The following is a 136599-nucleotide window of genomic DNA, read 5'->3' on the forward strand; positions in this document are numbered from 1 at the left end:
GGTGAAAATTTTTACCTAAAAATCAGCACCAAGAGCTTCGGTGGAAGAGAATATATATTGTCACATTTCAGAGGACAGCAATGCTATCTCATGCAAAGGGTTGTTTAAGATACTTCAACAGACAGAGGTTCCGGGGGTCACGATTGGGGATCTACACTCTTTATCTGAAACCAAAAGCCGAATCTGGGTCACCCTGGGGTTGTTCTCTAAGAAGACAGGACAGAGCAGCTGTGGGAATGGGAAATAAGGATAGAGTTGGGGACTACAGTTTCTAAGGACAAGGGACTTGGAAGAGCCTAGAGGGCAGGTGTGGGCTTTGACCCAGAGTGAGCTCAGAGCGTAATGGAAGTCTCCAGTCTCTTGCCTTACCAAAGCTGTGACCTCCATCACCCACCAAGCCATCAACATGCTCAATAGGTGTTTTTACGAAGAAGTCGGATGCACCGTTCCCCTAAACCCTCCAACGGCAGGCAGACCATCTGATCCACTGATACCATTCGGTTGTTATCCAAGACTGGAACATTCCCGCTTTGATTTTAAAATGAAGGTCACAATAATATCCACCGTCCAGAGTTTTGTGGCGTTGGCTGCAGTCTTGTCTGTAAAGTTGCTTTGGGGGAAGGGAGGTTAACACTGCGCAAGCGTAAGGTTTCTACTGTAGCTCCTGCATCTGGTTCGAAGGCCATGAAAACGTTCAGGATCACACTAGGGCCAGTGCCATGGCAAACGGAGGCCTAACTAGCCACGGAGGCCACCGATGCCTAACTAGCAGTTTCTTAAGTGTTGTGTGGCATAGAGCTTAAGAATCTGGAGCCACTGTAAGTGAGCCACATAGAGGCTTTCATGGCCTTTCACCAGGACAGTAGAATAGCTTTGCTCCCTCCATGTCTGTGAGACCACAGCCATTAGCCCTCATAGTCTTCCCAGAGGGTCCCTGCCCTCTGTCAGGGAGGGAGCCCATTCCTGAGAGCCCAGAGAGTAGTAGCCCCACTGGGTTCCCTACCTTTCTCAAGCACAGCCCTATTTCTTTACCTCCCAAAAAGAGACACACATTTTTAACATGTTAGGGAAGTGGAACAGCCTTTAAAATTGACCGGTGTGGCAGCCAGTGACTCATCGATATGAGACCTTTCCAGGCTCACTGGCAAGGCCCTTCCTGCTTGGCCTGCCTCTGTGGATTCACGGAAACCAAATTACTGTGGGTTGTGAAGAATTAGCAGGTCATTTGAAAAGCAGACAATACCTTCACCCAGACTGTGGTTTTTATATGCTCGGTGAGCCCCCCCTCCCGGGGGGGGGAGGAAGGATCATTTTGGCTACTGGAAAAAACCATAGCTTATTTTTAATTTCTGGTTGTCAGAGTCACCACATGTGTGGTCTGTGAATGACCCTCACCTGCAGAGTTGAGAGAAGAACAAAAGGAGGCTTGGAGCTCAGGGGACCCTCACCTAGAAGTTACCACAAGGCCTGCTGCGCTATCAGCCTCCCTGCCTGTGTTTCTCAGAAACATCCCTTGCACTGGTGTCTCTCTTCCCTCCTCCCTCTAGAGATTTACCTGAATCCCTCCATCAGGATTCAGCCCTGTACTCCCCACCCCATAGCGTCTCTCCAAAGTCCACTTTGAGTGAAGCCCTTGCTAACCTTGCCAGAACGTTAAGGACCTGCATCTCCTGTATAAAGCAGCTTGCTAGTATTGTCAAGATTTCTTTACTGTGTTTAATTTTTTTTTAACAGTGATAAATAAATAAAATCCTGATGTGTTTAAAATTAGTCCTGGTGTATGTCTGTCATTTGTCATGGCTCCTGTCAGAATGACGACAGGACATTCTGCTCAGAGGAATATTTCCATCATTTTGTCTTAGCTTTTTCTTAAAGTCTAAGTCTCAAAATCAATGGAATTACAACAGAAGTCTCACCCCAGCCACACTGCTGAGCTTGCTATGGTGGAACAACTGGTCTCTGAGGCCATAGCAGAGTTCTGGATCTACACAACTCTTTGAAACTCACTAGAGATTCCAGTGGACAGGGACATACCAGGAACAACATCCCCAGAACAGTCTCCCTGATCCACATTGCTTCACCACCCTCCCCTCCAACAGAGAGCCTTTGAGATAGGCAGGGAAGTCAAGGAAGTTCTCAACTGAGGCTCTCTGAAGCAGTGAGAAACTCAAGGTTGCACTCATTAAACTCAGCCAAGTTACATACAGTCTGTAGATACTCGGGGACCCAAAATTCAGCTGAAGTGTGCCATGGGAGACTCCCAAAAGAGAACGATACATCCCTGCCTTTATTATCCAGTGTTTACTCCAAGACAGTTGGAGGGGTAAGACTGCTCTAGCCTCCTGCCCAGTTCATGTAGACTCACCCAAAGGCATGGAGAACGTAGGCCCCTCCTGGATCACGTATGGCCAAGGATAACCCTGAATGCTGTCCAACACACAAGCCATCAACTTGTGAAGGCTTGCGATTCATTTGCTCATGCAGTTCTCGGATGGGGACTTTGCAGATGATACCATCATATCATGATGTCAAAAGGTTGGACACACATGTCTGCCTCGGGGCTTCTGCAATTTGGATTTAGTAAGTTCAATTCTAAGCAGATTGGTGGTGGGGTCAACAGCTCTACCGCTGACATGTTTGAGGACTTAGAGCAGCAACTCCTTCAGCGCAGAAGACGAGGATGGAGAGCAGCCTAGCCTTGTATGTTAGAGTAAATCATTTAAAAGTAGCTTTCCCTTAGTCAAAAGCCAGACATATATGTGGACTTCCCCAAGCCCACTCCCTCCCAAGCAGAATCAGCTGGGGGAGAGAAAGGGAAGACAAGGAGGCCTTGAACTCTTTTTGAGGAGATGGGGGAGGGGGTATTCTTTCCAGCCTAAGCTCCAGGGACCAGTGTTGCCTTAAAGGGGTGATGAGCCCAGCAAAGAGAGGCCACCCAACACCTGCAGACTTCCCCACCCCCAACACCACTGCACACCCCAGGCCACCTGCAAGTTTGAAGGACCCAAACCTCCACCTGAGGGCAGGGAGGCCAAGGACCAAGTTCCTCTCCCTCCAACCCATCCTTAAACCCCCAGGGCATTAGAGTCCAGACTGCCAGGATTGGCCGGAGGTAAGGGGTAAAGTGGGATGGTTCACCCAGGCCCTAAGTTCTGCCCCTGGAGCATCCCCGAGCAGACGGTTGTTTGCATAAAAGCCAAAAGCCACTGCACCTGGGCTGGGGAGGCCCTCTAGGGAGGTGCTCCTTGGCTTGGGGGAGAGGGGGAAGGAAGGTGTCATGGAAAGTCCCTGAAGGACACGGGTGTTGAGTTTGTTGCGGTTTTGTTTTTAACTCTTGTCTTGACCTGTGAAGTCTGCAGCTGCCTCCCTGCCCCCAAATAGCAGAGCTTTCCCCCCATATGTAACAAGCACAAGGAAAAAGGTCTCCGATGGAAAGAACGGAGGTTAGAGTGCCTCCTGTGAGTGATGTAACCTGCCACCGCCGCCGCCCCCTACCCAGTAGTGAGGGGGCAGGAAGCCCCAGAATCTTTTTCCCATCAACCCCACCACCACCCCTCTGCCCCCTGGCCCAGAAGAGCAGCCTAGTCAAATAAACCACAGCCCTGGATGGGAACCAGGGGGGGCAGGTGCTACCTCCTCCCCCAACTTGGTCCCACCACCAGCTCAAGCCCCATCCCACCCCCACTGGAATGACATTCTCAGCCTTTCCTGTGTGTGTTTTGGGGAGAGAGGACCTCAGCAAAGCTCTGGACAGCTTGGGTGCTGGTACTCATATTCCGGTCTCAGTCTTAGCCTCACGACTCGCTGTGTGACCTCGAGTGTTTCACTTTCTGGACTTTAATTTTCCCTGGAGTCGTGAATCTTTCCGATTTCTTTGGGCTGGGACTCTAAGCTCAACGTCAACCCCATTGCTCTAGTAGACTCTAGAGACCTGTCCTCTAACAACAAAAACAAACCCGGGGAGAGAGAATCCTGTTCCCGTTCCTTTCTCTACACCTCGGGGTTTCTAGAGGGTGGCCACAGTTGGTGAAGAGTGTAGCCTAACATTCTCCCAAGAGGTCACTTTCTCAATTGTCTGTAAGGACAGAGAGGTACCAGGCTCCTCCTGACTCTTCATCTGTGGGAAGCTCTGGATGTTGGGTTTGGGGTGCCCTACACCCCTTTCTCAGGGTGGATACCGATTCCCAGAGTCAGGGAACCTAGGAGAGACAACCCAGTAAGGGCTCCGGAGAGGTGAAAGGGTGAGGTGCAAGGTGGGAGCCAAGGGGGTGATGGAAGGGGCAGCTATATTTCTGAGAAACAGCCAGGCGTCCCAGCAGCCAGCAGATTAACCCGGAGCCTGCGGCTTCACAGTTCTCCCCTTCTGCCGCCCACGCCGCCCAGCGCCTCTCGGGGGTCTGCAGCCTCGACGGGGCGGTGGCCGCTGCGGACACGCAACAGATCTGGGGACCGCGGAATGGAGCCTGGGGGAGGAGGGGGCGGGGCGGGCGGAAGGTAAGTGCAGGAAGGCGTGGGTCGCGTGACACCCCAGGGGTCCCGAGCGCCAGACCCCGCCTGCCCGCAGGTACCGCCCTTGCCCTCCCCACCCAAGTGCTCCTCTCCCAGCAAAGCGGGATCCAGAAGTGAAACCGCCAGGGTCACAGCCCAGCGCCATCGCTGCGCCGCGCCGCGCCCCGCCCTTCCGGGCCCTGCAGCGAGGTAGGAGCTCCCGGCACCCCGTAGCGCGGCTTTGAAACGGGGGAGGGGCAGGGGAACCTCGGGAGGCGTCGCCTGTAGTTCCAGGAATGGCCGCTGGGTGACACTGCAGCCGCGTGGCTGGACTCGCTCGGGATCCCGGGGGTGCTCGCGGGGCGCCAACCCGAGGCTGCTGCGCGCACCTGCCAGCACGGCGCTGCGCGGGGAAGGATTCGAGATGTGATGTCGCTGCAGACCCTAGGAAGGGTCCGGGGACCGACGGCGAGTATCTGGGTCCTCGTTCTGCAATGTTCAAAAGAAACGTCAGGTTGTCAGCAATTGTGTTGTCGTGCAGGCCGAGTTGGCCGCAGGAGGGCAGCCATGGACACCGGATCACCTTGCACACATCTGTGTGGGTGGGACTCCCGACGTGCATGCGCTCTCCAACTCCAACCGGGTCTCACCAGTCTGGAGCCTCTCTTTACTCACTAAACCCACTCCAGGTCCCTTCACTACCCCGTCGTCCAGTGGTGAGGGGTTGCTGGAAGAATACCAAGTTCATCCTTAGACGCGTGGGACTGGGCGGCTCCACAGCTTGGGAGGAGGGAACCCAAAACTGTGAAATCTGTATAGAAACTGACGATTGTGAGAGAGCAGGGTAGACCAGGGTTGGCGAAGGTTAAAATATGCTGGAATCCTACGGGGAAAGTAGACAGGTACCCAAAAGGAAGGGGTTCTACCGTGTGCTGGAAGATGGGACTCAGGCCTTAGAAACTGGCAGGTTAAAGGATGCACAAGCCTTCCATAATCACGTGTGCGTGGTGAGCCCACAGCACGTCTCACTCCCACACAGCTTTTCCTCAACTCCAATCACAAGGCCCATTTCCAACCACTGATACCCTGCCGCTGAGCCACTCTAAAACCCCTCAAAACTACTTATTTATTTATTTATTTATTTATTTATTTATTTATTTATTTATTTATTTATAGGGACGGTCACAGGCCATGATACATGTGTAACAGAAGAAGTCAGAGGACAACTTGCAGAAGTAGGGTCTCTCCTCCCACCAGTTGGTAGATGCCATCCCTCATAGCTCTTAGCGCCCCCCCCCCATCCTCCCCCAGGGCTGGAAAGGATGGTATCTACGGTCTGCAGGCTGGACTGGCCGTTTCTAACTTTCTCTGTGACCCCAGGTGGCTCACTCATTCTGAGGCACAGTTTCCTATGTGTAAAGTGGAAGGCCTGTCGGTCTCAGAGATTCTGACCTGCTAGTTGACATAGAAGGGGCGAGCTCCCCTGCCTGGGACTTCAGATGCTGAGTTTTCTGGGGGGGACAGATTAACTCCTCAGACAGGCTTAAAGGATGACTCATCTTGGCCCCTTTTCTGGGACCTTAGCAGGAATACCACTGGGCACCCAAGAGTGATGTGGATTCCCAGCTGCAAGCCTGAGCAGCAGCCAGTAAACTAGTTCCAGGGGCCTTGGCCACCTGTGGAGGGCTCTGGTCATGCTTCAATTCCTGCAGAAAAGTAGTTATATCTGTAGCTCTTCCAGTATCTGGGTGTTAAAGGGTCTCTTTGCCTCTGTTTGTCAGGCTCCAAGCTTCCCAGCGGGGCATTAGCCGAGCGTGGATTGTCTTCATCCTAACTGGCCCAATGCTTACTGACCTTGACACAGGTACTCCCTGAAGTGGCTGGACCCTCGAGGTGGCCTCCAGACAACCTGACTGCAGAGAGCCAGGCTACAGAGGAAAGTCTTTTCAGAAAGGACTGCTCTGAAGGTCAGGGGTCCCACCTGGAAGTTAGCCGCCCAGAGCAGGATGTGCCCAGACCTGGCACCCAGAACCAGTTAGGCATCCTGGCTGCCCTACTGTCCTGCCCTCCCAGCTCATGGTAGAGCTAGGATTTAAAGAAGGACAATAATGTGGCTGGCAGTGGAACTGTTTTGTTTACCTAGTGCTTAGTGGGTCTTAAAGGTTTAGAAAGGATCTCTGTTCTGGTTTTTTAAAGTTGTGAAAAATTTCAAAAGGGCTTCAACAGATCTGGATCTTTAAAAAAAAAAAAAAAATGAAGCTAAACTGGGCATGGTGACACATGCTTTTAATCCCCGAACTGAGGATTGGGGATAGAGGATGGGGTGTAAAGGGTGTGGGCCAGAAAGGCAGGGGAATCTCTGTGAGTTCCAAGACTGATCTACATAGCAAATTCCAGCCCAACTAGGAATACAGTGAGGCTCTCTTGGAAAGATCAAGAAGACATCACGTCATCTCCCTGTAATACTTCAGTGCGTCTTTCCCTTCTGCTTGACCCCCCCACCCCCACCCGAGCACCTCCCTTCCCCCATCCCTCTGCTGGGTGCTTTGTATGTTTGTTGAGAGAGTCTCACCAAGTAGCTCAGGCTTGCCTGGAACCTTTAGTGCTGGGATTACAAAGTCTACCCTCACATAAACCTTTTCAAGAGGGAAATGTGGTGGTGGCACACGCTTTTTATCCCAGCACTTGGGAGGTAGAGGCAGGCAAATCTCTGTGAGTTCAAAGCCAGTCTGGTCTCCAGAGCAAGTTCCAGGACAGCCAGGGATACACAGAGAAACCCTGTATCAGAAAAATTTAAAAATTAAAAAAACTTAACATGCCACTACCATACATTAAAAACGGAAGCTTATCCCTCAATGCTGTGAGAATCAGAATGTTCCCCCCTGTTACTCATGAATATATTTTTACAGTGAGTTTGTGTCATTTCGTTGTCATGTCTAAATTTCTTGTCATTTCTGTCACTGAAGTAGAAATTGAGCTATCCCGTTTCCTGGTCCAGATTTTGGTAACTGTCCCATGTCAACGCATGTGTTCTTGTATTTCTGGGAAATGAGTTTGATGGAATCAAAGTTGTTTGATTTTTTTTTTTTTTCAAAATACAATCTACTTAGGATTCACATTCTAAAAACTGTGCTCTCCGACTGGAGGAGGAGGTGCAGGTGTCGTTGGACATACGGTCCTATAAGGTTCCGTTCAGCGAAACTCTGGGAAAACGCAGCCTGGCTGAGCAGTGGGCACACTTGCACAGTACAGAACTCACTCTGGAAGCTGAAGGACGGGCTGGAGAGAGAAGACAGGCTGAGTGTCCCTTCCCTTCCAGGCTTTCTGAGTGAGAGAGACTATAGGGACAGAGAGCAGATCTGGGGACTGCAGAGAGGTCGAAGAGGTTGGTAGAAAACAGGGGCGTGAGGGAAGTGAGACCACTCTCCCCTGTGGCACCCGTCTGTCAGTCAGGACTCATTGTCCACCAACTGCTGACTCGTCTTGCTTTGGTTTGTGGAGAGAAGGGAGGTGGTGAGACAGGGTCTCATACAGCCCAGGCTGGCCCTGAACTCTTCTTCCTGTAGCTGCTGCCCGAGTGCTGAGATTCTAGGCATGCATCACAGGTCCCAGATCTAGGCTCTGTCAGAAAAGCTCAGTTCCTTGGGGGAGGAGGACTGAAGAGATGGCTCAGTGGTTAAAGGCATGGGCTACTCTTGTGGAAGACCTGAGTTTGGTTACCAACATCCACATCAGCACAGCTGACTCTTAACTACAGCTCGGAGGAATCCAGCGCCCCCTTCTGGCCTCCTTGAGCACTTGCGTGCACTCACGCACATATACGCACAGACATAATTTTAAAAGTTTTTTTTAAAAATGAAAGAAAAGCACAATTCCTTGTTGTACGGTGTCCATTCATCCATTTAACCAGCACTGACTGACACTCCAGGCTGCGCCAGGATACCTGCTAGGATTTGGACGCTCTCCGGCAGCTGACACCATTTTTGTCCTCAGGGTATATTCTAGTTGACCAAGACCTTCACCTCTGCTGGTTCTCTGACAAGTTCTTGCCAGACAGGACTCACAGATGTATCAAAAAATAATCTTTATTGTTACTGGTATAAAACAGAGCAGATCAACTGGCCTCTCAGTCTGTACAGAGTATGGGTGGGGCATGAGACCTCCTGGGCTGCCTCACTCCTCTCATAATGCCCCTCACTGGAACCGTACCTCAGGAGCTCTACCAAGGGGACAGGACCACAATGCCTCCCTTGGGGACAGGAGTCAGGGATGGATAGGGTTAGAGGATGTTTCACTGCTTCAGAGAGGTTTTTTAAAAACTGGGAGAAAAGTGGGGGGGAGCTCTTCCACTGTTTACCACCCCACCCACCTGCACCGAGTCCACTGAACAGAAGGGTGGTAGGCAAACCCATGGCTGCGATAGCTTGTGCGGTGTCAGAGGGCCACACGGGCACAGCAGTGGCGCAGCAGGCAGGGCAGGATGCCTCGGTTCAGCTGGTGGAATTCTACCAGCTGCAGCAGGTCTGTGAAACGGGTCTGGCCTTCATCCATGCTGAAGTAAAGGCAGCCTTCATCTTCGCTCTGTTGTGTGGCCAGAAGGCAGGTCAGGGAGCGGTCCGGGGCAGAGGAGCAGCCCGTGGGTGGGGACAGCAATTGGCCCCCCCTCCCCATTTCTTGTACAGGGAGAAAGGAGATGCATCGTGGGGCTTCAAGTCATGGTTCCCAGGCTACAAGAACCCACCTTAGGAGTAAGGGAGTTAGTTACTCACTGGCAAAATGAGATAATGCTTGACTTTCTGCAGATGGCACAAGGACAGGACGAAGCCCTGTGGGTTCCTCTGGCTCTCCCGGACCAGGAACACACTTGGGGGAGACAAAGCAGCATTATCAGGGATTCCTAGTTGCAGCTGCTACAGGGTCTTGTTGGTCCCCAGGTCTGTTACCCAGCCCAGCCCAGCCCAGCCCCTTACCCATCCACCAGGCCCTGCTGTCCAATTAGCCGCTGGCTCTCCTCCCGAGAGATGCGTCCATGAAACCAGGGCTGGGTGCGATGAATGGCTGGGGTCAGAGGAAAAGAAATGTTGATCATTCAGGGAAGGGAACTTCCCCCACCCCAGCCAAGACCACTCCCGAGTAGCAACGTAGCCCACCCTGGGGATTCTAGACCATCACCCACCTGCACTGAGGCTCGAGCCAGAGCATGTGGTGGGCAGGCTGAGATGGTGGTTTGTCTTCTTCTGCGATGGGAGACGTGGAAGTCAGGGTACCCTTGGTACCCACTGCCTCCCCACACCCTCTTCCTCCTCCCACTCCATGAAAGCCCACTGGGAACCAGTGCAGCAGAGGCTCAGATGGGTGAAGGCCCTTACCCTCCAGGCCTGGGCCTCCTCCATGGCGGCACTCAGAGCTTCCCGGGGGTTATCAATGACACGCCCCGAGTGGCCAGAGAAGTCCATAGCCACTAGGGTATTGTCTGAGACGCTCCTCTGAAGAGAGGACAGAATGAAGAGGGGAAGGGTCAGAATCGCTGCCCTGAGCCTGCATACCCACTTCTCTTTCCCATACCCCAGAAGAGTACACTCACCAAGGGTGGAGACCCCAAACAGGATAGGCGCAGGTGACGAGACTGGGCCTGCTGATAATTCTTATATAGCTGAACCCCGTACTGGAGACAGGGAGGAAAAGAGGGCTTGAGGTTATGAGAGCCTAGGAGATGAGGGGTGACAGCAGGGCTGAGCCTTCCCTTCCCGGTGGGTGTTCTGAGCTGGGTGGTGATGATCTCTTCCATGGGAAGGCATCTGAAGGCAGAGCTATGTCGTCGTCTCCATCAGGCCAGACCAGCCCCACAGCCATTCCAGGCGTCTCACCTTGAAGAGCCGGAAGGCAGCCAGCCAGCAGGTCCGACTCTGCTCATCCTCACTGCAGAAGATGTGGAGCCCCTTGTGGCCGTTTCGAAGCTTGTTGGGCTGGGGAGAGGAAGTGGACTGTCCCCTATATGATTCTGTGCTCAGCTGCCATCGGGCAGGGAAGGACCCAAGGACTATCCAAAAGTTCAGGTAGGTGGAGAAGAGGCTGGGTTCCTCAACATGGCACTCAAAAACCACAAGTAGGACACTGGACCTTAGGCAGCTGTCACCGTCCCCCAGCCCGGGTCAGGTGCAGCCCTCACCTTGACACAGAAGCCGAAGTCAGTGGGCATCCCATACAGCTTGCAGCCCTGGGTCACCACATAGGCATTGGACTCATTCACATCTGCCACATACTGTAGGTGTCTGGGGTCCTGGGCAACATGAGAAAGCAGGACTTGGTACAGGTAGAGCCTATCTCCATATTGGTGTCCCACTAGGCAGGGAGATTTTAGGATCAGGGAGAGGCAGGGCACACAGCCAATAGAGGCTGAGGAGGTGGCTCAGCTGGTAAAGAGCCCCAGCACCCACCTACAGGGCTGGATGTAATGCTGTACCTCTAGTCCCAGTGTGAGGAACAAGAGGGTTCTCAGGGCTCTCTGGCCAGGCAGCCTCGCCTAATCCTAGGTCCTAGGTCCCAGTAGGGACCCTGTGTTAAAACTCAAGATAGACAGTTCCCGAGGAGATCCACCTGAGGCAGACTGCAGACATTCATGCATACACACACACACACACACACACACACAGACATATACACACAAACACAAACATATCCACACACAGAGGCACAGGTACATACACACACACATAGGCACAGGCACAGAGTCACAGACATACAGACACACAGAGAGACACACACATAGATACAGGCACATAGAGATACAGACATACATAGAGGGACACACACAGACACATACATACAGAGGTGCACACACATACGTTCGGACACACATAGAGACATACACACGCACAGGCACAGGCACACAGAGACACACCCCACGGGAACATATAGACAAACACACACAAGCAGAGGCTGATTCCAGTTGCCTGTCTTTTCTACTGCCACTCCTGGGGTAGGTGAGCCAAGTGGGCTGGGGTAGGAAGGTGCATGCAGGGTCTGGAGACAGCCAGCCCAAGGGGAGGGAGGCACAGCTGAGGGTCCCCTGGTCTGAGAGTGGAAGGGCCTGGGCCAACCACTGAGGCAGAAGTACGTGACGGGCTGGAGCTGACTCCTCACCACCTCACCTTGGAGGTACCCTTGGTAGAGTAGTAGAGGCCAGATCGACGCAGAAAGCAGAAGAAACGTTTCCAAAGCTTTCGACCTGAGCCCCGGCCTGATCCCCGCAGCTGCAGAAAGCCCTGGATCTCAGGGAAGCTGCCAGCGTTCAGGAAGTTCTGAGGAGAGATGTGTGCGGGGTATGAAGAGCCAGCCTCCTCTCGGGCCTCGGGAGGAGGTGCTGCACTGGGAATGACAGTCACAAATTCTCAGGCAAGGTCACACCAACAAACACAGACTGCACATGGCCTGGTGGCAGTGGAGCTGAAACCCTGGATGCACTCATAGGAGGACTGTGGCTATATGGTAAAGACCTCACCTGGATGAGGTCTTCATGGGATATGCCTGTTTGTGCATCCAGACAGCTCGAGACCATCTTTTCTGGAAACAAGGTGTGCTAGGGAAGAAAGAAATGAGGAATCAGAGCTCAAGAATCCAGGCTGGGGTCCAGGGGAGGGGCCCGGGGGTGGGGTGGGGTTGCACGGGCATGCGCCCCCAGGTTCTCCTTGTACACTCACTGGGGGGCTCTTGAATAGTTCATACTTGGCGAAATTTTTACGGAAGATGAAGCGGCTGTCTCCACCCACAGGCCAGGCCTCCTGCACTTCCACCACAAACTCATGGTCCTCCAGACCCCGCTCTGGGATCGAGGGTAAAAAAAACAGGGGTTGGTAGAGATTAGCTAAGCCTCCGAGATGAGCCACCTACTGGCCCAAGATGGAAGACATGCCCCCATAGCTCCTTGTACCTCAACTCACCCAGTGCCAGGTAGGGGTGGGATTCCACCAGTCCCCAGCTCTCGTCGCTCAGGGCGTGAGCTCGTTGCACCAGCATCTCACACACGTGACGAGCTGTGGCGCCTGCTGCCACCTCCACAGACCGGCAGGCCCCATCCTCACTGTACACCTTCACCACCTGTACCCCAAGAACTCCGGGTGACTTAGGGGAAGGTGGGGGTGTCATTCCTCGGGGACCAGGATACCCTGCCCCCACCTGCACTAAAGAGGCCTGTCCCCACCTTTCCCTTTTCCAAAACAACTCACACAGAGGCGGCTGGAGTCTCGAGGAAGCAATCCCCTTGCACCGGAGGAACCACCAAGAATGGGTTTCTGTGAAGGTGGGCTGCAGAGCTCAGGGAAGGGGTTGGGGATGGAGGGCAGAGAGCTTGCCTGAAACTCCTCTTCTCGAAGTTTCCTATGGCAACGAGTGAAGGGTAGAAGCCCTGTATGTCAGTCAGAGCTGGCTAGACTCCCTGTCCGCTGATCACCCTACCAATGCATTCCCATTGCCCCATCCTACCTGCTGCTGGGGATGGGCAAAGGCTGCGACCGCTTCACATCCCCTGGCGGAGGGTTATCAGGGGGTGGAGGAGTCTCAGGAGGGGTCCCAGGAGTTGGGCACACATCTTCTGGGGAGCTGCTGAGATGAGTCAGGCTCAGATCCAGTTCCATGGCACCTATAAAGAAAGTGCGGAGCTGCTGACGTCACAGGCTGCCGCGGATCCCTTCAAACTGTGGCTGCCTCTGAGTCCTCAGAGAACAGGATGTGCGTCCTTTATACGGAAGCATGCGTTTATGTACCCAGTGGTTGTCAGGCCAGTGCTTGGGACTCCAAAGCCAGTGTTCAGCCTCCAGCCAAAGCAGCTCGGGAAGGTTGGGGTTGGCCCCGTGCCTCACGCCCCTTAGCTACAGCCACTGGGCCAAGGCAAAGGTTGCTTATTTTACTGGGCTCTGTCCCAGATTTTCCAGGCACTTTGTCGTTCGGTACCTCATTGCCAGATGCGGTTGCCAAGCCTGTTGTGGTAGCACCTGGCTGCGTGATGAGTGATACCGAGAGAGGGGGGTGAGGAAGAAGGGCAAGAATCAGGAGGGCAGGACAGTGTGCTCAAGCTGTGGTGGGAGCGGAAGGCCTAGCCTGGAGGCTCTTACCCCAGCAGCCTCTAGACTGAGTGCCTTTCTAGACTCCTCATCCTGCCCGACTTTTTTCCAGAAGCCTCAATGCTAAAGTCACCTCCTAGGTATGAGAAATCCTCTTGGCCTTGCCACACTCAGCCCTGAGCTGGGAACTCTGCCCCCATTACTGTGCACCTGTCTTAGCCTTTCCCTGGTCTGAAAGCACCTGGCATACACACCAGAGTGTCACCTATGCCTTAGCGCCCACGGGTACAGAGACAAGTGAGGACAGGAAAGACCGGGCAAAGAGATCTTGGGATGGGGGAGTTCCAGCCCCTTCTCTGCAGGAACCAGCAAACCCTTGGTGCTGAGCCTGGCAGAGCTCAGACAAAATGCCAATCCCAGCAGCTTGCCTATTCTCCAGACATCCTCACTGGGACTGTGAGGCTACCCAGGACACCCAGGGTTCCCTCTACCAGGGTTGACCCTTCCATGAGGGCATGAAGGGATCTGGGGAACAGGTGAGTCAAGGCGGGGCGGGACAGCTATGCCCCAGGCTCTCCATTCAACCTTGACTCATCCACAGGACTTCCTGGCTGAGAAGGAACACAAACAACCTGCCTCTGCCTTCCATCCCTGACTTCCCAACCTACAGGTAGCCTGGGAGTAAGGGGTGGGGGCTGGGGAGAGATGAAGATGTGAGGAGGGGCAGCCTAGGCTCCTCTGAGGTCACCCTCCCCACCCTTGGCCAGTGTCCAGCTCAGGTGGGAATAATCATCTACCCACCTCTAGTCCTGAACCATCTCCCTGCCCATAGCCCAGGAAGGAGAGAGGAAACGCCCGGCCTGGATCCAGGAGCCTATCAGGATTGGAGCCCACCTCCTGGTGATAGACAAGCAGCATCCAGCCCTGCCTGGCCTGGGTCTGGAACCTACAACTCTCTTTGCTGTTAACTCTCCCCAAGATATATGATGGTGATTATATATCTAGTCCCAGGGATTGCTCTGTGGGAGAGGGTCTCTAAACACACTCTGGGGTGTCCTGACCTGAGGGGTATCACCAGGCAGGAGTGGAGTTAAAACACCCAAGAAGACAGGCAGCCAGGCAGCAAAGCACCCCCAGGAGAGCCAAGAAGAGCAAGCAAGACCCATCTGACACTTAGCATCCTCAAGACACAAAGCAAGGAACATCAACACCGGGCACCCACTCCCACTCACCTAATCTCCTTTTTCAAGCAGAGGTGGGAGCGTCAACAAGGGTGCCCCTCCCTCAAATGGAGAAAACAACACCCAGTTAGACAGGTGTTTGAAACGGAAGGAAGTAGATTGAAGTCAGATTACAGTCTGATGTTAGAAGCTCAGGTGCAGGCTTCCAGATCCCTCCACCACACCCTTAAGATGGACAGCTCTAGGGGACAGTAGAGTAACTAAAATTTGAGATGAGGCAGGGAAGCCTGCTGTGGGGCCTGGCAGCCCCTGCCCAAAAGATGGAAAACATTCAAACTAGGGCCTAAGCAAAGGTTCCGTTGGAGAAACTGGTCCCCCAACCAATTTGTCCTCTCAGCTAGGCCACGCCACTCCAAACTCTGGCTCTCCAGCCCCAGCAGCTCCTGCCCCACCCTCTCTCCTACCCTCCCTGCTGCCTTGTTTACTTCCTGAATCTTGCCCCACCTAGAAAGCCCCAGGGGCGAGTGGCAAGGCCTAATGTTTGGGGCCAACTGCAAACAAGGCCATCATCTCCTCTTCCCAAGATGAGGCTAAGGGTTCGTGGGGCAGACACTGAGCTGCTGGCCTGGGCAGCCTGAGATCCCGCTCTGGACCAGCACAGGAAACTAACACCCATCAGGACTTGGGGAGGGAAGAGGGGGGGCTTAACCTTTCCGGGTACCGGGAGCAGTTGGGGAGGTGGGAAACCCTGAGTTGACCCAAAGTTGATGCTCCGCCCACTCCGCCGGGGTTGGGGGGGAACATCCAATGAAATAAAGCGGGGCGGGGCAACTCTTTTAATGTTTAATTTGGGAAGAATGCTAGAGTTCTCTGTAGAGTTAATCATTAGTTTGCCTTCGGGGAGAACACAAACACACACACACACACACACACACACACACACACGCGAGCACGCGCTATTGGGGGAGAGCAGAGTCCAAGCTAGACAGACTCATGACCCAGAAGGCATTGCATTCTTAGGGGAAAAAGAGGGAGAAAAGGTTGAAAATACTATCAGTTGTCCCTCAGATGCACTCTGTCTCCATCCTACCATGAAGACCCAGACCTAGCTAGTCTTTCCCCAACTTCAGCCTCAGGCAGGCCCACATACCCGGCCATACACTGTCTTCCAGGCCCCGAACTGCAGACCTTCACACTACACCCACCCCTCTAGCTTTCTTTGTCCACACTCATTTGCAGCCAGGGGGGGATCCGCAGCCTGCTGAGCTTCCGTATCGGAGATGGGACCACAACGTGGAGAGATGCAGTTCCAACCATTGCGGGAGTCGCTCTCCCTTACTCCCCTCCGAATGGGAACCCCAGATTGTAGTAAACTGAGCTCAATAAGGTATTGAAGGGCAACCTCCGGATCTAGCACCCCCTACTAACTGGTCTTGGGTAAGAACTAGTTTTAGCCGGAAAGTCAAGATTTCAGGTGATGGAGAGACCTTACCTCGGGTCTCAGGGAGCAAGGTGAGGAAGGGGAAGGATTGGTGATGCCAAGCAACAAACAAAACAAACAATGCAGCGCAGAGAGCATCAGGAGTGTGAATCTTTCCTTAGGGACCCAAACCTAACTTGCATCCCATCCCATCCCATCCCATCCCATCCCATCCCCCAAGATGAAGTTCCCGCTTCCGCCTTTACCAGACCTTATCTCACCTGCCTGAGGCCACCGGTTTAGGGAGGAAGATTCCAGGCCTTTACTATCACCCACCCCCCTTCTCCCCCACCCCCACCCCCCCGCCTCTGGCCTGACCTCGCCGAGAGAGGGCGGTCAGGGGGGGAGAGCGTGGCAGCCTCCGGGCCATCTAACTGGGCAGTAGGCCAGATCCGCTCGATGCAGGCACAACCTGAGGCCCTCGGTGAGGCTGGGGGTAGGAGCAGATTATCTAAGACCGATCTCGGTCGGCTTACCTGGAGCACCTCCAACAGAAGGAGCCGGACACCGAGCCCAAAGTCTGACTCTGTCTAGAGATCCCAGACACTTGGATTTGATTTCGAATCCTTTCTCTCTTCTCTACAGATGGTAGAAAGGCTATCCCTCCTTTGGAATGTTGAGGCGGGAGAATATAGAACGAGCCCTGCGTATCCAGATTCCAGGCCCAGGGAAACTAAAATTATCTCGGGCAGGTGAGGGCGGAGCCTGAGAGGCGCCCTGGAGAAGGAAGCGCAGGAGGAGGGGTGGAGACTCCTCACAATGCACCGCCTCGAATTGCTCTTGCCCTTCCTACTGAGCAGCAGGTGCTAGGAGAGAGGGAGAGAGAGAGCAGGTGTGCCCCGGAGAGAACAGGCTGGACAGAAAAATCTAGAATCCTGACTACATGGGAAGGGGAGTTTGGAGGCTGTTTGTTAAAAACGAATGGTCCCTCCCACTCCTACTTGTCCCATTCCAATGATGGTCAGTTCATTGGTCAAGCTAGGGGGCCCGTCTTCAGCTTGGATCTCACCCCCTAGGGCAAAGGGCACTGGGCTTAAAAAGGAAACCAGAAGAGGTGCTCTGCCCTTTGACCTCCAGCCACAGTCCAGTCGCCCAGGCTGTTGTCCTGGTGCTGCTAAAATACCCAAGGTGCACCCTCTCTTCCGAGGCAAGTCCAGGGTCTCACCTTCCCAGTTTCAAGTTTAAGAGTGGCAAGGTGGCCTAGTGGGAAGGGCCACAGTTCTGGTGACCCGTTGTGGCCTGATACAGATGGCTTCTATTACAGCAGTTACTCCAGCTTTCTGGTTCAGCGCACAGCAAACATCGGAGGATCAGGAAAAGGGGTTGAGAGTCCCCGGATCAAAGGCAGTGGGCCACCTCCCAGCTTCCTATGGCTAAGAGTTAAGAAAACAAACAAGCCACTGGGGTGATAAGGGGTCTGCCCTGAGGAAGCTCAGCCTCCCTTAACTTTTCCGCTTGAAAAACTAGTGTGGAAAGCCACCGTGGAAGTGCGCGCCTTTTAATCCCAGCTCTCTAGGGGCAGTGGCAGATGGAACTCTGTGAGTTCGAGGCCAGCATGGTCTACATGGACAGTGAGGACTGTACAGAGAAGCCCTGTCTCAAAAACAGAAAGAGTGATGACAGACAGACAGACACCAGACAGACTAGTATGAATAGAGCAAAGCAAAAAGGTGAGGAAGAGGCAGGTTGCTTGGGCCAGGAAGCAATTTGAACAAATCGCAGGAGACAATTTCCTCATATCTAACCTAGCAGACCTGTGCTTGGCGCTGGGTATACAGAGCAAAACAACAAAAACAGACCCGCCCTTTGCTGGCTGCAACCCAGTCGGGGAGACTGACCTTTAAGAGTCACACAAATAAGAAATGACAGGTGACAAGTTTGCCAGGTGAATGACTCACTGGAGGCAGGGAAGACCATGAAAACAAAGCCAGGGAGGACCTGGCAGTGATTGGGAACCAGAGGGGTTAACCTGCCATGGTGGGCCGCCAGTGTGGGCTGCCAGCACCAGCGTGGATGTGGACGTAGAGAAGCAGCTGCTGGGAGGGAATGCAGAAGAGAGTGGGGGTGGACAGGAACGGAGGACATCCAGTAGTCTGGGCAGGTCTTGCAGGTACAGGAGGGGTGGAGGGAAAACACTGCAGCTCTTAAAAGGGGAGAACACAGCCTCTTAAGCTACTCTGGAAAGAGCAGACCGTGGGCCCCTCCTCAGCTACCAGAGTCTCAAAGCGCTGAGAAGGCAGAGCCCCAGGAATGTGAGATATTGACAAGCCCTCAGGTGACTGTTTTGCAAACCAGGTTTGAGAGCCATCCATCCTGCTTGTCCAGACTGGCAGGAGGAGTGGGCAGAAGCCAGACCCTGCCAGGAGTGCAGGGCTGCACTCTGAAAGATCACTATGTAGAAGGCTGAACTGGAGGAAAGCCAGACTCCTGGCTGAATGAGTGATATTCATTCTCTCTCTCTCTCTCTCTCTCTCTCTCCCTCTCCCTCTCCCTCTCCCTCTCCCTCTCCCTCTCCCTCTCCCTCTCCCTCTCCCTCTCCCTCTCCCTCTCTCTCTCTCTCTCCTTCCCTCCCTTCCTCCCTCCCTCCCTCCCTCCCTCCCTCTCTGTTGTTTTTCAAGATAGGGTTTTTCCCTGTAACAGCCCTGGCTGTCCTGGAACTTGCTTTGTAGACCAGGCTGGCCTACAAAGATGCTCTCGAACTCACAGAGATCAGCCTGCCTCTGCTCCTGCCTCTCTAGTGGTGGGATTATTACAGTCATGTGCCACCATTTCTTTCTTTCTCTCTCTTCTTTCTTTCTTTCTTTCTTTCTTTCTTTCTTTCTTTCTTTCCTTCTTTCTTCCTTCCTTCCTTCCTTCCTTCCTTCCTTCCTTCCTTCCTTCCTTTCAAGGATATTTATAATATGTGAGTACACTGTCGCTGTCTTCAGACACCTCAGAAGAGGGCATCAGATCCCATTGCAAATGGTTGTGAGCCACCATGTGGTTGCTAGGAATTGAACTCAGGACCTCTGAAAAAAAAACAGTTAGTGCTCTTAACCACTGAGCCATCTCTCCAGCCCTCCATTTCTTTTTCAAAGACTTTTGTTTTTATTTATGTGCACATGCCTCTGTGTGTAGGTTCCTGCAGAGGAACTTGCCAGGTCTCCTGCAGCTGGAGTTACAGGCAATTTGGACCTCCAGAAGAGCACCAAGTATTCTTAGCCCCTGAGCCATTTCTCTCCAGCCCCAGGATTCCATCCAGAACAGTGGTTCTCAACCTTCCTAATGCTGCAACTCTTTAACATGGTTCCTCACGTTGTGGTGATCCCCAACCATAAAATGATTTCAACCTCCACCCTCACCCCCACTCCCACCCCCAGCCCTCAAGGGTCAAGACCCAAAGGTTGAGAAACACTGATCTAGAAGTAGGGCTTTGAGAACAGGGCAGGTGGAGAACTGATCTGAGGTCCCAGGGAGGAGACAAAAGGAGCTAGCAGTAGGGGACATTGGGTTTGTAGGGACTTGGGAACCATTCTGTCTGGGACCTTATGGGATAGATGTATAAGGGTCACGCCAAAAGAGCCATGAGGCACTGTTGCATGGTGGATTCTGGGAATGTTGCATGATGGATTCTGGGAACCAGAACTCAGGCAGCAGGTGCCTCTAACTCCATAGCCTTTGTGCCCACCAAGGGTGAACTTTAAATATGTATAAGTTAATTTAAATTTAGGATCAAAGTCACCACAAGCTGAACGTGCAATCCCAGTGCTGAAGAGAGTTACAAGTTCAAGGCCAGCCAAAGCAAGAGCATCTCTACCAAAAACTGTCAAGATAAAAGGCACATGAGCAGGAACCAGGTCACTGATGCTCCTTGCCTTATGTTGCTATTACATCTGGATAGCTTACTTTTGGGGGCTGTAGAGATGGGTCAGTGGTTAAGAGCACTGGCTGCTTGCTCTTCCAGAGGTCCCGAGTTCAATTCCCAGCACCCACATGGAGGTTCACAATCATCTATAAAAGGATCTGATGCCCTCTTCTGGCTTGCAGGTGTACATGCAGCTAAGCACTCAGACATAAAGTAAATAAATAAAATAAAAGTAAATAAATAAAAGTAAATCTAAAATTGATTAAGAAGACGAACCTAGTTTTTGGGCAGGTGGTGATGGTGCATGGCTTTAATTCCAACAGTCCAGAGGCTAAGGCAGGTGGATTTCTGTAAGTTCAAGGCCAGCCTGGTCTACAGAGCAAGTTCCAGGATAGCCAAGGCTATACAAAGAAACCTTGTCTCAAAACAAACAAACAAAACTAAATAAATGAACAAACAGATAAATAAAGCTTCATTTTTGTTGTTGCATGGCTTTGGGCTTAGTTTTTGTTTTTAAGATTTATTTATTTGTATTTATGTGTATGTGTTTGCCTGCATGTATTTGAGTTTAGCATGTTCTTGCCTGATGCCCAAGGGGGCTGGAAGAGGACATCAGAACTCCTGGAACTGGAGTTAGACATGTTTGTGAGCCACTATATGGACTTTGGGAACTGAACCCAGGTCCTTTGCTAGAGCAGCCAGTGCTCTTAACCACTGAGCCATTGCTCTGGCTCATTTGGGACTTTCCAACATGACATCTTGGCGTCTTAATATGTAACCCCAGCTGGTCTCAGACTCCCTTCTTAACTGAAGCTGTTCACGTACTTGTGGCCATCTTCCTGCCTCTGCTGGGGTTATAAATCTGTGCCATCATAAAATACCTTGGTGTGAAGAAGCCTGGGAGATGGCTCAGCTTGCTGCAAGCCTGAGGGCCTAGGTTCTCCTTTCAGAAACCACACAGTGAGGAGAGGACAGACTACCATAGTTGACCTCTGACCTCCACGGGAGCACCATAGTATTGGTGTTCCCACACCCACACTCAGAATGAATACTCTTTTTAATTTTAAAAATACTTTAATTGGAAAATGTACATTGACATCTAAACTACCAAGCATCCAATTCCAGTTTCTATTGAATCTTTTTCAAATATACACTACTATAAAGTCAAAACTTCAAGATACTATTTGTATACAGATCCATGAGAGCACTGATAGCCCAAATGTAAACCTTTATGCTTTTAGCAGTATCTTTTTGTTTGTTTTCTTTTTCTTTGTTTGTTTGTTTGTTTGTTTTTTGAGACAGGGTTTCTTTGTGTAGCCTTAGCTGTCCTGGAACTCACTTTGTAGACCAGGCTGGCCTCGAACTCAGAAATCCCCCTGCCTCTGCCTCCCAAGTGCTGGGATTTAAAGGCGTGCGCCACCACGCCCGGCCTTTCTTTTTCTTTTTAACTTAAGACAGTATCTCACCACATAACTCTGGCTGTCCTGGAACTCATTCTGTAGACCAGGCTGGCCTTGAACTCATACAGATCCTTTTGCTTCTGCCTCCTGAGTGCTGGAACTAAAGGCACGTGCCACCACCACCCGGCTATGATCGATTTTTTAAATGGTTTTTTTTATTTATGTGTATGTCTATATCTGTGCATGTGCATGCAGATGCAGATGCCTGTGGAGTCCAGAAGAGGGCGATAGCGCCCCTGGAGCTGGAGTTACAGGCAGTCGTGAGCCTTTGGATGTTTAGTGATTGAGAACTGAACTTGGGTCCTCTGAAGAGCAGCAAGTGCGCTTAACCACTGAGTCATCTCTACAGCTCCTTAAGACCTATTTAGAATTATTTTTGTGCATCGTGAGAAGCAAAGAGCTAAATTACTCTTTTAGTATGTGTGTATTACAGTGTGACGGTGCCATTAGTTAAAACATCTTTTATTGGGTATTGTGGTCCATGTCTGTAACCTCTGCTATTTGGGAGGCCCAGCAAGAGGATTGACTCAATTCAGGAATGTTCTGGGACATTTGTTCAAAAACAAAAACAAAACAAAACAAAAGACTAAACAAACAAGAAAACTAGATCAGAAACCCAAATACCAGAGCTGAAGACATAAAATCACAATAAAACATCAGAAAGTTAAATAAATAACGATGGGAGAAAACTTGTAGCCTTAGGTTAGGCAAAAGATTATTTATTTGTTTGTGTGTTTGTTTGTAGTGTTTCCAGACAGGGTTTCTCTGTGTAGCCTACCTGTCCTGAAACTGACTCTGTAGATCAGGCTGGCCTGGAACTCAGAGAACCGCCTGCCTCTGCTTCCCAAGTGTGGGGACTAAGGGCTTGTGTCTCCACTGTCGGCTTGCAAAGGACTTTTCAAAGAAAAACATTTTAATTGCTTATATTCATTTAGTGTGTGTGTGTGTGTGCTGCAAGTAGCAAGAGAAAATCCTTGTAAATACGTATTTCACTTGAGATATTGTATGTAGGATATATATAGAACTCTTAGATGCCAATAATAAAGAGAAAGTAAGCCAATTAAACTGGGCTATGAGATGGGCAAAGGTGGCGCACGCCTTTAATCCCAGCACTTGGGAGGCAGAGGCAGGCGGATTTCTGAGTTCAAGGCCAGCTTGGTCTACAGAGTGAGTTCCAGGATAGCCAGGGCTACACAGAGAAACCCTGTCTCAAAAAACAAACAAAAAAACAACAGCAAAAATGTGACTACTTGAAAAGATGGCCTATAGCATTACTTAAAAGAATAACTATTATCAGGGCTGGAGAGATGGCTCAGTGATTAAGAGCACTGACTGCTCTTCTGAAGGTCCTGAGTTCAAATCCTAGCAACCATATGGTGGCGCTCAACCACCCATAATGAGATCTGACGCCCTCTTCTGGGGTGTCTGAAGAGAGCTACAGTGTACTTACATATAATAATAAATAAATCTTTAGACTGGAGCAAGCAGGGCCGACCAGAGTGAGCGGGGTCTACCGGAACGAACAGAGATCCTGAATTCAAATTCCCAGCAACCACATGATGGCTCACAACTATCAGTACAGCTGCACTCTACTCATATATACATAAAATAAATAAATAAATTTAATCTAAAAAAAAAAGTAATATCATCAAAGAGACAGGCAACCAGTATTTGTGGTGGCTATGAAGAAACAACTCCTTGTGTCCTGTATTGCTGTTGATGGTTTAAAATGCTACAGCTGCTTAGAAAAAAAAAAAAAAAGCAGATAGGCAATCCATAAAGAGTTAAATATAAATTTCTCACAGCCCAGTAATTTTAATTTTACTCTAAGGAACCTAAGAGAAATGGCAACACATCCATAAAAAGGCATCTACAAGACATTTACTCAAAACAAACAAAACCCAAAGAAACCCAGATTAATGTCAATAGACAAATAATCTGTGCTTTTTCTGTACAACAGAATGAAATAGTATTCATCAATAGAAAGGAACACCTGGGACACAGCACTGGATGGAGGCTTGCTCTGATACAACAGAGCAAACGTCACATGCTTCAAGAGTCCATTTATGTGAAATGTCCAGAAAAGTTTAGAGAGCAGAGAAGCGGTTGCTTGGGGCTGGAGTTGGAAGCTGCATGGGCTACAAGCAAACAGGAAAGGCCTTATTAGATCGATGGAAATGTCCTATAACTGGATGGGATGACGACAGAACTCAGCAAACACAGACCAACCCAACAATGGACAGTTTCAAGGGACACCAGAATGGGTGACTTGTTACGATACTCTAGCGGTGCTTCAGGGAAGGAAGAGGCAGGGAGGACCCAGGCTGCAGTTCCAGAATTACAAACTGAGTTCAATGACACTAGCCCTCTAGCAAGAGGCAGGGATGAGGAGTGTGCATAAAGTGGGGGTCAGCACTTCAGAGTCAAAAGAACTAGAGTACTGGGACTGATGAAGACGCTTAACCTGTAAGAGACAGACCTTTGAGACAGAATCTGATACTCTGAGTTCGATCCCTGGGACCCACATGATAAGATGGAGGAGGCCGAACCCTGAAGGTGCTGTACTCTGACCTTCAAAAGCATGCTATGGCATGGCCCCCAACTCCAATACACACTCGTCCACAAATTAATAAACAAATGTAGTAAGTTTTAAAGATGCCCTCGCGTGCATAAATTCACACTTATACAATATATACGTAATTAACATATTCTTAAAAGTTAAAAAAAAGAACTCGAAAGAAAAGCACTATGGTGTGGTTTCAAACGCTATCATCGTTCGAGAGGGAAATAGCAACACCAACCACAAACCATCAGGTACCTCGGCCGCCTGCCCCATTTTCTCTGTCTTTTGTAAATGGAAAATAGCTTTGCGATCACAGGCAGTTCGTTAGTAAGCAAATCCATGACGGTGAGCATTGGATGCCAAAGAAATCCAGAGCTCTCAGAACCCAGATCAGTGCTGGTCCAGGATAGTCGCTCTGCAGCTGGATCAAGATGTAGCAGTACCTGCTGACGGCAGAGGGCGCCCCGACGCAATGCGAGGTCCGGACACGCCCGCGGACACGCCCCCCACGTGACTTTGGCGTGGCGTCACACCCGGAAGCAGCCCTGCAGCAGAGCGTGCAGCAATGAGTGGGGAGCCGGCGCCGGTGTCCGTAGTGCCCCCTCCCGGGGAGGTGGAAGCAGGCAGTGGAGTCCACATCGTGGTGGAGTACTGGTGAGCCACTCGGGTTGAAAAGGAGCCTCTTGTGCTTGCCCGCAAGATGGGGGTGGTTCCACGGGAGGCCCCACCCCCGGAACCCCAGCTCACTCCACGTCTCTTCTCCCCAGTAAACCCTGCGGCTTTGAGGCGACCTACCTGGAGCTGGCGAGCGCTGTGAAGGAGGAGTATCCGGGCATCGAGATTGAGTCGCGACTCGGGGGGACAGGTGAGGTCCGCAGAGCACCTGCTGAGTCAGTCCATGTGATAAAACTCCAGCTCTCCCTACCTTCTAGAGCTGACATTGGCTGTTATATATAAAGCCCCTAATAGAGTCTGACACATAGCGAAAATGCCTACTGTGGGTTTGGAGTGAAGGAACTCTTAATGGCGTATTGGAAAGACGCATTGGTGAGGACTCTGGGTTTTGGGGCTGAATGGCTTCAATGGATCGGATCTGAAAACCGGGTCTCGAATGGTGTCTGCCGAGACCATGAACAGTCTTGCTTGGACTCGCGGTGGTGCCAAGGACCTCCCTGAACTCCTGCTTGTTGTTCTTAGCTCATTCTTGCATTTATATCCTACCAGGGGCCTTCGAGATTGAGATCAATGGACAGCTAGTGTTCTCCAAGCTGGAGAATGGGGGCTTTCCTTACGAGAAAGACGTGAGTATTTAATGTACCTCGGGAGGGTGGCTGAGACGAGACACACCCTCCTCTCCTGTGCACGACACTCGCTCGTGTCTCTGTCCGCTAGCTCATGGAAGCCATCCGAAGAGCCAGCAATGGAGAACCTGTAGAAAAGATCACCAACAGCCGGCCTCCCTGTGTCATCCTGTGACTAAGAAATGATTCTTGGAAGCTTGGTTTTGGGGTTTAAACCTTTCCTTGTGGTTACGCTAGGAATCCCTCTACCTTTAGCCCCTCACTTGGCCCTAGGTAGGTAAGACCCTGACTTCACTTTGCCTCTTAGGGCACAAGGAGGGACTAGACATTTCTGTGGCCAAAGGCAGAAAAGAGATGTTCTCTGTGGACATCTCCGCCATCGCTCTCCCGGGATCTGTGCCCTCTGCAGTTTGGTCCTCTCCCCAGCGTGGCAATACCTTTCAGATGCCATGGTTGCTATAACTTATTTTCCCTGAATTCTGGGCAGTGTCGTCTCTTGGCAATAAAGAGTAATTACAAATGCTTGTGTCAACTGGCGTGTGTTTATGTCCAGCCTGTGTGGGGGCACACAGGTCAGTCTGGCCCTGTTAACACCTAGTGGGTGGGGCTAACACCTAGTGGGTGGGGTTTTCCTGGACAGATACTTCTTTCTCTCTAAGGCAAGGAAAACGAGTCACATGACACTGCTCTCCACAAGCTCCCCTCTCCCACTGGGAGGACAGGACTTCATTCTGGGGGTAGCCTTGGAATGAGTGTGTCCAACGGAGTATGACCCTGTTGCCAAAGGATCTTCAGAAGGAATCCTAACTTCCCAGTCCCTCAAGCCCAAAGCCAAACTGTCTCAAACTTTTGGAAGATCTCTACACACTCACTCCAGGAGGAGCTGTGTGTCAGATGAGCAATTCGGTTTGGCCCGGGACCACTCTCAGACATAGGCTGGGGTCCAGTTATTTTACAAATCTCATTGCAAATGGAGAAAGGGGACAGCACCTCCTGACTTTCATATAACACCCACTCTCCCACTGTATCCTTATTTCATCTTTTAAAAAAACAAAAACAAAAGTAAAAACAGAACAAAATAAACTCTGTACAAAGACCAGGCTGGGTGCGAGTGCTGCCCCCCTCTTGGGATGCACGTGCCTCAGTCCTAGCGGGGTGGCCTGGTCCCAGGATATTCACCTGGGGTCTCCACCCTTCCAGGCCGAGCTTCCCTCAGACCTCAGAACCAAGAGAGCCAGGCCAGGTAAGGAATACCCACTGGACCCTACAGTCTGTCAGGGCAGGCAGTGTCTGTAATCCTCTGGGGCTGAACAGTGTGCTGTCTCTTCTGGCTCAGGACTGAAGCCTCGAGCAAAGTTCCTTAGGTCAGGTTCCTGGCATAGCCGGCTGCCCTGGATGTCATGTGGCCAGAGGACCTTCTCCCTGCTTTGTGGCTGGCGATGGAGACCACAAGTTAGGCCTTCCTTCCCCACTCTGAAGACAGGATGTCTGCACATGTGACCTCATACTGGCACATCCAGGCCTAGGTACTCAGGGTTCTCTGCAGTGGGGGTCCCTTCAAAGGTACTTGGTGGAGGACCCTGCTCCGATGAGTTCTGGTCCCAGTAATAGAGGTTGTCAAAGGCTGGGCTGAAGGCAGGAGAAGGGTGGGGCTGAGAGGCAGTGCCTGCTCTGGGTGCTAAGTATTCAGGGTTCTCCACAGCACCCCCAAAGGCAAAAACGTCTTTGACAACCCCATTCTTCCCAGGAGAGAGAGTCTTGGGTCTTTCTAGAGTAGCACCAGCAGGTCGGACGGGAGGCGGAGGACCCTCTGGGGTCAAGGGAGACTGAGGCCGAACCTCCGGCTGGTTCACATACTCTGAGGAGAGAAGAGATGTTGTTAGGGAAAGAAAGGGTCCAAGATATTCCTGCCCCACCATTGCCCCTCAGTGGGTGTAGCCTGAGGGTTCTCAACACCCCTCTCCTCCCAATCTCTCGGGCCTGGATTCCATACCGGGCTGGGGGCTGCAGGCCAGGGGAGCAACGTAGCCATCAGTCTCGGGGGGCAGAGGTAATGTGGGATCCTCACTGTACCGCTGTAGAGGGCTGAGGTCATGTGGAGAGAGGCTCTGCAGTCCTTTGGTTACCCCCACTGCCAGGTCACCATCAAACACATCGGAGCCAGCCCCTTCGGAGGGAGCCAGTGGAGATCTGGGGGGCTCTTCTTCCGAGGGTTCCAGGCCCAGTGTCAGCTCACCACCGCCACTCTGGGGTAAGAGAAGGTCATGATGGGAGCTACTCAAAAGTCTGCGAGGGGAACAATGGGGGTCCCAGGAGAGAAACACAGGTCACGATGGGGGCAGTGATGGAGAGAGTGGGGTCCCAAGGGTTGGAAAGCAGCCATGGTAATGGAATCTTCAGGAAAGGTGAGGGTGGGGGAGCTCAAAGAGCAAGACCACCCCTATTCCAAGGTGGGCACTGACCCTGGCCGACGAGCTGCGGTGTCTGCGGTGGGCTGTGCTCCCAGTACCTAGGGCAGGGTCTGGGGAGAAGAATCCCTGCTGGGGTACCAGGTACTCCTCAGCATCGACCAGCTCCCCCATGTCATCATCCTCCAGCAGTGAACGGTAGAAGGTGCTGTCCATGGGGCTGGAGGGGCCCAAGTCCTCATTCTAGGAAGGAAGGGGAGACACAAGGTGACAGCCCTCCCAGCCTGGTGTTTAGTTCCCTGGAAGGGTTCACCGAGCTTTGGCTAGAGGCAGGGGCTATCCCTGCAGGAGGGAGGATGCTGTCAGAGCAGGTATGGTGTGGGAAAGCCCAGTACCTGGATGACCACAAAGCGCTGGGGGTCCCTCGCCATACGGGAGAATTCTGATACCAACTCCCGGAATCTCGGGCGACATTCGGAGTCAATCATCCAACCTAGGGCGGGAGAAAGTTCAGCATCCTCGTCCCAGGACAAGTCTGAGGACCAACCTGGCCTAGACAACCCTGGCTAAGCTGAAAGCCCTCCCATGGCAGAACACAACTGGACTCTGGGATCTTGAGGCGGAGCCCTGGAGCGTTTCTAGGGTCCCCTTTTAGACTGGCCTCTCTCCTCTCCACAGCTGTCCTCTGGCAGGACTTCCACTGTGAATAGGTAAGGCACCTTTGAGGCTCCTTCCAGGACACGAGGCTCACTCACATCCCATTTATCCCCCCCAGCCTGCAAGCGCCCGCACACAGGTCTACCACCCTTCCTCTCTGCCTGCCCGAGGTTCAGCCCTGTCACGCACATTTGACCATGATCATGTAGACGTCAATGGTGCAGATTGGAGGCTGAGGTAGGCGTTCTCCCTTCTCCAGCAAATCAGGGATTTCCCGAGCTGGGATCCCATCGTAAGGTTTGGCCCCAAAAGTCATCAGCTCCCACACAGTCACACCTAGGACAGACAGGCATCAGGAGTCGGGGGAACAGAGGAAGTCTGGGTGTGCACAGGGAGGGGCTGTGCCAAGAGGTAGGGTCTACCCGGTCTCCTCACTCCCCAGGTGGCCATAAGACTGCACTGGGTAGACATAAACAATTTTCCTCCCCGTCCTCCCATCCCCACCCTCATTCTTCTGTCTGCATCCCACCCTGCCACAGCAACGCATCTAGCCCCTACAGCTCCACACACCATAGCTCCACACATCACTCTGATGGGTGAACCGGCGTCTGAGAATAGATTCCAATGCCATCCACTTGATGGGCACCTGGAGATGCAGAGTAAGAAGTCCTGACTGGGTGTGGTAGGGAGGTGACCCTTCTCCACGTTCTCCCAAAGAAAGGTCAGATACCAATCCAGCCTGCCCCACCTCTCCCTCCTCCTCTCCCTCCTCCAACCTTGCCCCCATCTGCATGGTATTCAGTCTCATCAATGTCCAGCAGCCGTGCCAGCCCAAAGTCGGTAATCTTGACATGGTTGGGACTCTTGACCAGCACGTTTCGGGCAGCTAGGTCCCTGTGAACAAGCCGAACTTCCTCCAGGTAGCTCATCCCCTGGACAAAGGGCACCAGTGTGGCACGTGAGTCTACATCGCACCTTAGGGGTACTCCCACCTCATCCTGGCCCCAAATGAAGGCAGGGATTTGCACCCAAAAGATCTGCAGAGCCAGCCACCCCCAAAGCACATACCTTGGCAATCTGAACACACCAGTTGAGCAGGTCCTGGGAGCCTAAGCGACCTCGGTGTTCTCGGACATGGTCCAGAAGGCAGCCATAGGGCATAAGCTGTGTCACCAGCTGCACTGTGGATGTCAGGCAGATGCCCAGGAGGCGGGACACATACGGAGAACCCACACCAGCCATGACGTACGCTTCCTGCAGACAAGGGAACAGAGGGATACAGGAAACCACCTACTTCCATGCACTCAACTCTCCCAGAGACCCTCACCCTCCCTCACTGGCTACAGCCAGGGCCTCCAGACTAGGAAGATTAAGAGTCAAACCCCAATGAAGAAAAAGCAGCCCAGATCTGCACCTAGGAGCTCCTTACATTCCCAAGGGGGAGGGTAAGGGGAGAGGGCTCCTCACATTCCCTAGCCAGCTTACATCTAGGATTTCTTTGTTAGCTTTAGGAGATGTGTTTTCCCTCAACACCTTGATGGCCACGGGGATTTTCACGTTCTCCCCATCTGGGATCCAGATGCCCTGAGCGAAAAGAAAAGGACTAGAGTCAGGCCCCCATTATGCCACTGAGGAGTAGCCGTCCCCAGCCTCCAGCTTGGCCCGCTCCAGTCTCTTGACCATGCCCCTCCCCCCAGATCCACCCATGCCAGAATTGGTCCTCTCCTGACCTTGTAGACAGTGCCGAAGGCTCCTGACCCGAGCACCTTCAGCTTCCTTAGCTCCGTCTCCTTTAGGATCCGCATCTGAGCCTGGTTGGGCACGGCTCCACTGGGCGTCAGCGGCTCCACCAGCTGGAGCGAGAGGGTGGTAGGGTGAATGCCCAGCTAGCTGCAAAGCCAAGGGGGTGCTAGGAGGCCCTCGGCACGCCTCACCTCAGTCTCTTGCAGCAGCCTACGCATGGTATACTTCCGGATCTTCTGTCGCCTTCGTTTGATTAGGATTCCAATGACCACCACTATGATCAGGAACAACAGGACGCCCACCACAGTTGCAATGATGAATGTCACCGGGCTGGAAACGAGAGCCAGAATCAGAGACTGGGGACTAGTCTGAGGGGGAAGCTTGAAGAGAACCCATGAAGGGACAGGAATGTCCCTCGGCTCAAAAACTTCACAGGAGATAACCCACCTTGTTAATCTGCACTGTACAGCCCGCCCCAGGGGCTTCTGCCTCATATGAAATGGGGTCCAGTTATATGTACCCCAAAACTCTCAGGTACTAGCCAAAGCATTCTTCAAGGAGCCACGGTTTCCCCTGCTTTGCAGCGGTTGCACCTAAGATCTCAGGACCCATGTTTCTCCATGATATAATCGTCTATGATTCTGCTTATCTTGAGGCACACAGGGTCCCTGATAGTCACCAGACCATTATTTGTTAGTATACTTAGCCTTGAGGCTACCTCACGATATAGGCTGGCTCTGAACTTACAAGCCATGTGCCTCAGTCTCCTAAGTGCTGGGGTCACAAGGTGTCTACCACCATGTCCGGGCAGAACACATTCTTGTCACCCTTGCTTCCTTAATCCCCATCTTGCTCTGCACAGGCCTATTGTTCCAGCCAGCGTCCAATGTTTGCCTCACAGGCAAGCAGCAGCTTCTTAGAGCACGCCCTAGACTGCTTTTTTCCCTTCTAAAGCTCTCCTCTGGCAAACCAGAGTCCTGGGGCCCAGGGGTCAAGAGCCCTACGCTGCCTTCCAGATCTAGACCTCATGGCCTCAGTTCACACCCTTTCTGCACTGGTGTGGTTCACAGCACACACCAGAGAGCTCTTAGCCACCCTAGACTTGCCTGACTCTCCACCGGAGTACAAAGAAAACATAACACCATCCCCCCGCCCGCCCCACCCCATCCTGGAAGCTTCTAGCTGCCCAGCTCGGATACTCTGAGGTTTCACATGCTGCCACTGCATTCTGCAGTTCTAGGAGCTTGGACCTGGCCTGCATCCCTAGGGAACTACATGTCCCAGCATTCCTTACTCCACAGTATCCTGAGCAGGTCTGTATCCACTTGTTGAAACAAAAATCAATAAAGAAAGAATGGGCTAAGGAGAGAGACAATGTGCAGCATTCTAGGTAATCTCTCTTCATTACTGACCACTGAGGCCAATGAAGGAGTCGGGAGGTACGGGGGTACCTCTGGGGCTCAGGCCCACCTGGCTCTCTGCTCTGCCGGGCAGCCTCTTTCGTCCAGGTCCACACAGCTGCAGAAGAGAGAGAGTGCCATCATCAAACCTGGGAACAGCCTCCTGGGACAGGTGTGGCAGGATTGTTCCCATGTGACAAGCAGAACTGGGCTCCAGGTCTCAAATTGCTCTGTACTTGTCCACAAGAAGAGTCCCTCTTCAGTCTGGGAATCCACTTCCCCTGCACTGTTGGGACTTCCTGCGCTGGGCAGGAAGCAGGGCACTATGACGGTGGGAAGATCAGCTAGTCACTCCATGAAAGAGGCCTAGGGTATATGGTACATGTGAGGAGAGTTTGGGAAGACCTATTAAACACAGAGGGGGCTGGGCCATAGCTTAGTGGGAAAGGGTCTACAAGGTCCTGGCACCGATCTCCACCAACCAAGCAATAAAATGTCAACAGTTCTGCCCCAACAGTTGGTACTACCATGCCAACACCAGGTCACAAGAAGGCATGCACACAGATGCCCCTTTGTGTGTGGAGCTGAACAACAAAAAAAAATCAGGCCTTACTAGAAGAGGAGATGCCTAGTCTTACTGTAACTTGATATGCCATGGCTGATCAATATCCATGGGAGGCCTGCCCTTCTCTCAGGAGAAGGGGAAGATGAATGGATTGGGGGTTGGAGGGACTGGGAGGAGGGAAGGGCGGAAGGAAAAACTGTGGTCAGGATGAAATAAATAAATAGGCAAGCAAGAGCGACGATATCCCTCAAATAGGGCCTGTACTGAGTGATGTGCTATGAACGGGGACATCTGTAGAGGGTGATGGAGAAGCATTTGTAGGAAAGGATACAGAGAGTGGGTGAAAGGCAGAGCAAAGAATATGAAGGAAAGTGTTGGATTATATCAGGAAATGAGGGCAAGCTGGGTGGTGCTGGCCCACACCTTTAGTCCCAGCACTCAGAGGCAGAGGTAAGTAGATTTCTGAGTTCAAGCTAGTTCCAGGACAGCCAGGGCACACAGAGAGATCCTGTCTGGACAAGAGAGGATAGAGGGAGAGGGAGGAGGAGGGGAGGGAGGGGGAGAGAAGAGAACTGGAGAGATGGCTAGGAGCTGAGAGCCCTGACTGCTATTCCAGAGGGCCCAGGTTTGATAACCCAGCACCCATATGTCAGTTCACACCCCTCTGTAACTCGAGGCCCAGGGGGTCCGACCGCCTCTTCTGGCCTACACAAGGCATCAGACAGATCTTCACACAGGCAAAACAATCCGCACCGACTACTTTTAAGTCAGCTTGACAGAAGCTATTGTCATTTGGGAAGAGGGAACCTCAACTGAGAAAATGTTTCCACCATTCTGGCCTGTGCAAGCCTGTGTAAGCCTGTGCGCGTTTTCTTGAATGACGGTTGCTATGGGAAGGCACAGTCCTGGTGGGCAGTGCCACTACTGAGCTAGTGGTCCAGTGTACTGTAAGAAGGTAGGCTGAGCAAGCCATGCCGTGCAAGCCAGTAAGCAGAGTCAGGTCGCATCCTCTGCATCAATTCCTGCCTCCAGATTTCTATCTTGAGTTCCTGCCCCAACTTCCCTGGATGGGTCTATGATGTGGAGGTCTAAGTTAAATAAACCCTCCCCTGCCCCCAAGTTACTGTTGATTGTGGTGTTTATCACAGCAGTAGAAACACACACATACACACCTAAAAGAAAGAAACAGCCACACGTTGGTAGTTGGCAAGATGGTTCAGCAGGTGAGGGTATTTGACACCACACCTGACAACTGCATTCAATCCCTGGGACCCATAGGGTGGAAGGGAAGAGCTGGCTCTTTCAGATTGTCTTCTGACATCCACAAAATCTCCAGCACTAGGGGCTGGGGAAAAAGTTCACAGTACTCACAGTAGAACTGCCAACAGTATTATTTTATCTCTTATGTGTAGTTTAAAATGTCTAATGCAGTACTGTACATATTTAGTCCGGTTACATTATTTATTTGTGTGTGTGTGTGTGTGTGTTTGTGCTTGGAACTTGGAAGGCATGCATGTGCCACAACAGGCATGTGGAGGTCAGAGGACTAGCTCTGAGAGTTAGTTCTCTCCTTCCATCATGTGGGTCCTGGGAACTCAGCTGAAATCACTAGGCTTATGAGCAAGTGCCTCTACTTACTGAGCTATCTTGCCAGCCCTTAATGTGTTATTTTTAACTTTATTTACATGAATGTGTGTGAGTGTGTGTGTGTGTATTGTATACACTTGCAGAAGCCAGAAAAAGACATCAGATCTCCTCAAGCTAGTTAACAGGCAATCAAGGGTCTCCTGTAGTGTGTGTTAGGAACCAAGTTCCAGCCTTCTGAAAGCAGCGAGTCCTCTTAACTACAGAACCACCTCTCCAGACCCTAGTGTGTTATTTTTTGTAATTAGAAAAGAGATAAAAATTACACCTCCAGCTGGAGAGATGGCTCAGTAGTTAAGCGCATTGACTGTTCTTCCAGAGGTCCTGAGTTCAATTCCCAAGCAACCACATGGTGGCTCATGACCATCGGTAATGGAATCCGATACCCTCTTCTGGTGTGTCTGAAGAGAGCAACTGTGTACTCACATACATAAAATTAATAAATCTTTAAAAAAAATTACACCTCAATATAAGTGAAAGTAGACTTCTGCCCCTTTCACAATAAGAGCTCAAAAGAGGCTCCCACCATGAAGACCCTCCTTTCTACAGAAAAGACTCCACTCCCTCCACTCACGAGTGGGTGCAGTTGATGGGGCATGGCTGACATATGCCCTCCTCATCCGGGTACTTCCAGATGGGCATGTAGGAGAGGTCTGGCTTCACACCACTGGGGCAGCGAGCCACACAGGAGGATGAGTCCTTGTAGTGGGCACAAGCTGCACACTGGTCAGCCTCCTGGACAGAGAGGAAGGGTTTGTGAGGGTTTAGGGATGCCATCGCTATAGCAGAAGGATGGGGCCCCATGTCCCCAAATCAGATGCACTGCCTCCCTGATCCTGGAGTAAACATCCCTGCTCTCAACAAGGAAGTAGAGGCGCCCAGAGAGGGACGTGCGTTCCCTAAGGTGTGACAAGTGACAACTATTATGTACAAAGGTTTTATTCCATGCTTGGGCACTGTGCCAAATCCTATTTAATTCTGTTCTCACCACACCCCAACCAGGGAGGGACTATTACAACATTCACCTTATAGAAGTGAAAACTGAGGCTGGAAACAGGGCCTGCATTTGGTCATTAGCGTAGCCACTACCAAGGACACAGGCCTTCTTGGAACCTTGTCCTAGCCTGAAAGGGCTCCGGTGTCAATAGCAAGAAGGGGTAGCCCAGGGTCCACAGCATAATGTGAGCAGTTCCTAGTCCCGGATCCCAGCCTCCCTGATCTCCCCTGCTTCTGCTCTCCAGTAAAGCCTTCTCTGGGAATATTTCACCCTGTAGCAACCGGGTGGTCCCTCAGATCGCCCCTCCCCCAGCACCGAGCCCACCAGCACCTCACCGATCCAAAGCAGGTCTCCGAGCTGTTTTGAGGCTGACACTCGGGGTGGCATGGCAGACAGTGCTTGCCACTCACATACTCCCTGGGGAGCCTGTGAGAGAGGTGGGTGTAGTAAGGGGTTGGGGTGGGGCAGAGTACCCCGAGGACCCCTCCAGCCACCCACTTCTCTGCAATTCGTACCCCTTCCATACTCGGCACTCCTCCACACACTCCTGGCCCCGGAGGAACTGACTGCAGTTGACACACTGGGTGGGCCCTGGCCCCCAGCAGTGCCCATGGGCACACAGTGAGTTACAGACCAAGCCCTCAAGACCTGCAGCAAGGAGAAGGAAGTGTTTGGCTAGACTCAGGTCTAAGGAAAAAGGCTGTGAGCATGGCTCCAGGCTGAAGGGTTAAGGGTTGGTGCTAGAACATGCAAGTTCAAGAAACAGGGGAGGGATGTGGATGCCTGGCAGCACGGAAGGACACAGCTGGAAGCCATGCTCAAGGCTAAGCCATCTATAGGCAAGTGAAGAACCAGGCTGTAGCCGGGCATGACGGTTCATGCCTTTAATCCCAGCACTTGGGAGGTAGAGGCAGGTAGATCTCTGTGAGTTTGAGGCCAGCCTGATCTACAGAGTGAGTTCCAGGACAGCCAGGGCTACATAGTGAGAGCCTGTCTCCAAACAACAACGGGGCTCTAAGACATGATGCACAGGCTACAGGAGGCTGCTGCCAGAGGCTACTGAGACTCCTCTGTGCCAGCCCTCTGTGCTGGGCTTCCTGTCTTACCACATGCCTCTTCTGGCCGGTTCCCACTGTGGAGCAGGGCCTGGTGCGGGTTTCGGAAGAGCTGGTCCCAAGGTACAGTGTTTACAAAGCAGAGATGGGTGTTGCGGTGAATGAGAGCCAATCCACTGCCCAGCTCCCGCAGTGAGCGTAGACCCAGCGAGTGAATCCCCAGGCCTTGCAGCGTCAATGAGTAAGCACCACTGTGGAAATGGGGGCTTCTAGTCACAAGAAGGCACCTACTCTAGCCACCAAGGGCCGCAGGGCATGTAGCCAGACCTCCTAGCCTTCCCCTCCCCCCACTTACTCATGGAGAATCCGTCCCCGAATGACCCGAAGGTTCTGGAAGACACTGAGGTCTTGGAGGCTCTCTGGCCATGCTGAAATGTATAGGTAACCTGCAGGCAGAGGAAGGGGCTTGGTATGTAGAAAGGTCCAGAACTCCTAGTCCCTGTGAAGGAGGCCAGAACGGACAGCCCACCTGTGATCTCCTCCAGGGTTTCGAACACTTGGAGATGCTCTGGCTTCAGTGGGGCAACGCCAGAGGAGGGGTTCCTAGAGAGACCAGGAGGAGTGGTCAGTAGGGCAGGAGCCCCGGAAGGTCTTGGCAAAGCACTCTGCACCCTCACAGATGCCTTCAGGTAGAGCCTATCAAGCCGTTCTCATCCTGAGGCGCAAAGCCCAGGGTCAAAGTCTGGCAGGGCAATATTTGTGTCCTTTGGTCTAGAAGTCTGATTTGCGGTATATCCTGCAGAGACACTGGCTTCAGCTGCCAGAGGCAGAAACAAGCTGAACTGTTTGTAGGAAAGACATTTGAAAATGACCCAATATTCATCAGTGATACACAGAACACTGATCTCTGCATATGCTAAAATACAAACACGGGGTGAGGGGTGTCTCAGCATCCATCCAGCGCTGTTCTAAGCATGCCTCAAATAAACCGCCTTGAGCATAGAGCCATGATGGTCCTCACTGCACACATGAGGCACTGAGGCACAGAGAAGAGAGGAGACAGCAATGAAGCTAAGCAATAGGGCTCTGCCATACAAGTATGAGGACCTGAGTTCAATACCCAGAACCATATAAAAGAGCTCATGTTAGCCGAACATAGGACTGTAATTCCAGCACCTACAGAGACAGGCAGATCTCTGAGTTTGAGGCCAGCTTGGTCTACAGAGTGAGTTCCAGGACAGCCAGGGCTACACAGAGAAACCTTGTCATAAGGAGGAGGAGAAAGGGGAGGAAGAGGAAGAATAAAAGGAGGAAGAGGAGGAAAAGGAGAAGGAAGCAGCAGCACCCTGTGTGTGATACTGAGCTTGTAACCCCAGCACTGGAGAGGTAAAGACAAAAGAGTTCCTGGGGTCCCCTGGCTGTCATTGTAGCCTGTTTTAGTGAGCTCCAGGCCAGAGAGGGACCCTATTTTGAAAAACAAGATGGACAGCTCCTGAGGAGTCACACCTGAGACTGTCTTTTGAACAAAGACACACACACAGACAAACACACACAGACACAGATACAGAGAGAGTGAATAACAATCAAATAAACACAGAGGGACATAGACAGACACAAACACAGAAAGAGCAAGAATAACAGTCAGATAGACACAGACAGACAGACAGACAGAGGTAGGTTTTAAACCCAAGTCTGTGCCCTGTTGCCTGTCTTTGCTGGCTCCCACTCAACAGCTATTGTAAGAACGAGTCAGCTTTGAGGTCTGAAGAGATGGCTCAGCAGATAAGAGCATTGGCATCTCTTCCACAAGGCCCAGCTTCAATCTGTAACTCCAGTCCCAGGGCTTCTGATGCCCTCACACAGACACACGTGAAGATTAAACACCAATGAATATAAATTTTTTAAAAAAGAGGTTCTCCAAAGCAAGGGATGCATGGCAGTTTCCATGAACCACCTCCCCAGTCAAAGCTGTCACTCTGTGTCCACCAATATACAGAAGGCCTGGAAGAACACACACAACTTTAACAATGCCCCCTCCAGATGGTTTGATCGCCACATTACGTCCCCGCCTGTGGATTAAATGATATTTATACCTCCAACTCCATGCCCTGGCTCCCTGTGGACTCCCACCTGCCTCCTGTGTATTCTTAGCCACAAACTATGTGTCCTCCCTGACACCACCTCAGGCCACTGTGTACCCTTACCCATCAAAGCTCTCTGGCAAAAATGCCAGGCTCCCAAAGATCTTCTTGCAGCCAGCAAACTCCTGGATATTGTCACTGGTGATGGCCCTCGCCCCTCGGAGGTGCTCCATGCCCAGACCATAGCACACTGAAGGAGAGGGAGGTGAAAGGGGCCACTTCAGGATCACATGCATACCAGAGACCTGTCCGCTGTCCCTTCATGAAATGACAAGCCTCTTCCCTATGCTGACAAGAGAGACTCAGGAGACTGCTCCGGAGAGGGGCAGGGGAGGCGACAGCAGAAAAGAAGAAGTCTAAGCAAGAGTTGGGTGAACCGGACTGGGATGGTGGTCGGGGCCACAGCTGGTCTTGGAATGGGGTGGGTACCTCCAGCACAGGGCTTGCTGCATTTCTCACACCGCTGTGTTCCGTCCTCAGCTGTGACCTCTTGGTTGTTTGGGGGACAGACCAGAGTGCAGGATCCCACTTCCGTGGAGAGGTAGTTGTCTGTACAGATTTGGGAACATACATCCATGTGCCCTAGCCTCTGCCCAGTCAACCTCGATCAAGGCTACAATGCCCAGCTCTAAGGACATCTCCCTCCGCTCCTGGAAGGCCCTCTGTGCGCACCTGAACTCAGGGCAATCATTTGCTCATCACTACACCCCTATGGGGTCAATGCTGTTATTTGCATTTAGCAGAAAGGGAAACTAGGGTATAGAGCTATACAAATCACCCCCATTGCTGTGCTACTAAAGGAACAGAACTGGGATTTTTTTTTTAAAGGAGTCCTCGCTATGCAGCTGAGGATGACTTAGGACCCCTAAGCCCACCACCTCTACCTTCCAAGTGTCAGAATGACTGGTTTGTGCCACCCAGGAACCAGGACTTGACCCAAACAATCGGTCTCCCTCCCCCCCTCCCCGACACACACACCTTGTCCTCTCACCCTGACCACAGAGAAGCGTAGCCAGACCCTAAAGGCCCCGCCCCACCACCCATAAAAGGAAGGAAAAGAGGGTCCCCAGGTCCAAGTCCAGTCCCTAAGTGTCCACAGGGCTCAGGGTTACTGCCACACAAAGCCCTACTCCATGCAGACGGAGGACCAAGACACATTCAAAAGAGTATTTAGTACAGGCTAGGCATCGTTCTCAAAGATTCATGAACATTAACTCATTCAGATGCTTCACAATTATTAGGATGGGACTGACAGTGCCCCTGTTTCACAGATGAAGAAACTGAGGCCCAGCAAGAAGAAGGCAGTAAGACTATTAAACGGTAGGGAACAGGTTTCAAATGCAGCTCCCAAGTCTGGGCTCTTTCTCTGCCACCTGTTATGCAGCTGTTAAACAGAATAAGGCAAAAGCCTGGGAGTGGCGGCACACACCTGTACCCTCAGCCCTTGGCAGGGGCAAGGCAGGAGGATCAGAAGGCAAGCCAGGTTAAGCTACATGGGATCCTGACTTTAAAAGGGGGTCGGGCGAGATGGGCGAGGGAAAGACAGGAGGCTCTCTATGAATTTGAGGCCAGCCTGATATACCCAGCAAGTTCTAGAACAGCCAGGACTACAGGAAAGACCCTGTCTAAAACAAAACAAAACAAAACAAAACAAAACAAAACAAAACAAAACAAAACAAAACAAAACAAAGCAAAGCAAAGCAAAGCAAAGCAAAGCAAAGCAAAGCAAAGCAAAACAAAACAAAACAAAACAAAACAAAACAAGAAAATGGCAAGAGCCAGAGAGATGGCTCTTGCAGAGGACTCAGGTTCAGTTCTTAGGCCCCATGTGGTAGCTCACAGCCACCTGTAACTCCAGTTCCAAAGGATCTCATTCCCTCTCTTCTGACCTCCACAGGCAATGCATGCACATGGTGCGCAGGCAAAACATGCACGCACATAAAATAAATATAAATAAAATAGTTTTTTTTAAAAAAAAGGTAAGGGCTGGCGAGATGGCTCAGTGGGTAAGAGCACCCGACTGCTCTTCCGAAGGTCCAGAGTTCAAATCCCAGCAACCACATGGTGGCTCACAACCATCCGTACTGAGATCTGACGCCCTCTTCTGGTGCATCTGAAGACAGCTACAGTGTACTTACATATAATAATAAATAAATAAATCTTAAAAAAAAAAAAAAAAAAGGTAAGGCGCTCCCTTCAGCTGCACACATACTCAAATGGGAACAACACAGAGATCAGCATGGCCCCTGCGCAAATTCGTGAAGCATTCCATATTTAGAAAGAGAAAAGGAAAAGAATAAGGCACCCAGACTTGAGAGTCATGACCAGCCCTCCAAGGGGCACACGATACTCACAGCATGCTCCCTCTTATACAAGCCACCTTCCCCGGCCCAGGCATTAAAAGGCCTTTTTTTTCTCCCCAGTACTCACAGGGGCAGGTGGTCACACAGCTGGCACCAAAGGTGTAGCGACCCTCAGGGTTGAGCATGGACTCGAAGGTGTCTGTGTTGTAGGTGATGAGGGCTGGGCAGTGCAGCTCACAGATACCACTATGATTGAAGTGGAGGCAGGCCTGGCAGAGACAGGCCGCTGGTGGTCACTGTGATGTTTCCACCTGTGCGCAACGGCCAGGAGAGATGCCCACCCCTTGCGTTCTAGAGGGTTGACCCAGGGGGCACAGGAACGAGAGACACATACCAGGCAGTCAGAATGCTTGGGACCCGTGCAGCCTGCAGCACACTGCTCGTGGCAACAGTCAGTGGGCAGCCGGCCCTTGCACCGGGCACAGCCACTGGTACAGATGGTGCCAGTCACTGTGGGAAAGGGCAGGATGAGGGCTGGGTAGGGCCTGGGCACCAGACCCTCAGCTCCACGGCCTTCTGGGAGACAACTCCCAAGTAAGTCACTCCGCTACTCCCAGCCATCCAACTGCCCCAACCCCACCTCTAGACACCAGGGCTCCCTCTGACTCACAGATCTGACAGTCTTCAGGACTCTCACCCCAACAGTGATTGTCTTTGCAGGTTGGGGCGCAAGGTGGACCTGTGGACAGAAGCAAAGGGAGACGGTAAGGGTGGGGTAGGCAGGAAAACAGGGTAGGGGCAGTGAGGGAGGGAAGTCCAGAGGAGAAAGGAAGCAAAGGAAGGAAGCAGGAAGAAAAAGGGAGTCTGAGAGGGAGGCAGGGAGGAGCGAATGGCAGGTAGGAGGAATATGTCACAGAGCCCAAGGGCAGTTGCACAGGAAGGGGGGACCCAAAAAGTAAAGAGGCCTCAGGAGGTGGAGGCCCTGCCTCCGGGCAGGGAGATGAACAAGGACAGGAAAGGTGGGGTGGGTGGCTGTCTGGGTCAGGTGGGCTGTCCCGTGGACATGGCTTACAGGCCCGGGAACGATTGGTGTCCATGTCGACAGGAGCCAGCTGGTTATTCTTACGGAGGACATCCTTCCACAAAACCATGTCCTGGTAGCAGAGCTGAGGGTTCCCACGGATCAAAACTCCTCCCTTCAGGATTTCTGTGGGGAAGACAGAGAGTCAGCCCCCTCCTGACCACGCTTGGGGGCTCCTGACTTCCCTGTGAGTGCCGGCCACACACGAGATTAACAAGGGACTAGGAAGAGGGGATAGGGGCAGTGGGGGCGGTGGGCGGTGTTCACATGGCTGGGAGCTCCCCACTCATCTTTCGCCTCACCCTGTGCTCACTGTGCGGAGGCAAACAGAGAGGCTCAGAGGCAGAACAAGCACCCATCCTGCCCCAGACCTAAGATCAATCCTCAACACAAGAACAACAAAAATGTCTCTGAAGTCTGAAATCCCACTTCACCACCGACTGGCTGCATGACCCTGCCTGCCTCGGATTGCTCCTCTGTGGAGTGAGGCTAACACTGGAGAAAGCTGGTGGTGGCGTGCCGGGGATTCCAGAACTAGAGAGCTGAGGCAGGAGGATTGCTTTGGGATCAAGGTCTACCTGAGCTAGGTAGTGAGGTCACTGTCTCAAAACCACAAAACCAGAAAAACCAAAATAAACGTAACAAAAAAGAAACACTTGAAGGCTTAGTAGCAGGACTTCCACGTCTGTAGCATGACCGGAATGCGATCCAGTATGCAAAGCACCGGCTACCCTAGTTGGGACACTGTCAACTCGGGGCTGTCACATACAATTCCACAGATTATTCACCGCATACGCTGACATGGCCAAGATGGAGAGAACAAAATATCCTGACCTCTACTAATGAAAGCTGCATCTTCCTGAAGAGGAAGGGATCGAGCCCCAGGGCCTTGCCCATGCTAACCAAGCACTCTGACACCGAGCCACTGCGTAACCTTCTTTTTCTTATTGTCACTGGGGTGAAAAGAGAGGGAGGCTCAGCCTGCCTGCATGGAGCTTGAGAGAACATACTTCTAACCCTCACGGAGCCTCTCCACAGCCAGAACAGCTTAGTCAGCAACCAAGAACCAGGAAACCCTTGCAACGGCGGCAGGAAAGGCACCTGTGAGACTTCGAAGCTGAAGCTCCCGCAGCCCTTCTGGGGTTCTGCCTGGGGCGGCGGCGGCGGTGGTGACGTTGTCCAAAGGGTCTCGGTTGTCTAGCACAGCCAGGGCGTACTTGTCCTCAAAGAGCTGAGTCCCTCTCACGATGCGCAACCTCTGCAGTGGGACGTGCTTCACTCGGTTGTGAGCGATGAGCATGTATCCCTGGACTTCCTGGATGTCCTGGTGGGAAGGGCAGGGGACAGGCAGTGAGGAGCGGCTGGGCTGGCGAAGCGCCTGCACCTCACAAAGCCTGAGGGTAACTCAGGGTTGAGGCTATGTCCTGCATGGTCCCACTGGACACTGAGCAGTCTTGACCCCTTAGGTCCAAGATGGAGCCCTAGGCTACTCCTCACTGGCCTCACCAGATTCTTGTCTGTTAGATCAGGACTGATAAGCCAGTGCCCCACCTCTCTGCACATCTCAGTAGCATCTTTGAAAAGGAGGGCTTGTACAAGATGGTGTCTGTGATTTAACAGACCCACGTCCGTTCCTTGCAGCTTCACTCCAGGGCCTGTGGATATGATCCACAACAATGGGCCAGGATGTCTGCTAGTCCAATATAGAGAGAAACTGAGGCCTGGAGAAGCTAAGGGTCTAGATTACATCCAAAAGGCTGGACCTGGAACTTAGAGCCCTAAAGGAATAGTGTTGGGGACAGCTGGACCACGGCCAGTCACTGCAGAGGGAGTCAACTGGTTTTTAAGTAGCTATCACAAAGGCACTCCTGATTGAGGAACCACAAGAGAGAGAATACAGGGACGTAGTTCCCCCTTCCTCACACACCTCAACTCAGGAGGCTCGGCAGGACCAGGTCTCACCTGCAGGAATGAGAGGCTGGCATTGGCGGGCAGGTAGGTAAGCTCCAAATTGCCCTGCACCACCTGACAGCCCTGGTAGAGGTGGCGGAGCATGTCCAGGTGGGTCTCAGGACTGGCAGGGAGCCGCAACTTCATGTCGGTGCCGGTACACACTGATGGAAGGGAGGAAGTGGGTCAGGATGCTGGCCGCGACCCTCTCCAATCTAGTCACCTCCTCCACACTTCACTCCCTGGAGTCTTGTCACCTCAGACAGGGAGAAAACATGGCTGACAGCCTTTCCTCCCACACCTCTGCATCCACAGGGCCTAGAGTAGAATGCTCTTCTGTTTGGGAAAGAGTTGGCAAGCTGGAGAGAGGCCCCCTGTAGCAAGGTCACCTTGGGCAGCCAGAGGGACCCTAATGTGTCAGCCCTTTAGGGCTTACCACCCATACTGAGTTTTAACACGCTGCAAAGAAAGCCTCCCTTTGTCCCAGAACTGAGGGTGAAAAATCCCCAAAGAGAGGCGATGATGAATCAGACCCCTCTGGATACCCCCATCTGTCTCCCACGCACACAGACTCAGGGCATTCTCCTCCTGCCATCGCAACACACCCACATGTCAACTTCCCTGATCAGGACAACTGTCCTCAGAGTGCCACCCAAAACAGGGGCAAACAGGATTGACTGGAGTCATTGCTGGGACAGGAGGGCAGGCAGGGGCCTGGTCATCATGGGAGAGCTCCTCGGAAAAGCATCCACAAGGAGAAGAAAAGTCTAGGACATCAGCTAGGAGGCCTGGCTGCAGATCCTAACCAGGGTGAGACACTCTGCAGGTTCCTACACTGACTCTCTCACCCTCCTCCTGGGGCAAAACTCCAGAAGCAGCTGGCAGAAGGTATACCACAAGACTCCTGCCACAAGGGCACACTACTCTGTATTCCTGCCCGGTGCCAACTATCAGCCAAAGGGGGTCCCCAAGGTGCACTGCCGTTCTTAGCCTGCCTGATCCTCAGGCTGGGGTACCATTCCTCCCACTAAGTCCTCACATAGGAGAAGCTGCCCCTCAGCTAGGGGGCTCTAGGTAGCAGCTGGCACCAAGCCTGCCAGCAGGGGAGAGATTAAAGTGCCCAGTTGAACTTGTTTTTCTGCTCCGGTGAGAAGATGAATCACCTTGTGCGTCTTGCCCAGGAGGTTGGGGGGTTGGGGGAGAAGGCGGGTGGAAGTTGTCTACACAGGTGCCTGAGCTGCTGAGAGAGACTTCCTATTGGTTACCACTTTGCCTTCCAGTGACTGGGTGCAGATTCAAGAGACAGTACAATAGCTCTGGGATCGGACTTTAGGAGTCCTGCTGTCCCGGCCTGCGACAAGGAGCCTAAAGCCAAATCCCAGTTATCTTCTTGCCTCCGGATTTGAAGAGGGCTTGCAGGGCAAAGGCTGCCTTCAGGAGCATCAAGCTGATGGCCTTCTAGTAGACAGCCTCTTCCCCAGGAAGATAGGGAAGGAAGCAAGGAGGGAGAGTGGGAAGAAACAGAAATAGAACTCAAAGGCTCCTCTCTTGGATGGAGGGGAGACAGCCAGGCCTACCCACCCTATCCCGCACCCACTTGCACCCCACCCTCTGTCATCTGGCTCACGCCTCCCCACCCTCCAGCCCCCCCCCAAGATTCCCAGGAGAAACGGGAGCTAGGGGTGGCAGCCAAGCCCAAAATAACGCCCTGCTGCCAGGACCTCCCCCAACACGGAAGCTTCAGCTGCTTCCATGCACAGCTGTCTCCAGACCCAGATCCCAGGTCCAGCCTAGCTGGGGACAGGGATGGATGGCAGAGCCGGAGTAGAGGCCCACCCTCTGTGACAGTTTACCCCCTGCAGCTCTCTGCTGCCCCATCTCCAAGGGGAAGGGACACCAGCTGTGGCAGCCAAGCAAAGGAAAACAACAGCATACACCATGGTAACGACCTGAGTACCTACTGTATACTTCAGAGATGGGGGCTACTGCCTCTATTTTACAAAGAAGGAAATTGATTCTTCCAAGGTCATAGCCCAAGTTCAGCAGTAAATTGCTTGCAGAGCATACATAAAGCCCTGAGTTTTAATCCCAGCACTTAGGAAGTAGAGGCAGGTGGATCTCTGAGTTCGAGGCCAGCCTGGTCTACAGAGTGAGTTCCAGGACAGGCAGAGCTACACAGAGAAACCCTGTCTTGAAAAAAAAAAAAAAAAGTAAAAAATCAAAAACAAAAATCCAGCAATGACCAATTCCAGCAACACAAGCCAGACCAGAGCTACAGCTTCAGAGTGACAGAGTCTCGATGTGAATCCAGGTTTGCCACAGATCCCTGTTCCTTCCACTAAACCTCAGCACACACGGACACGCATACACATACATGGTCACACCACACACATGTACATGGACACACCACACACACATACATGGGCACAACACACATACACACATATACATGGACACACCACACACACATACATGGACCCCCCTACACACACATACATGGGCACAACACACATACACACATATACATGGACACACCACACACACACATACATGGACCCCCCTACACACACATATACATGGACACAACACATATACATACACATACATATACATACATGGACACACCACACACACATACATGGACATATGAAACACACACATACACAACACACACAAACATACATAGACACACCAAACACACATACACCACACACACACTAACAGGCACATACCAACGCCACACCCCCCACAAACACAATAATTCTCCAGTGAGACCAATAAACACACAAGCTCAGGAAGGGCAGGGTGGCTGGGCTAGGCAGGAGGTCAGAAAGAGTGGCAGCCACACCCCACTAGCCAGTTTGTTTATCTGATTTGTGGTTGGTTTGAGTAAGAGTCTTAAAGTGTTTGTAGACAGGTGGGAAAATTGGTACTCTGAGACCTCCTCCAGGGGAGCTAGAAGCTGCCAGCTGACACCCCCCAACACACACACACACACACCATGCTGACTACGGCCAAGAAAGCCTTGGGACCCTTCCAAGTCTCGGCCTCCCTCCCACTCCCCACTCTTTACCAAGCTCTCCCCACCAGCTCTGACCATGGTTCCCATAACCATCCTGTCCCAAGAATTTATAGGGTGGGGCAAAAGGCTCTAATTCTACACAGGATGCTCTTTGGCTCCAGGACAGGTGTCCCTTCATAAACCCCACCTTCCAACTCTTGGAAACAAAAGCAGGAAGAAGCAGGACCATCCCAGAGCAAGACTGCAGCTCACACACAGTGAGTGCTGGGCACACGTCTACTGAGGGAATGAATGAATGAATGAATGAATGAGTGTGACTCCACCTAGTGAAGAACTTCCAAGCTGAAAGGGACAAGTATCCATCCATCCCTCTGCTCAGAGCTGGCCCCGTCCTTTGGGTCCCTCCTGCTGAACACTGGTAATCAAGGTTCAGCCCAGCTTCTAGCTTCTCATGTGGGTTCTTGTCTCCCAACTGGTCCTCAGCCCCAGCTGAGCTCTTTCTTGCCTTCACTTCCAGCACCAAGGAGAGAACCCAGGACCTCCTGCATCCTGGGCCCCCAGCTGCTATCTTGCTCACCATGTGAAAGCCAACATTTCCTTTGGTGTTCATAAGCTCTGCCAGGAAACTACCTACATCCCCAAAGCTCCCCAACCAGGTCAGAGGCCAGAGCTCACTCAAGTGACACCAGGGCTCCCTTGCCACACACACCTGCTCTAGGACGCTGGTGTCAGAGCGGGAGTCTAGGCTCCGGGTCTTTTGTCCAGAACCTTGGTTCAGCTACTCTTGGGCTACAGGAAGGATATGCTCAGACCACCAGGGCAGAAGCTAAATAAGACTGAGATGGCTCAGTGGGTAAGAGCACCCGACTGCTCTTCCGAAGGTCCGGAGTTCAAATCCCAGCAACCACATGGTGGCTTACAACCATCCGTAACGAGATCTGACTCCCTCTTCTGGACTGTCTGAAGACAGCTACAGTGTACTTACATATAATCAATAAATAAATCTTTAAAAAAAAAAAAAAAAGACTGATCTCTAAGCCCAGCAGCAGCGACTGTGACTTAGTTGGCTCCATGGGTGAATATTTTCTGACCTCAATTTGGTGGCAAGAACTCTCACTCCCCTCGGAGGGCCCTGAGCATTAAAGGAGAGGAGGAAGAGAAACACTCTGTAAACACAGAGAAGCTTTGTAAACAGACCTGCAGCAACCCAAACAGCAGCTTTAACGACTCTAACCACTGCTGAGGACACAGGTTCCCTGCACATCATCTCTGCCTGACTGGTGGCCTAGCAGATCACAGAACTGTCACTCCCTGAGGCCACGGAGGGAGAGCTCTCCACAGGGGACAGGAAAGGGACTCTCTTTCTGAATCAGTCTTTCACTCTAGGGCAGACACACCTTCCCGGAGCCCTCCTCTGCCCTGGCTCCACTAGTTTCCACTTTATCTGCCCACATCATTCCCATGAGCCTGTATGTCCTAGTGATCTTCCGGCCCTCCATCCCTGGCACTGCAGAGGGCCCAAGAGAAAGGCCAGCATGTGCTGGAGGCAAACTCAGCAGCCAGGAAGGCATCTCAGGCCCCTATCTCGGGGCACCTTCTCCAGCCTGGGATAGGGGCTAGGAAGACCATACTGAGTAAGAGAGGAACACTTTCCTGTGTGACTCTCTGGCCGGCCCAAGGCTTTTCTAGTCCGTTCCTGTTTGACAACTAAAACTCTGACCACCTCTAAATGTCCCTTGATAAGTCTCTTCATCTCTCTGAGGTAGAGTGTGGGTTTTTTTGGGGTTTTTTTGTTTGTTTGTTTTTTGTTTTTTTGTTTTTTGTTTTTTGTTTTTTTCATCTGTGCACCTGCTTCACAGGACAGTGCAGAGAGAGAGCACAAAACCGTCTATGGAAAAGGATCTGGCATGTAAGAAGCAGAAAGAAGTTTTTAAAACAGGAGACAAGCACTTAGCGGGATCTGGGTAATTACAGGAGAAAAGAGAAAGCCTTTTCCATTTGATTTTTGAGATGCAATATATTTTTCTCTTTTCTTGTTAGGGTTTATTTTACTTGATGTGTGTCTCTTGCCTGCCCTTGTTGTCTGCACTGACACACATGCCTGGTGCCTGTGGAGGTCAGAATTAAGCATCCAATCTAGAATTGGAGTTATGAATGGTTGTGAGCCACCAGGTGAGAACTGGGAACTGAGCCCCAGGTCTTCTGCAAGAAGAATCTATTTAGTCCCTGTATAACAAAAGGTAGGAAGGGCCTGGAGGGACTCAGACTAGAATTGAAGTAGGAATGACCCCTGCCAAGTTAAAGACCTGTGTTTACTGCATTTCACAAAACCTTTAGTACTGAGGAGCCCAGCAACAGTTTGACTCTCTGGGTCTCCCCAGATCTCCTTTCCCCTACACACCTGCCCAAGACCAGTTCTGGGGTAGAACCTGGAGCTAGAGGCAGCTGATGGTGCCCTGCCTTTTTAACCATTCCTGGCAAGGCAAACTCTGCCTTGTCCCTCTGCATCCAGCAGTGCATCTGAAGGGATGAAGGCTCAGCAGCCCTCCACTCCCTGTCTGGAGAGCAGACCCTTCAGATTCCAGCTCTACAGCACAGGGCCACTCCTGGTCAACTGCAGACCCCACCCAACTCAGGTGAAGGGTCTAACCTCACTCTTCTCCACGGAAAGTCCAGCAGGAAGGCTGGCCTCCTGAGAAACTGAAAGGAGCCTCCATCCTCAAGAAGGCAAGGGGCATCTCCCAGTGTTTACAACAGATAGAGCCCAGTGCCTTGAGGAAGTTCCTAGAGAGGGCAGAGTTCATCCTGTGTCCCCAAGTCAGCAGAGAGACTGCTGTTTGGCAACAGAAACTGGGAGGAACATACAACCATCATAAAAACCTCAGACACACAGGGGTATCCCACAGTGAGCACAGAAGTGTGCTGTCAGGAACTGGGGCAGGAGAGGGGGAAAAGGGGGGCACAGATGGTGATACTCCAGGCTCGCTGGCCTCTGGAGAGCATCCACTGTTTCCAGAACCTGTGTTCTGCATCCTCACTACAGCCCACTGATTACGGAAGCAGGGTCTCCCCACGTTCAGCTAGACTCGTATTTATGTGAATCATATATCATATCCTGTGGCTGGTCACACTGCCTGGGATCCACCAGTTACTCCAGGATACTTCATTTCCCCAGCCCAGGTTTCCCTCCCCTGGGACAAGGAGAAGGCTACTAATGTTTCCACTGTGGAGTTGTTCTTAGTACTGTAGAAGGAATGCATGCAAGCCACCACCCACGGAGCCTGGCAGAGCTGACCCACACGGGGTGACTGTCAGCTTTTACACTCATGGTAGAACTGGACATATGGGTCAGCATACACACTGCTGGGTCACCCTCCCAGCCCCCAACACGAAGATAAAGGCAAGAAAACAACCCAGCTCTCTGTCTACCCCTAGCTGACCTTACTCTTTTTCGGTGCCCTCCCCCCAAATGCCCAGGAACCCTTCCCACTTTATTGTATGGAAGCCGGGAAAACACAAGACCACCCTTCAAGATCGAGCCTTCCCAGAATCCCAAAGCACACAGTACTTAAGCTGGCTCTAAGGCAATTTGTTCAAAACAGGGCTGTGGAGTGTGCAGCACAGGGATAGAGGGCTTGCCTAACACGGGCGAGACTGGGATGGAGGGTAGGGGTGTTCCATCCCCAGCACAGAAGAGAGAGAGAGAGAGAGAGAGAGAGAGAGAGAGAGAGAGAGAGAGAGAGAGAGAGAGAGAGAGAGAACGACAGAGAACTGTTGCAAACAAATGCCTGCCCCTCCTCCTGCTCCCCCACATCCCAGACACTATCGATAGGCAACTCAACTGCGGAGCCGCCACTCGGTCCTCCCTGCTCGACAGGATGGGTTACTTTCCCCACCGCCCCCTCCACGGCGACCCCACTAGAAGCTGGAATAACTTACTAAACCCAAAGGGCCAGAGGGGGTGGGGAGGGGGAGGGGCAGGGCAGAGGGGACCCCGAAGGCATCCTGCCCAGTCCGGTCCGGAGGCGGAGGCTGCCAACTGGAAGAGCTCTGAGAAAGCGTGAGGGGGGCTCGAAAGGGGGGAAGCGGGCGCACGCACGCACAGCGCTTCACACACCCTCCGGAGGAAAACTTTCCGACTAGTTTCAGAGAACTTTCCCGAGGAGTTCCCTGAGTCTCCTGGAGCCCGAGAGGCTCCGGTGTAGCCAGAAGGGGCCGGTCCGGACCTCCAGTGTGGTTCTCCGAGTGACTGTCCCATCCCCAACTGCTCCGATCCCCTCCGGGCCGCGGCGCCAGTAGCCGGAATCGTCCCAACGCCCCGGACCGCCCGGCCGTAGAGCTCTCGGGGCCCCGCGGCTCCGGCCGCCCGTCGGCGCAGCCGTAGCGGCCCGAGCCCTCCCCAAGCCAAGACCCACCTTGGGTACCCGCGGCTCCGGGAGACAGGAGGGCGAGGAGGAACCCCCAACGGCACCAGGCCGCCAGCTCCATGATGATCACTGCGGCTCCGGCCCCATGGCTCAGGCTGGACCAGGCTGCGGGCGCGGGGCGCGGCGAGGGCAGGCACAGGCGCGGCGCCGGAAGGGGCCGCCTGGGAAGGGGCGCTCCTGGGCTCCGGGTCCCCAGCGGCGGGCAATCTCAGCTCCACAACTTCACGCCGCACTTCCTCGAGCAGCCCTCCTCCTCCGCCTCCTCCGCCGCCCGTGATTGGGAGCCGCGCGCTCCCGGCTCGCCCCCCCACCCCTCCAACTGCATTCCAGCAAGACTGGGAGTGGCTGCTCCCAGCTTCACTTTCTCCCTCCCGGCGCAGGCCTGGGTGCGTCGCGCCCTGTGCCCCGACGCCTCGCATGCTTGCTTGCAGTTCTCACCCACTTCCTAAAAGCAGGGCATCCCTTTACCCCTCTTTGCAGTCTTGGGTGGGTTTTATCTTGGATACTCTTGGGACGTTTGCATCACACTCTTAATATCAGATAATGGGTTTGTCGCCACATCCTAAGGTAAAATCGACAGCCTGGGAAGGGAATGTGTTATGTCTAACTGGTGACTTCCAAGACTCTCTGGGATATCAATTCTTTCCTTTTGGGTATCTCCAGCCTGATCTTAAAGGGACCCACAGAACTAGAAGGGAGTCACATCGGGAGCCCTCTGTTCATCCTTAGAAGAATAGCTTCCACTGTTTCTTTCTCTTTTTAAGACTTATTTTTATTTCAAATTATGTGTGGTCATATGTGGGTTTGGGGGGGGGGGTGTCACATACGTGCTGTTGCCCACAGAGGTCAGAAGAGGAAGTGGGGATCCCCCAGAGCTGGAGTTACAGGGTGCCGCCCCCTTTGGTGCTGGAAACAGAACTTGGGTCCTCTGCAAGAGCAGCACAGGCTCTCAACTGCTTAGCCATCTCTCCAACCCACGCCCACTTCGTTCTGACTTTACCCAGTTCTCAGTTTCATTCATCGGTCCTCTCTGTCCCTGTCCTTTTCTCCTGCCAGTTTACCCCTGGAGTACCTAGATGTCACTCCTGAAGCCTGGTAACAGGTGAGAAAGGAAAGAAAGGTATGCCTTTTGTTGGAAATTCCAAGAACACATTGCAAGAGACATGTTTACCAGGATGAATTGCCCGTCGTTTATCTGAAATTCAAATTGAACTTCATTACGTACTTCATCTTTATCTGCTACATCTGATGATGGTACTTGGAATGTTCCAGTAAAGAACACACCTGTGCTGGTCAAGATGCAATCAGAGGAATCTTTGGGGGAGAGAAATGAAGGGTGGCCCTCTCTTAATCTACTTTCACTGAATTGAAACTCAGTTTCAGGCAGACACTTCCATGCTAGGGGCCAAAGAACATGGGACTCTGGTATCTAGGAGACCTGAGTTCCTATCTTCCCTCTATCACATTCTGGCTGTGTGACCTTAGGCAAGTGACTGACCATCTCTGGGTCTTGTTTTACAAATCTGTAAAACTGTGTGTGCTAGAGGCTAAAGGAGAAGACACTCTAGAAGCACTCAGCAGTGTAGTGCTTGACACGTAATAATTGCTCAGTAAATGATCCCAGATTTAGCAATTCTGGGGCAGATGGGGTGTTTGTGGGGATCAATTTGAGGTACTCAAAGAGAAAGAATACAATATTATAAATCACACCACCACACCCAGAAGTAGAACAAGAGGGCTGAGCCTGTGTTTTGGTGATAATGTACTTGCCTAGCATTGGGGCAGGGAAGAGGGGACAGGAAGGAATTTGAATAGAGAGAAAAAATGTATGTGTATCACATGAAATAAGAATCACATGTGGACATATATATATATATGCATCTATAATATATAATATTATATAATATACATATTAGGTGATAATATCCAATGATTTACTCATTTTCAGCTGGGGATGATCGCTCGCCACTAGAATCCCAACACTTGGGAAGTTGAGGAGAGGGGTTGGGGATTTGAGGTCAAAAATCTTAATAACAAAATGAGATACACACACCTATTTGAGATTATGAAAATCAAGAGTCAAAAAGATTAAGACATTTGCTGCCCAGGACATCTTAAGGCAATGGGAATATCTGAGCCCTAGCAAAACCCAGTTCTTACCCTAGCCACATCTTCCAGCCCCTGACGTAATCTCTGTGTCCCTCAGAGCTGCAACTTCTCAGATCTCCTGAGATGATATACTAACCTGGCTCTCAGAGCCATTGCTGGCTGTATTGCATGCTAAGACCCTAAAGGTCAGATCAAAGGTGTCCCTTCTCCCCCAGCCCTGCCCCTCTCCTGCTCTCCCTTAGTGCAGCTGAGAGAGAGCTGTTAAGGATGGCTTCAGCGGTTGAACTGCAACTGTACCCTCTGCAGGCACATCCCTCCTCTCAGGACTCCGAGGTCCCAAGTATTGTATCATTATTCTTCATTTTGCAGACCAGGCACCCTGAAATTCTAAGCCAGTGGTTCTCATCCTTCCTAATACAGTCCCTCATGTAGTTTTCATTGCTACTTCATAGCTGTAAACGTTGCTGCTGTTATGAATCGCAATGCAAATAGTTTTAGAAAGAGAGGAGTGTCAGATGGGTCGCGACCCACAGATTGAGAACCTCTGTCCTAAGCGGTAACTGCAACGTTCTGAAGTCATACAGCTGAGTCTGGAACTAAGCCAAGAAAGCTCTGGCTTCAACATTATCTTCAAGCAAGGGATCCATGAGCCATCCTTCTCCCTAGACCACTATATATATATATGAGCAGAAGTGGCTCCTCCATCAACCACCAGGGTCCCACCATCTGCAAAAAAGAAAGCCCTCCTCTCTCCCTCTTTCCTATAAGTAAGCCCACGTACTGAGCATCCCAGACCCCTGGAAGAAGCCCAGCACTGTAGACAATGCTCAGCCCTAGTGGGCTGCATGGAGGGCGGGGCCTGGGTGCTGAGCCGGCAAGGGAGGGGGAGGAGGAGGAGGAGCTGGGGTCAGAACTCACGCCCTGGGGAGGAGGCTCCGGAGGGCTGAACCTCCCCGAGAGAAAGAGTGCATTCAGAGCCTGGAAGGAAAAGGAAAAACCTTCTCTGGTGTTTGACAAGGGGAGAGGAAGGGGGGCGGAGGGGGGGGCGATGCCGTTTGGATTCTCTGCTCAACTGTCGCTTTAGCAAGGCCTGCCAGGAAAGCCAAGGAAAGAGGATGTTTGGGGACAAAGACTGAAGGGGGAGGCTGGGGAGGAAAGGGGTGGGGGCATTGGAGGTTGAGAGTTCATGAGACAAGCCCAGTGAGGGAACTTCGAAGACAGACAGGGAAGAGGGGTTGACTATACTCCGGGCCAGAAGCAAGATGCCCAAGATTCATCTGAGAAGATCCTGGGTAGCAGAAAGTGGCTGTGGAGGAGAGCATTGACATCGAAGGCACAAAAAGGGGTTCTGGACGCTGGAGGTGACCTCTAAGGGTCACCAAGCCAGGGTCTGAAACCAGTGGCCCGTGAAGTGCCAGTCAATCATTGACCAGTCTGGGGGGCACAGAAGGTGATGGTGTGTGTGTGTGTGTGTGTGTGTGTGTATTTGCTACTGCGAAAGCCTCCCTTCTGCCTACCTCAAGTCAGAGCATTGAAAACAAACAGAGCAAGGGAGGAGACAGTCTGGTCCACAGTCCGAGGTCCATGCCACAATCTTGGGCCAACTAAGGAAGGAGCTTTGAGACCTGGGTGCAGCTTACAAGGGAAGCGTCTGTATAGATTAGTTACTGGGAGTCCCCTCGGTAGGCAGAAGGCCTCTCTGGCGCCAAAGGAGACTAGTCCAGATACTTGTGATATTTTGTTCCTAAAGATGGCCTTTTTTAGCCTGGTGGTTGTGGTGCACACCTTTAATCCCAGCACTTGGGAGGCAGAGGCAGGTGGATCTCTATTAGTTCGAGACCAGCCTGGTCTACAGAGTGATTCCAAACAGCCAGTGCTATACAGAGAAACCCTGTCTCAAAAACAAACAAACAAACAAACAAAAAAACCAAAAAAAAAAAAAAAAAAAAACCAAAAAACAAAGAATGACCAAAAAAAGGTGTTTGTTTCTTTGGCAACAGAGTCTCACTATGTAGCTCTGGTTGTCCCAGAATTCTCTCTGTAGACCTGGCTGGCCTCAAACTCGCAGAGATCCTCAGTGTGAGGGTAAAGACTTGCCTGACACTGTGTTCATGTATGCTGGCCCTTTTTAAAACAGGGGGAAGCCGGGCTTGGTGGCGTGTGCCTTTAATCCCAGCACTCGGGAGGCAGAGGCAGGCAGATTTCTGAGTTCAAGACCAGCCTGGTCTACAAAGTGAGTTCCAGGACAGCCAGGGCTACACAGAGAAACCCTGTCTCAAAAAAACAAAAAACAAACAAACAAACAAACAAAAAACCCAAAAACAAAAAAACAGGGGGAACCTAACCATGAGGACTGACCTTTAGCCCACCCAGGTTTAGCCCTAATCTCAAGGACGCTGATCTTGGGCCTGCCGGTACCTCCTGCATTCAGCCATGCAGGGCCAAGGTTCTAGAATTCCTTTTATCTCTCAAAGCTGCTTTAGAACAAAAATGGACTTCTGACAGTGAAACCATGTCTAAAAATAAATAAATACATAAATAAATACATAAATAAATACATAAATAAATAAATAAATAAATAAATAAATAAATAAATAAATATCAAATCCTGAAGACGCACCAGGATTTTATGCACGGAATGCTTCCAGAATGCTGCTTCTGTATCTCTGTCTGTGGAGATAGGATTTGGTTATGGCATTCAATCTGGCCTTGAACTCCTGAACTCAAGCCAACTCCACTTCCCAGGTCGCCAGCTGGTATTTGTAGCCACCCCTGGCTTCCCATTGGTATTTTGGAATTGAGAGCTTAAACTCCCTTGCTTGTCTCCGAGGGGCCTCACTGAGGCATCCCTCCCTCCGGTTTGGGGTCCCTTGTTTTGCTGAGGGGTGTCCCAAACTACACTGTGCCTCTTAGTCCTTTGTGGCCCTAGGTTTACCTCCCAGGCACTAGAATTCAGAGCACTGGGTGTGGATGAGAGCCCTGCCTTTGGAAAGAGAGGACACAACGGCAATCCCAAGGTCCTTCTTCAATGATCTAGTTTCAGGTTGCTGTCTGAGCCCACCTTGTTGTGTCTGCTCTTTGCCTTTTACGGCCAATCTCCTCCTCCTCGCTCCTTCAGTTCTGAGGATAGAGCCCAGGGCCTCACGCTTAGGACAAATGCTCTATCTCTGAGGCATATCCTCACTCTCTAATTTTGAAACAGAATCTCTCAAAATTGCCAAGGATGGACTTGAACTCACCCTTATAGCCCAGGCAGGCCTTGAACGTGCGAACCCCCTGCCACAGGTTCGGGACTAGCCAGGGTCTGTCCTAACTTAAAGCAAAAGAAAAGGAAGCAAAAGCGCAATCTGCTGTCTAGGTGAAAAATCATTAGGTAGCGCGCACGCAATAGTAACGTAACCGGGAGGGAGGGGTGGGGAGGTGGAGAAGCCTACTTTGGGGTGGGGCTAGAGAACACCGTTTTAAAGGGGTGAGGTAAAACCTGTCTGACCAAAAAGAAGCAACCCTGGCTCCTGGGCCAGGTAGTTCTAGACTGAGGAACAGTGAGTGCAAAGGCCCCAAGGCAGGAACAAGTTTGGCATCCTGGAAAAGCAGTGAAGGCTCCCAGGAGACAGGGATGTCCTGAGCTTGAGGCAATGACACACAGTAGTCAGGCCTTGGGGTCTCCTGGGTCCCTCGAGGCTTCGGGCAAGGAGAAGCCATGGAGCCCTGGAGCGAACCCATGATCTGATCTCTACTTAAAGACTATTTGGCTGCTGGGCTAAAGAAAAAACAAAAACAAAAACAAAAACAAAACGACTGTAGGAGCCAAGCGGCTGGTGGTGTGACCTCGGAGGAGAAAGGCAAGGGCTTAGACCAGCTGGTGGGAAAAGCAGAAAGGGGACTCATAGATTTTTATTTATTTATTTATTTCATTAGTTAGTTAGTTAGTTAGTCGAGTTTAGTTTTAGAAGCAAGGTCTGTTGTCGTCGTTTGGTTTGGCTTGGTTTTTTGGTGTTTTGGTTTTCGTTGTTTTCTTCTATAAAAAAGTTTTTACTTGATTTTATTTTATGTGCACTGGTGTTTTGCCTGCATGTGTGTCTGTGTGAGCATCTTGGAGCTCCTGGAACCAGAGTTATAGACAGTTGTGAGCTGCCATGCGGGTGCTGGGAATTGAACCTGGGTCCTCTGGAAGAGTAACCAAGGCTCTTAACCACTGAGCCATCTCTGCAGCTCCAGAGGCAGGATTTCTAAGGATGGTAAAAAAAAAAAAAACAAAAAAAAAAAAAAAAAACATTTTTTTAAAATTTTTTAAAAAGTGAAAGAATACATATTTTCCTTTGTGCCAGGTGGAATGGTGGACACTCGGGAGGCAAAGAGGCAAGTGGATCTCTGAGTTCAAGGCCAGCCTGTTTTATAGAGTTCCAGCCCAGCCATGATAGGGACTAGAGAGTCCCTATCCTCCTTCATAAGAAAGGTGTGTATGTGTGTGTGGCCTTTTCCTTTACTTCCATGTTTTTCTTCTTATCCTCAAAGCCAGTAACTATCTCTACTTATACATCTTTCTAAATATATTCTTTACTTTTTTATTAATTAATTTAGGTTTTTTTGAGATAGTCTCACTGTGTAGCTGTGGCTGGCCTAGAATTCACTATGTAAACCAGCTTGGCTTTGAACACACTTCTACCCTTCTCTCCTCCCTGAACCCCCACATCTGGCCAGATGTACTTTTTAGAATAACAAACAATAGGTCCTCCTCTTTCTCATCACTTGAGTGATGTATATACATCAGTGTGCCCATGTGCATTTTGCATTCTATACTTAACAGAACTATTATGAAGATCTTTCTGCATGTCAGTATATGACACTTATAGCCTATTGTTATGAATTTCTAGTCTCCATTCCATTTTAGATAGTACTTCTTCAACTGACAAAATTTGACAGATATTTGGTTTTTTGTTTTTGTTTTGGTATTTTCCTTTCCATTCTTTTTGAGACAGGATCTCACTATGTAGCTGTGGTTGGCTGGTCTGGAACCTGCTATGTAGACTAGGCTGGTCTTGAATTACAGGGATCTGCCTGCCTCTGGTTCCTTCCAGAGTCTTGGGATTAAAGGTAAACACTGCCAGACCCAGCCTTCTACCTAGCCTTCTGGGTGGGTCTGGATAGCCATGGAAATGCTTGGTTATGTGGTGTGTGTGTAATCCAGAGGAATTCGTGTACAGAGCAGTTGCACAGCATGCTATTAACCTAGCAGGGAAGTCCCCTTAGTCTTCAGTGTGACATTCCTTCACTCGTCTCCTTTCCCGAACCACAAACACTGTGCCTTGCTCAACACCATTCCTGAAGCCTTATACTCGTAAACAAGAAGCCCTTACTGTGAACTGGTTCCCCGTGTTTGCTCTGAGAACACAGCCAGCTTGCTTTGGCCCCTGTCATACTGTGCCATTTGTTAAGTCTCTCCCTTCCCAGGACTCAGAACAGTTCTTTTGGAGGGTATAGGCAAGCCCTGGGGATTAAGCACATGACCTTAAATAAGTGCTGTCAGCCACTGTGTCCTCCATGGCTCAGTCCTGGAAACCTGACTGAGGTAATGAAGGAATGGAGAAAAGTCAGACACTCAGACACACTTAAGGGAGAAGCTGGGAGCCAGGCGTGGTGGTGCACGCCTTTAATCCCAGCACCTGGGAGGCAGAGGCAGGAGGATTTCTGAGTTCAAGGCCAGCCTGGTCTACAGAGTGAGTTCCAGGATAGCCAGAGCTACACAGAGAAACCCTGTCTTGAAAAAAGAAGAAGAAGAGGAGGAGGAGGAGGAAGAGGAAGAAGAGGAGGAGGAAGAGGAGAAGAGGAAGAGTAAGGGGAGGAAGAGAAAGAGGAAGAAGAGGAAGAGGAAGAAGAAGAAGAAGAAGAAGAAGAAGAAGAAGAAGAAGAAGAAGAAGAAGAAGAAGAAGAAGAAGAAGAAGAAGAAGAAGAAGAAGAAGAAGGAAGAAGAAGAAGAACCGGAACTCAGAGTGTCTGCTGTGTACAGCAGGGGAAGTGGGACTTATTCTGTCTCTGCAGAAGGCCTCTTGTAGGGGGGCAGTCTCAGGTTGCAGGCACCTGAGAGGAGGAAGCTACAGTTGCTAGTTTTTGCACACACTGCTCAGTCAGTTATAAACATTGGGATTTTGATCAGAGAAAAGCTTTGCCATTCCTCTGTGCCTCATGGGAAGGAAGGCGTCGGAGGAATTGTTGTGTCATGTGAACAACACACATTTGCTCAGAACTTTCTTGGCTTCCTCAGCTCCCCACAAGCAACTAGTTCAGCTCATCTTTCCTTCCTTCACTAGTATAGTGGCTGCCATACCCTACGGCTCCATAAGGCCAAATTGAAATAATGAGTTCATGATGTTCCAGCCTGTGGGCTCACACCGAGAACCAAATATAAGTTTGAAAGCAGGTTAAGCCAATAGAATGCAATATGAAGGGGGGCTCTGAGCTGGAAACCAGAGAAAGGGAGACACCAGGTAATTGTTAGCAGGGAAAACATCCGAGAGCTGTCCCAGGAGACAACATCCTGTCAAAAGACATAAAACCCCAGGGAGAGATGGCTTCCTCAGTGGGTAAGGACCTGCTGCCAAGAGTGACGACTTGAGTTTGATCTCTGGGACTCATGAGGTGGAAGGAGGGAAGTCCCATAGGTTGTCCTTCTACCTCAGCTGAACTGTGGCATGGGTATGCCCCGCCCCCTTCCACAGAAATAAAGAAAATATACAATTAATCGATTAATTAATTTAAAGTAAATAAGGTGAAAATAACAACAAGTAACTCATACAGCAAATGGACAGCTCCGGTTTCATTAAACAGAGCTCAGGCATGATCACACTGGTCAGAGCGGGACCCAGGGTCTTGTAAATGGAAACAAAGAATCAGAACAAGAGAAAAAAAAGTCCTGACTGGGAAGTGGGCAGGAGAAAACAGGACAAGAGAAAAGCAGCTCCGAATCCCTTCTTAGTTCTTGTCCCCAGGATCAACCCAGGGCCTGGATAGTGTAAGCACCTCCGAGCTCTGTTTCCTCCAGGTCTAGAAAGGAACAAAACAGAGAGAGTGCTTAACTAAGATGACGCAGGCAGACCCAGACCTTCTGTTTTTGGTAGCAACTGGTTTCCTTTGGGATCTATCTACAAGTTCAGTTTGATTTTATGGAGCCTTTAGCATGAGCCACTCCCTGTCGCCTTGCTCTGGTTTCTCAGGGCCTCCTGCAGGTGCTCAGTTCAAACAATGGCCTCCCATAAAAGATACATCCTCAGAATAATAAAGACAAAAAAAAAAAAAAAGGTAAAGGGCCGGCTGTAATATTAGGATTTGATTGTGTGTCTCTCATCAGCTACTAGGGACCACAGTGCCTGCTTTTTCATTTTAGTTTTCTTTGTTGTTGGGTTGTTTTGTTTTGGTGTGTGGTTGTGTGTGTGTGTAAATCTGGTACTCAAAGAGATCCCCCTGCTTCTGCCTTTTTCATGCTGGCATTAAAGGTGTGTGTGACCCCACCTGGCTTGCTTTCTCTTTTCAATTTCCCAGAGTGAACTGGGGTGGCCAATGGCTATACTCCCGCATTGAGGAGGCAGAGGCAGGACGATTCTAATTTGGAGACCACTCTGGGCTATACATTAAGACCTTATCTCCACAAAACCCAGTAATTTCCTCATCGCTATCAACTGGATGGTCCACTTCAAAGACAGTACTTGTGTGATATTTAGCTGGAAGAAGTGTCATTCACAGAAGATTCAGGGTGAATGACATACCCCTGAGCTGTTCGCTGGTTAAATGAAGGTAACCCCATAGTACTTCTTGCTCATCCACACCTCGCCTTCATAATCCTTAAATCCTACCCCACAACCCAATTCCCCCTCCAGGATGTAAAGAGAGAATTACCATGAACAAAAACAACGGGGGGGCGGGGGAGGCAGGATTTACATGACATCAAAGCTACAAAAAGATTTGGGTGCTGGTGGTTGGGCACAGAGATGGGGGTGACTGAAGCAAGTGTCTCTATCAAGGTATATGTGTATACATGCAATGCCTGGGGCGGGGGGAGTTCTCCCATCCCCTGGAGCTGGATTTGCAAATGACCCTGAGCTGCCTCTTGTGGATGCTAGGAACTGAGCTCTAGTCCTCTGCAGGAACAGCATTCATTCTTCACTGATGAGCCACCTCCCCAGCCCCTGAAAATGTAGTGTGTGTGAGGGTGTGTGTGTGTGTATATGTGTGTGTGTGAGTGTGTGTGTGTATGTGTGTGTGTGAGGGTGTGAGTGTGTGTGTGTATGTGTGTGTGTGTGTGAGTGTGTGTGTGTGTGTGTGTGCTGCAGCACACTTGATGTCAGAGGACAACTCTGTGGAGAGGATCCTCTCTTCCCGCCTTTATTGAGTTCTGGGAATCGAGTTCAGTGAAAAGCCTTCACTCACAGGTGGCTGGCCCGCCCAGACAGTTTTAAGTAGTTCATTTACTTAAAAAAAGAAGGAAAAAAAGAAAGAAAGAAAGAAAGAAAGAAAGAAAGAAAGAAAGAAAGAAAGAAAGAAAGAAAGAAAGAAAGAAAGGAAGGAAGGAAGGAAGGAAGGAAGGAAGGAAGGAAGGAAGAAAGAAAGAAAGAGAAGGATCTCAAAGTGTCTCCCATGGAAAGCAAAGTTCTACTTTAGTGCCAGAGGTGAGCAGGACAAGAAAGGACTCCGTCCCATCTGGGAAAGACAAGCCACTGCATAGTATCCCTCCAGTGCTAACAATCATCCTTAAAACGCAGCCTTTAACAGGAAACCAAGCAGGAGCAAGAGGGCCAAAGCACACAAGGACAGGAGACTCTGGAGACACGGACCTTTAAAGTGCATCTGGAGCAACGGAGTGAAGACCAGCAGGCCAGGCCAGGCTGAGTTAAAGAGTTAGTAAGGAATTGTAAGAAAGAGATTGGTCAACCTTGAATTTTAGAAATTGGAGCCGTGGTTAGTTTTGGGTTTTGTTGTTGTTCGTTTTGTGTTTGTATCTGCTTGACACTGGCTAGGGTCACCTGGAAAAAGGGTACCTCAATTAAGAAAATAAATGCTTCCTTCAGACTGGCCTGTCAGCAAGCTTTCAGAGGACACTCTCTTGATTAATAATTGATATGGGAGGGTCCATACCACTGTGGGAGGTGCCAACCCTGGACAAGTGGTCCTGGGTGCTAAGTGACTAAGCCAGTAGGCAGCACTCCTTCGGGGCCTCTGCTTCCACTCTTACCTCCAGGTTCCTGCCCTGGCTTCCCTCCATGATGGCTTGTGATGGAGTGACATAAAGCAAACCCCAAGTTTTAGGTCATGGTCTTTATCACAGTAACAGAAAGCTAAATAGGAGAGAAATGCCTACTGGAGGGGACCAAAGTAAAGACAAAGACACCTGTTAAGAAGTTCTGCAGCTCTTTTAATGGCAGCGTCTTTAATCAGGATGCTGACATAAGAAATGGGGATAAGTGGGGTACCCAGAACATTTGGAAACAGGAATCTAAGAGAGTGGGTGACAGAAAGGCGTCTGCTTGAAACAAAGACCGTGTAAAACAGAAGGGAGAAAGTACACTTAATTTGCTCCTGGGCGCAAATCGCCCCTTCTCCTTAGATGCTGTTTATGAAAAGAGGAGACAGCAGTATAGAAGTGGGGTACCCGCCCACTGAAATCCGGGAACTTTTATTTAAAGTGGGCGGGCGTCAGCGGAGGATGCAACGATGAACACAGGTACTTCCGGTTGTTACGGAAGTGGGACTTTGCCTTCTCCCAAGCTCCTCCCTCAGCGGCCGGGCACAGTGACAGAATGGCCGAGCGGACGGCGCCGCTGCTGCTGCTAACCTTGGCAGTGGGACTCGCGGGGGGTTCCCAGGGCGACCGCGAGCCCGTGTACCGCGACTGCGTGCTCCGATGCGAGGAACGGAACTGTTCGGGGGACGCACTGAAGCACTTCCGCTCCCGCCAGCCAATCTACATGAGCCTAGCTGGTAAGCCCCGCCCACCCGTGAAAGCCCCGCCCGTTCGTCTTGGCCCCGCCTACTGTGCCCTGCTGTTCTGCAACTCAGAACCTCAGTTTCCCTCAGCGTTCTCTCATGAGTGTTAATGTCAGGAGCCTCCTGAGTGTGTGTGGAGGGGTGGGAAGGTGGGGGTGATGGGGTTGCATCAGCCTACCCCACCTTTCCAGAGGCTTCATTTTATTTATTCAAACCACTACTTTTTAAATACAAAGAAGACCTGAAGTAACCCAGGAAGCAAACCAGGAGCCTGTCCTTCTGGGCTTATAATCCCCAGGCAGGTGAATATTAGCCTTCTCCAAGACAGAATAGTTTGAGACCTAATGGGCCCATAGATTAAGCACTATACGCATTTGGAAGTGAAAGGGACGGAGTCAGCTTCAGTGGGTGGAGGCAGGGATCAACCACAGAACAATTTAAACAGGATGGAATTGATGTCAACCAACATATTGAGCACCCACGTTGGACGGGTGTCACAGCAGGTCAGCTGGCTTTCACCACAACCCCGTCAGATACTTTCCCTAATCCGTTTTAAAGATGGGAACACTCAGAGAGACTAAGTACCTTGCCCAAGGTCACACGGTCTGTAAAGTGGCAGAGCAGAGTTCCCAGTTCTGACCTGTTTGACCAACAGCTCCTCCACATTATTATCCGGTTTCCATTCCAGACAGAGGCAACAGAGAGCTTGGAGGTCCTAGGAGGATTTGGGTACATGAAGCATCTTGGTTTACCCAGAGATCAGGGAGCAGGAAGATTAGAGGCAATGAGGGAACAAAGGCACCGGGGAACCTGAGGAGTCTGATGAAGGGTCTGAGCTCGATTTTCACAGGACATAGGAGGGCACCAAGGATCCCTCCCTGGGTTCAGGATGGACAAGTATGAATTTAGGTCTCCAAGAGGGGCCTGCCAGATCCCAAGAGCTAGATCAAGGGAGAAGAAACTATTCTCTTTGCTCCCACTGATATAATATATTCTTCCCCACCTGTGTGTGTGTGCGCGCCCACCCTCTCTTCTCTGTCCAACTGGGAAGTAAGATTCTGAGATTTCCACTGGTTCTGTCCAGCCTTCAGGTCCTCTTGGTCTCCATTTGTGCCTGGAGGTTTATGCCTCCCTAAGTCCTCACACAGCTGTAGTTCTGTTTGTCTGTTTCAGGCTGGACCTGTCGGGACGACTGCAAGTATGAGTGTATGTGGTTCACTGTTGGCCTCTACCTTCAGGAGGGCCACAGAGTGCCTCAGTTCCATGGCAAGGTGAGTCAGGGGCTCAGGGATGGTACATGGTGGCCCTTCAGCCCCGAGCTGGTCCATGCCATCCCAGCAGCCTGAGATGCAGTGTCACAGGGTGTGGAAAGATAGGACAGGTATTTGCGCTCAGCATCTCTTCCTTTTCCCAGGGTGCCAGTGTGTCCTGCTTCTGAATTTGGAGGAATAAGGTCTGTGTCCCAAGCCAATTGTGATGGCACACACCTTTAATACCTGCCTCTGGGAGGCAGAGGCTGGTGGCTCTCTGTGAATTTAAGGCCCACCTAATCTGTGCAGCCAAGGCTTCATAGTGAACCCCTCTCTCCAAAAAACAAACCCACAGGCAGAAAGACCCCCTTGCAGTAGAGCTGAGCTTCTCAGGACCCACGGACCCTGACTAAGATGTTCCTGTCCCTGCTTTTCCAATCAGAGTCTAGATCATCAGAAATACCCTTCACACACACACACACACCCTGTAGCTCTGTGCCCACTGTTACCTCATTTTGGCCTGTGGGGTTGCCAGGAACTGGTCACCCTACTTTACCACAAAGCAGCCAGGCGCCCCGAGGACGATGGCAATCAGTTGAAGGGGGATGGGGCCTACATCTGGATGGCAGGTCTGTATGATTTCACCTCGTGTGCCTGCTGTCCCCAGTGCCAGGCTCCCATGGCAGTGGCTGCCTGCCAGCCAGGGAAAGACTGTCATCTTAACCAGGCACTTCTGGAGAGATACCCATTAGCTTGAGGGAACTTGAAATCCTGAGCTGAGGAACCAGCTGGAGTGCTGTCAGTGCAGCCATCGTGGAAAGGTGGACCAGGCTGGCTAGGGGCTGCCACTCCTCACCTCCCTGTGCTCCTTTTTCAGTGGCCCTTCTCCCGGTTCCTGTTCATCCAAGAGCCAGCTTCTGCCGTGGCCTCACTCCTCAATGGCCTGGCCAGCCTGGTGATGCTCTGCCGCTATCGCGCCTCTGTGCCAGCCTCCTCCCCCATGTACCATACCTGCATGGCCTTCGCTTGGGTAGGTAGCCTGCCAGGACACTCTGCACCCTGCTCTGAACAGGGGAGCCCTTCCATCCCCAGAGATGGGAGTCTAGCAACCAGCTTCTTCACTTTCCCAGGGCTAAAGTGTATGGTTTCAGGCACCACAGAAACAGAAGGTGCGGCAGCAGGCTTCTGGTGCAGAGTGTTCCTGCCCAGTGTTCTCTGGCAGGAGGGAAGGAGGACACATGTTATTCTTGCCCTAAGCGAGGAAGCTTAGGCCTCCGTGGGGTGGTTTACCAACAGGGATAGGAAGTGAATAGTAGGGAACAATCTTGGAGGGCGGGTCTTTCCAAGACCCCTCTGGAGGACTAATATGACTTTTGTTCTGGCCCAGAGTTCTTATAGGAGATCAGCCTTGTCCTGAGAACCCAGGTGGATTCATCAGAGTAGGAAAGATGGCTTAGCCTCACCAGTATGGCTGGGCCTAGGAACTAGAATCCATGGCCTGGGAACTGTTGAAGAAATGTGGTCTTGGGTACAGAGGGGGACCTTGTGACAGGAAGGGGGTGCAGTAGATGTCTGTCAGAGTGTCTATGATAGGCCATAAGGGAAAAAAATCCCACTCCCCTTCCTGCTAAGAGCCTTCATTTGTGTCCATGGGACACCTGCTGTGTGACAAGCCCTTTGCTGGGTGCTGGAGGCCCCCAAACATGTGAAAACACACATGTTCCTTGCCTTCTGGTACTAGTCTCAGAAACCCACAATTGGATGTTAAAGTACAGCCTTGAGGAAAGCACAAAGAGGGGGGAGCTGTAGGGCACTTGATGGGGACCGGCCTACAGAGCAACAGAGCAAGGCCTCCCTGGTGTGAGATAGGCCTGAGGAGTTGAAGGTTGTCGGGGTAAATACGAGAAGAGCAGGGGAATCTTCTAAACAAATCCAGAAAGTGTAAAGACAGCAGAGCAAAGGGTAAGGGCATCTGTAGGCCAGAAAGGTCAAGAGCCACAGGGCAGGAAAAGCAAGAGAGCAGGCTGCTCCAGGGTCTGGTGCTGGCAGACTCTGACCATAGCTGATGGCACAGTGCACTGAGATGCACAGGCTGACCTGACTAGGGCGATACGCGTGGAGGGATGTGCTAGACCTAGTATTTGCCCTTCAGTGATAATAATAACTGTTAAGACCTATGGAGTAACAGCAAAAAGAGAAGAGAAGAAGAAATTACGAATTTGGGACAGTTGGGCAGAATGACCATGATGTAATCCCAGCACTCATGAGGCTGAGGCAGGAGGACTTCAAGTTTGAGGTCACCGTAGGTAGCATAGTTGATACTTTATCTTAATTTGGGGGAGGGAGCAGGCTTTGAAACTCTGTCTCAAAAAAAATTTTTTTTTAATTTGAAAGCAAGAGTTATGGCTAGATGTGGTGGCTCATGCCTGCAATTCCAGAACCTGAGACAGGGAGGCAGGTATGAGTCCAAAGCTAGCCTGGGCTACGTAGCACCTTCTAGAACAGTGAGTGCTGCTGAGGAGGACCACATGCATGTGGGTCTGGGCTTGTCCTCAGCTCTTGACCAGCACATCCTTGTGGGATCCTGATCATGCGTAAGACTCAGACACACAGGGCTTTGGCCCCAGACAACATCTAACAAGTCAGCAGGGAGAGGAGACAGGGCTAGCCTCTAGCACCACACCACTGGCCTCCGGGGCTTGAGTGTTCTCTGGGATGAACCCTGACTGAGCGCTTGCTAAAGGCAGAATCCTAGTTTGCATTTGTGTAGCTGGGGATTCCAGTGCAAAGCCCATGCATAGGCCCAGTGAGCCTGGGAAGCAGGTCACAGGCATACCGGAGAGACTCAGTAAACCTAAGAACTGGAAAGTAGGACACAGGTCCTCTGGTGGGGACAGATGCTAAGATTATTGGGATCCTTTCATGCCTTTATGGGGTCTTCTAAGACACAGGGACACAGAGTCCATTGGTCGGATGATCTCATTTTTCTTTTGCTGAGACAGAGTCTCACTGTTCAACCCAGGTTGGCCCTTGACGTTCACTCTCCCTGCCTCTGGGCAGCTGGGCATTGCTGTAGTAGGCAGGTACCACAACATGTATTCTAGGCTGGATTTCACACTTGCCATTGAGCCCTGTGTTTCTGCCTGGAGGGTGTGGCGGTGGACTTTATCCTGGGCCAGGTCTTCTGGCACAAGTGTGGCTCTCCTTTGTGCTGGGCTGTGTGGATGGGAGGGCCCCCTGCCAACTCGAGGTTCTGCCATGGGGCAGGGCTGACTTTTCTCTGATAACTCTATCCCTTAGTGACCCTGTGAAACTTCAGCAGAAGAGGGTGGCCCCTGCCTTGCCGTTTAGATCTAGGTTTGGCCTGAACAGGTACCAGGAAGGGCTGTGGAACCTGCCAGAGTTCTACATGCTGTGGCCCTTTGACTTCATGGAATGGGAGGGGGGGGAGCGGGGGCTGGCCCTCTGCCAAAGCTAGGAGGCCAAACCAATTCCCCACCTTTATCTAGCAGGGAAAGGTCCTCAGATGTGGATGTGAGATGAGGTGCCAGACACTGGTCGTATAGTACCACCTCTCTTGAGGGAAGAACAAGAGAAGAGATAGGCTGAAACTCTAGCAGAATAGTGGCTAGCCTTCAGGAAGGGCTTCCCAACGGTCAGACAAAAATCTAGTGAAACAATGTTAGGAAATAAGAAACCTTTTTAAAAATCTTGATTGATTTGTGAATATAGGCGTGCAATGAGTGTTCCTGCCATGGCTCATGTTAGACTGTAAGATTATTATTATGTTACTGACTCTCTCCTATCTCTCCCAGTACCTATAGGATAGGTACTGGGGTTTGAGCTCAGTTCTTCAGGCGTGGTACAAGTACCTTCACCCAAAAAATGTCTCACTAGCCCAGGAATCCTTCTCTGATGAAGGGAAAAAAGCCCTGCCTCCCCATGGAGGGAGCCCAAGGCAGTCTGACTGTGGCCCCCGTGGCCCCGAAGAGGCAACAGACATCATATTTAACATTCTGCCTCCCCCACTTCTGAGACACCAAGCTATTTAAAGATCCACTTGTCCCCACCGTGATGGTGTCAATGACAGCCCCGAGCACTGGGGCTTAACACTGGGGTCAAATTCCTGACAGATCTGGCTCACTTGGCATCCAACCAGTTTCACGGCTGTGATATTTTTGTCTGTTTTTATATTTGCCAGCAAAACTAAACCAGCCAGCCCCCTGCCTCCCTGCACCCACCTCTTGTCCCCTCACCCCTGACACCACTGCCACCCTGGCCCATGTCCTCCATTCTCATTGTTTACGCATGATTCTCACCTCCCCTGTGGCCCCTCCCACACACTGGGCACAGCCAAGGAATATAGAACAGTTGTGTATGTGTGGGGGTTTCCCTGTCCATCTGTCCTCTGTTTGCATCTGACTATAAGCTCTGAGGAGAAACAGCACCTGCTGGGACCACACTGATGGGACAGGGGAGCCATCCATGCTCATGGGACAGTGGCTTGGGAGCACAAAAACGGGTTCTTCCCATATTTTGCACCGTAGGAGCCGGGGTCCCAGAGCCCCACAGTTTAATCTTGAATTTGGTGGCCCTTGAGGAAAAAGAAATGAAAGGACATGGTGGGGTCAGCCTGGTGGATGTGATGGAGAAAACCTAGATTCCTAGGTTACCTGTGTACCAGGCAGAAGCAGTAGAAACCTCAGGTAGTGGGAAACTGGGGCAGGACAGGTAAATGTGTTGCCTGAGGACACACAGGAAATGCTGCGCTGTGGTTAGAGCTTAAAGCCCCCAGGTTTGGTTCCACGGCCTGCTTTCTTAGCAACACTGCCTTTGAGTGCAAGGAAAGTATCAGAAAGATCCCACCGTTCGTAGGTCACTCTTTAAGGCAGAGGGACATCCCCGGGTGTGTAGAGTACAGGCTTCAGATAGGACTCAGCAAGTTAGAAGGCCCCTGGGAGACACACAGATAAGGAACCAGCAGCGCCCACTGTCTGTGGTGCTCAGGCCTGGCCCTGCACACCTCTACCCTCTTCCAGGGTTCCAACTGCCACTTAGCTCAGCCCTCTTGTCACCTCCCCCTTCCTGCTGTTGGTGACAAGGACTCCTGGCTGGCTGCCAGTGCCTGCTGCCTCCCCCACCCCCCTCCCACACTGGTCCCAGGGCCACTCTCCTCCCTAAGATATCCTTGCACCTGGTCTGCCTGGTCCTTGTGATTACTTGAGCCCTGTCTCCAGCCCGGGGTCACCGTCTCCCCACACCGACAGATCTCACTATAGGCCTTGTGTAGAGGGGGAGGTGAGGGCTACTCAGGCCTGCCCCAGTTGAAGAGAGAGGGCTTAGACTTGTTCTGAACTTAAGGGTCACAACCCATGTCCCAAGCCAGATTTGACTACTCATCCTTAATAAACCAATTTTAAAAGCCAGACTAATAGTAGAAAAGCACAGAAGGAAATATGTGGCCACGTCGGGAAGTGCGCTTACTGAGAACCTGGCGTGGGACACAGGCTGTGACCTCCCCTCTCAGAGTCAGTAGCAGGCTGAGAGGCACAGCCAGGTACCCACAGGAAATGTAAGGCTACCCCCAAGCCTGAGGAAAGAGACGGAAGAGGCCTACCCACCATGAGATGCACCTCAGAGCCTTCTGAAGGCTACAGAGGCCATTCTTCAGGTAGCCTGTGTAAGTAGAAGGCACTGTGAGGGACTAGCTGCCAGAGATAAGCCAGGCTCAACAGTGGGTGGAGACAGAGCGCTCTCAGAGCCAGAGCCCAGCATCAGGGAATCTGCCTGGCTCCTAGCCCTGCCTTGCCTCCACTCCCGCCCTCCGTGTTACCCCCAGCTCTTAGCAATCTTAGCTCAGCTGTGTCTCCTCCTCCTACCATGGGACCCTACAGACTGGCTTCCTGGCCTGCTCCTGTGTCCCCCGACTGGCCACTTGTTGTGTTACCTAAGTGGGCAGCTCCCACAGGCCTGTCCCACAAGTGTCCCTGCCCACTCTCCCAGGAGTGGCAGGCAGGTCATGCCCTGCTCTTCCCTTTGTGACTGGCTGCCACCGATCCCTCAGGGTCTGGTATGTGTCTCCTCTTCTCTCAGTAACTGGGACCTGTGCTGGGAACGGGTCCTGAAGAAAACACCAGCATGGACTCCCATAGTACGGTGCATTTGCAAGTCTTGCCCACTGCCCAGTTCTGGGAAGAGGGCCCCCGGTATTCCCCTAAGCCATCCTGCTATCCCGCCCCTGCTCCTCCCGAAACTCTAGAGCAGCTACTGGCTCAGCGGGTTAGACTGGAAGCTGGGCTAGGTTGGCCAGGTTGGTCTTCCTCCGAGGCTGGGCTCCAGTGGGATCTGCTTCATTTCCCTCCCTGGATTGCTGTTCCTCCCGACACACCCCAAGCTAGCTCAAGCCCCCCCACCCCACCCACCTCATTCCCGCCCCCAGAAGCTGAGGTCACAGGCTCCCCTGGGCTGGGCTGGGGTTGTCATCACCTGGCAGTGGGGGAGGAGGCAGGGCCCTGGGGGCTGTTGTCTTAGAGATTGGGTAATTTGGGAACTTGAGTCTGCCAGGACTGGTTCCTTGGCCAGGCCAGAACCTGCGGAAGCCACAGCAGCTCTTTTTGGCGTGGGGGGGTGGGGGTTGGGTGGTAGTTTACAGTGGTGGGAAATCCTCCTGAGGGGACTGAGGTAGGTTGGAAGTGAGTCCTCCCCTTGTTCAATGGCCTGGCTGGGCACAGGAAACACTTTGTCTAACAGAGCCCCACAGGTCCCCTCCACCTTGGGCAGCATGCTGACTGGCCCCTCCCTCCTCAGGTGTCTCTCAATGCTTGGTTCTGGTCCACAGTCTTCCATACCAGGGACACTGACCTCACAGAGGTGAGCACCTCCCAGCCCCCTGCATGGGACAGTCCCAGAGGAGCCCAGGAGAGGGCAGGACAGGCTCCCCAGAGCGAGAGCAGCACCATCCATAGAGCTCACACATCTCTGCAGAACCTCATCCCAAACCAGGCAGTGCATGGAGCCATAGCTGGACCTTGGCAGGAGAGTTTTGTCATTGGCTTTCTGACCTATAAGGCCACTGAGCTGGGAGAGGGGAGATGGAGATATTTTCCCAGGGTTACCCAGCTAGTGTGATCATGAGTGCAGTCCATGTCTGTCACATCCCAAATGACATTTTGAGTTCATGGTGTGCTGTGTCCTCTCAATGCCATGAACACTGAGCCATTCTGATGTTCTGGATACAGTGAAACAGCCATGGGGGGTGGGGGCAAAAGGTAGGGCTCCTGATGACTGCAAGGCCAGGCTCTGTCCCTTCCCTGCCTCGTCCCCTGGGTCTCCTCTGTGGGCCTGCGCCGGTCCTGTGCCATACTCTGCTCTCTCATGTGGCCCCATGGGCTCTCCCACCCTCAGAAGATGGACTACTTCTGCGCTTCAGCTGTCATCCTGCATTCTGTTTACCTGTGCTGTGTCAGGTGAGCACTTGGGGCTAAGACAGAGAGGGGACTGCCCCAGCTCTTCTCTTCTACAGGCCCGACCCGGTTGGGGATACCAGAGAGAAATGGATCTGGCTTCTCTGGGAGCTCTGACCCTTGGTTTCTCTGAACCAGCTGGCTTGGTGGGCTAGGGTGAGGAAGGTGGTTTCAGGGAGCCTTCAACCCTTTGGGCAAGGAAATAGTTGAGGGGACGCGGCCCTGAGGACAGCCAGCCACACTCTGAGTTGTTCTGGGTGCCTGGACAGGACCGTGGGACTACAGCACCCGTCTGTGGCCAGTGCCTTCGGTGCCCTGCTGCTGCTGCTGCTGACAGGACACATCTCCTACCTGAGCCTTGTCCATTTCGACTACGGCTACAACATGATGGCCAACGTGGCTATCGGTGAGCCCCTGCGGAGAGAGCTGTGGTTGGGCACAGGGTGGATTCTCGGTGTGTGTGTGTGGGGGGGGGTTCTGGAGAGCAGGGAGAAGCTGAGATGGGAGGCTGGGGTGAGGGGAGTCGGGGGGGGGAAGGCAGCCAGAATCCAGGGGAAGACCCAGTGAGTAAACCTCTCCTGTTCCTGCCCACCAGGCCTGGTGAACCTGGCGTGGTGGCTGGTCTGGTGCCTACGGAACCGCCGGCGCCTGCCTCACACCCGCAGGTGTATGGTGGTGGTGCTGCTGCTGCAGGGGCTGTCCCTGCTGGAATTGCTTGACTTCCCGCCCCTCTTCTGGGTCCTGGACGCCCACGCCATCTGGCACATCAGCACCATCCCAGTCCACACCCTCTTTTTCAGGTCAGTGCTCCACCCAGCCTCTGGATTCCATTTTCTCCGCCCTTCCTTGCCCGCTCCTAGGGCAGGCTGGGGCTCCCCATACCCACTTGGCCCTCCTACTTGCCTGCTGTCCCCCCCCCACACACACCACCACCACCGACTGGGACGTTCTCAAAACTGGGTGACTGCCTCAGTGGGCTCATCTCTCCACCCACAGGTTTCTGGAAGATGACAGCTTGTACCTACTTAAGGAATCTGGAGCCATGTTCAAGATGGACTAAAGAGGCTGGGAGAGGGTGGCTCCATCCGCCTCGTCCCTGAAGCGTCTCCGGGCATCTCCCTTCTCCCCCCTTGAGATGATTGGCTTTTCCCCTTTTAGCTTCTTGAACTTGGCCATGTGGGATTTGGACCTGAAATCCTGTAGCTACCTGGCCCTTGCTGGCCCTCACGTGGAACCTGTCTTGGGGGCGGCCTCCCCACATCTGGGGCAGGGACTAGGCAGCTGTCCGGTGGCTGGGCCTGAACGGAGACCAAGTTTAGAGGTTCACAGAGAGGAGGAGGGCTGCGTCTATATCCCCAACCCCTCCCTTTCCACATCACTCACCCCCATAGTGCCACCCCAGGTACCTCCACTTAACCCCCAAACCACACCCACAGGCCTTTGGGGTTCTTTGGGATCTCTTTTTGTCAGGGCACACTAGGTGGCGCTGGATGCTTGCTTCTCAGCTGCCCAGGTTTCTCTCCAGCTCTGAGGAACCGGGCTCCTTGGGTAGGAGGGGTTTCTACCCTGCCTCCCACAACCCAGCCAGGACCCCGGGAAGCTCAGGATCAGAACCCAGTCTGCTGTTCTGACTGGGAGTGGACACATTGACGCATAGAGGGCTATGGGCCAAGCCAGGGGCAGAGATGACCACGTGGCCAGTGAGCTGGGGCACTGTGGGTCTTCACTTAGAGTGTACCGCATAGGCGTGTGTTCTGGGGGCAGGGCGCCGAGGTGGTTTGGGGAAGGTATGTGTAAGAGATGAACATGCACCGGATACGCTGGTAGAAGGCGGAAGCAGAACTCGGGAATCAAGTCATCAACAGTCACTGGAACTCCAAGTCTGCCCCAGGCCCCAAGGCCATCCAAGCTGCTACGATATGCACATGACCTGATAGAGTTTGGGATGCTGGGTGAGAGTGTGGGTGCCCACCCAGTGCCCCCTTTGCACTCCATTTAAATCACATACCTCCCCCCACGTCTTGAGAGCGCCCTGCAGAACTAGTCCCCCCCCCAGAAGACAGGGAGGCGGAGGGGGAAGCACCCACTCCTGCCTCCTGGTTCTTTATCTTGGGATGGTGGACCTCCCACTCAGTACCCTTTGTCAGAGCTGGACTCTCCCCGGCCAATCCCAGGGCAAGCAGGGCCCATTTGGCCTGTATCCTAAACCAACCCATCAGGAAGGCTGTCTACAGTTGAGCCCTGCCTCTGTCCTCTGCCCCCTCTTTGTGTGTGTGTGTGTGGGGGGGGGATAGCTATGCCAAGGCTCCAGCTCAGGTACTTAGGCAGCCTATTAGGGTTTTGGTTTTTGTTTTGTTTTTGTACTAAGAACAATTTTAAGGCCGGAGGCAGGAAAGGGCGTGTTTAATAAAGCAACTCCTGGCCTCCCTCACCCCGACTCTGCTACTCTATGTGTATAAGGTGGGCCGGAGGGAAGGAGGCATCACTGGCCGGTGGTAGATCTCTCTACCTGGGCACACGAGTGTGAGGGTGGTAGGGACTAGGCAAGGAGCCAAGCAGAGCCCGAGGCCAGCAGAGGGCAGGGGCTTGGGTCGAGGCTGGCACTGGCTCCTGCCTTCTTGGGTCTCGGCCTGTATTTGTGTCTGAACCTTAACACCTCCCACCTCTTCACTTCAGCCTCTGGCTCTCCAGCCTTGGCTCTTATTACTCAGGCTCCCTGAGCTTCACCTGGGGCCAAGCTGGCGGGACCTACTACCCAGCTGAGGCTGGGTCATGAGCCACCTGGCATGCAACAGGTGCCGTGTGGCCTTCCTGGGGTGGGGGTATGGGTGGTGTAGAAAGCAGCCTTCACGGAGGCTTCCAGGGAGAAGAGCAAAGCTAGGTTGGTTCTTCCAAAGCCAGCACAGACACAGCAGGGAACTGTTGCTTTATTAGGTTCCACTTCAGGGATAAGGACTTTGGGAGGCACAGGACACCTGGCATTTATGGGGCCCTCACACCTGCACCTCCATCTTCTGGGCCCAGGCAAAGAAGATGCCTTTGACATCATCTACCCCCGTGCAGAGGTGGGCTGGCATGCTGTAGGTACGAAGCTCTCGGACCTCATAACCACCAAGGACCAGGGCCTCCCTCACCTCCTCCTCAGACACTGGCACCACAGAGAGCCTGGCCTCCCCAGCAAGGTACCAGGACTCCTCCAGGGCCCCGATGAGGAGGAGATGACCCCCGGGCCTCAGCAGTGTGGTGATGTGATGCAAAGCCCGCCGAAAGCTAGTAAGGTCTGGGCTCACAGCCTCCAAGCAGAAGGCAGAGACCAAGGCGTCGGCAGGCAGAGGGACCAGGCTCGGAGTTCCCAGGGGCTGGGGCTTGTGCACATCGATAGGCAGGACTCGCTTCACCCTCGCTCGAAGCTGGCGTTCTTTCTCCTGCCAGGACTCACTGTACAGGGGGGCACAAGGCGGGGCTCAGGACTACCCCAAAGGCTCAGCCTTCTGCAGCCCCCCCACCCCCACCCAGCCACCCACTGCTGCACACGAAGCTGCCAGTCCAGCTCTCACCCCTTGTCCTCAATGAGGCAGGCATGCTGGCTATACACACTCCAGTCAAAGGCTCCTGGCTCCTCTCGCAGCCAGAGTCCCAGCTCCTGCCGGTTGACTTCCAAAAAGTCTGTCATGGTGATGTCCTCAAAGTGGGCACAGGCACTGAGCAGCTGGTATATGGTGGGGCCGGAGCCAATATCAATGAGAACCCGTCCGGACACCTCACCTGGTGGAGCAGAGGCAGGGATAACGGGTGGCTCCTGCCTCAGCCGCCCCTCCCCCTCGTGCTCTCCTCAGCACTTCTTCAGGGTAGTATCTGGAGCAAGTGCTGTGCTGACAGGGCTCCTCTGACTCGGGTCCCACCCCTCAGAAACTAGCTCTAGTTATGATTTAGTGGGGGAGATCCCGATCCCAAGACATCAAGGAATGAGCCTCTCCAACCTCCCCCACTCTCCCCCTCCCTCTCCCTATCTCTCTCACTTGGCCCCATCCATCTCTCAATCTTAAACATCCTCCCCTTGAAAGAAAAAGACTCTAAACTGTCTAGTCAGTCATCCAATTCCGAGCCTCAAGTGGTCCTCCAAGCCTCAGTGTCCCTAGACGCTAGGACTACAGGCCCGCTCCTGTCTGCCTGCTAGGCACCTTTCCCCATGAGTTCTGCTCTCTCATGCCTCCGTTTCCGGTGCTCACCGGTGGCAAAGACTTGTGCCATGCAGCGCAGCTTCCAAGGCCCGACGCCATCAGGGTTGCTCAGGTCTCCACGAGGAGGCGCGTAGTTGTTGCGGAGGTAGGCGCGGGGCTCGAAGCGCTGGTAAGCCAAGGCGACAGCTACCTGGCCAGCGTCGGAGTCAGGGTCCATCTCTGCAGCGTGCTTCGGGTCTGAGCCACTCCCTGCAGCGTGCTTCGGGTCTAAGCCACCGTTCATGCTTCTGTTGAGGCCTCCTCTCCTCCATCCCTTTATCTACCACTGGTTCCCCCCCGCCCGGACCCCTCCGTCACAGGGGTGGGTGGCTGCTGAGGGATGTGGCGCCTGAGGCCACCACATCTCTGCCACTCCATCCATCTCAGTTAGTGTCTGAGCAACAGACGCGCGGGGGCGTGGGGGGCGCCCTTTAGAACATCGCTCCCACCCCACCCTTGCTTTTCACTTGCTCGACAAACCCTCCACCCTTCCCAGCCCCTGATCGCTCCAGGGCTGCCCTACACCCCCAGCCTCAGTTCCAGCGGTACCCCAGCTCCTCTCCAACCTCCCACATACTCTTTGCCCAGCATCTCACCCCTTCTCTTTCCTGAGGTCTAAATTAGCCTGTGTCCCCAGTCCCAGTATCCTTCCCAGACTTCCTCCCCTCTCTCGGGGCACCCTTTACAAATTCCTCTTCTTTATAATACCAGCCCTACCTCCAGACCTCTAACCCATCTCTATCTTGCAGCACCCCTTCCCTCCTCCAGAAAGGACACTCTGTTCTGGCCTCTGTCTTGAGGACCCTGGGTTCTGAGCAGGTCTCTGCCTTGAGCATCGGATGGCAGCAGAGATAAGGAAGGTGAGCAGTGCTAATGCTTTTAGCAAGCAGAACATCCGGGCACCCCCTGCGGGCCTCTGGGGCTATGTGCTGCTTATCTGGGGACCGGGCAAGCATGGTTGGTTCAGGATGTTCCTACCAGGTCCGGGACACTGGACTCAGGTAGGAACAAAGAGTACAGACCATGTTCTTGGTACTGCCACGGCCTCTAGAGGGGCAGCGCATGCGCACTCTTGGCGTTTCGCAGGTACAGTTTCGCCGGTACAGGACATCCCCACACCCCTAACCTGATCCCGACCCCTCAGTCAACAATCGTGTCCCCACTAGGAAGATGGCAGGGCCTGGCCATCAGGCGTTGCTTGGTGCTCCAGGTACCTGGAACATAATCTGCCTGTCTTCCTTCCCATGTTCTCAAAATGGCAAGCTACCCTGGCAACAGCATCCCCAGTCTTCCTAAAGCAGAGACACTTTAAGTCCTAAGAAAGTCCTATGTCTTTCTGGGGTGGGAGGGTTACTAGCCTCTGCTAAGATAGTCCTGGTCTTCTATCCAGTCCTCCTCTGTGTCCCTTCCTTATCCCAAAGGCCAGACACCCAGGCTGGGACGGGGATCATCACAACAGCTGCAGAGGTCACAGACAGGAACTTAAACCCTGTCCTCCCATCCAGGCCAGGGACAGTGGGACACCTGATGCCAGCCAAGGATTGATTCTGTCTGGATCTACAACTGACAGGCCTTAGGGTCACTGACCCCATCCACACCCCAAGGCACAGCCAAGGACGGCCCTGGTGCCAGCACCTTCCATAACCTCCTCCACAGATATCATTTAAACAAACCCTGAAGCCAGCTGGCCTGCTACACACGTTCCAGTGCCAGGAACTGGACATGAAGCCAGGGCTGGGCAGTGGCACAGGAAGGGGGACCAGACAGTCCCCCTGTTTACAACTCTGCCCCTGTACCCCACCCCTGGAGTGTACCCTCTGGTTATGCCAGATTTAGCTCCAATGCTTGGCTGTTCCCAGAAGTGCACGGCGGACATTCATGCCCACCCCCAACCACAAAGAAAGAAAGAAGCATGGAACATGGCTGAGCATTTATTGCAGTGCTAACAGAGGGTGCTGGGGGCCTGCCCGCTTCCACCCTCTTCACATCCCCCTCCTTTCCAGAGCATTGCACATCCTTCTCCTACTCCATCTGTTCCCGAGCAGGCCGTTTCCAGGGGCCTCTCTCCTCTCACCAGGATCTCTCATCTCTTCTTCTGGGGCTGAGGGTGCTCAGCTCTCCACTCCTAGTGCCCGCCATCCTCGCTCCCCTCCCTGTGGGGACTCAGGATACCTAGGCATCCTGGCCTCGGGCTCCCTCCTCCCATAGCTCCCACCTCTGGGCAAACTACAAAGCAGCCACTGCCAGCAGCTCTCCTCCATTGTCCTAGCCAGGAAGTGCCCAGCCTGAGACAGACACAGCGGAGTCTGAGTCATACAGTCCATCTCAGCCTCTCTGAGCTTCCTGAGACATGGATCGAGACAGGGTACGGCGCAGGGGCCCGGGTTTGCTGACTGGCACCACAGGGGGAAGCTGCTTGGTGATCTCAGCCACGTCCTGGCGCTCCACGCACTGGCCGCCCAGGGCCGTCTCCAGGGCCAGCAGCTCCCGAAGCTGGATGGGGGTCTCCTCGCGCTCCTCCTTGGAGGCCCCCACCTTGGTGGGCGTGAAGATGGGTAGGGGCAGCACCCGCTGGTACGGCAGCTGGTATTCCTGCAGCCCACGGCCGAGGATACCCAGGCGCATCACCAGCCATGGCGAGCGCTGTACCACCGCCTGACACTGTCCCTGCCGGTGGTAGGTCTCATGCCTCTGTGTATCCTCCTCGTGCAAGGAGCATCTGAAAGTGGAAAGGAGACAAAGGTGGTGAACCGAGGGCAGCTCTTCTCTGGTCTTGGGCTAAGTGGGGTCTCCTTGGGATGGCTAGATCCCTGGAGCAGGGGAGGGGCCCCAGAAACTTCAGGGGTTTGTACTCTGATATGTAGCAGGTGCTTTGGGGGAGCAGAGGCAGAGCTTCCCCGATGATTCACACTCACCCCTCTTCCGGCCGGGTAGACAGAGTCAGGTCTTTCCACTCAGCCCAGAAGGCTTCCCTGCGTTCCTGGTTCTCCTCAGACACTTGGCAGCTCAGCTCTGAAGTGGCCATGATTTCTGATTGCTCCCTCTGCTATGCCCTGCTCCTCCGGAGCCCTTTAAATAGCCCCTTCTTCCCCCTCTCCCCCTTCTCCAGGGGCTATTTTCAGCCCCTCTGGCGTCAGATGCTATAAGCAGAGCCAAGACTCACTGGTGGTGATGGGGCTCTGAGTCCAGGGCGGGGGTTGGGGTACCCAGATTCTGGTTGCTCCCAGGTCAGAGGTCAGCTTTCAAAGCCTGCAAGATGCTCTGTTGGGGACCTGGGTTCTCAGAGTAGCACCTCCGGGTGTCTGGCATGCTGCAAACACCACCTCGGACCAGGCACATGGCCAGCCTCGTGCCACCTTGGCACTGTCTTCCTCTGCTCCCCCCTTGCTCAGGGAGGACAGCAGTTTGTCTGTAAACAGAACAGGAGAAGCAGGAACTGATGCCCTCCTCACTCTGCCCCATGCTGCCCGGATCGTCTCTCCTTCCCGAGCTCAAGGGCACATACCATAGTGAGGTCTCTTGACCAGAAGGATCACATAACCGAGTCTTCAAGTTGCCTGTACAGAAAGCCTAGTTCCTAACCAGCAACACACCAGCAGGGGAGAGGACACTTCTGCCACACCCGACCTCTGGGTATGAGTCTGTGCACTTTCGTTCCTCAGGGCCAATCATTAGAGAAGTGTTCTCCTAAGTCCCACCAGTCGGGGTGATGGAGGGAAGAGTGGGGGAGGTGGCCCCTTCTCATCTGCCTGCACGGAGAGAAAAACTGTGAGACAGACACAGAAAGCCCATTGAACAGGGTTAGGAGACCCAGACCAGCCTCAAGCTGGCTCTATTTTATATAATCATGGAGCAGTCTCTGCCCCTTTCCAAGTCTCCCTTTATCTGCTTTTCTCTTTTTCTTTTTCTCTTTTTCTCCTTTTCTTTCTCTCTTTCTTTCTTTCTTTCTTTCCTTCCTTTCTTTCTCTTTCTTTCCTTTCTTTCTTTCTTCTCTTTCTTTCCTTTCTTCCTTCATTTCTCTTTCTTTCTTTCTTTCCTTCCTTTCTTCCTTTCTTTCTTTCTTTCTTTCTTTCTTTCTTTCTTTCTTTCTTCCTTCCTTCCTTCCTTCCTTTCTTTTTTTCCATCTTTCTAAAAAGATTTTATTTAATTAAAGTATATGAGTACACTGTCATGTCTCAGACACACCAGAAGAGGGCATCAGATCCCATCCCATTACAGGTAGTTGTGAGCCACCATGTGGTTGCTGGGAATTGAACTCAAGACCTCTGGAAGAGCAGCCAGTGCACTTAATTGCTGAGCCATCTCTCCAATCCCTTATCTACTTTTCTAGCCATGGTGGAATGAACTCTGGGACTGGGCAGCTCCACTGCTTTACCTGGGAGGGAACTAGTGCTCTCTCTCTCTCTCTCTCTCTCTCTCTCTCTCTCTCTCTCTCTCTCTCTCTCTCTCTCTCTCTCTCCCTCTCCCTCTCTCTCTGTCTCTGTCTCTCTCTCTCTCCTTCCCCTCAGCAGAGGAAAACAGATGCCATGAGATTCCCCCAAGCACCCAGAATATAATTCATGGTACAAGAAGCTGGTAGACAAGGAGGCGAGGCTGGGGGAAAAGGGGCGTGGGGGTGGGGGATGAGGGTGCTGCTGCGGGAGTGAGGAAAGGGCCTATCTAGAAGCAGCAGCAACAGAGGCTGAGACTCCTGGGGACAGCAGAGAGAGCACTTGCTCCTCTCAGACTCAGAATGGCGCATTACTGAATCCCAAGGCCTTGGCCCACGTTGTACAACACTCATGTCACGACCCTATAGGCCTAGCCTCCTTTGACAAAACAGGAAATGGAGGCTCAAGGAAGGGTTGCCTGGGGTCTTGCACTTAGCCAGGACCAAGAAAACCCACCCAGCTCCAAGCTAACATTCCTTCAGAAGCCTGCATGGAGGGGGGGGAGGAGGGAGAGGGGACCTGACCAGCCCTGGAACCCAGCCAGGTTCCAATGTGCTTCCAATGTGAAGACAGTTGGGGCCCAGGGCCAAGGTGAGCCTTGTAGACTCAGGGTCTGTCTGGGTGCCACAGGTACCTCAGTAACCCTGAAGCCCAGGTGCCACCTTCAGGCCCGTGGTTCAGTGGGCATCTCTCCAACCTCCAGCTGCAAACAGACCTGAGCCTGGGACATCTCAGAACCTTTCAGAACCCTTCAAAGGAGAACCTAGAAACTGCTTACCCTGGGTACTGGTGAGGGGCTGGGTGCTGGGTGCTGGTGAGGGGCTGGGTGCTAGTGAGGGGCTGGGTGCTGGGTGCTGGTGAGGGGCTGGGTGCTGGGTGCTGGTGAGGGGCTGGGTGCTGGTGAGGGGCTGGGTGCTGGGTGCTGGTGAGGGGCTGGGTGCTGGGTGCTGGTGAGGGGCTGGGTGCTGGGTGCTGGTGAGGGGCTGGGTGCTGGGTGCTGGTGAGGGGCTGGGTGCTGGGTGCTGGTGAGGGGCTGGGTGCTGGTGAGGGGCTGGGTGGTGTTTCTGTTGAGCATTACCAGGCTCAGCCTTGCAGTGAAGATCCCCCCGAGGCCTTACAGCAAGCAATGCCTTTTCTTTGTTCGAATGAATTTTATTTTTTAGTAGACAGAGTCTACCTGACTTGAAAATTACTATATAAACCAAGCCAGCCTCAAACTCAAAGATCTGCCTGCCTTTGCCTCCCATGTACTGGGATTAAAGGAATGCACCATATCGCACCCTGCATTTTTATTTTTTATTTCATGTTTTTATTGGCTCAAATCATTACAAAGGTCCCCAAGAAGGCCTTCGTAGAGGGTAAGGGCGCGGAGAGGCAGGAGCGCAGTGCCGTCCCCTGCCTTGTATCCCCACGATATGTATGGAATAGGGTCACAGACCCCTTCACTAATGGTACAAAACTTAGAGAGCTCCCTCACCTTCACACTGGCAATCGGATGCTCTCCTGCCCCACCTAAGCCCAGGTCCTCTGTGACCAAGTCTAAGATGCCCAGTGAGGCATGCAGACAGTCTCCGCCACAAGTCATCAGAGGAAGACAGTCCCGGCTCCTTCAGTCTGGGAAACCCCTGAGTCCAGGTACTGAACCCCACAACTGCTCAGGACCCTGTTCCTGGGCAGCATGGCCTAGTGGAATACGACAGCCAGGGAATGAGGTGCCACCTCTGCTTATCACAAAGTCCTTCATGAGCAGCAGGAAAGCCAAACAGTTCCACTTTCTGGCTCGGGAGGCAGTGGACAGAACCCTGGCCCGCAGGGTGGCGCGGGAGCATGCTCAAGCTCGGGTCCCCAGCTCTCCAACGCGCTGCCGCAGGTGAAAGGCAAATTCAAACATGGTGGCCCCAAGGCTCTGGTGGATAAGGTACCGAGGCAGGCGGCCCTGGGAAAGGCAAGAGAAAGGCACATCACAGCTCGCCTTCAGCAGGGTCTCTTAGTTAGTAGAGGTATTCTGGGATCTGCCTGGCTCCCCTCCCCCCTTATTCCTGGAGGGAGGAACATGTTGTATGCAGGCCTTGGCACTAGCCACATAAAAAGACTGGCAGCCATCCATCCCTCCTGGAGCCTTAGGAATCAGAGTGAGAAAGGGGGTTGGGGGGGTCACGTGTCTCCCACAATTCAAGGCTAGAAGGCCAGCTGGACCTTGCTACCAATCCAGTCTAGGAGACTAAAGTTGGGGGGTCCGTGAGGAAAGCAAAGAGGAGCCATGTTTACACAGCAACCAGACTCCATTCCCCAGCCACGCTGCTTCCTGCCATGACCTCACCTTAAGATCTGTGTTAAGAATCCAGACGAAGGTGCAGACCCGGGGGTTGTTGGCTGACTTGAGCACAATGAAGCCTCCGGGGCCGTTCTCCCCTCTAAGGAGAGAAATGCACAGGGGAGGCCTGCTGAACCAAGCAAGTCCCTGGCCGTCCTCACCGCCACTCTTGGCCCAGCTGGACTGTGGTGAAAGGGGCAACTACCTCCCCGCCCGAGTCTGGCCCAGAGCCAGCCAGGGGCTGCAGGACCTGCCCTCTACACCCACTCGACCTGCCTACCTCAGCCTGATGGCACTCACACTCGCCCCACAGTGGCAGGGAGTTCACCTCCAACCAGCCCTTATCTGCTTGGTACGGACATGTCCAGTAAGCCATAACTGGGAGACTGTGGTCACTTTCCATCACCCGCATCCAGCATCATGGCCTCCAGAACAGGGCGTCTTTTCAGGAGGCAGCAGGCCCACCCTGTTCACCTCCCATGGCCTTTCTGCTGAGCACGCTTAAGCCACAGATAAAGAGGTGACACAAAGGACACAGCCTGCCAACCCCCTGGCAAGGCCAGGCCACTGCAGCCAAGGCAGAGAGCCCTAATCTCAACTTCTTGACAAGTCCCTACCTCTTGGGGACATAAGATCTACCTGGCATCCCAGCACTGCAGCCTCGACCAGCCAGGAGGAATGCTAGGGTCCCCTCCCACCTTCCACAAGCAAAAGAGCCTAAATTCCACTCCCCCTCCATCCACACAGGCGAGGCAGTGAGAACGGGGAGGGAGAAGGTGAACTACCTTGATTGAACCCCAGAACTCAGAACCCAGCGCCACAGCCACTCCCCAGCCCGTTCCTAGGGCTACCCCAGCAAGCTGCCCATCCACACACCCCCTCCAGCCTTGGGGGATGGTGGCAAAGTGCCAGGAATTAGCAGGGTTAGGCTGGGATGGACAAGGCCTGGTAAGCAGGGACTAGAACAGGACTTCAGCCTCAGTGTTGGGGCCAGAGGGGAGTTGTTCAGCTGTACAGACTGTACCCGGAGTTGTTTACAGCTTTAGGGAGGCCAGACTCACCTGACATATTTGTGCGTGGGGGGCTTGGAGCAGTGTGTGGTGGCAATGCCAGATGACAGGTATCGGTCTCTGCGCCGCTCAATACGTCGGACATTCACAAAGTCCCTAGGGGTAAGGCAGGTTAGAACAGGTGTCCTGAGTATGGGAGGTGTGGCCGAGAGGAGAGGACCTGGGTGCTCACCTGGGGGACACAACGCCACCTGCAGCTCCGGATGACACATCATAGGAGACAAGGGTGTTGTCCTCTACCCGCTGTAGGATCTAAAGACCAACCAGGGAGACCTGAGGTACAGGGGAAGCCCTGCAATGCCCCAGCACCTCTGGAACTCCTGACTAGTCTCCTCCCAGCTGGGGACACTGTACTAAGAGCCACTGCTCCCTGCAGGCCCAGGCTGGGTACAAGGTAAGCACACTGAGCCTTCTTGCCTCTTGGGGCAACCACAGCAGCACCTACTTTATAAGTAGAAACTAGAGACACTACAGAGCCTCTGGAGGGAAACCATTACAGGAAGGCATGATTGGGCCTGACCCACAGGTGAAGAGGTGGCAGGCGAGACCTGGGTGGCTCACCTGGCAGGCAGTCACCGTCTTGTTCCACAGCACCATCCTCTCGGGCTGCAGGATCACTTCCTGATACACCAGCTCAGCAGGACAGGGCAGGAAGGTCTGTGGGAGGGGGTCACGGCTGAGGGAGGCCAGAAGAGAGACCTCCTCTGGTGGGGAGACTGGGCAGGAGCCCTTCAGACGGAGCACCTGTCTCTGGGGTCTCCTTCCCCACTCACCTTCAAGATGAAGGTCTTGCCATGGAAGGGAACTTCAATGGTGTACACAGTGTCCCCATACTCCTGTGGCAAGGACAGAGGGGGATGGGGAGGAGGGTGGAGGACACCGGAGGGCAAGCTCCCGAGTCTAGGGACATCTTCGCAGCATTTAGAACAGGGTTGTTCTGGCAAGCGGGGGCACGTGCAGAGACCAGCTCTGCGCTCACGTTGAAAGGCAGGAGCTCTCAGCTGTGACTGCAGCCGTGAGAAACCAGACCCGCAGCTCCAGGCTGCCAAGGGCTGCCAGAGGAACTGGCCAGCAAGGACCCGGGCATGTGTCCCTGCTTCCCTGGCTCCCTGCAATCTCGTTTAGATAATGTTGTTTTGATCATGAACCAAAATACCACACACAGGACAGAGGTTGGCTTCCCCTCAAAACCTGAATCCCAGGGAGCCAAACACCAGGGAGGTGAGGCCTGGGCTGTGGAAAATGGGGAGACAGAGACCAGTCCAGCTTGGCCTCCTGCTGAATGGCTGACCCCAGGCTCTAGCTAGCTCCAATTCTGTACCCCACCACCTCCCTGGGGCAGGGAGAGGGTTCTAGTTTCCTCAGTCCTACCAACACAGCTAAGCCAGGTTGGGCGGGGGCTCCTTACGTTACTCCTCTCGAATTTCCAGTTCTCCTCCTGGGCCAAGATCTGATCCACCACCTCAGTAGCTTCCTTTCCCTGCCGGATGTACTCCCGCTCCTGGGCAGGGGGGCAGAAGGAGGTCAGCGGGGACCTGTGCTCTCTTTGCTCCAAGCCTGTTCTTTCTGCACACATTCCACAACCCTTCTCGAGACCAGCCCAGCCGCATGTGGGGTCCAGGTTGTTGTCCCTGGCCCTGCATGCTTTCTGTTGCCTGCTGTTCCTGAGTTCTCCAAGCATGGGGCAGGTCAGCGGGCCTGAGCAGCCAGTGGCAGGGCAGATACTCCAATAGAGAGTCCCTAGCTTGCATTCAGGCCAAGGTCTACCTTCTGTGAGTGAGCCCAGCACTGACCCATTCCAAGGGGAGGGTAGAGGAGGGCAGAGAAACACCTGGGCAGAGAAACTTTTCTTCCCGGTGACTTCCTCATCTGATTCATTGTCAGACCCTGTTGAAAACAAGAACGGATGACAAGGGGTGGGGAGCGAGAGTAGGAGGTGGTGGGGTTCACAGATGAGTGCAAGAATGTGGGGGCTGAGCGTGTGGGAGAGGGTTGCTGGCTTTCCCCAGGGAGCCTGAGAAGGAACAGAAAGAACAGACCCAGCCTACCTGGCTCCCCACACAGCTCCTCCCTGAAGGCAGCTCCCTACCCAGCAGCACTCACCTGCAAAGGATTCTGGGGGAGAGTAGAACTGGCCCTCAGACAAAGCACCGGAGAACAGCAGGGGTCCACGGGCAACTGCAGCCTGGGCAGCAAGATACCCTGGCAAAGGAGACATGGGCAGCCGTTATCCCAGACCAAGAGTTCCACCTTGGGCTCAGAGAGGCTGATAACGTGGGGAATGGCTCAGGCTAAGGCATTTCTCTGAGCTGAGAGGGCCCTCTGAGAACCCAGGTCACCCAGGCTCTAACCCTGAGACTCACATCTCTCCTCTTCAGCCTCCTGGGGTAAGACTTTGAAATCAAGGAACCAGGTCTCCAGCCAGGCCAGGACGAAAGAGACAATGGGGAGCAGGTACCCGAATGCCCCTTTGCTGAGCAACTAAGACAGAAGGAGAATACTGAATTCCATGGCAAGGGTTACCCCAAACCTAGAGCCCTCCCAGGAGGCCACCAGCTCTGGCTAGCCAGACGAGATAGACCCTATTCCTGGTGCCAGCTGTTAGGGACGAGTCTAAGATGAATTATGTCTGTGGCAGGAAAGAGTGATTCTGGCTAGATGGTGTAGCTCAGATCACAGGGGGCTTGCCTAACATGTGCAAAGCTCTGGGTTCCATCCCCGGCACGTTATAAATCAGCACAGTGGCCCAGGCTTGTAACCCCAGACTGGGGTGGGGAGCGAGCAACAGCAGTTCATGGTTATCAGCATATGAAAGCCTGGTTTAATGAAAAAGAGAGCCATGTGTGGTGGTGCCATTGGGAGGCAGAGGCAGGAAGACCTCTGTGAGTTAGAGGCCAGCCTGTCTACACAGTAAGTTCTAGGCCAGCCAAGGGCTACAGTCCCCGTCTCCAAATATAGGTATAGGCGTAGGTGTAAGTGTAGGTATAGATTAGGTAGAGGTATAGATATAGAATTATTGACCCTTAGGGTGACAGGGGTATAAATTAGGGAAGCCAGTAAGGATGACTCATTGCAAATAATGAGAGAAGATTCCCTTCTGTCCGACATAGCAGGGGCAGACTCCCCACACCCTTCAGAAGAGAAGCCCACCCTCGGGCTGGATGCCCATCAGACCAGCTGGACCCTGAGCCACTGACCTCAGAAAGGATGACCTTGACAATGAGGAATGCACTGGACACCAGTGTGGTAACCTGCCGGGCAAAAAGTGGGGGAGGAGGGAAGGCGGAGGCTGGGGAGAGCATCCTCTGCACGCACCCTCACACCAGCCCTGACCAGGGAAGGCCTCGGAGCTGCCGCAGATGGCACCTTACCGCAATCACCCACCAGTGCTGGAGCCGGAGCACAGCATAGCCCAGGAGCAGCCCAGAGAAGCGGAAGAAAGCCAGAACCTGGTGTGGAGAGGGGAGAACATCAGAGGCTGGCTGGCTTCCCCAGCCCTACCGCAGGGGGCTCCCTGCCACTCCTGACTCCCACATGGGTAACCTCACGTCGGGTGAGGGCAGGGCTCAGTGTTTCCTTGGCAGAAACTGTGTGTAAACTGCTGCAAAGTCTTTATCTCCTGCCCCTACCTTGGGCTCTCTGAAGGTGGGCCCACTTGGGAGCTTTGTGAAGACTGAGGGCTGCCAGAGGATGAGCTGATTGCCCCCCCCCTCCCGCCAAGAACAGATGTGGGATAGAGAAGGAAAACCCAGGAAGGTGCTCTGCTGCGCTTGCTGGGAGCTCACTCACAAAGATGTCGAAGAACGAGCTCTGGAAGCTGTAGTGGATCACCTCCTGCTCCAAGTTCTTCCGGATGCCAGTGTTGGTCTGCAGAGGAAGACAGGAAGGGTACTGAGGGCAGGCGTAACTGAAGGATGCCCCTCCTCCAGCCACAGAGGAGCCCCTGCCAAGGGCATCCATCCGGAGCAGAGTCAGAAATGACAAGCCGCCACCAAGAGGGCTCACAAAGCAACAAGGGAACTGGGCCAGCAGCCCAAGACCTCAGACACTAGTCTGGTTCCCCAAGGTCCCAGGCAGCCCGCAAAGGCCAGACCAAAGTCAAGTATACTGTCCAGGAGGGTCCAGGCCCAGAGGCTTGTGGGCTGTGCAGGGGAGATGGCAGGCCCGGGCAGAGCTGGTTCATGGATCCCGGAGACTGCCTGTTCTATAATTTCATTTCTCTCCCCACACTCTGGTTCTCCATCTTGCCAGCCACCATCCGAGTGGGACGAGGGGGGCAGGGTGGATAGTGGTGTCAGACAGAGCCCCAGGTGGCAAATCAATCAATTAGGTTTGAGCCTAATGAGTGAGATCCATCACAGCCCTGCTGCTGAGCCTCACACGGGAGCCTCGCACAAGGGGCCGGGCCGGCATGAAAAGTCAGCCTGCACTGCTTGCTGTGTCCCTGCCCAGCCTGACATAAGACACTTAACACCTTAGCTCAGACGCCAATGTCCAGGGATTGGAGAGACAAGGGAGTCTGGACAGAGTCCAAGAACCAGATTGTATCTCAACTCCTCAGAGGGGAATGGAGATCGCAGCCCCTGGAGAAAGGGGAGGATTTTGGTAATGGAGCCCCAAAAGACCCTTTGACAATCAGCTAGACTTGGGGCTTCCTGCTCTGGCAGGTCATCTGGATTTCGGAGTGATTTCTTGGAGGAGTTTCTTTGATATGGGGTCTCCTTTAGTCCAAGCTGGATTCTAGCTCACTATGTAGGCAAGGGTAACTTTGAAATCCTAGTCTTCCTGCCTCTACCTCCCAAATACTAGCATTACAGATGTGTGTCACACCCGGCTTGGGGCCACATGTCAAAAGCTCAGGCCACTGAGCTTGGATCTTGGGGTGAGCCTGTACTAGAAACCTTTAAAAGCTCCTAACTGGGACAAACGAGATTGCTCTGTTAGTAAAGGTTCTTGCTGCCAGGGGATGCAAACGAACCTCACTATCTACACTTCACCCAACTCATAAGGAGATGGAAAAAGAAAACTGACTCTCTAAGGCATGTGCTCCCCATCACACATACACACACGCATACACACACATACACACATATAATACACACACATATACACATACATATACACATACATACATACACACACATATATACACACACACACATATATATACACACACATACACACATGCATGCACACACCACACACACATATTCTCTTTCTCTCTCTTCTCTTCTCTTCTCTTCTCTTCTCTTCTCTTCTCTTCTCTTCTCTTCTCTTCTCTCTCTCTCTCTCTCGTTCTCTCTCTCTCTCTCTCTCTCTCTCTCTCTCTCTCTTTCTTCCTCTCCTCTCCTCTCCCCAAAATAAGAAAATAAAACAAAACGGCTGAAATTATAACATTTTCAGCCAGGGCTATGCACGCACCCTGTCATCCTTTGTCTGCCAAGTGGGATGTCACACTGACTCTGCTAGGAGTTAAACCCAGTGCTCTGAGACTCTTCCTCCGGAAGGCAGTTTGTTTGTGGGCTATGTTCTATCACTTTGCACGAACTCTCAGGGATGCATGATGACTTCTGAGCAATCACGGCTGTCAGCCAAAGAATTTCAAAAGCAAAATTATCAACATTCCCCACGTCTTCTCTGCTTATAAAATATGTATTCAGTTAGGGGTGTGGGTGAGATGCAGGGTGGCTCCGATGCTAGTCAGGACCTTCAAAAGGAAGACACCATAGGGCCTTGGGAGCTCAGACGTTTACCAGTAAGATGACCCAATGCCCTCTTCACTGGTGCCTGCAGCACCCCAAGGGTACTAGTTCATCTCGGATACGCACGGGTGCTCACCCACCCTCAGAGCCCTTCCTCGCTGCTCCAGCTCATGACCAGAGCCAAATTTACTTCTTGTCCAGCTTGCTGTTAACTAACCCCTTTCCCAAACTATTCATTGATATCAAGAAAGGCCAAGCTTGGGACCTGGAAGAAGGCCCTTTGACTCTGATGGGGGGCACTGAGGACTGAGATCCCACAGTTAACAGAGAGAACACTGAGGCAGACCCAGGTCTGGGACATCCTGCTCGGGGGCCCTGACTTTGTGAGTGCTGAGGCTCGGGCAGATCAGGCCCATGGGTGTGGATGCTGAGCTGTGAGATAGCTTCATCTCTAAGCCATCGGGCAGCAGTCCCCAAAACCACAGCCACCAACCAAGAACTGAAGTTTTGCCCCATGTTTTTTATTTGAGCTTAGCCCCTGGGACACAGAAGGGCCCCAAAACATGTTTGCTGCATAAATGGATGAGCCAGAGAGCAAAGTAAGAAAGAAGGCAAAAATGTTCCCATCCCGGCCATAGGTGCTTCTCCTCCTGTTTGCAGAGTCCCCCACTAGGGGGCAGTATGGTGCACAGGCTAAAAGCTCAGCTTAGGAGCTAGAGATCTGTTCAACTAGGCTTCTTCAGGTTCTTGGGAGCCCAGGACAAATAACAACCCCTGGCCCCCTACCCTTAGACCCTGTTAACTCTCTTTATGTGGAAGGTAAATACAACCATTCTCACTTCCCATTCTTCATCAACCCAGATAATCAAGCCCATGGGTAAGGCACCCCTCCCATGTGGCAAGTGGGTGAACTAAGAACCCGCTTCCCCCACAACATGGATCCCCACTCACATTTAGCTCTATGATCCAGAGAAGGGAGATGAAGAGCAGGTCGAAGGTGACGAAGAGGCAGAAGGTGCGGCGGACGTCAGAGATGGCCCTGCGCTTCTCCAGAGGTGGCGGGATGAAGTGTGAGGAGAGGCTCTGGCTGTGGGACAGTGAGGTGCCCAGGGAGGCCAGGGCCGGCAAACTGCGCTCCAAGTCACAGGCCAGATCACCAGGTCGCTTGCTCATCCTGGTGGGCCCCCACGTTGAAGTGGAGACAATGGGGCCTCAGCGGCAGGGCTGGGGGGAAGAGAGAAGTGGCTGTCAGGGTCCCAGGAATGTCATCACCCCCCAGGTACCCCTGCCCTACACCAAGGCCCACAGCTCTGTGTAAGTCCCCCATGCACCAGGCTTCACTAGCTGGCAAGACTTGAGTGCACACACACACACACACCACCTGCTCTGTCTTGCAGCTTGTAGGTTCTGGGATCCCCAAGCAGGGGGGCACTTACTGGCTTCTGAATCTTGGGAACGCAGTCTGTCCTGCACAGACTGAGGCTAGCCTCGGGTCCTGTCAACAGCCTTCGTCCTGCCTCCGCCCCCACCCCCAGGAGAAGAGGGCCCCAGGCTCTGTTCATTGTTTTCAAAGCACAAAGCAAATTCCCTCCCAGCAGCCAGCCAGCCCCTCCACCCCTAATCCATGGCAACTGGGAGGGGCTCTAGAGCAGTGTCTTGGTGTGCTGGGATGACGGACAGCTTGGCCCCTGCTCTCTAACAGTCCATCCTCGCCCCAGCTACTATCAACTCTTCCTGTTCAACAACCCCTTCTTCACAAGGCGGCTGGGGGAAGCTGCCCCAAGTGAAGCTGCTCCAAGGCAGGAACCTGACATCTCCCCACCTCCTACCCTCCCTCAGCTCCCCCAAGTCCCAGCAGAGGGGTGAGGCAGGGCCGGCATTCTGCCAACTTCTTCTAGCTGGGCAGCCCCCTGGTCCTGACTTAGCACAGACACTTGGGTCTTCAGTCAGGTCCCTCTATCCCACTGGATGGTGTCAAGGGTAGGCATAGGGCTTTGACTGACTTGGTCACTGATGTCGCCCATGAGCCTGGCACCTCGTGTGGCACACAGCAGGTGTTCTGTAACAGACTATTGGATACGTGAATACCCCAGCAGGTCTCTTGGCCCTCGGTTCCATGAGGCACAGCAGAGAGAAATGGGACAAAGCCTGCCACTGCCAAGGCTAACCAACCCACTGTTGCTGCCCAGTGTCCACGTGGCCAAGGCTAACCCACTGTTGTTGCCCAAGGAGGACAGGATGGATCTCCACACAGGTGAGACAGCCAAGGCTCTAGGGCGAGGGGACTGATCTAGCCCTGAGCATCCTGTGCAACTGTGGGACTCTAGTAGACTACAAAGGCAAAGTGAGCCTGAGGGTCCCATGTCCTATGCCTAGGGCCCCTGCTGCACCAATCTGCTGAGTTACATGGGACACCGACCCCTGGACCCCTGCGTGAGAGAAAGGAAGGCCAAAGACTGGCCAGTTCCAGCATGCATTAACACAGCATCTTGGCAGTTGGTGGGGGTGGGGAGGTAGCTAGTGAAGGGGAGTCTTAGACTCCTGTCCCTGATTCGCAGAGAGGATGGAGCACCCTCCTTTCTGATCTGTTGATGTTGATCTGTAAAACTTCTTTTTTTTCCTTTCTTTCTGAGCTGAAGACCAAACCCAGGGCCTTGCACTTGATAGGTAAGCCCTCTACCACTGAGCTAAATCCCCAACCCCTGTAAAACTTTTCTGTCTGCCACCTTTTGGGTCCTTAACCTACCAAGTCCTAAAGGGACCTGGTTTGTGGCCAGTGGACAGTCCATCCCTCTGCCTCTGAGTGAATCCCACAAATAGAGGCAGACAGAATATTCTCAGTAGAGAACCCAAAGCCACCTCCCAGATCCAAGGACAGCCCTGTACATGACCCCCTAGAGTGCACTGGGGGTGGGGTGGGGGGTAGCTGGGTCGGCTCCAGAAGATGGAGCCACCAGCAGAGGGCATGTGACAGGCCAGGGGCAATGGGACTCTCCACATCGCTAGCAGCTTGAGGTCAGACAACAGACGCAGAACATCCATCCCTCACTGTGACAAGCCCCAGCTCCAGGGCTGGTGACATTTCTTGTGTCCTCCCTCCATCTCCTCCAGTCTCTTTCTTGACTGCATTTCAGAGTGGCTTAGAATTCACTTTTATTTTTCTCTCTTTTTTTCTCTCTCTCCCAGATGCTTTTGCTTGCCTCTTTGTTTGAAGTCAGGGTCTCGTGGAGCCTAGGCCTATGGAGCCAAGGACAGTCTTGAACTTCTGATCTTCCTGCCACCTTCTGAGAGCTGGGAACTGAACCCAGGGTTTAGCGCATGCTGGAGAAAAAAACCACTCTGCCAGCTGAGCTGTACCCTCAGTGCAGCTTGTATGAAAGAGAAATCTGAGCTGTGCAGGGTGATGTGTGCCTATAATCCAACAGGAAAGTTGTTAAGTTCAAGGCCAGCCTGGGAAACTTATTGAGATCCAGCCTCCCCCTCATCTGCTTCACAAAAACCCAAGCCCAGAACAACTCTCTATAGGAATCTGGGGTGTGGATGCAGCCCAGAAATAGAACCCCTGACTAGCATGTGCAAGAACCCCCGAGTTCAACCCCCAGCAACACAAGGAAGGAAAGAGAAAAAAAGAAAACAAAACAAACAAGTTTTAAAAAAATAGAACGCTCATGCCCTCCCCTGCCTCCAGAGTCTAGAAGTCTGAAATCGAGGTGCCAGCAGGGCCGTCTGCAGTGCTTGGCTCCCAAGCTTCTGGTGGTGCACAGCAATCTGTCATTCCTTGGCTCTACAACTCCGCCCGTCTCTGCCACACTCTTCACAAAGCACTCTCCCTGGCTCTGTCATCTTAGAAGGACACTAGTCACACAGAATCAGTCTTTTTAGATTAGGACCTACTGGCTCCTGGGCGATGGCATCTCATCTGTGATGGCCCTGGTTCTAGATAAAGCCACACCCTGAAGCACAGGTGTGTTAGGATGCCAACACAATCTATGACCATACCCTGTTTTTAAAATTATTACTGTAATGTGTATGCGTGTTCTGCCTGCATACATGGCTGTGTCTCACATGAGTAGAGCCCACGGAGGCCAGAAGAGGGTGTCAGACCCCTTGGAACTGAGGTCGTGAGCTGCCATGTGGATTCTGGGAATTGAACTCAGGTCCTCTTTTCTTTTTTAAAGACAGTGCCTCACTATGTAGCTTTGGCTGCCTTGGATTTTACTATGTTGGCCAGGCTGGCCTTGAACTCACAGAGACCTCCTGCCTCTCCTTCCAAGTGCTGGTATAAAGATGTGCTCCACTACCCTTGCCATGAACCCGGGTCCTCTAGAAGAGGAGACAATGCTTTTCGCAACTGAGACATCTCTCAGCTTATTAATTCTTTTGGGTGTGCATGCCTGCATGTTCATGGGGACACATGTGTCATAGCATGTCTGCAAGGTCAAAGAATAACTAGTGGGAGTTGGTTCTCTCCTCTTACCATATGAGGACCCTAGTGATTGAACTCAGGTCCTCAGGCTTGGCAGCAAGCTCTTTTAACAACTGAGCCAGCTCATCAGCCCTATTTTATTTTTAGAGACAGGGGTTTGTGTACCTAAGAACTTGCCTTGAACTATGCATGTAGCTAAGGATGCCTTTGAATTTCTGATCCTCATGCCTTCACCGGCTAGATTAGGTGGTGCACACCACCACGCATGCATTTGGTGATGGGGGTTGAATGCACTCTAGGCAAGCACCCTGCAGCTACAACCGGTCACATCCATCTTTATAAAGGAGCGCATCTGTTTATAGAACTGACTGGTACTTTTTATTTGTTTGTTTTACTTTTGTTTTTATTTTTCAAGACAAGGTTTCTCTGTATAGTCCTGATTGTTCTGGGACTTGATCTGTAAACTACGTGGGTCTCGAACTCAGAGATCTGCCTGCCTCTACCTCCCAAGTACTGCCCGGTGGTTTGGTTTTTTGGGTTTTGTTTTTAAGACTAGATCTCCCTCCATAGGCCAGGCTCAAAATCCACTCCTGCCTCCTGAGAGCTGGGATTAACAGTCAAGTTACCAGAGGTGCCTTGGCACTCTATTTATATACCTCCCCCCCACCACTCTGTACTGGGGATCGGCACGGGGCCCTGCATGTGTGGCCAGCACTGTGTTGCTGAACTACATCCCCAGCCCTAGCTGCAGGTGACAGATGAACAAACGTTTCTTTTTTTTTTTTTTTTGATTTTTAATATTTTTCTTACATATTTTCGAACAAACGTTTCTATTTGTAATGACCAGAGACACAACACTGAATGCCGTGTATGCGTATGCATTCAGGTTGTCGGGAGTGTACCTTCCAGACAGATTCCCTAGAAGCAGGACTTCTGGGTCATCCCTCATTCGTGGTTGAGTTAGGCACTGCCAGATTCCCTCAGCAGTTGGCATTCCTAGCAGTAACGCATGAGAACACCTGTTTGCTCACAGCCCACAGGAAATCCTGTCACCCATGTCTGTCTGGACCTTCATCTAGTCCTCTCCCTCTCCAGAGCTGCTCTCAGCACCTCTAACCAACTCTGTGCCTCTTCCCTTCCTTTTCCAATCTCACTTCTAAGCACTGTGGCTTCTTCACTCGGTCCGTTCCTCTATCTGTCTATCTTTGTCCCTGGCTTGCCTGTCCCTCCCTGGGCACAGGGCTCGGGTGGCAGCAGCTTTGGTGTGAGACATGCTTGGAGCAGCAACCACCCTGACGCTCACACCCAGACGCCCTTGTGGTGGCTGAGAACAGAGGTGCTGGGGGGGCTGGGAGAGCGGAAGATGGCAGCATGTGGGAGCCATGCACTGGGGCTTAGAGAACGGCTGAGGGGAAGCTGGCCAAGAGCCACCCTCCTCAAAAGAAAAAATAGCAGCTCAAAGTCTACAGAGAGATGAAGCACTGGTGCCCAGAGGAGACCAAGGCTGATTCTGAGCCCCTATGACAAGGCCTTCTTACTAACTTCTGTTTCTAAGCAAGAGAAAATAAATAGATAGATGAAAGAATGAATGAATGAATGAATGAATGAATAAATAAAGCTTTATCTAATTTAGATTTTAAAAAGCTAAAAAAAATCAGATTTCTGGTAGTGAGGTGTACTCAGAAGTAGAGAGAGGGCTCGCTTAGCATGCACAAGTTTCTATCCTTAAGCTACAAAAACCCAAATCTAGTCTGCTGTGGGCAGCAGTTGTGGTAGAGACCCACAATCACCCTGTCCTCCAGTCCAGCACGGCCGTGGAGAACTCTTGGGACACAGTGTGACACTCAACTCACTCAGGTGGCTTCAAAAGGCTTTTGGTAGTCAGACCACCTTGACCTGGACCTGCTCCTAGGGGTCCCCAAGCACTTGTTTGGCCCAAGGGGCAGAGGCCTTCAGCCACCAGAATTACAGCCTGACGGAGGCAGAAAGGAACCCCTAGGAACAACACTCCCCACATCCCGCAGCCCACTGCCTGCTGTCACAGGCACCTTCAGAGGTGTCAGGACTGAAGAGCACACAGTCCACAGGGGATGGCTGCAGACTTTACACCTGTGTGCTTGAGGAAGCTGGGCTGCGAAGGCTTGAGAGAGTGGGAAGGAAGCAGAGGAAAGGCGTCAGAAGCTGGATGAGGAAGAAGTGGGGGTGGAGGCAGGTGTGTGCACACAGTGGGTCAGCTCCTGTGGCTCCCGAGGCACGAGGAAGGGGTCACCGCAACCTCACTTGCTCTCTTACTGGCCCCAGCTTGCAATGGGGATGCTGAGTTGAGCAATGGACTCCGAGGTAACGCACAGCTGCCTAATGCATCCAGATGCAGCACCGTAAGCCAGACAAACACGTAAGCAAAATGGAATGGACTTGAGTTCAGAGCCTGGCCCTGTGGTCTGGTCTCCTGAGACTTGGTCTCCTCAGCTCCATCATTTTAACTTTTCTCAGTACTGGAGATATAGCCCAGAGCCTCGCACACTGAGCGAGGGCTGCAGTGATGAACTATATGCAGAGCTTGTAAGCGATATTTATTTTCTTCTCTGAGACATAATCTCATATACCTCTAGTTGGACCCAAACTTACAGCGTAGCCAAGAACCAATGAGCCTTTGGTTCTCCTGCCTCTGCCTCCCAAGTGCTGACTACACATCAGTGGCACCCGTTTATGCAGCACTAGGGACTAAACTTAGTGTTCCATGTTTGCTAGGCAACCACTCTACAACGCAGCGGTGTCCTTAGCCCTAAGCTGGTTTTTCCTTCTTTAATTTTAATTATTTTCTGTATGTGATTGTTTTACTTGCATGTATGTCTATGCACCATATTCATGTCTGGTACTCTCAAAAGCTAGAAGAGGGAACTGGGTCCCTAGGAACTGGAGTTGTAGATGTTTGTAAATTTCCATGCAGGTAGATGCTAGGACTTGAACTCAGGTCTTTTTGTTTTTGTTTGTTTGTTTGTTTGTTTTTTAAAAAGATTTATTTATTTAGTATATGTAAGTACACTGTAGTTGTCTTCAGACACTCCAGAAGAGGGCGTCAGATCTCGTTACAGATGGTTGTGAGCCACCATGTGGTTGCTGGGATTTGAACTCAAGACCTGCGGAAGAGCAGTTGGTGCTCTTACCCCCTGAGCCATCTCACCAGTCCCCTTTTCTTTTTGTTTTTTTCTTTTTTTTTAAAGATTTATTTATTGATTATATGTAAGTACACTGTAGCTGTCTTCAGACACTCCAGAAGAGGGAGCCAGATCTTGTTACAGATGGTTATGAGCCACCATGTGGTTGCTGGGATTTGAACTCCGGACCTTCGGAAGAGCAGTCTGGTGCTCTTACCCACTGAGCCATCTCACCAGCCCTCTTTTTGTTTTGTTTTGTTTTGTTTTTTTTTTTGGGGGGGGGGTTGTTTTTTGTTTTTTGTTTCTCAAGACAAGGTTTCTCTGTATAGCTCTGGCTGTCCTGAAACTCACTTTTGTAGAACAAGCTGGCCTCAAACTCAGAAATCCGCCTGCCTCTGCCTCCCGAGTGCTGGGGTTAAAGGCGTGTGCCACCATGCCCGGCAAACTCAGGTCTTCTTGAAAAGCAGCCCATAGCCGGGCAGTGGTGGCACACGCCTTTAACTAACCCAGCACTTGGGAGGCAGAGGCAGGCAGATTTCTGAGATTGAGGCCAGCCTGGTCTATAGAGTAAGTTCTAGGAAGCCAGGGCTATACAGAGAAACCTTGCAGAAAGAAAGAAAGAAAGAAAGAAAGAAAGAAAGAAAGAAAGAGAGAGAGAGAGAGAGAGAGAGAGAGAGAGGGAGGGAGGGAGGGAGGGAGGGAGGGAGGGAGGGAGGGAGGGAGGGAGGGAGGGAGGGAGGGAGAAAGAAAGAAAGAGGGAGGGAGAAAGAAAGAAAGAAAGAAAGAAAGAAAGAAAGGAAGGAAGGAAGGAAGGAAGGAAGGAAGGAAAGAAAGAAAGAAAGAAAGAAAGAAAGAAAGAAAGAAAGAAAGAAAGAAAGAAAGAAAGAAAAGCAGCCCATGTTCTTAATCACTCCAGCCCCTCCTAAGATTATTTTATTATTTATATGTGTGTGTATGTGTATGTGGATACCCTTGAAGGCCAAAAGAGGGTCTGGGTTCCCAGAGCTGGAGTTACAGGCAGTTTATCTTGTCATTTTGGTTTTGTTTTTTGTTTTTCAAGACAGGGTTTCAAGCTGTGCAGCCCTGGCTGTCCTGGAACTCACTTTGTAGACCAGGCTGGCCTCGAACTCAGAAATCTGCCTGCCTCTGCCTTCTGAGATTAAAGGTGTGAGCCACTATTCCCAGTGAGCTACAGGCAGTTTTGAGCCGCCCAATACTGGGAACTGAATGAACTCCATGTCTTTAAAAGAGCAGCAAATGCTCTTAACTGATGAGCCATTTTTTCTCCAGCCTGATTTTATACACACACACACACACACACATAGTAAGAGAGCGCACACCTGAACTATACATTTAAAAGTGTTAAATTGGCAATTTTTTTGTTACATATTTTTATCACACATACTGATTGCTCACTCTCCTGCCTACTGGCTCCTCCCCAAACCCACCCAAAATTTTACAGCTTAGTTCTACAAACACTAGAGGCATTGAAATTCTTACATCACAGGGATGCTATTTGTACAAGTGTCAGAGGGGAGGGCAGGACTTGATCAGAGGCTGAGGTACAAGTTTAGCAGATAAAAGGGAAACAGAGAGCTTAGTTGTGACAGATAGGAAAAGCCACCCTGAAAGATCTGGGTTCAAAGCTGTACTATATAACCAACCTGCGCGGTGGCACAAAGCAAGCTCTGCAGCCCCTCATTCCTATCCCTGGTCATACAAAGGCTGAGTTACTCCCCCTCCAGGCATAGGTCGACCCCCACCCCACCCCTGCCAGGTTAAGGTGGGGGCAGAAGTTGGTCTGTCCTGGCTCCGTGTAGAAGATTTAAGGAGTGTGCCAGGATGGCTCTTTAGCACCAGCACCTTCCCATGCAGACGGGAGAAGCAGGTAAGACCCCAACCGTGAACCCGGCCCTTAAGTGGCAGGAGCACAGAAAGGGTTCTTATAGCTTTCTTCCCCAGGCCAGAGGCCTCAGCCACCTGCCTGCAGTTCCATATCCTGTGGACTACAGCTTCTTGCCCAAGGTAACTGTGTGCCATGGCTCCTGTGACTTCATGGCTAAGGCTCTGCTCTTGTACCTGCTGAACCCACAGACTGGGAATACTTCTCTTGACCTTAACTGCCTGGCAGTACAAACAAACAGAAGTGCCTGGCACAGTGGATTATGTAAGAATGCCAAATACTGGGCTGGAAAGATGGCTTAGCGATTAAAAGCACTGACTGCTCTTCCAGAGGTCCTGAGTTGAATTCCCAGCAACCACATAGTGGCTCACAACCATCTGTAATGGGATTCAATCTCTTCTTCTGGTGTGTCTGAAGAGAGCAACAGTGTACTCACATAAAATAAATACATAAGTAAATCTTTAAAAAAAAAAAAATTTCAAACACTTCCTAAGGACAGACAGGCAGTGCACCCCAGGAGACTCTGTGTGCCCCAAGAAATGTTAAATCTTGGGGGTTGCTATGGGGAACTTGGGGATACGTGCAGGGGAGACAGAGAAGCCAGCTGAGAAATGGGCTCCAAGCTGGGAGAAGGATCAAGCACTGGCTTCTCACTTCTCTCTGAGTCAATCCCCCTCTGCTGCAGAACGGGACAAACATCGGTACCTCCTGGCCCTGCAGAGATGCCTCAAGGAACATCCCTGATACACCTGCCTCTTCTGCAGGAAAAAAAAAAAAAAAATCCATGAATTGTCTTTGGGTCAGGACTGGGTATCGGGTCAGCCCTGGTCTGTGCCCTGCTGCAAATACACAAGCAGCAGACCCAGCTGGTCGTGGCCTGCAGTGCCACCCAGTATACAGTCTCCCTTATTCATCACACACCCTACCAGGAGATGCAAGGATAAGCCCCTGGGGAAAAGAAGGCTGAGTCCCAAAACATGTCCACTGTTTTCTTAGAGCAGAGCAAAGTTGACCCAGCCCAGGGGTCTTCCCACTGAGCTGAGACCTATTACACAAGAGACTTCACTAGCCCCCAACAAGCTCAGCAGCCACCCAGCCTTCACCTGGGGAGCCCAGGGTCCTCTCGCCATATCCAGAACACCAACAGAATTTTGGGCAGGTCCTTCCAAATCCAGCCAGTACATACCTGACCAGAGTCTACTCTTTTTTTTTTTTTTTTTTTTTTGGTTTTTCGAGACAGGGTTTCTCTGTATAGCCCTGGCTGTCCTGGAACTCACTTTGTAGACCAGGCTGGCCTCGAACTCAGAAATCCGCCTGCCTCTGCCTCCCGAGTGCTGGGATTAAAGGCGTGCGCCACCACGCCCGGCTCAGAGTCTACTCTTAACCTAACAGCCACAGGAACCCTGTAAGGTCAGACATCTCCCAAAGTCCCGATCCTCTAGTGGCTTCCAGAGCAAGCAGAGTAAAAGCCAAAGTCCCCATTATGGTCCACAGCCCACACCCAGTCCTTTGTCTCTTCCCCTTAAATTCTCCACTCCAGCCACATTGGTCCTCGCTGTCCCTGGACACACCAACTTTGTTCCAACTCCAGGACTCCTGCACTACTGTCCCCTTGCTCCAGTCTGGTTTCTGTGGAAGCAACCCTATAGAGAGAACTTTCTGGAGCCTCCTATTCAGGCTCCACCCCCCCTTAGCTGTCTTCTTGATCAAAGCACTTGTTACTCTAACACCGCTGTCTCCCTAGGTTTCCCGCCATTTTCTCTTACTGGAACTCACGCTCCACAGCCTTGCGCACTGCTGCGCAACCTGAGAGGCACTCCAGGAAACGTGAGGATGATCATTTACAGACTTCTCTCCCGGACACGTGTTGGGGATGCACAGGGCGGGCGGCGGCCCTGTGGTAATGCAAGGGGAAGGGCCTTGGATAAGGAACATTAGGAAGGAGGAGAGACCCTGGCTCTCTTCTCTAGATGTGGGGTTTAACACCTGACTCCCCTATAACTGAGGGCTGCTCTGATACGACACAACAGGCTCTCCACTTCCTCACTCCAGAACAACCTCTTCCACTGCCAGAGAGCTACTGTCACCTCTGAGGCAAAGCTTTCCTTTGCCATCTAAAGTCCTTTTGACCTCAGGACTCCTCCAGGTCAGCCCCACCTTTATCTCATCGCTAGACCTGAGTCTTGGCTGCCCAGGTCACAGTGACAAGCCACAGGTTATCTATTAAGTAAGCTGTTTTACTGAAGTGTGAATTCTGCCTGGAACTGGAGAGAGGGAACAGGTATTAGACCTGTCAGTCAGTATTAGACCTGAAATCAAAAGCCCAGGGCCACTCTTTGTTGGGCTGTATCCTTGCCCAAGTCACTGAGCCTCATACATAGTGTCCTTCTCTGTAAAGCGGAGAGCAGAGGCACCTACCTAAGGGAGCTTGAAGGGATGAGAAATTCCACCTGTGCTTACTTAATGACCGATCCCCCTACCACTCCCTGCCACACGATACAGGCCAGGGCCAGGCAGATGTAGCAGGGCTCTGTGCCCGAACCAGAGGTCCGTCTGGCCTGCGGGTTAGGAGGACCCTGCCTCAGGAAACCTATCAGGGATAGCTCTCCTGTTTGGTGACTCCTGCCCTCAGCCGAGGAATGACTGGCTTCAGGCTCCCTAACCACACACCCACAGAGGGCTTGTGAAGGTCCTCGGCCCTGGGGAAGTGGAAGTTTGAAGAGAGACAGGGCACATGGCAGCTGTGAGAAACATGACTGCAAACACAAAGTGGTTTCCATTTCCCCTTTCCTTAGGGCTAAGTAGGAAGAGGAGCGTCAGGCTAGCACAGGAACTGGCCACTCCTTCCTAGACTCAGGTCTGACCACACAGTAACTGGAGAGCCCACCACATGTGCCAGGCTTGCTCAGCCCCCGCCCCCACCCTGCCCTTCTAGGATGCCCCAAGCTCAGTGACTCCGTGACCTCTGGCCCACTCAGGGGCTGGTGAGTCAGACTCCACTCCATTCTTTAGTGATCCTGGGTCAAAACTGAGGCTGAGGAAGTCAAGTCCCCAGAGTCACTCTGGAAAGGGCTGGCCCCTCTGAGAGCTGTGAGCTCTCTCATGAAAAGGCCTGGGTGTATAGGCTCCTCCCTGGCCCAGCTCTGGCCAGACAAAAGCCTACATTTGCTGCACTCCAGCCAGAAAACATTCAGAGGAGCACACAGCTAACAAAATGGCATGCTATTCATTGTCCTGTCCACTGATGTGCCAGCTGCTCGCTTGGATGCTGGGACAGAGGCAGTGCCTGGGACATGGCTATGCATCTGAAATTAAGCTACACATCTTTAAATCTCTACTGAGTGACTTGAAACAACCTCCCCTGAGGCTCAGCTTCCTCGTCTGCAGAGAGGAGGCAAAAGGCACCAGCATTCAACAGGATGAGAGGAGCCAGCCAGCCCCGGGATTTCTGGTCTTAACCCACACTACAACCTTCCAGTGAGCCCAGGTGTGCAGGAGCTCAGCTAAGAGCAGGACACAGGAGGACCTGCAGTGTGACAAGACTCTGGCTTAGTCTATCGGGGTCACTGGGTCTAGTGAGGAAGACTGACATAAATCCATACTGGCCTGACGTGACAAGGGCTTTCAGAAATGTATACACAAGGGCCCATGTCTCCCAGAGAAAGACGCATGGGGCCTGAGCTACAGTGAGGGGGAGGGAAGCTACAGGGTGGAGGGGCCTTCGGAGGCTCAGGAGAATCACTCAGGTGGAGGGAAGGGGGATGGGCACTCATGACTGCAAAAGAACACTATCCTAGAACTCTGTAGATCAGGTTAGACCCACCTACCTCTGCCTCCCGGGTGCTGAGATTAAAAGTGTGTGCCACCAGTGTGCCAAGGTGGTTTTTGGTTTGGTTTGTTTGTTTGTTTGTTTTCCCCTGGCAGTGCTGAAAACAAAACCGCAAAGGCTGGATCTTTTCCACTTCTGAATAGTATTCCACTCAGTAGGTCCAGATCCTGTTCCCAGTGAGTCCAGGATTTCACCTTAGGACCCAGGGACAGAATGAGAAGCGAGCCACACCAAGCATTCTCAAGCAGCTGATGAAATTAAGTCATAACCAGCAAACCAGAGTGCTCTTACACAGGTAAGTTAACTAACGTGTGTTCATTAGGCACTCACAGGCCTGGTCCCTTGATGCATACACTACACAGTACTTCATTCATCCTCACAGCTATACAAGGTAGGCACATTACTATCTCCATCTTCCAAAAGAGGAAAGGAAGATACTGACTTCATCAAGGTCTCAAAACAATATCAAAACTCAAGCAGGCTGGTGCATGGGTCTATATGTCAGCTATGACACTAAGGGTGTTCAGAGGATACAGATGGGCAGGGTGGCCAGCCTTTGAGGTGGAGGTGGGCAGTGTGGAGATGGTGCTCTCTGAGCAGGACACTGAAGGATACATCAGGAGGAGGCCTAGCAGATCAGAGAGGAAAGAGGTGCTGATGTATACACGAAGAAACCTATGTGAGCCAGGCACATCTTACAGTAAACAAGCACACAGTTGTTTCCCCACAGGCAATGGGAAGCAAGCAAGTGACATAATCAGACTCGTGATCTAAAAGTCTGCAAGAGCTAGATTCTGAAGACTTGTCTGCAAGCAGTTAGGACTACAGCTGCTGGAAATGTCCAGAGACACGTCAACAAGGGTAGTGACAGAGAAGGTTCAGGGAGTTAGCTATACTGGCACCTCTGAGCAAACAGGGTAAAAGATGTTAAGGCAATTCCGGAGTTTTTCTCCTGGATAAGACAAGAGTGGAAGGATAAATTTACAGAGAAAAGATCAGCTCACGTTTGAAACCTGTGAGATCATCCCAAAGTGAAGGTATCCCATAGGCATAATTGACAGGCAGCTAATTTGGAGCCCAGGAAGGGGATGTGCTGCTATCATCAATCTGAATATTCAGTGGACGTGGACTTGATGCTACAACAGTGGATGAGGATCAGTGCACAGTGAGGCGGGTTGGGCCAGAGAGAATGTAAAGAAATTCTCCTGACCTCTTGTCAGAGAGGTAAGAGGAAAAATCGGGAAATATTGGGGAGTCAAAGGGTGGAAGTAGGTCAGGAATGAAAGCCAACAGTAGCAAGCACTTCTGAGAAGAGTTTAAAGAGCCTTCTTTCTGATATCGCTGGGAAGCTATGCGTGGATGTTTCCAACGGAAGTTGTGGGAAACAGCGGGTGGCAGAGAGGCAGCCTATTAGTATGTTTTTCCCTGAGTCTGACCCCTTCCCACACCCAATTCTGTCCCCATAATACTTAGATACCGACTCCTTGCCTCTCCTCTTACTATAAAGAAGGCTTAGGAAAGCGGCCTCAGATCTCCTCCGGACCCTCTCCGGTAAGGACCAAGACACCCCCTCCCCAGCCCTGCGCGCGCAGCAGCGAGTAGAGAGGAAGGGGGCGGAACCCGGAGCGCGAGGGGTATGGGCTGGGTCGGACCGAACCAAAGACGGACACCGGGCAGGGAAGCGGGATCTGTCGGGTAGAAACAGCTCTCGTACCACTGCCCGGTGCCTGCGACCGCCGCAGGACCCACCTGCTTCATGTCACCACGGCCCCCACTCTTCCTGCTTCAGCCGCAGTCCCGCTCCACGGCCTGGCAACTCCTCAGAGCGGAAGGAGAGCTCCCGGCAGCGCTACTTCCGCCGCTGAGCCCGTTCCCCCGAGCCCGCCCCCAAAGCCAACCCGCCCCCCGAGCCCGCCCCCAAAGCCAATCGGGATTCGTGTGACCCTGAAGCTCCGCCCCGGTCCGCCCCTCTCTCGTAGACGAGGTCCGGAAGCGAAGCCACAACCGAAGTTAGACTGTGTGAGACGGTGCAAGAAGAGCACGGGACAGAACCCCAGGGTGTCTTGGTTATTAGATCATATAGGCCTGACACTGTGGAGTGAAGGGGAACTGTGTGAGGGCCGATTTGTGAGCACAAATCCCTTGGAGAAATCCATTTTTCGTTTTTTGAGACGGTCTCAGGTTGGCCTCGAACTCAGCCTTCCAAGTTCTGAGATTACCGACGCGCAGCACCACATCCATCACACACATTTAAAGGACCCTTGTTCTCCCCAGGCTTTTAGCCATCTCCCTCAGGAGCTAGTATGTCTGCTATGCGTATAGCCTGAAGGAAAGGCTCCTTCCTGGGAAGGGCTGGACACGAGAGGCAAGATCCTGACCCTAAGATAACCACCATTTTTCCTGTCAGAACATACCATTACTTCCCGGTCTCTCCTCCCTCCCCTGAAAAGGAGTCTCAGGACAATTATTTACAAAGATTTATTACAGCGTAGGAGGGGTTCAGGCCTAGAGTAAGGGAAGAAGGGGAAGGGAACCAAGTTGCTGGAGGACAAGGAGAACCAGGCTCCCCCCTCTCTCCGCTGTGTGGCCCCCTAAGGACAGATAGTAAGTGCATTCCTGGCGCCAAAGCACAAACAAAACACAGCAAGCAGCCTCTGCCAGTCCATCTTGCAGGCACCCAGCAGGAATGGGATACTAAGGGAGGGACATGTTGAGGCTCTGCAAAGAATGCTTGAGACCTGAGCCCTGGTTGAAGTCTATGAGAGGGTTGGGGACTCAACACCCACCATTGGTAGGGGAAGGAGGAGATCTCAGGGCACCTGTAGGCTCTCAGTACCTCCTTTCCCCAGATCTTAGGACCTGCCCTGTGGGTCTCCTGTGCCCAGGGGAGAGAATCTGGAGAGGGAGGGGATTTGTGGAGGATGAATGGTTGTTTATGGCCTTCTGGGGTTTCCAGTGTGGGCTCTCTCACCTCCCCACTCCCACCGGGTAAATAGAAGAATGACTGGCAGGGAAAGGCATTGGGGACTCTGGGCTTCAGCCAAAGCAAACAGAGACCAGCCTTAGTCTTCTAAAAGTCAGAAGCCGCAGCCCTAGCAGGTGAAAGACAGTGTACAAAGGAGGGTGGGGACAGAGTGGGTTTCTGGGGAACACTTCCTCCTGGGAGATACAGGGCTCTGAGCTTATGTGCCAGGCTCAGGGGGGCTGGGATGCTGAGGTTCCTCTCCAGGCTCTGAAAGACAAGTAAAGAGGGCTCAAGGCCAGGCTTGGCCCATGAGGTTGCCACCCACCTCCCCAGCCCACACTCCAAAGCTCACCACTTAGTGTTGCTCTGCCTTCCACTTGGTCCTCAGAGTTTCCATCTCTCTGGGGCTCATCCAGAGGAGGTGGGCGCTCCCAGGGCCCCTCCAGACCCCGGCCACAAGTAGGCTTCTGTCCCACTGAAAGAGAGGGCATACATACATAGGCTGAGTGCCCCTCTGGTGCTCTCTGATGGCTTGAGGTTGAGCTTCTGAGACATCCATTGCTGCATAACGGGCAGAACTCTGGCCTGGACTTCTGTCCCCGTGATTGTAACTTAGTTCATGGGTACTTTTCCAAAGGAAATATTATGTAAGAAGATCGGTGTAGATTACCTTAGATAATACCTTCTGGGAAGTTGGGTGTGGAGGCTTACACTAAAAATGCATCCATCAGGAGGCTGAAGCAGGAGGATTGCTTTGAATTCAAGGTCATTGATTAAGATTGAGATGCACTGTTAAGATCCGGGCCAACCTGGATTGCAGAATGAGATCCTATCCTCTCAAGAGGCCCAGAACTGGTCTCCAGAGTTATTCCAGAATTCGGGAAATTGATGTTGTTCCTTGAGGGTCCGGTCATGTGACTCAGGGCCCGGTCATGTGACTCAGGGCCCCCTTCTCCTTCCTGAGGGAGTCGCTTTCATTAATCTCCCACCTGTTCTCGGGTGGGGGTGGGGGCTCAAAAGGAACTCACTGACACCTCACAGCCAGAGATGCAAGAAGGAGACCCAAGGCTTTTTGTCTGAGCCCAAGAGCTGAATGGGAGCGGGAGACTGCATGTCATTCCCATTAAAAAAAAAAAAAAAAAAAAATGTCCAAAAAGTTTAATGTGCACCAGGCTAAATAGATGAAGCACAGCTTTTGGTGGCCAGGCGTGGAAGACACAACCATGGGAGGGGGTGAGGTCATTCTGCCTAGTTGTCTAGTGCTGGGGTCTCCTGGGGATTTCTTTCTGGCTCTGCAGCTTCCTGTGTAGGTTTTAGGCACCTTATCTCCAGGCTGCTTCGGTTAAAGTAGACTGGCTCTTACATCGTCAATTCTACATCTGGACACTAGAGGGCACTCTTTCACCCTATCCTAGGAAGGAAAAGACACTCTCAGGGGTCCTGGAGAGGGCAAATCAGCCAGCCTCCTTCAGCACAGCAGAGAGCGCATGCTAGGTTCAGAAATGCATGAAAGGAAATGTTAGGCTTTCTCTCGATCTCTGAACCTCCTCACAATTGGCTTCCATGGATAGTTCCTTTTTGGGTCTAGCCTCGGGTGTCCTGTGTCTCGCCTTAATTTTTAGAAAGGGATGAACAACGGTGGGGAAAACCTAATCAGGCGAAGGGTTAACCAAGACTGAGGGGTGCCTGGTCTCAGAAGCTGGCCCCGCAGAAGGACATCGCAGGATCCTTCTGGAAGAGCCACCACGTCTGACCCACCCACGGTAGCAGGAACCACAGACCACAGCCCCTTCAGCTTACCAGTGCCCCTGCTGCCTTTCAGGACCTCTGCCTGGCTGTCTTCTTCTTCGTCCTCCTCTTCATCTTCATCCTCATCCTCGTCATCCTCCTGTGGGTACCCGAGCTCCCGAAGCTCCCCTAACTCATCCTCTTCCTCCGAGGCCTGGTTCTCACTCAAGTTGCTAATGGTCTGCAGGTGCTGCACAGCTGGCAGAGGGGACGGGGGGGGGGACGGGGATGGGGGGGCGGGGGGAAGGGGGGGACAAGGGTCAACCAAGATGAAGGAGCAGCTCATGCATGCCACTGAGGCAGAGGTGCTGCCCTAAGGGGCCCAAGTCCAATGGTGAAAGGCCACCATCCACTCTGCAGAGGGTGGGCATCAAACCAAGGTAGGAGCCACAGGCGTACATTTTTAATCACATTAGCTCTTAAGCTGTTCCAAGATGCTGCCCCCCCCCAAGATGGGCACCAGAAAACTCCCCTTCACCACAGGACACCTGTCTGGGCAAGACCAGGCCAGCACAGCAACAGCTTAGCATTCTCTGGCCAGGGAGCTTCCATAACCAGGTGTCCGGTACTGGAAAGTGTTTAACAGCAGTGTTAACCCCAGGCAGAAGGTGTCAGGCCTATAGACCGGAGCCATTTTTCCTGATATTGTTCACAATGATCCATTTTGCTGTGGCCTCCCTGCCCCAGACTGTCCAGCATTAGATACCAGTCTGCACTCTTTCCCAGGCTCCCCTGGCAGGAACAGTCCTGAGCCTGAGGTCGCAGCACTCTGCGGGGGGCCCGTAAAGTCCCGGCTGGGCAAGTGGACTGTTCAGACGCAGCCCTCACAGTCGTGACCCATATCCCTAATCTCCCAGCTCCCTCTGCGGTGACCCAGAAAGCAGCAACACCCCACCACCACCACCACGAAGACCTGCTCAGATGCAGCCGAGGAAAGGAACAGTGTGGGCGGCTTCCCAAAGACGCAAGGCGGGGAGGGAACAAGGATGGGCTGGGGGTTCTGGGGATTGTCAGGGTTTGAAAGAACAGTATTGAGTTAAGACTGGGGTGCTGGAGGGACTGGGGATGTAGCATTTGCAGGGCCCTGGGTTTTATTCCTAGCAGAAGCCTGGAATCACAGCATCCAGAAAGTAGAGGCAAGAAGATCAGGAATAGAAATGCATCCTCAGCAACCTAGTGAGGTCTAGTCTATCCTGGGCTACATAAACAAGCCCCTCAAAACTAAAGACTAGAGCAGGGTCAGCAAGGGGCCAGGGACTATCAGGATTTTAGAGTAGGTGAGACATTAGGGCCACTGTCCCCAGACTAGACTCTGCAGTGGCCAGTGGTTCTGGGCTACTTAATCCAACAGCAGCCCCTCCCCTTTGCAGCCCAGGGGGTAGGCTGGAAACCTCCCATGCAGTGAGCAGGGCCATGCACTCCTGCCAACTCAGGGACAGGCACAGAGGGTGCATTGTGTGTGCCCAATGCCCCGCCCTGCCCCCAGCTTCCAACCTACCTCTTCCCGTTGCCTGTGGGTAAGCTACCCAGGCAATAAAATCTCAATAAATTGCCCTGCCCTGGCCTTGGGGCTCCGGCAAAGTTTCACCTTGAGCCAACCCAGAGAGCTCTGACCTGACCTCAAAGTACCCACACCCACCCCACTGCTCCCCCGAGGCTTAGTGCTGTCCACCCTTCCTGGAGGGCTCTTGAATCCTGCCCTACAAAACTCAAGCCCTGCCAGACACTTGCCCTTACCCAGAAAGGGCTAAGCTTGCCAAATAGAACCATCTCGGTGCAGAAGGGCCTCTGGGCTGGGGGAGAGGTGGCGGCAGGCAGTCGGGGGAGGAGAGTTATTTAGTTCGTGATCCAAGGTGCTGGCAGGTGTGTGCAGTGCCTCTGCGCCCCCTCTCCCTGCCCCACCCTGTGAGCTCCTGCTGGCATTACTCAGTGTCTCGTGCCTCCCTGGGCCTTCAAGAATCTTTCCCTACAACACTGTCTCCTTCTTTTACCTCTCGATGTCTAGGTCCTTAAAATCCCCCTACCCCAAGTCTTCCTTGTTAAGATTCAAGAACCCAGAAAGGGGGGGGGGGTGGCCTTACACATCTTTAATCCCAGCACTTGGGAGGCAGAGGCAGGCAGATCTCAGAGTTCGAGGCCAGCCTGGTCTACAGAGTGAGTTCCTGGACAACCAGGGGTACATAGAGAAACCCTGTCTCAGAAAAAAAAAAAAAAAAAAGATTCAAGAACCCCAGTACAGCCTGACTCCTTCCCACCATCCCTGTGTCTCTCTACCCAGATGCTATAGATACAGCCCAGTGAGGCTGGAGTAGACAGATGTTTGGTTAACTTTTGGTACACAAGAAATTTCCTGGCCCTAAACTCCTCCCTTAGCCCACTTCCTAAGTATACAGCCAAAGCCAGGGAGGGCTGAACTGAAAGTGTAGCTCAGCGTTATAGTGTGTGCTTAGTGTGTAAGACCCAGCTTCCATCCCTAACACCTCCCCTGAAAGGACATAGGGTGGGGGTCCCCCTCATATTCACCCAGCCTAGGATGGAGAAGACGCACATTGTCTTAAGACAGACTCTCATTATGTACCTTGAGTCAGCCTCAAACTCACTGAACACAACCTCAAACTTCTGACCCTCCCGACTCTGCCTCCTGAGTGGAGGCTTACAGGCACTTCAGCACACTTGGTTAACGTGGTGCTGGTACTGGGAGCCAGGGTCTCACGTGTGCTATGCACACACTCCACGCCCCAGTCTCAAGGCCAAGTTCTTGTACTCCTGGCTAACATGCCACTTGTCTTCATGCCCACTCTAAGCCCTTCTACACGTCCCTCCGGGAAGTCCTTGCCCGCTGCCACTCGCTGTAGCTTCCTTCCTTCGTGTTCCTGTCTTGGGAGAAGAACAACACCATCTCATCTCTGCAGTCCTCCCTGCTTCTCTCCTGTGCTCCCAGGCGTGGCAGGAAGGCTGACAGGTGCACGTGTTGACCTTGGCTGCTGGGAAGCCACATTAAACCCATCCACCTGGGGAACTCTCAGCACACCATTGCTGCCCTCCAGCCCCAGGAGGAGGGACAGGCCCAGCAAGAAAGGCCTAGGTTGGCGGTGGGGTGGGGTGTGGTAGGCCACTGGCACCCAGTTAGGAAGAGGCCTTTGGCTCACTCAGTGCACCTGCTCTTCCTTCAGGTGTGTCTCCCCCAGCTCCCTGGCCAGAAATCAAGTCTCCAGCAGTCCTTAAAACCCAGCTTCACGCCGCCAGCCCCCCTGTGCGCCCCATTTCTTCACCTGTCTTTTCTGGCCTGTTGATTCCCTAAGCCTTAGCGCTGTCTCTCCTGCAAACTCTCCCTGACCCTCAGAAGCAAAGGGTCCCGGAGGCCAGGGACTGAATCACTCAGTTTTCATTTCTGTATGAGACATACTCTTGCTGCATTGCCCTAGCTAGCCTGGCATTCACTGTGCGGCCCAGGCTCATGTCCATAGCCATCTTCCTGTCTCTGCCTCCTAAGGGCAGGGATTGCAGGTGTGAGCCATCAAGTGACTTTGTTTTGGTTTTGTTTTCGGGTATTCTTGTTTTGCTTTTTGAGACAGGGGACTTGCTGTGCGACTCTGGCTGGCCTGGCACCCTCTCTATAGACCAGTTTGTCCTTGAACTCACAAAAACCACCTGTCTCCAAAATGCTGAGCTAACAGAGCTCTGCACCACCATACTGACTTATCTAGAAATCTCTTTAACCCAGGGCATGTCAATCGAATGCTCTACCACTGAGCTACCCTGTGAGCCTCCGAATCTTCATCTTATTTCACCCATCGCCCACCCATGAGACCTGACAATATGAGACAGGAGTGATACCTTTTAACCCAGACAGAAAAGTGGATGCGGGAGCCCTCCTGCACACTGGAGTGGAGCCGTGGGGCCAGAGGGGAAGGCAGGCAGCAAGCATGGCCCAGCAGAGACACCATCAGAGTCTCTCATCTCAAGGCTTACTGTCCTGTGGGGCTACCCAGCTCCCCGCTTCAGCTTCAACCCTTCAACCTACTGTTAAGACCCTAGCTGCCCTCTCCCTGCCTCTGGAAACCTAAAAAGGAACTATCCTCCCAAGTCAGGCAGAAAGGGTTGGTGGCAGTCCTTCCCAGCTGACAGTTCCTCTTCCTCCCCCACGTGCAGAGTTCCAGGAGACCATAAGACAGATGGAGGGGTAGGATTAGTACCTTTCAGTGACGGGGGAGTATAGGCACAGGGGTTGGGTCTCTTCGACTTTGGGTGGTGCCCCTCTCCAGAGGTTCTCTACAGGAAAGAAGCAGTTGAGACAGGCTCCCCAGATACCCTTCCCTTTCCGCTCCCTCCAGTGGGACAACTGACTTGGACAGCTGACAGAGCACAGGACACCTAGGACATCTAGGCAAAGCCCCTACCCCCATTAGCAGAAGCCTGACTCAGAGCAGGACCCTCTCTTGGTCGTGGACACCCCACATCAGCCCCGCCCCACTAAGAGAGAGGGTGACACTAGAACAGGATCTTTCCTGGGAAATGCAGTTGACACGCCAATATGTCCTGTGGTGGACTAGGTTGGCTCTGCAGATATCAGTCTACCGCACCCCAGAGGGCCCAGCTAAGTGTTCTTCCAGCTGCCCCAGGAAACTCACCTGATGTGGAGAGGCTTCCTCCTCTGAGAAAGACCATCAGGCCCACGGCCCACGGCAACCATGATCAAGGAGGAAGAGAAAAAGAATAAGGTTACTTTCTCCAAAGCCTCAGTCTCCGGGACGGCAAAAGTGTGCCCTTCCCTCCTGGTGCCAACAGGTGCCAAGAGGATAAACCAACCCAGCTCTGTTGGCGTTCCAGGCCTCCAGTCTCCAGCCTGTCCCTCTCTCGTGGGGGCACTTAGAAAGGCCCCAGAATTGGGGTAAGGAGCAGGGAATGGACCCTACCTGGCGAAGAGTGCTCTGAGACCCGGAAAAGCATGGCAGGGGTTGGTCTCCGGCGCCGGATCTAGAGTGATGGAGGAAGAACAGGATAAATGCTCTATAGGGGCACCTCACCATTGCACTCAGCCAGCTGGGAGCTGGGCTTTGGAGTCCTCAGGGAGCCTGAGAATCAAAGGCAGCTAGAGCTCACTCGGCTCATGCAATTGCTTTATTTTACGGGGATGAAAAGTCCGGGGCTTAGAGAGGTTCAGCAAAGCGCCCAAGGTCACACAGCACACTTGATCCAAAGGACTAGAAAAACCACCCCTGGACTCCTAGTCCAGAGAGCCACACACCACAGCTACTGTAGAACTTTCTCTAGACACCAAAGCTCCTACAGCCAGCTTGAGCACTCCAAGGGAGCTACCTATGGCCCTACCCACCAAAGGTCAGCTCAAGGACTTCAAAGCAGCTGGACTCAGCTGCAAAGGAAGTCTAAGCCCAGTACCGCAGGCACCCCTACCCTCACCTGAAGCTCGAGTGGGGGCTTAACTCCAGACTGAGGGGTCTGCTGGGGTCTCTGGAGGTTAGAGTCTTTCTCAAGCTGTAGAATTTATCACCCAGTTCTCATGGGGAAAAAAAAATGTAAAATCGCTCTCCTTGGCCACACTAGCTTGGCAATCAGACCAACTGTCAGTTAATTAGGTCCCCTTGGAGCTCCAGGGAAATAGAGAGAGGACCAGGTAATTGAGGCTGGAGCAGCTGCTGCCAAAGGCTGCTTAGGCCCAGGCTTCAGCCCACCCCAACCAAGCACCCCAAGACCAAGACGGGCTTTGCCCACTTTTTACTGTTCTCCCTCTTCAGAGCCATTGGCATCTCAGCAACAAGTGTCCTTGCTAGGTCGAGGAGAACAGACCTCTGCCTCCGACACTCTCCCTCACACCTTTGTAGGTCTCCCAACCCTCAAGGAAGAGATGTCAGCTCACTCCCTGGGGTTGCAGCGCCAGGTCTTGAGAGCAGAGAGTACTCAGAATAACGTTCTGGGGACCCCCCCCCCCCCAACTAGGCCTACAGGATGAGACTGTGGCCCTCTAGACCATGAGTGGTTGAAGTGACAGCCTCAGACGCCAGAGCTGTTTGTGTCTGTCTATGGGGTACCACCAGGGTGATGGGGTCTCCGCAGGAAAATGACTAGCCTAGCGGGGCTATGTAAGAGCCAAAATGGCAGTCCGGAGAACTGATTGATAGTCTCCCGACGCTCACTGCAGGAATTCTCCCGCCCAAGATCGACTTAAAGGTCCGGAGAAAAGTTGTTAGGAGTCTCCGGCGAACTTCCAGTCCTGGGCTGCTCCATTGCAGCCCAGGCTGGATCCAACATGGGACGGGACGGACTGTGCTGGGGTGGGGGGGGATATGTGTTGGGGGTGATACGTGGATGGGGCGCGGTCCCCTTACCATCTCCACCTGTCGGGGGTCGAGCTGGCTCGGAGGCGCGGGCACGGAGAACTGGATCTTCTTGCGGTCCTTGGGGTCCATGGCGGGCGGCTGCGCGCTCTTGGGGTGTCTGGCTGAGCCCTGCTCGGCTGTCCGGAGCTGCCGGTGGCGCGTGCGGCGCGGAGGAGGAGGAGGAGCACTGTCCCCGCACCCAGGAAAATCCCGCGCTCCACGAGGAGAACGCGCGACGGCCGGGAGGACTGAACAGCGGGGCTCGCCTGCAGCACCCGGCTCAGCGTCCCCAGGTCAGAGCTCAGGGTCCCCGCGCCTTAGCTGCGCGCTACCGGTTTGGGGCACGGGGCTCTGGCTGCGGGCCTGAGCTATCTCTGGGTCTCGGCGGGCTGCCCCCGGCCTTGCTCTACCAGCTTCTGTCTATCCCCCACTCTGCCTTTTTCCTCTCCGCGCTTCTGCCGCTACTGGCTGCACCCCACGGGTCCCAACCCTGGGGTCCCAGCCCGTCCTCTCTGCCAGGGACTGGCGCCCAGGCGTTTGGAGGGAGGGCTTAGGGGAAAGCGGCCAATGAGCATCGAGAAGCGTGTTCTCCGGGGCTGGGAGGAGGGTGCGGAGTGGGAGCCAGGGCTAGGGGAGCGGCCCGGGGGCCCCCTGCCGTATCCCCAGAACTCGGCGTGTATTATTAATGGAGTCCAGCGGTGACGCTAAGGGGAGGGGCAGGGGCAGCTGCAGCCGGGACTCTGGCTTTAACCACTTTGGGGGGGGGGGGGGCCCGGGACGTGGACTTTTAAGGGAGGCCCATGAGGTCGAGAAGAGAGTGCCAGCATGTCACGCTGTGAATGGGGGTGTCCTAGAAAGCGAGTGTGAGAGAGGTGTGCGTAGGAGGACACCTGTCAGTCATCATCGTGGTAGGGAGTATGTGCAAGTGAATGCTAGAGACCTGGAGTGCTGTAGCTGGGGAGGGTGGGGGTCGGTACGGTGTGAGCGTGTGAGTCTATGTAAGTGTGTCAGAGTGTCAAAGATGCGGGTGTGAGTGGCAGCGTGTGGGAGGACTGCGTGTGTGCGGGGGAGGGTGTGGGTGTGGAGGAGGATGTCAGAGACTGTCAAGGTGATGGGCAGGCGGGTGCCAGCTTGCGCGGGGGGGGGGCTATGCAGGAGAGGGGCTTGAGGCTGTGAATGTGAGAGCAAATTCCCTGGGGGGGGGGGATGAGTCCCTGCCACAATGTACCCAGCATTCACGTGTCTCTTGCCTTTTCTCCGCAGCTACTGGGGGAGGGGACAGAATCAGCCCAGGGGCAGGGTTGGGGGGCTGCCTTCCCCATACACGTGCTATCACATGTGTGGGCTTGGTGCGTTGGGGAACAGAGCTGGGGGTGTGTGATCATTCTGAGGTGCCAGTCTCTTCTACAGAGGTGTGTGTGTGTGTGTGTGTGTGTGTGTGTGTGTGTGTGTATGATGGAGAAGAGGGGCTACTTTGTGGGTTAAGTACCCTTGTTTATCTGTCCAAGCTCTTGAGTCTCTCCGCAGGAGCTGGCACTACCCTCTCTGAGGCTGGTGAGAAGGACTGAGTGCCTCTCTGTAGTGCCCAGAAGGGGTGTGTGTGTGGACCTGTGCCTGTCTGTGCCCTCCTGGGGTTCTGTTTGTGTTGGCTGTCCTCTCTTTCTGGTCACTCTTAGGCCAGGAACAGCAGGAGCCCTCCCCACCACACCCCTAACTCCACCAGCAACTTTTCCACTCCTAGCCGGGCACTCTGGCCCCAGGGGTAGACTGAGAGGCCAATAGAGTCTTATGGAAATGAGGTCAGGGGCATACTGTTCTGCCCCAGACTCAGTGCCCTCTGGGGGAAGAGAGAGAGAGAGAGAGAGAGAGAGAGAGAGAGAGAGAGAGAGAGAGAGAGAGGAATCAGGGGCCAAGCTTTGCTCTTGGGAATAGGATGTTCTGGTGGACAGGCTCCACGTCCTCCAGCCTAGGCCTCGCCACAGCTTGTTGACTTACATATTTTCTGGGGTGCTGTCCCTGGACATGGGCATCTCTGCCAGTCCCTAGCTTGGCCCAGGACCCCTCTTCCAAATGGGGTGTGGTGAGGAATGGCAAAACCCAGCCTGTTGGTATGTTGGGAGGATCAAGAGAGACTTGGCCAGGCAGTCGCTGGTCAGCCTTTAGGTCAAAGTGGGGGTAGGAGGCTGGAGTTCCCCCGCGCTGGGGTCGCGTGTGAAAGGGTATGTGGTGGGTATAGGAGGCAGGGGACAGGGATGAGGCTGTGACCCCCCAGTGGTACCTCAGTGCCCATTGGAAACTTCTGGGAACCACTGGTTTGTCCTGAACAACCAGGAAGGATTCTCCCCATGGTGTTAGGGAGATGGGAGCACAATTTATTCCCAAAAGATGGACTTTTGGGGACAGTGGGTGATCTTCAGTTCTTTGTCCAGCTCTGCCAGGGTGTGAGGCCTCTGGATCCTCAACCCCAGAGACATGAAAGGGAGGGAGGGAGACACAGCAGAGCTAGGAGGGACGGAGAGTGGGGGGGGGGACTGGTCACAGAGAGAGCAAAAAGAAGAGGACCCATGTGAGAGATTAAGAGACAAAGCGAAGTAGAGGGGACAATGCCTTATGACAGAAAAGCAGAAGACAGAGATGGAGAGAGGGTAAAAATAGCTCCGCATTAAGATAATTGCAGCTCACAGCTCTGCCCTCCGCTAGGAATTAAATGAGGTTTTATTACTTTGATTTTTCTCTCCTGGATCCTACGCGACTTCTCAGGAACTTGGGGAAAAGTTTTTGAGGTGGGCGGCCAGGTGGCGGAGGCTGCGTGGGTGACAGAGAGGAAAGGAACAGGGAACTGGGGAGGGAGGGCCAGGGGCAAGGAGTGGGTGGAGGCTGGTGGGGGTGGCAGAGCCTAGCAAGAGGTGTGCGTGTGGTGGTGGTTGGGGGACTGGACAAACAGGTGGGAGGGCTGAGAAGCCAGCGTGACTCCCATTCACTTCAACTTGGAATTAATCATATGCAAATGAGATGTAAAAATAATATACCACTCCTGGGTTATTATGCTTGAGTTAGAAGAACAGGCAGCTAAGTCCAAAGAACAATTTCAAGACCTCATTTGACTTAATTCCTGCTCGCTCAGACTGACAAGGTTGTATAGTGGTGTGACCCGTCCCTCCTCGGGTCTGAGCACACTGCCTTGAGGTTTTCTGATATTTACTTCTTCTTCTTCTTCTTCTTCTTCTTCTTCTTCTTCTTCTTCTTCTTCTTCTTCTTCTTCTTCTTCTTCTTCTTCATGCCACTACATGTTCCTTCTCTGGAAGACAGCTCTGGAAAGGTGCTGTGAGGCCTTTGCCCTCCTTTGAGGAGATGAAAAAGTACAATCGGGTATTTTCCCTTCCTCAACCCAAGCACATAAATTCACACGGGGGCGGGGGTGGAGGGGGTAGGGAGGTGGGGCGAAGAGTCGGTCAGCCCCGGATGGTCCGAAGCATCCTGAGTGAACTTAGACAGTTTCTTTGTGTCTTCTCGCTTCTGTATATTTCAAAGCCCACCCTGTACAGTGGTTGTGACGATTCAACAGGATCAAATTTTAAGCCCCAGTGCAATTCGGGATTTCAGGTAGTCTTCAAGCGTTTAGTTTTCCTCCACCGCTTTAAGAGATGAAGTTTTGTGAACGGCCAGCAGGTGGCGGAATCGGCCAGGGTTCGGGCTGCAGCACCGCTGGCTGGCAATGTGGGTCTGCAGTTAGGCATCAAGCAGGTGACCTTGGCACCCCCGCACCCCACCCCACCCCCAGCAGAGCTGGAACTGGAAGGAGTGGCATGTGGCAGCTGAAAGGAAGGCCCCAGGAAGTCTTGGGAAGCAGCCTTAGAGAAGCTGGGGAAAACTAGCTGGGTGCACAGGACCATCTTTGCCTGTGAATGGGAAAGGGAGTAGAGAGAACAATTCAAAGCAAAAAAAAAAAAAGAGGGCAAGGGCATTCTTGGCCAATACAGTGGAGAACAGTCGTCTGAGGCTTATTCATCTACTAGCATCTTTTCACCATTCAATATAATCCTACCGGAATCTATGCCCTTAAAAGAAAACACTTGACAAACACAACGTAACCGCACTGAGCGTACGTTGCAATGGAGTTCTGAACTGTGCTTAAAGATTTGTTTATCGGGCTGGTGAGATGGCTCAGTGGGTAAGAGCACCCGACTGCTCTTCCGAAGGTCCAGAGTTCAAATCCCAGCAACCATATGGTGGCTCACAACCATCCGTAATGCGATCTGGCGCCCTCTTCTGGAGTGTCTGAAGACAGCTACAGTGTACTTACATATAATAAATAATAAATCTTTAAAAAAAAAAGATTTGTTTATCTTTATTATTTATTTATTTATTTATTTTATGTACGTGAGTACACTGTAGCTGTACAGATGGTTGTGAGCCTTCATGTGGTTGTTGGGAATTGAATTTTTAGGATCTCTGCTTGCTCTGGCCAACCCTGCTTGTTCCGACTAGCTCAGGCCCAAAGATTTATTTATTATTATACATAAGTACACTGTAGCTGTCTTCTGACACACCGGAAGAGGGCACCAGACCTCATTTCGGGTGATTGTGAGCCACCGTGTGGTTGCTGGGATTTGAACTCAGGATCTTTGGAAGAGCAGTCAGTGCTCTTACCCACTGAGCCATCTCGCCAGCCCGATCTGTTTACTTTTAATTCTGTGTATGCGTGTTTGCTTGCTTGTATATCACTGACATGCAGAGCCACAAGAGGGGGACTGAACCCCTGGAGATGGAGTTGTAAGCTGGCATCTGGGTGCTGGGAACCAAACCCTGGTCCTCTGCACGAACAGCAAGTGGGTTTTTTGTTGGTGGCAGTTTGGTTTGGTTTGGTTTGGTTTCAAGACAGGGTTTCTCTGTGTAGCCTTGATCGTCCTGGAACTCGCTCTGTAAACCAAGCTGGCCTTGAACTCACAGAACTCTGCCTGCCTCTGCCTCCTGAGTGCTGGGATTTATCCATGAGCCACCATGGTCGACTCATAAACAGCAAGTGTTTTAAACTTCTGGGCATCTCTCTAGCCCTGGTTATTATTTTGAGACAGGGTCTCACTGTTTCCTTGGTTGGCTGGAAACTCACTATGTAGATCAGGCAGGCCTCGAACTCATGGAGATTCTCTTGCCCTCTGCCTCCTGAGGGCTGGGTTTTGCGGTGAGCCACCATGTCCAGCTGAAAAGTCTGTATTATAAGCATGTGACTATCTCTACCTCCACACTGGGGAGGAAAGGTCGCTTGCTCTGCCTGGCCTAATCTCCCTCTGTACTGGTTCAATGTGAATCAAGACTCCGTTTTAAAGGTTTGCTATGTGTATGTGTGTTTTGCCTGCTTGGGAACCACCTGCATGCCATGCTAGAGGAGGGCAACGCATACCCTGGGGTTGCAGACAGTTGTAGGCTGGCACGTGGGTGCTGGGAATCAAACACCAAGTGCTCTTAACTTCGTGTGTGTGTGTGTGTGTGTGTGTGTGTGTGTGTGTGCATCATGTCAATTCAATGTCAGCAGAGGCTAGACGAGGGTGCCACATCCCCTGGATGGTATCACAGACAATTGTGAGCCACCATTGGGGTGCTGGGACTTGAACCTCTGAAGGCGCAGACAGTGCTCTTAACCTTTCCGAGCTATCTCTCTAATCTAGAATCAAAGCTCTTAGAACACGATTTTTTTTTTTTTTTTTTTGGTTTTTTTCGAGACAGGGTTTCTCTGTGTAGCCCTGGCTGTCCTGGCACTCACTTTGTAGACCAGGCTGGCCTCGAACTCAGAAATCCGCCTGCCTCTGCCTCCCGAGTGCTGGGACTAAAGGCGTGCGCCACCACGCCCGGCTTTAGAACACGATTTTAATGGCACACAGTTTTAAGATGTATCCTCCACACCATGTATCTTTCCGTTGGACTCTGAGGTACTGTCGGGGAGATGAACTAAGGAGTAAGTGAATAAACAAACATAAGCTGTAGCCACTAACAAGTTTGTTGTTGAATTTGTCTTTTGGTTTTTTTGTTTTTACACTCCTATTTGGAGCATTTACTTTCCTGGACAGAGTTAGGCCCTGTAGGTGCAGTTTCTCATTTAATCTGCTAGGATAGTCCCATTTTATAGATGGGACAACTGAGGCTTCAGAGGGCTTCAGCAGCTTTTTCCCGGAGCCTAGTTCAAATAAAAGACATTTCTAGCCAGCATGGTGACCCATATTTGAAATCCTAACTCGTCGTGAACCATGAGTTGCAGAGTAACCTGAGCTACAAACAAACCAACAAACCAACCCATAGATAACCTTAGCCTTCAGAGATCGCCCCCCTTTCCCTTGGGCGTAGGGTGTTAGGAAGCTCGAATCCCAGTCCTTGTCCAGGAGATTAGCACTAAGCTACGTCCCCAGCACTGAAGACCTCATTCTTTTGGACACATCCACTATATAGCCTTGGCAGGCCTGGAACTTGCTATAAAAGCCCACGCTGACTTCGAACTCACAGTGTTGAGGTTAAAGGAGTCCGGTTTTACCGCTGTCTTCGACAAGTTGAAAACCCGCGAGTGGAAGATCACTAGAGTACACTGGAGTGGGCTTCGTTCCAGTTCCGTTTTTGGACCTGGTTTCTTTCCCTCCCAGCTTGGTTTCTACGGATCTCCGGAGAAGCAGAACTCGGTGTGCCGAGGTTGCCCTCTGGTGGCAGAAACGAGTACAGTAGTATCTATGCCCTCTGGCGCCCCCAGGTGGAAGCTGAGATGTGGGTGAGAAGAGCGCAAGCGGCAACCCAAGGAGGGGGGAGGGGCAGCCTCAGCCGCCGGCACCTGGAGACCCCCTGCTCTGGCCACTGCCTGGTGCCCCCCGAGGTGCCAGCTGAGGCTGCCCCCAAAGAATGCCAGCTGCCGAAGCTCGCCGCCTCCCACTCCCTCCACCAGCCTCACACACACTGCAATCCCGGTCCAGTCGGCTGCTTCCATTCCCTGAAGAAGAGGCCCTAAAGTTAAAACAGCTGTTAATTTATAAACCAATTTTTCCGTGACTGCTTAATAAATCGCCAGCAGCTGCTCTGCCCCCTCCTCCTGCCCAGGCACCCGGCCCCGGGGGCTGCGTGGAGAAGCTCAGGGCTGCCAGCCTACCCCTCCTGCCTCCTTTGCCCACCAGCCCCCAACTTAGCCCCAGACCCCCAGTGAGGGGAAATCCGGGTGAGCCCAGCTTCCCTGGTCTTCAGCAGAGGGCTAAAATGAAAATGTGTTTTCTTTCCTGGAGGCTATCCCTTCCCACACCCCAGTGCCCCTCCCTACACTTCCAGGCCCAGAAGGTGGCACCAGAGGTTTTCCCTGGCTCTGGGGAATGAGCAGGCATAGCTTTCCTGCTGAAGTTCCCTTGGGCCACTGGGAGGTCAGGGAACCCTGGTTTGGCCCAGGGCTCATTTTTGAGAGTGCTGGAATCTCAGTTTCTCTGCCAGGGTCATCCCCCTGACAGATGCTAACTGAAGCTGAACCCTGCTTTTTCTCTCAAGGATATGCTGAGAGGAAGCAGAGAGTCCTGGGTCAGCACCCCCTCCCCAGGAGCAGGGTGAGACTTGGTCTTGTGAAAGATTCTCTGTCCAGCTTCTTCCACTGGGGAAAAAGTAGCTGGGATCCTCTCCGGAGGAGGAGGGGCATGGAAAAAGCAGTCTCTTTCTCCCTGCATCTCCAAGTCCCTACTGTCCCAGGGTGGAGGTCTGCTGCTCCAGGGATCTGAGACTCTGCTTAGGACAGGGACATCAGGAATCTGGCCGCACCACAAGCTTTGTAACATGAAGCAGAAGGGCCAAGCACAGGCCAGTAGTTCAAATCCTATGGCTACCACTTCCTAGCTGTAGGCTAAGGCAACCCCAACCACCTTCCTTTCCTCGCTGCCTCAAGTTATAAAAATGGGGGATAATAAAATGGTTGTGAAAAGTAAACAAATTGGCGCACATAAAGCACACAGTAACAAATTGATGCACATAACAAGTTGGTGCACAGAAGCACACGGTAAAAGAAACAGAAGCACACAGTAAAAGAAACAGAAGCACACAGTAAAAGAAACAGAAGCACACGGTAAGAGCAAGGCCCCTTTGTGAATGGGGAACCACCTTCCTCTCTGCTGCACAGAACAGGTGGGAACTCCTGTGGGCCCCTAAACAGCAATCAATCCGTGGAGGGTGTGGTCAGACGCGCCGAAGTATCCCTTTAATCCCCACACCTGGGAGGGCTACAGAGCAAAACTCTGTCTCTCTCTCTGTGTCTCTGTCTGTCTGTCTGTCTGTCTGTCTCTCTCTCTCTCTCTCTCTCTCTCTCTAATATATATATATATATATATATATATATATATATATATATATATATATATATATATAAAATCCCAAAAATTTCCTGACTTTTTGATTAAAAAAATGAAGATCATGGCTCCAGACAAAATTAGGGGGGAAACCCCAGGTAGGGTTCCTGAGTTCCAGTGTCCTGCATGGGCTTTCTGTCTCTGGTCTCTTTCTTCCCCAGACCCCTCCTCTGGCAAGCTGTGGGCCCCTTCCCAGCCTGCAGCAGGAAAGAGGGGAAGCTCCTCCCCCACGTGAGCTCCTGTGGTCCCTGCTTCCCAAGAGGAAAGTTCTCCCCACAGCTTTCCAGCTGAAAGCCTATTTTCTCTCCTGTTCCCTGGTAATCAGAGGCTGCCATGACTCCTTTCTACCCACCCCCACCTCCCACCGAAGACATTGAGTGAACCTGGCTTTCCTGGATGGTCCAGGGCAACTTGGTCAACTTCCCTCGACCCTTGGGTTTTACGTGCCTAAAATGGGGATGCTCCCAGAACCTCCATCCTGATATTCATGAGGATGGCATGGGATCTTGCCCATGAACCTGGGCTGGGAGCTGTGGGTGAGGTGGGAGAGAGGGCAGAGTGTGCGGTGTGTGTGTGTGTGTGTGTGTGTGTGTGTGTGTAAGGAATGCAGATGCCAAAGCCCATGACACCAATCCCAGGTGGGCCACCTTGAACCTCCCTGTGCTCTTATTTCCCATCCATAAAATGGGGGTAGGTAGTGGAGTCTGTGTCTCAAAGACATCTAGAGCTCTTGGGACAGTTCCCCAACTGCACTGTTTGCTGAGGTGTGACCAGTGGGGCCCCCTGAGGCTTTGCCCCTATGCTGTGAAAGTTGGAAGTCACTTAGACAGAGACTACAAGTGAACTGGAGGGCGGGGCCGTGGTAGTGGTTGTGGCTCAGGACAAGGCCCTGGTCCCCACCTGCCCATTTTGCTCACCTCTGGCATCCACCTAGACCTTGGCTTGGGACCACTCTGATCCCTCAGCCGCCTTTAGTCAATGAAGCAGCCAGCCCCCTCCCTGTGCCCTAGGTCCAGACTATGTCCTGGAAATAAAGCAGGGTCTCTGGGGCCCACTCAAGCCGAGGACTGTTCTGCCAGGGTGCCAGCTGGTGCCCACGGGGGGCGGGGCTGCGGTGTGATCATGTGGAAAGAGAAAGCTGGAAGCCCCCCTAACCTTGATGGTCACCACAGGAAACAAGAAAAGACTAGGGGTACCGAGAACATTTTCTAGGAGCAGGAGATGAGATTTTTAAAATTTGACTTGTTCTGTGACTCAGTTTACCCAGCCATGCAAGGAACGGGGTCTTCATTCCCTTATCCCAGGGTCTCTGGGGCTCCAAAAGCCTTTGCATTGGCCTCGCAGATCCGTGCCCCCTTTCCTTTCTTAAAGAAACGAGGCTCACCCTCCTCCCCGCTCAGATTCTCTCCATAGAAGCTACCCTGGGGACCCGCGGCCAGGGGTAGAGAAGGGTAGGGGGAAACTGCAGGCTCAAGACAGGCCCCCACAGGGAATGGGGATTCGTCTCAAGCCCGCCCAGGGTGCCAGCCCCCGGCCGGGATGACCCCGAGCTCCCCGTCCCTGCCCCTTTCCCGCCTCCTCTGGCCCTTTAAGAGCCTCTCCGCGCGTTGCCGTCCCGGATCAGCCAGAGAGACCATTAAAATTTTATGCAGAATGAAAATGGGCCAGGTCTCCAGCTTCCTCGCTCCCATCCAATGATTTATTACTCGCAAATACCACAGAACTAATTAGTATAGTAATTAATTAATACGCATTTGCATATTTGCATGTGCAATTAGTGCAGTGGAGTGATTACTGGGAGAATGAGGGCCCCGGATTGTCAGATGTGAGGGGGAAGTGGCCTGGAAAAGAGTTAGTGGGAATGAACTTTGCAGGGAGCGCGGGGCGGGAGCGCGGCCGGGGCGGGGCGCCGCACGGGCTGCGGGGTGCAGAGCGCGGGCGTGGGGAGCGCGGGGGCCCCCCGCGGCCTCCGACTGGGGGCAGGGGTCGCGACCCCGGCGCCCCGCCCGCCCGGCCGCGCCCGCCCCGCCCCCGCTGCGTGGCACAGCTCCAAGCGCGCGCCTGATTGTTATGCATTGTGTTTCTCGTCGCGAGCGGAGCCGGGCGGAATGGGGCTGGCACAAGCTGTCTCCCTGCCACGCGGCGGTGGCACCTTAAAGGCGCAGCGTCCTCTCCCAGCCGCCGTCCCCGCTGCCCCCACCTCCGAGCCCGGGCTCCCGACCGTCCCCAGGCGACCTCTGGAGGTCAGGGTGGGCGCGGAGGCCACCCGGAGGGGTGCGGCACGGGTCAGGGGCGCGCGGGGCACGTGCCACGGAGCCCGGCAGGCACGAAGTCGGAGCTGCGAGCGCGATCCGGCGGCTGGGGCGCACCGGGCGCAGTGCCAGGCGCGGACGGGGGTGGTGAGGCGAGAACCCGGAGCTAGGCAGAGGAAGGACGACAAGGAGAAAGAAGAAGCGAGTGGCAGGGGGCCTGCTGGGTGCCAAGGGCTTTCTTGGGGGAGTTTCTGCCGAGGCCTGGCTCCTTTTTCTGTCCTGGTTTACAGCAGAAGGAGAAGGAGCGATTGAGGTTTTGGGACCCGCTTCTTCTAAAACCAGCTGGAAGCCCAGAGCCAGAAGAAGCACTATTTCCTGGGGAGTAATCAGGAGGACTTCCTGGAGGAAGAAACACCTTCTGAGGGATGAGGAAAAGCGGAGCTGGTGGTCTAATGACACTATCCCTTTCTATATATAGAAGAAGCCCTGAAGAAGCCCATCTTATGCCCTTGAAGTTGGAACTACTCTGGTGTTTTGTTTTGTTTTGGGGGGAGGGTGGACAGAGAACAAGTCCTTGACGCAAACATTGTCGAGGTCCCTCCTTTTCTTCTCCATGGCCAGGCCCTCTGTTCCTAACATCCCGGTCACCAAAACTTTAGAGAGAGGGGCAGTTTATAATCGTGAATTAGCCCAAGACCGAACCTCACACAACTTAATTTAAATTCCGGCTCTGGGCAGGTGAGCTGGCTCTGCTGGTAAAGGGTGCTTGCCACCAAGCCTGAAGACCTTAGTTTGATCCCCAAGCCCCACGTGATGGGGAAGAGAACTGAGTCCCCCAAATTGTGTTCTGACCTCTTCCACAGGTGTGCTGAGGTATGTCCTCCCTACACACACACACACACACACACACACACACACACACCCCAACCTTTGTTTTACATTACTCTTGAGGGCTCTGATCTTTGATGTTTCAGGAGAGAAGAACCCCCAACAGTGTTTTGCTTTGGAGTCTCACCCTGTAGCCCAGGCTGGCCTCCAACTGGTGGTCTCCCGCCTCAGTCTCCCAAAGGCTGGGATTACAGGGGTGTGCTAGCACACTCAGCGAGGGCCCTGGGATCTAGTTCCAGCTCTGCCAGTCACTTAATGTGTGGAACAGTAGAGAAGTTGTGTTCCTGCGCCCCGCCTCTTCTGCGGTTTCTTCTCAGGAAAATAGGAGGTTGCTCCACCCCTGGGCTGTTCCCTTCCCTCTCAGTGGAACACTGACAAGAAGCTTGCAGGGCTGGGGAGTGTAGCCCAATGGGTAGGAGAAATCCTGGGTTCCATCTTCAGCACCAGACTGGGAAAGAGGAGAAGACATAGGAAGTGGAGTAGGAAGAGGAAGTGGAGGGGGGGAGAGGAGACAGTCTCCACCTTTGAGACTGGGGTGCCCTTCGCTGGCCCACCCTGTACCTCAGAAGAAGCAGTGGCTACGCTTGACACCCACTGTCCTGAGGACCAGCCTCCTCAGGACGAATCAAGATGTCTCTGCTTAAAGGCTGGCTTCCTGCCCTGGCTATGCCCACCACAAAACCCTGCCCAGGTAGCCCTTTAATACTGTCCCCTGTAAGTATCAGCACTGGTACTGTTTACTGTGAGCCTCCAGTGTCCCCAGCCAGGCTCAAGTGACATGCCAGAGAACTGTCCAGCAGTGTCAGCCTCAGAAATCCCCAAGCCAGACTTATGGCCCTAACTTGACAGGGAGGTAACTGGAGGACACGGAAGCAGAGCCCCCATTGTTATTTCCCTGCCTGGGCCCCACCCCTTCCACCAAGCTCAGCCTCCTCTGTACCCCAGTGTCCTTCTGGTTCAGGTCACCCCCTCAGCTCCTTGACCCTGGTGGGCAGGTAGTACTGTTCCCCTCTTACAGCCGAGGAGAAAGAAGGTCATATGATTTGATCAAGGTGAAAATGATGCCAAAGCCAGGGGTCTGCTGCCGCTAACTCCATCTGGCCTTCCTGTGAGGACCTGGAGTGGGGGTTGGGAGAGGACCAGAAGCAAGAGCATCTACCGCCTATGCAGAACCCTGACAGAGAAGCAGAACAAAGACTGATGGCGGAGAGAACCCCAGGAACAAAAATATTTGAACACTGATCCAAAGCTAGAGGCAAAATAAACCACATCAGGGATGGCCAGGGGCTGAAGAAGCACTCACACCTGTTAGCTCATCTAAGGCTCACTGCTGCCCCCAAAGGCAGGCCTCGGTAACCGCCGTGCCCATTTTACAGAGGGGAAGGCCAAGTATAAGGCCCATCGACGAGAAAGGGGTGTACGGAGGTAGGTCTGTGGTTGGTTAGTTGTCTTGCTCTGGCTGTTGCTCTCCCAACAGCAGAGGAACAGTTTCTTGGTACCCCAACTGCATACTAAGGCTGTATAGAGCATTGTGCCTGTTACCCAGCCTCCTAGGTGGTCTTCCTGGTGGTGGTGACTTTTAGGCAGAAATTGATAGAGGTGTGCTCCTGTGGGAGAGCATGGCAAAAGTTCTGAGGCCGGGAACAAGGTGATGATGAAGTACAGCAGGACAGGCCTGGAGGACAGCATCCGAGTTAGAGAATCAGGGAGGTGCTGTAGTGTGCAAGTACCACATCCAGGTGTGCGACTACCACATCCAGGTGTGTGACTACCACATCCAGGTGTGTGGTCAGGACAAGAAGTGTGAGCAGCCTGGGCCCCTCAGGAGAGGCAGAAGGCCCTGAAAGGTAGAAGATGCAGCAGGACAGGACTCAGCCGTGTTCTGATGCCCATCTTCCCTGGGTGATGGTGGCGCAAGCTTTACCCCAGCACTCAGGAGGCAGAGACAGGTGGATCTCTGAGTTCAAGGCCAGTCTGGTCTACAGAGTGAGTTCCAGGACAGCCAGGGCGACACAGACACAGAGAAACCCTGTGGTGGGAAAGGATGAAAGTCACACTCACACATCCCGGTTGGGGGTGGGGTCTCAGGAGAGCTCCTGAGCTGAAAGACTTGAGGACCAAACAGGGAGTCTACCACAGGGCAAGCACCGGTCTGATATAGCCATGTAGCACAAGACCTCATAGTGTTAGTCAAACAGAGCCCAGACCATCTGAGATCACGGAGGAGAGGACCACGCCCCCTCCTCCAAGTCTGACTGATGAGGGCCACGCCCCCTCCCTCCAAGTCTATCTAACGCGTGGTTTGTTTTGCTTTGGTTTCAAAGCAGTTCCCATTGCCCCCGTTCGGCCTGCACTCTATTTAGCAGGCACTGCCCTTGAACTTCTGATCTTCCACCTCTTGGATGCTGGGGATCAGACCCAGGAACTTGACAAACTTTCTACCAACTGAGCTACACCCTGAGTATCCCAGATTGACATTTGTACAAGGAGACCACTGGGCATGGCAGCCACTCTGGTTTGCCTGCCCCAGGAGACTCCGAATGACTCCGCTACCCCCTGTCTCTCTACAGCCAAGTAGTATGGGTGATGTGAGAGCCCCAGACTAAAGACATCACAAATGGTGACTGAGACAAAACAGAAGACAAGCGGGAGAGGGGGGTCTTCCAACAGGAGAGCAGCCCTGAAGGAGGAAGGGGAGGGCTCCCCGGAGGAGTTGTCTGGGGAGCCTCTTGGTGAGAAAGATGAATTTGAGTACTGGGAGACCAGAACCCATGTGGAAAAGAGCTCTTCCCACAAAAGCAGGGTGCAGCGGTCAAAGGTTATAGGGGCAAAGGTCACCGCACTTTTAGAGCAAGGGTACAGCCTGAGGCGACTGTCTTGGCTGGAGGACTTAGCCCCTCTTCCACCTGTCATTTGTCTCGGTCGCGGTCGGTCGCGAGGCAGCTGCGGTCTGATGCGCGACACTTATTCAGCTCCTGCTAGGCCCTCCCAGTGCTGGGTGGGACCAAAGCCCAGCCTAGGGCGCGGCCTGGGAAAGTGCAGGAGAACCGGACAGTGAGCTGGGGTCAGGACAGGAGGTCCACCCGGAGGAGGGGACGACACCTCCCCAGCCTCCCCTCCCCCTCCCCAGTGGCACCACGAGGCACGCAGCCGCATATCACCCGTGCCAGCCCTCACCTCCCGGCAACGTCGCCGCATTCTCAGCCACGCCATCTGGCGTGCCCGCCGCTCCCCGGCACACTGCGGCGGGCGGGGGAGGGGGCAGCGGGGCAGGTGCCCACCCTGGAGCCAGGAGGAAGCGGCAGGTCCCCCTCCCCCAGAGTCCTTTGCGCTTGAGGTGGGGCAGGGAGCTGGGGAGAGGGGAGGTGGCAGGTGCTCTCAGGCTCGGTGCATCCGAGCATCCGAGCATCCGAACTGCTGGAGCAGGCGCCCTCTGGGCAGTGCCATCGGCCCCTCCTGCCTCCTCCTCCCCCAACGCGACGCCTGCCAGAAGCTCAGGACTTCGAGGGTCTCCACTCCTGCCCTTCCCCCACACCGGAGGAGGCGGAGGAGGAGGAGGAGGCCAGCCTCTCCTCACCTGTCTGCCCAGCCAGGGAGGCCCCAAGAGATGCATGGCTGGCAGCAGCCAGGGGGTTGGCACCTGGGTCTGACCCACCTGCTCCCTAGGCCTGTTGTGATGGGAGAGCAAATTTCCCTCCTCGAAGGGCCACCTACCAGTCTCACTTGGGGGCTTGGGGTGGGTGGCTAGCTGTCCTTCGGAGGGTGAGAATGGAGGGGAGCATTTAGAGTCCTGTAGGAATGATTTATTTGGGGGACAACAAGGAGTGTAGAAAGAGCAGTTTTCTAGAACATTCTTCCTGTCCCCTGAGAAAGATTCCCCTAGTCTGTTCAGGAATGGCCTGCCTCCTCATCACCACCCTCTGCTCTCTCTCCTCCCCCATGCTTACCTACCTCAGCCCTCTCACCCCTGCCCCTCAGGTCCCAGATGAAACAAAATGGCCGCTGCCCCTCTGAGGCAGCCATTTTAGGTGCCCAGACTGTGGCCTCCCTTGGGATGGGGCTATGTCTCCATGGGAACCTCCTGGGGGGGGGGCCAGCTCCCTGCTCCCACCCTGAGGTGTGGGCAGCAGAAATGGAAGTCTTCCAGGCCTGGCTGAAGTGCCCGCCATTCTCCTTTGCCTCTGAGAGACCTGGAGGGGACCAGGCCCCTCACCAACTCCCTTCCCCCAATGCCACAGGGAGGAACAGATGGCATCTCTGGGTGTCCTTCTCCTTTCGTCTCCTTCCTTCCATTTCTGGCTCTTTCTCTCTCTCCGTCACTGCATCTCTGAGTACAGAGAGGAGCGTGCATGTCCCAGCGTGTTAATGCCTGCTTGTGTGTATGTGGACACACGTGTTGTACCTCTTTCGAGCTCATGTCTGAGGCAGGCCCATCCCACACCTCCCTCTGTTCCAGTTTCCCCCTGGTTTTTATTGTATCTTCTAAAAAAAATAAAGTTGAAATGTGTCGAGTGAGAAAAACTTGTTCCATTTTTCTGAAGGAAGAAAAGAAGGGTCAGGAGACAGGCCCAGAGGGATCAAGTTCTCTGTACCCCAGGCCTGACCACCCAGCCCCCTACCTCAAGCCTTTCCCTATAGGAGCTTAAGGAGGCCACTTAAATCTAGAGAACAGACATGAGAGACAAGGGATAGAGGGATAGGTGGCCCTACAGCGCGTTCCCTCTCTCTGACAAGCTTCTGCCTCACACCCAGAGGACCCCATCAGACCCCAGTGGGCTTAACCTAATTTTTGGTGTGGGGAGGAGGCAGAGGCTATTTTTCTCTGTCAAGGAAGCATTCATCCACTTACTCATTCATACATTCACCTACTAATTTAACAAAATTTTTGGATTCTTTGTAGACAAAACATTCTAATTGGAGATGAGCTATATGCAAGAGATTAATATTATAAAGCAAGTTACAAAGTGTTCTTTTGCCGGGCATGGTGGCGCACGCCTTTAATCCCAGTACTTGGGAGGCAGAGGCAGGAGGATTTCTGAGTTCGAGGCCAGCTTGGTCTACAGAGTGAGTTCCAGGACAGCCAGGGATACACAGAGAAACCCTGTCTCAAAAACAAACAAACAAACAAACAAAACCACCACCAACAACAACAAAAAACCAAAGTGTCCTTCTTTTGTTTTTGTTTTTTTCCAGAGAGGGTTTCTCTGTGTAGCCCTGACTATCCTGGAACTCACTCTGTAGACCAGGGTAGCCTCAAATTCACAGAGATCTTCCTGCCTCTGCCTTCCTCAGTGTTGGGACTAAAAGTGTCAGCCACCACTGTCCTGCACGGTGTCTTAATAATAATAAAACATGTTGGACTGGAGAGATGGCTGTTCTTCCAGAGGTCCTGAGTTCAATTCCCAGCAACCAGATAGTGACTCCCAACCATCTATCCTGGGTTCTGATGCCCCCTTCTGGCATGTAGGTGCACATGCAAATAGAGCACTCATACATTAAACAAATGAATAAATAAAAGCTGGTATGTATTGGGAGAGTATTTTATTATTGGCCCTATGCTAAACTCATTAACCTATCATGCTACTTAGTGTCAACCAGCAAGCAGCCCTATAAAGCAAGCAGACTACCACTTATAGATAGGGAAACCAAGGCTGAGAAGACTATCTCAAAGTTCCTTTGTTTGTGCTAAGATTCAAACCCAGGGCTTTGGGCTCTTGAGGCAAGCACCCTACCTTGGAGCTAAATCCCCAGTCTAGAATTCAGCATTGTCTTTTACAATGTGGTAGTGCACGCCTTTAATCCCAGAACTCTGAAGGCAAAAGTGAGTTCAGGGGCCAGTCTGGTCTACATAGTGATTTCCAAGATAGCCAAGAATACCTAGTGAGACCCTATTTCAAAAACAAAACCAGATGAAAACCAGGTGAACAGAGTTGACCAAGAATCAGAACTCATATTATGCACGCGAGTGTGTTCATGCATGTGTGTGTGTGCGCGCGCGTGTGTGTATGTGGATGTGTGTTCAAAACACCTCACAGCCCAGGGTCTAGAGGAGACAGAGTCATGAATGCCCTTGAAATTATACCCCAAACTGGAAGTGTCCTGGCAAGCCAGCCCCCAACCCGGTAGTGCCCCTGGTTTTGCTTTTGCCTCTGCCAAGAGTCCATCCACAGTGTCAGGCTATGTGACTTAGATGGGCTCCAACTTCCTAGTTGCAGAGCCTATAAAGGTCTTCTTGTCCTTAGTGACCACCAAGGCAACTGGGTTGGTGAAGGGGTCCTGGGTTCTAGTCTCAGCTTGCTCTCTTCCTCCTCCTCCTCCTCCCCCTGGGTACCTAGCTATATCCATTTCCCTACACCACCTCTGTGGAAGGAAGAGGAAGTGCCTGGCCTTAGGACCTTCTTTCAGCCCCTGACCTCCAAGTGTCCAAGCTTCATACCTTCACACTGACTTTCTCAAGGCCTTTCAAGCCAGCATGTGTCTCTGTGGAGCACCTTGTTCTGTCTGAACATCGAATTCTTGTCTTATCAGCCCAAGACTCCCTTAAGAAGGGTTCTCCAGGTAAGACCAGAGGGCATCCACTTGGACTAAGGGATGTGGTGCGGTCTTCCTTTTGTCTGCGTGGTTCTGTGCTTGCTATGTGGCTGGCTGGCATCTGAATGTGTGAGCCGAGGTTGGGTGTGCACAGGTAGGTCAAGGGAGAGACAAGAAATTTGGGCCCGAAGACAGCACCTGCCTGAGTCCAGTGTGGGCAAGGGTCTCTACCCCTGACTGCAAGTACTTGTCTCTCACACAGGTTAACTCTGAACAGGGGTGTGTTTCCATTTCCTCCACCACAGAGTGAGGAACCGGTGGGAAGGTTGGGTGTCCTCCCTTTAACCTGTATCATTTGCATCTGTGTCTGGCAGGATAGGAACCTTGAGAGGGGAACTGTAAAATAAAGCATCCATTTCCTACCTCCCTCAGCAAGACACCTGTCTGGTCTTCTCCCCTCTGGCCTCTCCTGTGACTGATGGGGTCAACCTCTGTGGTTTTTGTATTTTCTGCGGAGAGGGAGAATGCTGGGTCCCGTCTAAGAACTCTAAGCGGCCTGCAACCAGCCATACCCTTTCCTTCAGCTTAACCAGAAGGCCAAGAGAGAGGCACTGGTGGACGGCCTACCTGGCAAGGATCAGGGGTGGTAAGGCCTCAGTGACTCAAGAAGGAGGAGGAAGAGGAGGAGGGCTTCTGGGTTAGGAATCCAGATCTGTGCCCACCTTAACCCAGATAGGGACACATAGCTCATCTCCAAATCCCTCCCCACCCCACTCCACCATACATTTGCCCCTCACACCCAAGGAAAGATCTCCTGTGTGATGACTCCACAGATAGACACACATGTCTACACACACACACACGCACACACACACACAAGCACACGCACACACGCACAACACGCCCATGCAGAGGCACAGACACCCAGGGAGGCAAATCTTTCCCTTTCTCTGTCTTTCCCTTGGTTTGAATTTTGTTCAGCCACATATGTTGTGTGTGCGTGAGGGTGGGTGGGGGAGGGGCAGACAGGGATGAGGAATGGCATGGTGCCAGCATCTACCTATGGGGCTTGGGCCAGGGATGCCCCCCACACCCACCCTGGAAAGAGCCTCAGCTGTCCCTTTGTGGTGGAGGGGATTCTCTTGGGGAGCGGCAGTAAGCACAGAGGTCCCTTCTCCACACCCCAGGGTCTGGTCCTGACCCACCTTAGGGACCTGGAGACAGGGAAATGGACAGATCAAGACCCTGGAGAGAGCCCTGAATTGGCCTGGCAACCACAAACCGCCAATTCCCAGACTTGCCACCCCATTGTTCCCATGTGGGGGGTTCTATATCTGAGGGGGGCAAATCCTCCCACCACCCTCTCAATCTCTGCTTTTCCTGCGTTGGGCGGGGAGAGGAGGGCGGCAGAGATATTTATTTATTTCCTTTATTTATTTAATTTTTTTTTTTTTTTTTTGGAGTAGAGAGTGACAGATGGCGGCGGGTCCCGGGGGAGCCGGCTCTCCCCCAATGCAGACGCATGCCAATCACCGTCTCTCATGTGATAGCTGCTGCCCGTGACGTGCCAAGCCCATATGGCCTGGCATAGAGGCTGGTACCCCGCCTGGTAGAGATGCCACACTCGCTCCGCGGCTCGCATGGCGCTCTGAAGACGCCGGCGCCCGCCGCCTTGAGGAACCGCTGCCCCCGCTCCCTGAAGATGGGGGAACAATGAAATAAGCGAGAAGATTCCTCTTCTCCCCCCTCTCTCTCTTGCCCCCTCCCCCCTCCCCTCCCCTCTCCCCTTGACTCCTCTCTGAGGTAAGTTGTCCGAGAGGGAGCTAGATCTGACCTGCTATTGGTGTGGGGGGGTGCTGCTTCGGACATGGAAGTCCCCCCAGTTCTCCTATTCCTGGGACCCTACCCCCTTACTGGATGGGCAGCGGGGGCGCCCCGTGTTCTCTCTCCCATTGGGGCCGCAGCTTAAGGGGCTGCGGAGGGAGATGGTATGCCTAGGATGGGCTGAGGGGGAAGGGTCATGAGGCACTCGAAGAAGCGAAGATGGGACCCCCCCCCCATGACTGTCCCGAAGGAACCTGTGACCTTTTCCCACCACCAAAAAAGATAAGCAAACAAATAAATTTGGATTTTTTCCCCAAGGATCTCAAAATACAACGAGATCTGTAGAGACGTGTGGGAGGGAGGGAGTTTGAAGAGGGGAAGAGGGTCCCCGACCGCAAGGGAGACGAACAGGGTTTGCTTTTGGGTCTCCTCCCCACGCCCGGCTTCTTCAGTCCCCGCCACCCGGAGCCCGCTCGGGGAGACCCGTACGCAGCAGCTAGAGAGGAGACGGTGTCTGGAATTGGGGCTGCGGGGGTGGGGGCCCGGCCGGGGGCGGCGCGCGGCCAACTTGCAAATTGGATTAGGGAGCTTGGGGGTGAGAGGCACCGGAGGGCTTGGGGAGCCAGGCCGAGGGGCCGGGACCGTGGAGAGGAGGAACCGGGGCAGCGTCCCCACGGCGGCCGCCCAGCTTCTTTCCATCACCGGGAGAGAGCTGGCTTTCGGCGAGAGCACCGCCTCCCCGGGAAGATGGACCTGGTCCCTTAACCCCCCACCCGGCCACGCTCTCTGGGACCCCGACACCGGCCGAGAGCAGCTTCCTTCCGGGCCAGGGGCGGAGCAGGAGCCCGGATCTCGGGCGAGGGCCTGGGCCGCGGTCCCCCACTGGCAGCCCGGCAGGGCTGGGCCGGCTCTGGGCGGGGCAGCAGGACGTAGTGGGCATCGGGGGCCCCTGAGCTGGAGCGCGCTCGGAGACTTGGGGGGTGGAGGCGGGTTGTGGGGTCGTGGTGACCCCGGCGCGCCCCTCACTCTGTGCTGTCTGTCTCCCCGCCCCCGGGGCGCCCTCAGGCACCATGCTGACCCGCCTGTTCAGCGAGCCCGGCCTCCTCTCGGACGTGCCCAAGTTCGCCAGCTGGGGCGACGGCGACGACGACGAGCCGAGAAGCGACAAGGGTGACGCGCCGCCGCAGCCTCCTCCTGTTCCCGGGTCCGGGGCTCCAGGACCCGCCCGGGCCGCCAAGCCAGTGTCTCTTCGTGGAGGAGAAGAGATCCCTGAACCCACGTTGGCTGAGGTCAAGGAGGAAGGAGAGCTGGGCGGCGAGGAGGAGGAGGAAGAGGAGGAGGAAGAAGGACTGGACGAGGCGGAAGGCGAGCGGCCCAAGAAGCGCGGGCCGAAGAAACGCAAGATGACCAAGGCGCGTCTGGAGCGCTCCAAGCTGCGGCGACAGAAGGCCAACGCGCGGGAGCGCAACCGCATGCACGACCTGAACGCGGCTCTGGACAACCTGCGCAAGGTGGTGCCCTGCTACTCCAAGACGCAGAAGCTGTCCAAGATCGAGACGCTGCGCCTGGCCAAGAACTACATCTGGGCTCTCTCGGAGATCTTGCGCTCCGGGAAGCGGCCGGATCTGGTGTCCTACGTGCAGACTCTGTGCAAGGGGCTGTCACAGCCCACCACGAATCTGGTGGCCGGCTGCCTGCAGCTCAACTCTCGTAACTTCCTCACGGAGCAGGGCGCGGACGGCGCCGGCCGCTTTCACGGCTCGGGTGGCCCGTTCGCCATGCATCCGTACCCGTACCCGTGCTCCCGCCTGGCAGGCGCACAGTGCCAGGCGGCCGGCGGCCTGGGCGGAGGCGCGGCGCACGCCCTGCGGACCCACGGCTACTGCGCCGCCTACGAGACGCTGTACGCGGCGGCCGGTGGCGGCGGCGCCAGCCCGGACTACAACAGCTCCGAGTACGAGGGCCCACTCAGCCCCCCGCTCTGTCTCAACGGCAACTTCTCGCTCAAGCAGGACTCGTCCCCCGATCACGAGAAGAGCTATCACTACTCTATGCACTACTCGGCGCTGCCCGGCTCACGTCCCACGAGCCACGGGCTGGTCTTCGGCTCGTCGGCCGTGCGCGGGGGCGTCCACTCCGAGAATCTCTTGTCTTACGATATGCACCTTCACCACGATCGGGGCCCCATGTACGAGGAGCTCAACGCATTTTTCCATAACTGAGACCTCGCGCCGACCCCTTTCTTTTTCTTTGCCTTTGTCCGGCCCCTTAGCCCCAGCCTCACGAGTTTAGGGGCTCCCACCGACTCCAGCGCCGGGCGCTCGGGGCGCGGGCCGCCGGTTCTGCAGCTCTCCAGAGCGGCGTGCTCTCTTACCTGTGGGTGGCCCGTCCCAGGGGCCTCGCTTGCCTCTGGGGACTCGCCTTCTCTCTCTCCCCAGCGGGCTTCCTCCTCCCTTCTCTCATGGAGAGCATCTCTGGGGATCTCCCGCCAGGCCCTCCCAAGAGACTTCCTCCACATTCCCAAACTTGGGTTTTCTCTCCCCACCTCCCAACAGGCCAGAGGCAGTTGGTAAGGGGCTGCTGAGTCTCGGGAATAGTGTCTCCCCCACTTATAGTTACTTTAAAAAAACAAAAACAAAACAGACACAGAGCTTCCCAGGCCGAAAAGAGTTGGTATCTCTTCCTTCTCGAAGAGGCCACAGCCAGGGAGCCCAACCGCCTTCACCCTAACACGAATCTCCGCGTTTTTTAATTTTTATTTTGGTGGGAGGGGATGTGGATTGAGAGGAAAGAGAGAGGGAGGCCAAGCCAATTTGTAACTAGAACCATTTTTCCTTTTCCCTTTTTAAAAAAAAACAAACAAACATACAAAAGGAAAAAAAAAAAGAAAGAAAAAGGAAAAAAAAAAAACTGAGAGGCAACGGAGGCCGAACTCAGAGTCCGGATCGGAGAGAAAACGCATTAAGAACTTTTAGAAGCAATAAAAGGCAAATAATAATAATAAAAAATACTACCAATAATAATTTTTAAAAAGACACAAATAT

General features: G+C 53.0%; 9 protein-coding genes and 1 pseudogene across 10 annotated transcripts; 4 read left to right on the forward strand and 6 right to left on the reverse strand.

Moving 5' to 3' along the window:
* Positions 1-8555: 8555 nt before the first annotated feature.
* Positions 8556-17127, reverse strand: Grb7 (growth factor receptor bound protein 7). Of its 2 annotated transcripts, XM_021176518.3 has the most exons (16): positions 16685-17127; positions 14780-14830; positions 12970-13126; positions 12714-12864; positions 12429-12585; positions 12189-12310; positions 11990-12067; positions 11640-11789; positions 10658-10768; positions 10356-10454; positions 10073-10153; positions 9858-9974; positions 9665-9725; positions 9459-9546; positions 9258-9351; positions 8556-9069 (listed from the first exon to the last, which is right to left on the reverse strand). In XM_021176518.3, exons 3-16 carry the CDS (start codon positions 13119-13121, stop codon positions 8923-8925), a joined length of 1608 nt encoding a protein of 535 aa, XP_021032177.1. In that variant the 5' UTR covers positions 13122-13126; positions 14780-14830; positions 16685-17127; the 3' UTR covers positions 8556-8922. The 2 variants fall into 2 exon arrangements, with proteins under 2 accessions (XP_021032177.1, XP_021032176.1); XM_021176517.3 differs by lacking the exon at positions 14780-14830 and having other exon boundaries at positions 16685-17126.
* A 6131-nt stretch (positions 17128-23258) lies between these two features.
* Erbb2 (erb-b2 receptor tyrosine kinase 2) lies at positions 23259-51031 on the reverse strand. The gene is made up of 27 exons (XM_021176358.3): positions 50758-51031; positions 43333-43484; positions 42472-42694; positions 41362-41496; positions 40960-41028; positions 40684-40799; positions 40417-40558; positions 38416-38535; positions 38050-38176; positions 36375-36448; positions 36201-36291; positions 35897-36096; positions 35306-35438; positions 35126-35216; positions 34368-34528; positions 31655-31702; positions 30376-30514; positions 30172-30294; positions 29927-30025; positions 29510-29695; positions 29218-29373; positions 29012-29087; positions 28631-28777; positions 28180-28277; positions 27839-28027; positions 27370-27622; positions 23259-27234 (listed from the first exon to the last, which is right to left on the reverse strand). Exons 1-27 carry the CDS (start codon positions 50828-50830, stop codon positions 26879-26881), a joined length of 3777 nt encoding a protein of 1258 aa, XP_021032017.1. The 5' UTR covers positions 50831-51031; the 3' UTR covers positions 23259-26878.
* Mien1 (migration and invasion enhancer 1) lies at positions 24582-25896 on the forward strand. The gene is made up of 4 exons (XM_021177730.3): positions 24582-24729; positions 24843-24940; positions 25300-25376; positions 25468-25896. Exons 1-4 carry the CDS (start codon positions 24641-24643, stop codon positions 25549-25551), a joined length of 348 nt encoding a protein of 115 aa, XP_021033389.1. The 5' UTR covers positions 24582-24640; the 3' UTR covers positions 25552-25896.
* Positions 40174-40264, forward strand: LOC115032624 (U6 spliceosomal RNA; annotated as a pseudogene).
* Positions 51032-62454: 11423 nt separating the features above from the next.
* Pgap3 (post-GPI attachment to proteins phospholipase 3) lies at positions 62455-73981 on the forward strand. Its single transcript, XM_021177286.3, has 8 exons — positions 62455-62847; positions 64027-64124; positions 64981-65133; positions 70911-70973; positions 71508-71569; positions 71836-71972; positions 72162-72366; positions 72563-73981. The coding sequence occupies exons 1-8, from the start codon at positions 62667-62669 to the stop codon at positions 72624-72626; spliced, it is 963 nt and encodes a 320-aa protein (XP_021032945.1). The 5' UTR covers positions 62455-62666; the 3' UTR covers positions 72627-73981.
* A 531-nt stretch (positions 73982-74512) lies between these two features.
* Pnmt (phenylethanolamine N-methyltransferase) lies at positions 74513-76030 on the reverse strand. The gene is made up of 3 exons (XM_021178449.2): positions 75796-76030; positions 75124-75331; positions 74513-75004 (listed from the first exon to the last, which is right to left on the reverse strand). Exons 1-3 carry the CDS (start codon positions 76028-76030, stop codon positions 74560-74562), a joined length of 888 nt encoding a protein of 295 aa, XP_021034108.1. The 3' UTR covers positions 74513-74559.
* Positions 76031-77704: 1674 nt separating this feature from the next.
* Tcap (titin-cap) lies at positions 77705-78955 on the reverse strand. Its single transcript, XM_021178420.3, has 2 exons — positions 78702-78955; positions 77705-78505 (listed from the first exon to the last, which is right to left on the reverse strand). Exons 1-2 carry the CDS (start codon positions 78809-78811, stop codon positions 78112-78114), a joined length of 504 nt encoding a protein of 167 aa, XP_021034079.1. The 5' UTR covers positions 78812-78955; the 3' UTR covers positions 77705-78111.
* A 2543-nt stretch (positions 78956-81498) lies between these two features.
* Positions 81499-104499, reverse strand: Stard3 (StAR related lipid transfer domain containing 3). Its single transcript, XM_021175883.3, has 15 exons — positions 104368-104499; positions 90254-90526; positions 87390-87467; positions 86972-87049; positions 86798-86851; positions 85964-86081; positions 85704-85802; positions 85432-85487; positions 85009-85101; positions 84374-84436; positions 84162-84257; positions 83773-83852; positions 83592-83696; positions 82537-82630; positions 81499-82152 (listed from the first exon to the last, which is right to left on the reverse strand). Exons 2-15 carry the CDS (start codon positions 90473-90475, stop codon positions 82048-82050), a joined length of 1341 nt encoding a protein of 446 aa, XP_021031542.1. The 5' UTR covers positions 90476-90526; positions 104368-104499; the 3' UTR covers positions 81499-82047.
* A 601-nt stretch (positions 104500-105100) lies between these two features.
* Positions 105101-114330, reverse strand: Ppp1r1b (protein phosphatase 1 regulatory inhibitor subunit 1B). Its single transcript, XM_021177779.2, has 7 exons — positions 113719-114330; positions 112288-112348; positions 112003-112025; positions 111568-111643; positions 107384-107569; positions 105936-106058; positions 105101-105850 (listed from the first exon to the last, which is right to left on the reverse strand). Exons 1-7 carry the CDS (start codon positions 113797-113799, stop codon positions 105801-105803), a joined length of 600 nt encoding a protein of 199 aa, XP_021033438.1. The 5' UTR covers positions 113800-114330; the 3' UTR covers positions 105101-105800.
* Positions 114331-133376: 19046 nt separating this feature from the next.
* Positions 133377-136472, forward strand: Neurod2 (neuronal differentiation 2). Its single transcript, XM_021177981.3, has 2 exons — positions 133377-133534; positions 134621-136472. The coding sequence occupies exon 2, from the start codon at positions 134626-134628 to the stop codon at positions 135775-135777; it is 1152 nt and encodes a 383-aa protein (XP_021033640.1). The 5' UTR covers positions 133377-133534; positions 134621-134625; the 3' UTR covers positions 135778-136472.
* Positions 136473-136599: the final 127 nt, after the last annotated feature.

The sequence above is a fragment of the Mus caroli genome, unplaced genomic scaffold (assembly GCF_978045245.1).
Source record: "Mus caroli unplaced genomic scaffold, Mus_caroli_1 scaffold_13, whole genome shotgun sequence".
NCBI lineage: Eukaryota > Metazoa > Chordata > Mammalia > Rodentia > Muridae > Mus > Mus caroli.

Coding starts and splice junctions, on each gene's coding strand:
- Mien1 (XM_021177730.3), top strand. CDS start 24,641: ATGAGTGGGGAGCCGGCGCCGGTGTCCGTAGTGCCCCCTCCCGGGGAG. Junction 24,941..25,299: donor GTCGCGACTCGGGGGGACAG/GTGAGGTCCGCA, acceptor ATATCCTACCAG/GGGCCTTCGAGATTGAGATC. Junction 25,377..25,467: donor GCTTTCCTTACGAGAAAGAC/GTGAGTATTTAA, acceptor TCTGTCCGCTAG/CTCATGGAAGCCATCCGAAG.
- Stard3 (XM_021175883.3), bottom strand. CDS start 90,475: ATGAGCAAGCGACCTGGTGATCTGGCCTGTGACTTGGAGCGCAGTTTG. Junction 86,852..86,971: donor AGCACTGGTGGGTGATTGCG/GTAAGGTGCCAT, acceptor TTTGCCCGGCAG/GTTACCACACTGGTGTCCAG. Junction 85,803..85,963: donor GGAGGCTGAAGAGGAGAGAT/GTGAGTCTCAGG, acceptor CTCCTTTGCCAG/GGTATCTTGCTGCCCAGGCT.
- Ppp1r1b (XM_021177779.2), bottom strand. CDS start 113,799: ATGGACCCCAAGGACCGCAAGAAGATCCAGTTCTCCGTGCCCGCGCCT. Junction 112,026..112,287: donor CTCAGAGCACTCTTCGCCAG/GTAGGGTCCATT, acceptor GGTCTTTCTCAG/AGGAGGAAGCCTCTCCACAT. Junction 107,570..111,567: donor TACTCCCCCGTCACTGAAAG/GTACTAATCCTA, acceptor CCCCTCTGCCAG/CTGTGCAGCACCTGCAGACC.
- Pgap3 (XM_021177286.3), top strand. CDS start 62,667: ATGGCCGAGCGGACGGCGCCGCTGCTGCTGCTAACCTTGGCAGTGGGA. Junction 62,848..64,026: donor AATCTACATGAGCCTAGCTG/GTAAGCCCCGCC, acceptor TGTCTGTTTCAG/GCTGGACCTGTCGGGACGAC. Junction 71,973..72,161: donor GATGGCCAACGTGGCTATCG/GTGAGCCCCTGC, acceptor CCTGCCCACCAG/GCCTGGTGAACCTGGCGTGG.
- Erbb2 (XM_021176358.3), bottom strand. CDS start 50,830: ATGGAGCTGGCGGCCTGGTGCCGTTGGGGGTTCCTCCTCGCCCTCCTG. Junction 34,529..35,125: donor CGGAGACCTGCTTTGGATCG/GTGAGGTGCTGG, acceptor CTCTCTGTCCAG/GAGGCTGACCAGTGTGCAGC. Junction 29,696..29,926: donor CTAACAAAGAAATCCTAGAT/GTAAGCTGGCTA, acceptor CCTTGTCTGCAG/GAAGCGTACGTCATGGCTGG.
- Tcap (XM_021178420.3), bottom strand. CDS start 78,811: ATGGCCACTTCAGAGCTGAGCTGCCAAGTGTCTGAGGAGAACCAGGAA. Junction 78,506..78,701: donor TCTACCCGGCCGGAAGAGGG/GTGAGTGTGAAT, acceptor TTCCACTTTCAG/ATGCTCCTTGCACGAGGAGG.
- Pnmt (XM_021178449.2), bottom strand. CDS start 76,030: ATGAACGGTGGCTTAGACCCGAAGCACGCTGCAGGGAGTGGCTCAGAC. Junction 75,332..75,795: donor GGCACAAGTCTTTGCCACCG/GTGAGCACCGGA, acceptor CTGCTCCACCAG/GTGAGGTGTCCGGACGGGTT. Junction 75,005..75,123: donor TGCCTCATTGAGGACAAGGG/GTGAGAGCTGGA, acceptor CCCCCTGTACAG/TGAGTCCTGGCAGGAGAAAG.
- Grb7 (XM_021176518.3), bottom strand. CDS start 13,121: ATGGAACTGGATCTGAGCCTGACTCATCTCAGCAGCTCCCCAGAAGAT. Junction 12,586..12,713: donor GAGACTCCAGCCGCCTCTGT/GTGAGTTGTTTT, acceptor CTTGGGGTACAG/GTGGTGAAGGTGTACAGTGA. Junction 11,790..11,989: donor CCCATGAAGACCTCATCCAG/GTGAGGTCTTTA, acceptor ATCTCTCCTCAG/AACTTCCTGAACGCTGGCAG.
- Neurod2 (XM_021177981.3), top strand. CDS start 134,626: ATGCTGACCCGCCTGTTCAGCGAGCCCGGCCTCCTCTCGGACGTGCCC.